Below are 144,179 nucleotides of genomic sequence, written 5' to 3'. Positions count from 1 at the left end.
GCATCACTGACTCTATGGACATGAGTTTCAGCAAACTCCAGCAGATAGTGAAGGACAGGGAGGCCTGGTGTGCTGCAGTTCATGGGGTCACCAAGAGTTGGACACAGCTTAGTGGCTGAAAAACAACAAGATCTCACAACTGCCAGGCAAAGGCAAAATTATTGTCCTCATTTTTTGGATGATGAAACCATAGTTCAGAGAGGGAAATTTACTTCCTCAAGCTCACTCAGTGAATAAATGACAAAAGTAAGGGCCCCGTGAACCAAGTCCACATTCATTTGGGCAGTAATCAAAGTCTCAAACTCTATGGCCAGGTTATTTTCTTGATATTAACACTATCTCCTGCTCTCTGGAAGGCCTGCCAACTATTCTTCAACTACCCAATCTTTTCCATCCTTCTAGACATCTGGACATCTCAGGGCCCACCTCCCCACCAACTCCAGCCCATAGAGTTCCTGGTTTTGTTCCTTCCTGGTTTGACTGACTCATTCACATCATTCCCATTGTCATCTGGGACCCTGGGCTTCCCATGGGTAAGTCCTGCCTTTCCCACATCACTGTAATCCTTTTCAGCCTGAACTTACCAGTCCCTTGCATTGTGGGTCTCATGACTTGTTTAATAAATTATCCCAAATTAACTAAAAAGTGGTTGTTGGGGGGTCTCTGGGGGAGACCACCGTGTGTAGCACCTTCTTTTCTTCCTGAGTCTTGAACACATTGAGAAATAAGCAAAATAGTGGCATTGTGAAAGTAGCTCAGTCATGTCTGACTCTTTGCAACCCCGTGGACTGTATAGTCCATGGAATTCTCCATGCCATAATACTGGAGCAGGTAGCCTTTCCCTTCTCCAGGGGATCTTGCCAACCCAGGGATTGAACCCAGGTCTGCCCCATTGCAGGCAGATTCTTTACCAGCTGAGCCACAAGGGAAGCCCAAAATAGTGGCAGATGACAGTCAAAAGTTCAAGTTCAGTGCCTGAACTGATAGATAAGAGGATCAAACTGGCTTTCCTAGCACTGAAAACAAAAACCCTGGCAGCATAGGTTCAGTTATAACTCATTAACTGTGGGAGGCAGGCTTAGGTGACACTCATAGTGTGGTTAAGCAGAAGAGAAATTAACTGGGGAAAAAGGGGAGAACTCCCAGCTATTCTTACATAGTTTTTTCATAACATCTTGACATCTCTCCCAGGATATCGCAATTCCATAAGAAAAGGGACTAAGAATATAAATAGGTCAAAGTGTAAGGAAAAGATGTTCCCTTCTAACAGTGTTTAATAACTCACCAACTTTCCATGCAGTCTACATTTATTGAGTTGAAAAGAATGAAGAGTGACAGCATTGTTTATAAGACCTCTGTGAGTATCTGAAAAACATAGAAGACTCAGTCATGGTCATAATAATAACAATAGTAATTATTTTTATTATATTAATCGCTTACTATTTTTAGAAATTATGCTATACTTCAAATTGCTATAATTACCGTATGTTCAATCCCCATTGTACAGATGAGGCTTACCAAAATTAAATTTCCAAGGTCACAGATCAACTAAATGGTACAGTCAAGACTTAAATCCAATTTTTCTAACTCTACAGGCTCTTAATGAAGATAGCCTATAAGTAGCCATTACTACTGCTACATACAAAATAAATATTTCTAAGACATCTGACCTTTGTGTATAATTCTCACATGCATAGCACATCAACTCTCTTCAAATATGGTTTACAGAGGTTATGTTTTTCTTCTTAATGTCTGACGAAGTGATTATCAACATCAATGACAAATATATACACAGGCTGAATAAAGGCAGTTATTGTATCATTTAAGTGTGATATCCTTGAAGTCCAAAGACCCAGTCTTAAAAGCCAGCTTAGAAACTTAGCAGCCACAGAGGGCTATTTTGAATAAATTACTTAACATACTAAATCTATTTTAAAAACAGATTAAACCTACCATAATGTTGTTATGAAGACTAAAATAGATGGTCTACATAAAATGCGCAGCACAAAGTCTGACATACAGTAAATACACAAGAAATTACTACTAAGAGGAAGGCAAACTGTGAGGTGACAGAGAATGAGGCAGAGAAGGAACAATAGCCAAACTCTGTCTCTGTGGTCTGTTTACAGGATGAGAATTGAGGGAGGAAAAGGAGGGAGGTGGAAGGAAGCAGAAGCTAAAGCAAGAACGTGTCAGTGTAAACTGTTTACACAGTACTGAGGGCATTGTAATTGCAGGAACCATGTGTTATTGGCTGTCTCACCAGTAACTAGCAGACTGTATAACTCAGAGCAGGAACCCCATTAAACATATGAGAGGCAAGACCAGCCAGTCTCAAGATCATCCCAGACCCACTGTATTTATCAATTTCTCTGCTCCTGAGACCCTCCCTGACTCTCCACCTGACCTAAATTATGGGACCTTTTTTTTCACCAACGACATCATAGAAGAAGAATACAATCCTCTCCCCTGTCATCACTGCCTAAGGTCATTTGGAGCAACCAGTGATCACTACATGCAGGATGCTTACAATTTCTGGACCTCAGCTTCCTCAACTGTAAAACAAAGGGTGGCCAATAGGGGTTCCTCAAGGATTTTGGTAGGAATATAATAATCAAAGCATTTAAACTGTTTGGCAAATTCATGGTCCTTCCTTACACACTCGTGCATCCTTCACAATAATCCTATAAGGTGGAAAGTAGGGCTTGTGTAGAGGGGCAAGCACCTATTGTTTAGTTAATGTGTCCCAACCCTTCCTACTGTGTTGTTGCTGTTCAAGCATTCAGTCATGTCTGACTCTCTGTAACCTCATGGACTGTAGCACGCCAGGCTTCCCTGTCTTTCACTATCTCCTGGAGTATGCTCAGACTTATGCCCATTGAGTCGATGATGCCATCCAACCTTCTCACCCTCTATCATCCCCTGCTCCTCCTGCCCTCAATCTTTCCCAGCATCAGAGTCTTTGCCAGTGAGTCATCTCTACACATCCGGTGGCCAAAGTATTGGAGCTTCAGCTTCAGTATCAGTACTTAGCATAATCTGTTTTGTGACTGTTAAGTTAACCCACAGTACTTTTTCTGTTTGCAAACAATATAGATGCTTAAGCATATGTATTTTAAAATCTCTTGAAGGAATGATGTTAATTCCTGACTTGATATTGTATTTCATGGTTATACCATTTTCAACGTCTTTTTTGAATTTGGCCCTCAGCCCTGTCAGACATGACTTAGTGACTGAACAACAACAGCTTATCACGATGAAGCAGAGCAGGCACAATGGTCACCACTTTGCAGATGAAGAAACACTCCAGAGTGATTGCAGGTCTTGCCTTCACCACTTGCTTAACTGCAAACCTGGGGCCAAACCCAATTCCCTTGATACAGAATCCCAGATTCTGTCCAATCTCTCACACTAGGGGGAAAGAAGTGATGAACACGGCAGTACCTCCAGAAGGGGACCATAGTGAGGGCACCTCTCTGGCACCACAAAATTACTCAACAGTGAGAACAACCTAACAGATGAAATCTTCAGCTTCCTGTAATAGTGAAGGGGAGATGCCATTAGTCCCATCTTACAGTGACAGCCCTCCCTCCCTACTCCTGTGGAAGTGGGGAGACTTCCACAGACTCAGAGATCTCAGAGATGAAGATCTCGATTACACTGGTGAACAGAACATGAGCTCCCCAGTCCTGGAGTCTCCAGTTGCACTGCCAGGGTCTGCTGGGGAGGAGAAGAAGTCTCAGCCTGACTCACCATCTCAGTGTCTTTTACCTCTCTGTGGACTGAGCTTCTGCCTCAGATTTCCATTCAGAAAGTTTTTGCCATGAATAATAAACAAATAGTTTGAAAATCACAAATCTTGTCCATGCTCTCAATTGATATTCTAATCTTTACAGCATCTGCAAGAATGTGTCCGAAGAATCTGACATTCCCCACTGGTGGGAACATGGCAACTTCGGGAAGCAGTTCATGTCATCTTCAGCTGTTCGTTATTTCTTCTCTGTGTTAAGCAGTGATCAGTCCTGCCATGAAGCTTATTGCCCTTTGGTCTCAAGTTAGGGTGATATTCAAAATATTAACAACCTGCCGGGCTGACACAGTGCCTGCCATCTGTGTATCAGCCCTGGTCCAAGTCAAGCCCTGAGGCCATACAGAACAGGTGTAATTGCTTATCTGCAGGAGGCTCTTTTAGTAAGGTGAGTGGGGCTGGAGGGAGGTGGGGCACCTCAGTTCAAGGCACCTCATGATTGGCTGGGATTCCCATGATATTCCCTTTCCATGAGCATTCCTTGCTCTGAGCTGCTTTTTAGACTCCAGGAAAATCTGAAGAAATATATTTTGATCTTCACTAATGCTGATGTCACCAGCAGAGAGAGATCTAGTGTGATAAGGGGGAAGAACATGATGGTTTACTCATTCATTCAACCATTATCTACCCTATCTATTTATTGTACTTAATGTTATGCAAGACCCTTTGCCAGGCGCTGGAGATACACATGTATATTAAACAGATATGCCTTCATCCTCCAAGACACTTAAAGTTTACAGGCAAATATTTAGAGTATAATAAAATTGCTTTTGAACTCTAGCTTCACAAACTACAAGACAGTGACTTAACCTCCCTCCGTTTGTTTAGTCATTTGTAAAATAGTAATGCCTATCTCATAGGATCATTGTGGTTTTAAGATGAGGTAACAAACTTAAAGACTCTAGCACTTTATAAACGGTGGTAGTTTTTCCTTTTATTTTTATCAATGTCACTTAAAAGCCTCTATTACAGTGGATAGCTTATGTTATGGTTTCAGAAGTGCTGGTTTCCTTCTTTTATATTTAATTCTTATTATTACTAAAATTTTATAGTAAATCTTAGGTTACATCTATATAAAGTATATATGCGTATGTGCACATCCTTGTAACCATAATACAGTTCAATACAAAGAACACTTCCAAGACTGAAAATTTCCCTCACAACCCTTCCCAATCAATATCCACTACCCCTCTCCAAAGATAAACACTTTCAGACTGCTATCACCGCCCATTAGTTTTGTTTATTCTTGACCTTTACTAAATGGAACTATGAAATAGTGTACAGTCTTCTAAACCAACCTTCTTCCATTCATTATCATGTCTAGAGATTTGTCCATATTATTATGTACAGCAATATGTCACTTTTTTTATTACTGTGTACTTTTCCATCACATAAATTCACTCATCTTTTCCACTGCCATTAGACATTTGAGTTATTTGATTTGGCTATAATGAATAAAACTGCTATAAAAACATTCTTGTACCTGTCTTTTGGTGCACATGTGCATTCACTTTTTTGGAATATCTATCTAGGGGGTCTTAAAGGAAACATATGTTTATCCTTAGTATATTCTGCCAGTCATTTTTCCAACTTATCTATACCAATTCTCATTTTTAGCAGCAATGTGTAAGAGGTTGACATTGTCACCAACATTTTTTATTACTCACTTTAGCCAATTAGATGGATGTGTGCTGAAATACTATTGTGATTTTCATTTGCATTTTGCTGGTAAGTAATGATGTTGAATAACTTTGCAAATGGTTATTGACCATTTGTCTGTCCTTCTTATGAAATAACTGTTCAAGTCTCTAGCTCATTTTGAAATTGTGATATTTTTCTTTTGTTGTTTGGTTGACCTGTAAGAACTGGTTGTGTCTTCTGGATATAAATCATTTCTATAGAATTCTATCCAAGTGTGTGACTTGAATATTCACTGTCTTAATGGGCTTTTAATATACATAAATTCTTAATTTTAATAAATTTCAACTTATTAATCTTTTCTATTATGATATATAACTTTTATCTTAAATATTTTACTGATCTTCCTTAGAGTTTTAAGTGAAGAGCTTATACACAATTTTTAAACTCTTGGTCCTAGAATAAGTGTCCAACCCTCATTCTAGTCTTTTAAAAGAAACTATCAATAAACTTTATAGATAGCATGATGGAAGCAGAACTTCACTAGACTCAAGAAAAAGTAGTTATTTCCATAAGCCCTTTGACTACTTCATTCAGTCAAAATACTAAAGAGTAGTTTAGCATAATAATTCAAAGCAGGAATCTATGATTTGTTATGTGAGTTTAATGTCTAATTTTTATTTTCCTAGAACTTGAGTTTTGGTTTACATTAAATTGCAAAGAGCACTATTTAACTAGAACTGGATGATAGCAATGCTATTTGATCATCAAGTTTTCTCTCCTCCAGACTGAGCAATCATCAATCCTTCAACTGCATTAAGGGCACCCACCAAGCTGACTGCTCTTCTCTGGGGTGGTTTAGTCGCTCAGTCATGTCCAACTCCTGCGACCCTATGGACTGTAACCTGTCAGGCCTCTCCGTCCATGGGATTCTCCAGGCAAGAACACTGGTTTGCCATTTCCTTCTCCAACTCTTCAGTGGGTACCTTGCAAATTTTAATGTCCTTAAAATGAGTTGCTCAAAAGTGACTTCAACAATGCAGGTAGGTTTGCTCCTTGATTGATGTAAATTTGGCTCACTTCAGGATGTATTTGTCTTTTCAGAAATATTATATTAAATGTTTCAGAAATATATATAAATATTTTGGTTTATATTAAACCCAAGTTTAGTTAAACTCTTAGCCCGTTGTTCTCTGACTTTAGTGTACATGTACATGTAAAAATCACCTGGATGCTTGTTAGATTTCTGGATCTCAACTTAAAGATCCAAATTCTATCATGTGGCTCCAAAAATCTGCATTTTCTAACAATCTCCCCCATCACCAATAATTCTAGTTTGGGTGATTTGGGGGCTGTAACTTTGAGAAATGCTGCTTTAAATCTTTCTCACAGATTTTTAGTCAAGTCTTATCTCCTAATGGTGTTTTTTGTGCATTTGGATTTGAGGGTTCAAGTTCATAACTTTGCATCGATTCCTCTTAAATTCACCAGTGAGAAATTGTGGTGAAGAAAACACAAAGCATGGGCTTTGGAGATAAGAAGACTTGTATTCAAAACCTCCTCTGCAAATGCTGGCCTGAGTTTCAATTCCCTCAACTGTAGAATAAAAGAACACATTCTACCTGTGTTGTTGCAACCATCAGATAATCTACTTGCTGTAGCTACATGGTGTGGGGCTTACCAAAGGTGTTCCATTTATATTGTCTCTTAAGCACATTCCCTTACTAGTCCAGCATATGGACACCTTGGGGAAAACTTATATTACTACCCAATTAATTAATTCTTCTTTCCAGCCTCCTGTCATTGAAAATTTTGTTGACATTTTACCTCTATCTTCCTCTCAGTCAGCGATACCCAACCAGATGTGCATATGAAATTCCTCTGGGAGCATTTAAAAGTGCCAGATCCCTGGAATAAAAACCTCCAGAGGTCAAGCCTGGGAAAGAATTGGCTTCAAAAGCTCCCCAGATTATTTTTTATATACACCCTGATTAAAGAATCACTAATCTAAATAACTGATCATACTGTGGTTTACTATATGTCAAAGCCATAAAATGTGCTGACCTTTTGAGCCATCAAGACTCACTCCTAGAAATGGATGCTGAGGAAATAATCATAGATGAGGAAAAAGACTGGATTACAAGGATGCTTAATACAGATCTCTTTGTAAGTAGAATAAGAAGGAGGAACAGGAAAAAGAGATGGCAGAGGATTGAAGAAGTTGAAGGAGAAGGAGCGGTGAAAGGAAAGAAATTTATTGCCCAAAAGCGGGCCACCAGACACCCCCAAAAAGTGAATAAAATGTGGCACTCCTTCCTGCTCAGTATCACACAGCCCAAAAACAGACTGCTGCATTTTTTAATAGTGATTTTTCTGGGCTTCCCAGGTGGCTCAATAGTAAAGAATCCACCTGCCAATACAAGAGACACAAGAGACATGGGTTCAAAAAAGGCAATACTTTCTAGTATTCTTGCCTGGAAAATTCCAAGGACAGAGGGGCCTGGTTGGCTACAGTCCATTGGGTCGCTAAGAGTCAGACATGACTGAGCACTGAGTGCATTAGACACAGAATCTAATGTGCTACATATGAGAGATATAATCATATTTTTTCTTATTTAAAGCATAACTATGGGGGAAACACAATAAAACACTGGTAATAATTTTAACAGTAAGATGATAGTTTATTTTATGTTAAAATATTTTCTAATTTTTTCTATAAAAACATTCTTCTTAAATAAAACTTTAAAAATAAATATTATTTTTCCTGATAGGCTTTACATTAAAACAGTGAATACATACTGCCATAGACTCTCCAAGTCAATGTTGTTGTTGTTTAGTGGCTAAGTCCTGTCTGACTCTTTGCAACCCCATGGACCATAGCCCACCAGGCTTCTCTGTCCATGAGATTTCCCAGTCAAGAATACTGGAGTGGGTTTCCATTTCCTACTCCAGGGGATCTTCCCAGACCAGGGACCAAATCTGCATCTCCTGCATTGGTAGTCAGATTTTTTACTGCTGACCCACTAGGAAAGCCCCTCAAGGTCAATATTCCTCCATTAATCAGAATTATTTGGCTACCCTCATTTCATCTAAGGAGATTATCTGTTTATTGAGAACAGGCTAAGTACCAGTGCTATGTTAGGAGGTCTTATGGACATTATTTCAGATGATCTTCAAAACAGTCTCATGTAGTGTATACTATTATTATTCCCATTTTACAGATGAGAAAAATGAGACCTAGGTATATTAAGTAACTTGAAAAGAAAAATGTTAGTCACTCAGTCATATCTGACTTTTCGTGACCCCATGGACTGTAGCCCACCAGGCTCCTCTGTCAATGGGATTTCCCAGGCAAGAATACTGGAGTGGGTAGCCATTCCCTTCTTCAGGGTATCTTCCCAACCCAGGGATCAAACTCAGGTCTCTTGCATTGCAGGCAGATTCTTTACTGCCTGAGCAATCCAAGGTCAAAAGCAACCAATGGGAGAAATGGGGTAGAGGGTACCTGAGATAGAGCTGTTTTCTCAGACAACTGGGGGTGAACCTACAAGTATCTCAAAATAAAAAGTTTAATTTTTTTTAAAGACAAGTGATTGGCAGAGCAGGGATTCACATGCGACCCTGAGCGACTCCAGCTCCTCTACTTCTCCAGTCACACGAGCACTAAACTGGTCCCACTTTGCTGTCCTCTGATCTCTCCTTCTGCACCTTGTCCGCTAAGATACTGAGTAACGTTTTGCAACTTTGTGAAAGTCCACCCCATTATGCTTTGCAGTGTGACTGCTTACTCCATTTGCGAAGGCCTTTTGCTGGATCTGCTGGAAGCAGCAGAGGGCTAGCCTATGGGTTTTGGTGCCAAGAAGGAGCAGAATAAAGGAGGTAAGAGTCAATGGGCATTTTGCCTGACTAAGGACTCTGGGATTGGACCCTCAATAGATATGCAAATTGAATTCTGTGTAATTTGTGCTTTTCAATAACCTCAGCATGTGTTGGATGTGTACAAAAAGAACTGTAAAATAAAATTGCAGACAAAAGGGGGAGTCAGAACATAGAAAGGGGAAGAATCGGTTTATTCCACAAGCCAAACAAAGGGTCATAATAAATTCGCCAGCCATTAGTTTTTTGGTTGCATGGAACAAAGAGCTTGAAATGAAATGGGGGGGAATCACAGTTAACTGTTACGCGGCTGGCCTGCTTCCATTTGGCTGACCAAATAGATCACGGGATGAGCCCAGGAGCTGCCTAGGGGCATTTGCACCTCTATGGGACAGCCCCCACCAGTTTGCAACCCAGCTGTGGCTCTTCCATATGGTCACATGCCATTGGGGCAATTTTTCCTTAGGAAAAGCAGGTAATAAAAAGATCCAGTTGTGTTTTAATCAGTCATCAGTTCATCCATAGTTAGATGCTTCCAAAAGAATTATAAAACATACAGGGGGTGAAAAAAGAAATGCAGAGATGCAAAGTTAAAAAGAGAGAGAGAGAAAGAGAGAAACATGCAGAAAAAAACTGAAAGAGAAGCAGGAAAGAAAAGAATAGAGGAAACTGACAGAGAAAGTTGATAATAATGATCAGAGACACTGTTGCCAGTGCTGCCTTTGGCACCAGCAGTGCCATCATTTTTTAGTATTGTTATGGCCTCAAACCTAAGGGCAGCGTTCCCCCAAGAACAGAGCTCTGCCAGCTCTGCACACACCTCCCAGGAGCCCTCTGAAGATCGCTATGAAACTGTTGTCTTGGCTGAGCATGTCTTAATCACTGAGCTTCCCACCTTAGTTCTTAGCTATTTGAGCATCCTTCTAATAGGCTCCAAGGTCCTTGACAATGAAGTCTAGAGATCAGATACATATTCTAAATGACAAGCATCAGACCAGACCCATTTTAGATACTTAAACAATATTTAAAAAGTGAATGAGTGTGTTTTAAATGGATGAATGGATAGATGGATGGATGGGTGGATGGATAGATGGATGGATACCAGACACCCTAATACTCACATGAGCCCAGTAGGTTAGCTGTTATTAATCTCATTTTACAAATGAGGAAAGTAACATCCAGGGAAATCTGAATCTATCTGATTCTTTATCCTGTAAAACAGCAAAGAGTTCTCAGACATATTGAGAAACAGAGGGGTACAAAGGTTAGGAGAGGTTTAGGGAACAAATGAATAGGGGAAAAGGAAGGAAACGGGAAGAAGAAAGATGAGGGAGAAGTTGGTGCAGAGCAAAAAGGGGTCCTGCTTGATGCCCTCAAAACAGAGGACAGAGCTTTAGCTTTGTTTGAAAAATGAGTAATAAAGTCTGGGGTGAGCATAAGCCAGGACTGGATGACATCATATTAGCACAGAATCAGGAGTTTAAGGGAGACTCTTAAATCCTATTTGGCTCTGACAGCAGGTGGACTGGGGTTGGGGATTTGCGAACTGGCCAAGGTCATCTGTGGTAGCCCTAATGCAAAGTGAATGTCAACAGAGATTTTATAATAAACACAAGTGCTCAGAGATTCTGGTGTCCACATTCACAAGAGGAAGATAGGAAGCCAGTTTTGCTTGAGTGAGGCTGGATCAACCTTGCTCTTAAAGACCTAGGTCCCATGGACCCTGCTTGCCATAATTTTCAGAGTAATATGATTTTTGACAAATTCATTAGGCAATAAGACATGACAGACTGTAAATTGCTCTGCTGTTAATTTGCGTCCACTATATTGTTAGGCACCAAGCCAAAGCTTGGTCCTATCTGAAAGCAGAGATATAAATTGCTGTTGTGTAACCACAATCTGGAAAGCTTTGTAAGGATCAGAGAATGATCAAATCCAAGACTCCTCAATGCTGAATGAGAATTCAGCCCCTTACTCGGGCCTCAACTTCCCCTGAGTGCCCACTCTGGTACAGCCATGTTCCCTGAAGAGAGCTTATCAGAGCATTGGGAATATAGACAGCTTTCTTTCTATAAAGGGATAGGCTCTGCACCAAAGGTAAAACATCATTATTTACAGAGTACAGGAAGAGAAGTGATCAGTTCTACCACAGAGATTAGATGAGAAGGTCATAGAAGGTTCCAGAAAGATGATTTTTGAATTAGGTCCTAAAATAAACACAGACATTCCTCAAATGGAAAAGGATGGAAGTTCTTTGCAAGAAAATCTCACAGAGGCATGAAAGTAAGATATATTCAACGAGTCTGAGCAATTTGGTGTGACTTTAACCCAGGTTGCATGAGGGAGAATCATAAGCAAGTTATATGGCAAGAGAGGAAGTTTGGGTCAAAGTGAGAAGTCTTAAACTTCATACTAAGAAAGAAACTGAAGTCGCTCAGTCATGTCTGACTCTTTGCTACCCCATGGACTGCAGCTTACCAGGCACCTCCGTCCATGGAATTTTCCAGGCAAGAGTACTGGAGTGGGTTGCCATTTCCTTCTCCAGGGGATCTTCCCGACCCAGGGATCAAACCCAGATCTCCCGTACTAAAGGCAGATGCTTTACTGTCTGAGCCACCAGGGAAGCCCTCATACTAAAGGTCTAGGAGTTTATTCAAGTCATCTTCTCTGCATAATCCCATTCCCACTACCTAATTCAGGCTGTTATTGTCACATTTAAAAATTGAAGGCTTCCATTGAGAGTGACTGTCTGGAATCATTAGTTTTTAAGAATATAAACCCTGAGGCTGGTACTCTATGTTGATAATTTTTAAGCAACAAACAATACTAAAAAGAACAATAGCTAGTATATATCAATTGTCAGTCACAGTCACTCCTGGGTTGGAGCGCTGGATCAGAACACAATCTCTCAAAAGCTACTTTTAGTGGAGAGGTTTTCCAGGCCAATTTCCTCCTAATCCAAAAAAATACATTTAGATCTCTTCCTTTCTCTATCGGCATCTAGGGAAGGACGAGACAAGCCTTGGTTTTGGAAAAACACGAATCCCCAGGTCACCAGCTCTGTTCCCTATTTATTCAGCAGAGTCCTTTCCATACACCCCCAGACTGAGTTAACAGATTCAACACCATGGACTTGATTCCACTTTAAGTTTTAACAGGACTTAAGGAAAGGAAAATAAAGGGGAAGAAACTAGAAGACTGACTTTCCAACCTGTGGCAGCAGAATTGAGGGAAATAGACTATGAAAAGAACCAGGAGGCTAGGGTTTTACTCCACCTTCTCACTCAACAGCCCTGTGGACTTCAGCAAAGGTGGCCTCACCTGTCTGGGCTACAGGGAATTAAAAGGAAATCATGCATATGGAAACATCTGGCACAGAGTAGGCCCTCAGAAGATGCTTATGGAATCTGAATCTACAGTACAGAACCTGAGAAATACGTAGCATTCATATGGGAGATGTCAGATATATCGGGAAAGGGCCTTAGACCCAAGGAATAAGCTCAATGAAATCATCAGCATGATGTGTTGGTATTGTGGGGTGATTTTTAGTACTTTGTCCAGTTATTTTCAGTCCCTTGAGGCCTTTATCAGTTTCCGCGCTATCCCAATGCTGTTCGTAAAGTTGGCACGCTTTATGAGTCTTCATCAACCTGCACACAGTGAGACAGGTCCCAGGAGGTGGAGGAAAGTTCTGTTTCTTGTGAAACTAGCTATGTGTGAAACACATGGAGTCCTTGGGGATTCCTGACATGATTTAGACGTTCTTTGCCTGCCCACTGCAGGAGGCTTTATACGGGAAAGGCATCCTGTCCTCTCACTAACTAATGAAAAGCAGACAAGGAACGGTAGAAAGAATGCTGGTCTTGATCTCAGGAGGCCTCACTCTGGAAGCGCAGCTCTGTCACCTGGGAGACCTTGGGCAAATTAACTTTTCTGAGCCTCAGTTTGCCTGCCTAAAAGGTAAATAATAGAACTTACTATTTGGGATTTTTTCTGGACTCAAATGATATAATTTATGTGCAAGCACTTTGCAAATTGTAAAGTGCCAACAACTGTGTGTTAGAACTCTCATCATTGTTATTTATGGTGATGGAGCATATAGGCTTTGCAGCCAGTTAAACCTTTCAGTCTTCATGTCCCCATAACCCCTTAGCTACTGTCTCTATCATTCTGGAAAACATAATTCATTTCCAAAAAATTCAAATGGGGTGATTCTAGTGAACCCGTATTTAGAAAGGTGTAGGGAGAGCTAAGGGAGTAAACAAAGGATGGTGAAGTACCAAGAGGCCAGCAAGAGCTGGAAGCAGTCACTCCCCACTTACAGATGAAAGAAAGAGCAACAGTTTCTGCCAGAGCTAAGAGATGAGGACTGAAGCCCTAAAGGAGGAAGGCCTGGCTGGAGGGTTGCAGCTATTGCCAGATTTGGGGCACCAATACAGGAGAGACTTCTCTCCTTTTGGTCACCAGTCTCCCATTGGTTAAACCTAATCAGAAGGCAACCAGCAACAGTTCCCAAATAATGCAATCCACAAGGTCAAACTCTAAAAGATTCAAGTCTTTGTGGCCATCTACTATCTCCTATACCGTACTCTTCATAGTGTTTTGTATGTGACATCTAGATAGCAGCACAGCTGGTAATTATGAACTGGATTCTGAATCAAGGTCTGTGTTCAAATCTTGGCTCTGTCATTTGCTATATGATCTTATGGAGATTTGTTTAACCCATCAGAACCTCAATTTTCTCATCTGTATAAGAGGCCTTATGAGAGTGCCAATTTCAGGGGATAGTGAGAGTATTAAATTCGCAAACTGCTAAGGCACTTTCCAAGGTGCATATTAAGCATTCTACAAATATTAAAGATATTGCTGTTTAACTTTCTACAGACCTTTTTTTTTTTTTTAACTGTCCCCCCTGTCTCCCAAACCTCTTCACTAGAAACCCTTCTCCATGGAAACCTTACCCGTTTGCATCTTTAACCTGTTTAATAATGCTACAATTTTTTATCCTAACTGAAACATGGATCTCCCTGGTATACTTTTCTAATTTGTTTGACTTATTGGCAATATCTGTATTTTGATCACTCATTCCTCCTAGGAAAGCCTTCCTCCCTTGGCTTTGGTGTTACTATCTCTGGATTTTCATCTTGATTGGATGGACCATGTCCTAAACTGAATTTATTTTCTTTCCCAAAAAACACACTCCTCTCCTCTTAACTTAATAACACCCACATTATCCAATTGCTTAAACCTGTATGCCTCACCTCTTTCTTACTCCTTATATCCAATAAATCATCAGATCAGTTCAGATCAGATCAGATCAGTCGCTCAGTCGTGTCCGACTCTTTGCGACCCCATGAATCGCAGCACGCCAGGCCTCCCTGTCCATCACCACCTCCTGGAGTTCACTCAGACTCCCGTCCATCGAGTCAGTGATGCCATCCAGCCATCTCATCCTCTGTCATCCCCTTCTCCTCCTGCCCCCAATCCCTCCCAGCATCAGTCTTTTCCAATGAGTCAACTCTTCGCATGAGGTGGCCAAAGTACTGGAGTTATAGAGCTCCATATAGTAAGCCTCTAAAATGTCTCTAGAATCTATCTTCTCTTCTCCATCCCTAAGAGTATCATATTCATGAGTCGTTATCATCTCTTGCAACTTTATTGCAATAATTTCCTATGTGGCCTCATTGCCTTTTGTCTTTCTTTCTCTACCCATTCTTCACACTGTAGTCAGAAAGCTTATTCTATAAACAATACTTTCTCATGCCCTCACCCTTATTAAAACTCCCTCAGTGATTTTTCCACTGCCCATATTAGAAAGCCCACTCTTGTAATTTCTAGCAAGACCCTCTAGACCTAAACCCTGAATACTCATCTAGAGACACTCTTTTCTCTCACTCAACTGGGATCGTAACAAATGAGTTGCAAATCCCTCAGTTCTCAAGCTTCTCTTTCCTCTGGGTGGTATACATGCTGGCCAGGACCCTCCATGCCCAAGTGGCCCTTGAATAATTCTCACTTGCCCTTTGTATCCCAGCTTGGATGCCACTTTCTCTAGTAACCATTCCTGACCCTGAAACTCCAATTTAGCGGCCCGCCTAGGTGTGCCACCATGACTTAGGAATACTGTTCTAGGTAGGCAGTTCTTCATTCATACTGTTTAACCTTTGCATTCAGTACCTGGCACTTTTGAATAAGGGAAGTTTCAGCATGACAATATCGTCACTGCTCAAAAAAGTTATTTTGAATTTTCCATAACGTCTTATGGAAAAGCCCAAATGAAGTTTTTGGCTAACCCAATACACCACTCTAACCCATTGATTGAGAAATTGTGTGGGGCCTGAAGTAGTATGGTGTAAATAGAAAAATATTTCTATCAAGACATCCATGTTGTTATTTTTAAACAAATATTAAACATCGTACTATGTGCAAGCCCAGTGCTAGATTCTGATGAAACTGCAACAAACAAGACACATTTCCTGTCATCAAAACCTCACCAGTTAGTGGGATAAACAGACAGATAAACATATATCTACAATTTGGTATGATAACTTCTTGGACATAGGAAAACATAATAAGCATTTTTGAGCACTTTTAATAATAGCAATCGCCTATATGGTTATTATGAGGATTGAATAAATTCATGCATAGGAAGCACTTACAGCAGTACCAAGCACAAGTGGTTCTTATGCATTTATTCACTCAATCCTCACCTCAACCATGGGACATGAGTACTATTATTAAAGCCCATGTCACAGATGAGAAAACTAGGGCACAAAACAGATAAGCAACTTAGCACGGAGCCGGCATGCTTTCCTGACAGTACTTGGCTCTAAACCTGGCCGTCAGATTCCAGAGCCCAGAGGATTTAATCCCTGTCCGGGGGCAAACACCCAAAGAACTGTGGGAACAAAGAAGAAGGGAATCTAGTCCAGCCTGGGTTCCAAGAATGGCACACATTTCCTGTCTGGCTTACATAATTCAATCTCCATTGAGGCTTATACTAAAATGAATACTCAGCTCTGACCTCCAGTGCCTTCACCCCAAAGCAGAGCTGTGCATGAAACCGACACAGTGGATTTTGTATCAGTTCATCATGTTATTAGTCAGTTATGCCTTGGGAAGCTGACAAAGGAGCAGATGTTAGGAATATTATACGTAGTATAACTATAATAATGATGTGCAGTTGTCAAAAGCATCTATTTTCTTTGTTAAAAAGAAGAGCATTTTATGTGGGAAATTTCTTACAGAGTCAATTTTTCAGCCGAGGTCAAGAGGAGAGAGTAAACATGAAAAGCCCAAGAAAAAGGTAGATGGAAGCGGAGAATGAATGTTTAGTCTATGTCTAATAGTCTGCAAAGAACATGTGCAATTTGGGAAGATTATAGGGGGAACTGCCAGAGCCAGGCAAACTCTCTCTAAGGTATGCACACTACGCATTAGTAAAGGATCATCCAGCTCTCACTGAGCCACATTTCCCTTCTGTTTGCCCAAGTGGAATGGCACACAGAAGCAAAGAAAGGGCAACCTATGTGGTAAGCACCTACTATGTGTCAGGTGCAACCTTCCCCTTACAGTTATCAGTTAATCCTCAGGAAATTATACAAGAGAAATATTTTTATCTCCTTCTTGCAACTGAGAGATTGAGGCTTGAAAATTTGCCCAAATTGTGCCTATAAATTGCACAGTCAAAATGAAAATCCACTCCTGACTACCAGTAAAGCCCTTTCAACTCTTACTGCTCCCCGACCCTGAAAATTTTTAGGATTCTTTGATCATGCCTCACATAACCTTTAGGTTGGCACTTCCAAGGTCCGTGAGGGAAGGGACTGTCATTGAATCCCAAGTACTACATTTAAAGTATCTAAACTACAATGGATGTTCAATAATTTTTTTAATTCTTTAATAGACTTTATTTTTGGCATAGTTAGAGGTACACAACAATATTGAGAGGCAGGTAAAGAGATTTCACATATATCTCCTGCCCCACACCCCCACAGGTTCTCTCACCATCAACAACCTGCACGGGAATGGTACATTTGTTACAACCAGTGAACAAACATTGTTACGACCTAAAGTCTGCAGTTTACATTAGGATCCACTCATGGTGTGGTACAGTCTACAGGTTTTGGCAAACATATAATGACATGTATCCACCATGATAGCATCATACAAAATAGTTCCACTGCCCTAAAAGTCTTATTTTTCATCCTATTAATGCCTCCCTAGCCCTTAACCCTTGAAACCATTGATTTCTACACTGTATCCATAGTTTTGCCTTTTCCAGAATATCACATAGTTGGAGTCACCCAGTATATAGCCTTTTTTGCCTTCTTTTACTTGACAGTATACATGTAAGTTTCCTCCATGCATGTTTACAGCATGATACCTCAATTATTTAGTGTTGAATAATATTCCATTATCTGGGAATACCACAGTTTACTTATCCATTCAACTATTGAAGGACATCTTAGTTGCTTCCAAGTTTTGGCAATTATGAATTAAGCTGCTATAAATATCTGTGGGCAGGCTTTCCTGTAGACATGAATTTTCAACTTTTTAAATTAAACTCCAAAGAGTATGATTGCCGGATCATGTGGTAAGAGCATGTTTAATTTTGTAAGAAACTGCAAAACTGTCTTCCAAGATGACTGTACCATTTGCATTCTCACCAGCAATGAATGAGAGTTCCCATTGCTCCACATCCTCATCAGCATTTTGTGTTGTCAGTGTTTCAAATTTTGCCCATTTTGAACTGTGGTGTTGGAGAAGACTCTTGAGAGTCCCTTGGACTGCAAGGAGATCCAACCAGTCCATTCTAAATGAAATCAGCCCTGGGTGTTCTTTGGAAGGAATGATGCTAAAGCTGAAACTTCAGTACTTTGGCCACCTCATACGAAGAGATGACTCATTGGAAAAGACTCTGATGCTGGGAGGGATTGGGGACTGGAGGAGAAGGGGACGACAGAGGATGAGATGGCTGGATGGCATCACTGACTCGATGGATGTGAGTCTGGGTGAACTCCGGGAGTTGGTGATGGACAGGGAGGTCTGGCATGCTGCGATTCATGGAGTCGCAAAGAGTCAGACACGACTGAGCGACTGAACTCAACTGAACTGAATATGCTACTGGAGATCAGTGGAGAAAATAACTCCAGAAAGAATGAAGGGACAGAGCAAAAGCAAAAACAACACCCAGTTGTGGATGTGACTGGTGATAGAAGCAAGATCTGATGCTGCAAAGAGCAATATTGCATAGGAACCTGGAATGTTAGGTCCATGAATCAAGGTAAATTGGAAGTGGTCAAATAGATGGCAAGAGTAAACATTGACATTCTAGGAATCAGTGAACTAAAATGGACTGGAATGGGTGAATTTACCTCAGATGACCATTATATCTACTACTGTGGACAGGAATCCATTAGAAGAAATGGAGTAGCCATCATGGTCAACAAAAGAGTCTGAAATGCAGTACTTGGATGCAATCTCAAAGATGACAGAATGATCTCTGTGCGTTTCCAAGGCAAACCATTTAATATCATGGTAATCCAAGTCTATGCCCCAACCAGTAATGCTGAAAGCTGAAGTTGAACGGTTCTATGAAGACCCAAAAGATGTCCTTTTCATTATAGGGGACTGGAATGTAAAAGTGGGAAGTCAAGAAACACCTGGAGTAACAGGCAAATTTGGCCTAGGAATACAGAATGAAGCAGGGCAAAGGCCAATAGAGTTCTGTCAAGAGAATGCACTGGTCATAGCAAACACCCTCTTCCAACAACACAAGAAAAGACTCTACACATGGACATCACCAGATGTCCAAAACTGAAATCAGATTGACTATATTCTTTGCAGCCAAAGATAGAGAAGTTCTATACAGTCAGCAAAAAAAAGACCAGGAGCTGACTGTGGCTCAAATCATGAACTTCTTATTGCCAAATTCAGACTGAAATTGAAGAAAGTAGGGGAAACCACTAGACCTTTCAGGTATGACCTAAATCAAATCCCTTATGATTATACAGTGGAAGTGAGAAATAGATTTAAGGGCCTAGATCTGATAGATAGAGTGCCTGATAGACTATGGACGGAGGTTTGTTCCACTGTACAGGAGACAGGAATCAAGACCATCCCCAAGAAAAAGAAATACAAAAAAGCAAAATGTCTGTCTGAGGAGCCCTTACAAATATCTGTGAAAAGAAGAAAAGCGAAAAGCAAAGAAGAAAAGTAAAGATACACCCATTTGAATTCAGAGTTCCAAAGAATAGCAAGGAGAAATAGGAAAGCCTTCCTCAGCAATCAATGTAAAGAAATAGGAGGAAATAATAGAATGGGAAAGACTAGAGATCTCTTCAAGAAAATTAGAAATACCAAGGGAACATTTCATGCAAAGATAGGCTCAATAAAGGACAGGAATGGTATGGACCTAACAGAAGAAGATGATATTAAGAAGAAGTGGCAAGAATACACAGAAGAACTGTACAAAAAAGATCTTCATGACACAGATAATCATGATGGTGTGACCACAAACCTAGAGCCAGACATCCTGGAATGTGACATCAAGTGGGCCTTAGGAAGCATCATTATGAACAAAGCTAATGGAGGTGATGGAATTCCAGTTGAGCTCTTTCAAATCCTGAAAGATGTTGCTGTGAAAGTGCTGCACTCAATATGTCAGCAGATTTGGAAAACTCAGCAGTGGTCACAGGGCTGGAAAAGGTCAGTTTTCCAATCCCAAAGAAAGGCAATGCAAAGAATGCTCAAACTGCTGCACAATTCCAATCCCAAAGAAAGGCAATGCAAAGAATGCTCAAACTGCTGCACAATTCCAATCCCAAAGAAAGGCAATGCAAAGAATGCTCAAACTGCTGCACAATTCCAATCCCAAAGAAAGGCAATGCAAAGAATGCTCAAACTGCTGCACAATTGCACTCACAATTTTAATAAGCTCAGTTCAGTTCAGTCACTCAGTCGTGTCCGACTCTTTGCAACCCCATGAATGGCAGCACGCCAGGCCTCCCTGTCCATCACCAACTCCCGGAGTTCACTGAGACTCACGTCCATCGAGTCCGTGATGCCATTCAGCCATTTCAACCTCTGTCGTCCCCTTCTCCTCCTGCCCCCAGTCCCTCCCAGCATAAGAGTCTTTTCCAAAGGGTCATCTCTTTGTATGAGGTGGCCAAAGTACTGGACTTTCAGCTTTAGCATAATTCCTTCCAAAGAACACCCGGGGCTGATTTCATTTAGAATGGACTGGTTGGATCTCCTGGCAGTCCAAGGGACTCTCAAGAGTCTTCTCCAACACTACAGTTCAAAAGCATCAATTCTTCCGTGCTCAGCTTTCTTCACAGTCCAACTCTCACATCCATACATGACCACTGGAAAAACCATAGCCTTGACTACACAGACCTTTGTTGGCAAAGTAATGTCTCTGCTTTTGAATATGCTATCTAGGTTGGTCATAACTTTCCTTCCAAGGAGTAAGCGTCTTTTAATTTCATGACTACAGTCACCATCTGCAGTGATTTTGGAGCCCAAAAAAATAAAGTCTGACACTATTTCCACTCTTTCTCCATCTATTTCCCATGAAGTGATGGGACCAGAAGACATGATCTTTGTTTTCTGAATGCTGAGTTTTAAGCCAACTTTTTCACTCTCCTCTTTCACCTTCATCAAGAGGCTTTTTGTTCCTCTTCACTTTCTGCCATAAGGGTGGTGTCATCTGCATATCTGAGGTGATTGATATTTCTCCTGGCAATCTTGATTCCAGCTTGTGCTTCTTCCAGCCCAGCGTTTCTCATGATGTACTCTGCATATAAGTTAAATAAGCAGGGTGACAATATACAGCCTTGACGTACTCCTTTTCCTATTTGGAACCAGTCTGTTGTTCAATGTCCAGTTCTAACTGTTGCTTCCTGACCTGCATACAGGTTTCTAAAGAGGCAGATCAGGTGGTCTGGTATTCCCATCTCTTTCAGAATTTCCCACAGTTTCTTGTGATCCACACAGTCAAAGGCTTTGGCATAGTCAATAAAGCAGAAATAGATGTTTTTCTGGAACTCTCTTGCTTTTTCAATGATCCAGCAGATGCTGGCAATTTGGTCTCTGGTTCCTCTGCCTTTTCTAAAACCGGCTTGAACATCAGGAAGTTTACGGTTCACGTATTGTTGAAGCCTGGCTTGGAGAATTTTGAGCATTACTTTACTAGCGTGTGAGATGAGTACGATTGTGCGGTAGTTTGATCATTCTTTGGCATTGTCTTTCTTTGTGATTGGAATGTTAACTGACCTTTTCCAGTCCTGCGGCCACTGCTGAGTTTTCCAAATTTGCTGACATATTGAGTGTAGTACTTTCACAGCATCATCTTTCAGGATTTGAAAGAGCTCAACTGGAATTCTATCACCTCCACTAGCTTTGTTCGTAGTGATGCTTCCTAAGGCCCACTTGACTTCCATTCCAGGATATCTGGCTCTAGGTGAGTGATCACACCATCATAATTATCTGGGTCATGAAGCTCTTTTTTGTACTGTTCCCCTGTGTATTCTTGCCAGCTCTTCTTAGTATCTTCTGCCTCTGTTAGGTCCATACCATTTCTGTCCTTTGTTCATTTCCAAGGCAAACCATTCAATATTAGAGTAATCCAAGTCTATGCCCCAACCAGTAACACTGAAGAAGCTGAAGTTGAATGGTTCTATGAAGACCTAAAAGACCTTTTAGAACTAACATCCCAAAAAAGATGTCCTTTTCATTATAGGGGACTGGAATGTAAAAGTATGAAGTCAAGAAACACCTGGAGTAACAGGCAAATTTGGCCTTGGAATACAGAATGAAGCAGGGAAAAGACTAATAGAATTTTACCAAGAAAATGCACTGGTCATAGCAAACACCCTCTTCCAACAACACAAGAGAAGACTCTACACATGGACATCACCAGATGGTCGAAATCAGATTGATTATATTCTTTGCAGCCAAAGAAGGAGAAGCTCTATACAGTCAAAAAAAAAAAAAAAAAAATGAGACCAGGAGCTGACTGTGGCTCAGATCATGAACTTCTTATTGCCAAACTCAGACTGAAAGTGAAGAAAGTAGGGAAAACCACTAGACCATTCAGGTATGACCTAAATCAAATCCCTTATGATTATACAGTGGAAGTGAGAAATAGATTTAAGGGACTAGATCTAATAGATAGAGTGCCTGATGAACTATGGACTAAGGTTTGTGACATTGTACAGGAGACAGGGATCAAGACCATCCCAATGGAAAAGAAATGCAAAACAGCAAAATGGCTGTCTGGGGAGGCCTTACAAATATCTGTGAAAAGAAGAAAAGCGAAAAGCAAAGGAGAAAAGGAAAGATATAAGCATTTGAATGCAGAGTTCCAAAGAATAGCAAGAAGAGATAAGAAAGCCTTCTTCAGTGATCACTGCAAAGAAATAGAGGAAAACAACAGAATTTGGAAGACTAGAGATCTCTTCAAGAAAATTAGAAATACCAAGGGAACATTTCATGCAAAGATGGACTTGATAAAGGACAGAATGGTATGGACCTGACAGAATTCTAGTAAAGTAATGCTCAAAATTCTCCAAGCCAGACTTCAGCAATACATGAACCATGAACTTCCAGATGTTCAAGCTGGTTTTAGAAAAGGCAGAGAAACCAGAGATCAAATTGCCAACATCCACTGGATCATTGGAAAAGCAAGAGAGTTCCAGAAAAACATCTATTTCTGCTTTATTGACTATGCCAAAGCCTTTGACTGTGTGGATCACAATTAACTGTGGAAAATTCTGAAAAAGATCAGAATACCAGACCACCTGATCTGCCTCTTGAGAAATCTGTATGCAGGTCAGGAAGCAACAGTTAGAACTGAACATGGAACAACAGACTGGTTCCAAATAGGAAAAGGAGTACATCAAGGATGTATATTGACACCCTGCTTATTTAACTTAAATGCAGAGTACATCATGAGAAACGCTGGACTGGAAGAAGCACAAGCTGGAATCAAGATTGCCAGGAGAAATATCAATCACCTCAGATATGCAAATGACACCACTCTTATGGCAGAAAGTGAAGAAGAACTAAAGAGCCTCTTGATGAAAGTGAAAGAGGAGAGTGAAAAAGTTGGCTTAAAACTCAACATTCAGAAAACTAAGATCATGACATCTGGTCCCATCACTTCATGGGAAATAGATGGGGAAACAGTAGAAACAGTGGCTGTCTTTATTTGGGGGGGCTCTAAAATCACTGCAGATGGTGACCGCAGCCATGGAATTAAAAGACGCTTACTCCTTGGCAGGAAAGTTATGACCAACATGGACAGCATATTGAAAAGCAGAGACATTACTTTGCCAACAAAGTTCTGTCTAGTTAAGGCTATGGTTTTTCTAGTAGTCATGTATGCATGTGAGAGTTGAAAGCTGAGCACCGAAGAATTGATGCTTTTGAACTGTAGTGTTGGAGAAGACTCTTGAGAGTCCCTTGGACTGCAAAGAGGTCCAACCACTCCATTTTAAAGGAGATCAGTTCTGAGTGTTCATTGGAAGAACTGATGCTGAAGCTGGCCACCTCATGCAAAGAGCTGACTCATTTGAAAAGACCCTGATGCTGGGAATGATTGAAGACAGGAGGAGAAGGGTCGAAAGAGGATGAGATGGTGGGAGTTCCACCCACTCGAAGGATATGAGTTTGGGTAATCTCCGGGAGTTGGTGATGGACAGGGAGGCCTGGCATGTCCATGGGATCACAAAGAGTTAGACAAGACTGAGCGAATGAACTGAACTGAATGGATGTACAGTCAACAAATGTGGTGGCTCAGCTAGTAAAGAATCTGCCTGCAAAGCAGGAGACCCAAGTTCAATCTCTGGATTGGGAAGATGCCCTGGAGAAGGGAATGGCAACTCACTCCAGTATTCTTGCCTGGAAAGTTCCATGGATGGAGGAGCTTGGTGGGGAACAGTTCATGGAGTCACAAAGAGTCAGACACAACTGAGCGACTAACACTTTCCCTTTTTTTCTTCTAAAAGATGTTTTTTAATAAAAAATACTTAGTCCTAAATCAAGATGAAATAGAGTTATGAATCATTAAGAAAGTAGAGCTGTGACATTGCTGTTTATATTATCACTTTTAGATGACTGGGAGTGAAAGGAGAGCCTCCACAGTCAAACCCTAAGCTGTCACTGTCACGTCACCTGCACTCTTCTGGGCAAATGGTGCTGCCTGCTCCAGTTAAGCAGTCTGCTGAGTGTGTGTGTCCACTGCAGCTGAGAGTCACAGAAACGCACTTTGCAATCTTAGTCTAAGATCCCTCTCATGTTAGTAAGTGAGTCTCTCAGTCATGTCTGACTCTTTACAACCCCATGGACTAGAGCCCTCTCATGGCTATATTTTATTCTTTTCTAGCTACTATGTTTTTCTCCCCAAATTTGAGATGTAAATATTCATGTCTCTTTTATTATCATAGATAATTGCTCTGGAGCCTGTTGCCATTATTAGAAGAAAAAACAATACCTCCACATTGACATTCCCTTTCTGCTGCTGCTGCTAAGTCACTTCAGTCACGTCCGACTCTGTGTGACCCCATAGACGGCAACCCACCAGGCTCACTCTCCCTGGGACTCTCCAGGCAAGAACACTGGACTGGGTTGCCATTTCCTTCTCCAATGCATAAAAGTGAAAGTGAAGTCACTCAGTCGTGTCTGACTCTTCGCGACCCCATGGACTGCAGCCTACCAGGCTCATCCGTCCATGGGATTTTCCAGGCAAGAATACTGGAGTGGGCTGCCATAATAAGCCCCATATTGAACCTACAATAATTTAGGCTGACACACACATAAATAGAACAATGTCAAATTGTGAAATAAATCCAAATGCGTAGAGGAATTTAGATTAAGTGGTATTTCAGTTCTGGGAAAACTTTATCAGTGAATACACAGAACTAATGTGATAGGTACAATTTGAAAAAAGTATTAGATCCTATTTCATATCTCACACAAATATTAATTCTAGAAGTATGAAAGCTTTCAATAATGTAAAAGGAAACTGAAAAAAAAAGCTAAGGAAAAATGTATGATTTATCTGAACAATCTTAGAGTAGGGAAGCTTTTTTAAAGAATAACACAAAACCTTGAAACTTTAAACAAATCAATAAGCTTGACCATATAAAAATAAAATATTTATGAATGATTAAAAAGTAGAAGACAGATGAAATATTTGGGGAAAATATGTTCACAATCCATATCACATCAAGGAGATATTTTTCCTAATACATAAAAAAGTATCTGAAGAGTAATAAGGAAAATATCACTAATCTAACTGAAAATTATCAAATTATATGTACATAGTTTACAGGAAAATACAAGTGTGTTTTTAAAATAATAAATAATATTCAATGTCGCTCATCATGAGAAGGTATACTGAGAAGGCACTTTTCTCTTAAAAATTGGCAATGATCCATATTTTGAAAATATGCTTAGATGGTGAAGGAAGCTAACGCTCTTGGATATTGTGAGTGGGATATTTTTGTACTTTCCTACAAATGTACGGTGGGCTTCCCAGGTGGCGCATTGGTAAAGAATTCAGCTGCCAATGCAGGAGACGTCAGAGACGGGGTTTGATCCCTGAGTTGAGAAGATCCTCTAGAGGAGGAAATGACAACCCACTCCAGCATTCTTGCCTGGAAAATTCCATGGACAGAGGAGCCTCATGGACTACCATCCATGGGGTCACAAGTAGTCAGACATGACTGAGCACACACAAACACACAGATGTACAGGAGGACAAATGGGGAGCACCTTTCCATACATACCCTGTGACCTAACCATTTCACTTCCTTGTGTTCATCAGACAGATACACCTGCACATTTGCTTGTGCTGATATTATTGCAAATTCCATCTACATCAGAAGAGAGTAGTTAACTAAAGCATGGTGCATTCTAAAAGAGGATGAGAAAAAAACCTATGTCCTTTATCTTTATGAGATACAATCATCAGGATACATTCCATATTTTAAAAAAAAATACAAAACTATGAGTGCAACAGTCAGAAACCAAATAGCACACAGGATATGATTCCATCCATATGACCTTCAAGACCAGAAGAAACTAATAGATGGTGATAAAAATGAGTAATAACCTCAGCAGAGACTGGGAAGAGACACAGGGAAGTGCTAGGGTGCTAGAAATACATAGTTTGATACAGATGGTGATTCCCTGGGTAAATGTTGGAAGAAAAATCCACAATGTACACATTTCTGCACTTTACTGTACATGCTTTACCTTAGTTTACAAAAATATAAACAAGATGCAGAACAGTACATATAACATTTTATACTTTGCACAAAATAAGCAAAAGAGAAAAAATAAAAAGGTCTCTACATGGATTTGTTTAAACTTGCCTAGGATGTTTCCAGAAGACCACACAAGAAACTGATCGCATTCGCTACACCTGAAGAGTGGTTCCAGGTGACTAAGGGTAGAGGTGAGAGGGAAAGCCCTCACATGTATCTTATGCTGCTGCTGCTGCTGCTGCTGCTAAGTCGCTTCAGTCGTGTCTGACTCTGTGCGACCCCAGAGACGGCAGCCCACCAGGCTCCCCCGTCCCTGAGATTCTCCAGGCAAGAACACTGGAGTGGGTACTTTTGCAAATTAAAGCATGTGAATATGTTACCTTACCATAATCATACATTGAATTAAAAATTTTAAAATACAGCACTTGGAATTATCCAAGACTCGGGGAGCTTACTCAATCCCCCTTACAAATGCAGCCTGGCAGGACACTGATGGGGCTACGGTCAGCCCTCTGCTGGCACGGTCTCTCCTGCCACAGAGTGTCACTACTGCAGGCTCGGCCTGTAAGACCTGGCAGACACTGGTCCATCGCCAGCCCCCATCACCTCCCAGGGCAGGCGTCATCACAACTGCTTAGACTCTTAGGTTGAGTAAGATCACATGCCCAGGTGCCCCACTTTATTCATTTATTGTAAAATATTTACAAGTGCCCATTACGTATCCACTGTATGGTCCACACAAAGGGGACACAGTAGCTCATATTTGTGCTCAAGGAAGACAGATAACAAGCAAATGAACAAAATATCTAGAGAGAACAAGTCATATGGCAATATGCACAAGAAAGAGAAACAAGTCAAGATGGAGGGAGAAAATTTCAAGGTGGAGGTAGTGAGGGAGAGTCATGGCTATTTCAAGGGTGGCTGACAGAAGGCCTCACAGGTGAAGTGGTACCTTGGATCAGAATGAAACAAGAAGACAAGCATGGAGAATATATGAAGATATAAAAGTTGAGGCAGAGGAAACAGCAAATCCAAAAGCCTTGAAATCAGAGCCTGCCTGCCATAGCTGAGAAACATCACAGAGGCCAGCATGGCCACAGCTCCAGGGACCAAATCAGGAAGAGAAGAAATAAGGAAGGAGAGGGAAGCAGGGCCCAGATCACACAGGGCCTTGGAGGCCATGTAAAGACTTCCACTCCTACTCTTCACAACATGGGAAACCAGTAGAGGGTTTGGGGAAGAATCAAGAGATTATTTTTGACCTGTTACATGGAAATGTCAGGATGGATACAAGTCTGGGCTTTACAAAGGAGAAAGAGTCTGGGTATATGAATCTGGGAGTCACTGAGCTTTATTTTGCTCCAATTCAATTACTCTTTGGGGTCTTTTGGGTCTTTGATGTCCTTTCTCATCAGTACCTCTTGGTCAGGCCCATCCTATACTATTTTATTTCAATCAGGTTCCCCACCTTCTTCTCATCATGTGAAGCAAGTGCTTGGGTATTTTACTCCTCCGTCTCAGATGGCAAACTGATCTCTCCCCACCTTGGATCCTCCAAAGGATCCAAGAGGCATAGCTTTTGCCAAGTCACACACATGTGCTCACATGCATTCAAGTGCCACTTATGTTCTTATGCCAGGGCCATAGATGCATACTCTCCTTAAGTTTTACATTTCCTTAATCAAGAGGGGCCATTTAATTGAATCTCCTCTGAAATAAAAAGAGCTACTATGTCCACTTGTACAGATACCTTAATATCACTGAAAGCTTTTCATGATGCCTTACTAAGGCTCCCATGACTTTTCTATGACCTTCACTAACTTTGTAGACTTCTAAAACATTTTTCAATCTTTGTCTATTCTCCCTCACTAACATCTGGATTATCCATCAGCTCTTGTTTAAAAATATATGCCACCCAACCTTTAAATCCCTGGAATCAAGGCACAGACTTCTCACTAGTGAATGACCATGAGAAAGTCACTTCATTTCTATAAGCTTCAGTTTCCTTACTTTATAATGAACTTCTGTCTCTATGAACAGAATAATTATTTAGTTTATATTTTTCTGTAGTTTGCTACTTAAATTAATGAGAATAAAGATGATGATACTTGTATAGTGATCCCCTAGTGAACTAGGGGATCTTCATACTCTTTGCAGGACAAGGAGGAAAAAATTTACAAGTGAAGATGAGACATGTGAACAGAATTCCTAGTATACATCAGTATAAAGAATATATGTATTATGATTTTTATTATTATCCTGAATTGGCTATTAATTAACTGTGTGAGCTTGGGAAATTTTACATATTCTCCCTGAGACACTGATTGCTAATCTGTGAAATGCAGGCAAAAATAATTCTATTCCTGAAGTTGTTGTAAGGAATATTTAAATATATAAATTTTTTACTTAAATAAGAAATATTTAAATAAGTCTAAGTACTGTGTCTGAAATCTTGACAGTGACAGAATGCTTCATAAACTCGATGATACCATCCTTATTACCATCGGGGAGAAGGGTCAGCTGGAGCAGGGCAGATAGAAGATCCAGGGATGAACTGAGCACCAGGGGAGGGCAAACCAAAATTCTGGTACAGAGAGTCCTCAGTTTTTAGAAGTTATGCAGAAGAAGACAGAAGCAGTGGAGATTCAAACCTGAAATAGCAATAGTTCACTCTGGGCAAACTAGAAACAAATGTGTATTGAGTTTGTCTGTTCCTATGCATGGAGAAGCCTGGTGGGCTGTAGTCCATGGGGTCACAGAGAGTCGGACGTGACTGAGTGACTTCACTTTTCACTCTGGTTCGTTCCAGGTGGGTAGTAGAACATAATGATCAAGAGGTTGGATTTTGTACAAAAACAGGCATGGTTTCCATCTTGACTCTGGAACACTGGCTCTGGAAACTCCATTCCCCAAATCTCAATTCCAGATCCACAGAGAAAAGATAAAAGTGATAGAATTTGGCCACCCATGGATCCCAGTGACATCATCCTCATTGAAGTACCCATAGAGGTCTCTTGAGACACACAGCACCATAAGGAAAAGAACTCAGAGCCTGAAGACAGATCTGGCTTGAATCCTAACTTAGATATTTACTGTGTGATTTTGGATAAGTTTTTTGATCTTTCCAAGCCTGAGTTTCCTCAGTTATAAACTGGAGAAACTAACCACTTCTAACTGAAATACAGCAAGCAAAACACTATTGCAGTGATGGGCACACAGTATGTACTCAAAGTGGTGATTACTATTATCACTATGATAGCTCTTTACCAGGAACTGTACCTCATGTTGGGGATTCAATGTGGACAAGAATATATTTCATACTATGTACAACATGACACCTTTCAGCTATTTGAAGACAGGTGCCTTGTTCCTCCATGCCATATCGACTCCTGTCTTCTCTGGTTTCTTAGCTATTTCTCACAGCACAAGATTTCCCCATGCAATCCTCTCCTCTCTGGCCTTCGCTTGCTTTGCTTGATGAGTGTTTTGTTTTTGTTTTTGTCAACGCCCATTCGGAATATGGTACCCACAATGGATACACCATCCAGCCATGGAATTCCACTATCAACCTGAGGATCACAGGAGGAGAATTTGGCTTTTGCGCTAACCCTCTACTTTAGCTAATTAAGCCACACATTTCTGTCAGTTTTTCTATTTTTACAGTCATGGTGAAATGACTCTAAATGACAGTCACAATGAAAACTGCAATGGAGCTACCGAACTCATGAGCTTAGCAAGAGTACCTGAGAAAGTCTTCAGTCGTTTTAAACAAACTTACAGGTAAAGAAGGGGCTTCCCTGATAGCTCAGTGGGTAAATAATCCAGGTGCAATTGCAGGAGACACAGGTTCTATCCCTGGGTCGGGAAGATCCCTTGGAGGAGGGAATGGAAATCCATTTCAGTATTCTTGCCTGAGGAATCCCACAGACAGGGAGCCTGTTGGGCTATAGTCCGTGGGGTCGAAAAGAGTCAGACAGGACTGAGTAACTGAGTGCACACACAAGTGTAAAGAAGCATATATCCTATATGAAGATTCAAAGTAAAATCAGAATGAATCTACTTTACCTCTTATCCTTTAAATAGTAAGAGTGGCCCTAATTTAGTACCACTGAGAAGATGAGTATTTCAATCTAGCTGGGAGAAAGCAAAACCTTTAACATTACTAAGAATAGAAGAAATACTTAACTAAGAAATCAGCTTTGAGTGTATTTTAAAAGTAGACTCCCTAGTAAAGTTGATAAGATCTTTATTATTAATGTCAAATATCCTTTATCCCAGCTCATAAATCCTCCCAGAGAAATGGAATAGAATAGAGGTAGAACAGATTTATACCCTCCTCCTAAGGCAGAGTCTTCTATTGGTGCCTCCAGGTAACCTAAAGGGTCAGCAAAAGCTACAGCTTTAAGACAGTCAACAGGTAGTTCCTGCAATCTTGGAATGTAAACAACACCTTTTCAAATTAGGAAAAAAAAAAAAAAGTCCTAAAATATAGATCCTAGTCTCCAAACATTCATGAGGACACATTTCTACTCATTGATTTATGTGCCTAGGCCTGAGTGTCAGAGGCCTGAGAAATCACAGCTGGATGAAAGAGATGAGCTTTGCATGAACGTCATATTTTGTTTTATAAAAGGAGCTCAAGCATCATAGTTTGAATGGCTCGGCACCTCTTTAATCAAACCAGGGCTTCTCAGGCCAGGGCTTTGAAAGTGAGCTAATTAGCAATGTGCCAGAGACTTACCTGGTTAATCAAATGATTAATCACTCTGTAGATTTCATTTCTCTTATTTCCTGGCTGTCTTTGGCTCTTCTATTTGGGTTTTTTTTTGTATTTTGGGGGAGAATTAGCATTTTAATAGCTGGCAGTCACCATTCAGAGTAAAAAAAATGGCATTGTCCCATTTTAACCATTTTTTATACAAATAAAAATGAGACAGAGGGGATTCTTTCCCAGGAGTAGAAAAAGAATAGTCTTCGACTATGGCTTGACCACAAAATGTTAAACCATTTCTGAGGAAACATGGTGTTTAGGTAGAAGAGAATTTGAAGCACTGTGGAAGGTTTGAGCAATTCTTTACATGGGCAGTCTTGTCTGGAGAATTACATGACCACCATTCATGTAATGATTTAATGATATTCTTAAAGTTTAGATATCTAAACCATTAAGGAGCTCATTATTGTTTTCAAAGTTAATATTATAATGGCCCAATTTCAATTCAATGTCTTAAAATAGTTGTCAGTCATAAAAAGATGTAAATAGCTAAGAACTATAAGAAATTCACCAATTACCAGCAATTCCCTCATTACGTCACTCCAGTCACCCTGAAAATCAGCCTCCCCACTCAGTCCATATGACCCTTCAGCCCATCTCCCATGACCTGGTGGAACCATGTGAAAGCATCCTCTGATGACCCCAATGATGTTTCAAATGGATGACAATAACATCATTATACATTTGTTAACAACAATTCCTTGTGTTTGAATTTCCATTTAATTTTCTTCCATTGCCACATGTGTCAAATTTCCATGAGAAGTACAGAGAATATGATCCAATAAATATTTTCCTTTTTTAAAGGCCAGTGTAAGTGGATCTTGAAGGTAGATGCGAATGGCCCAAAAGGATAATGGGCCTCCATCTGGTTAGGCTGGTGCTTCTCAGCTCTTCTAGAAAGAGCCTCATGTCTATGTGACATTTTCAATCTGCATTCTTTGCCCCTTTAAATGTCCTAATCTTTTGCCACAATGAACCACTGTTTCTTATGGAAGATGGTCAAACACTTCAGAGTAGGTGTGTAAGTAATATGTGTGTGGTATGTATTTGTGTGTGTGTGTGTGGTATGTATTTCAGTCAAGAGAGAGCTGACAACTGTAACATTAGTAGGTGTAATGTTATTACCAAGCATTACTAGGTGCACTAAAAAGCAAACATAAATTTTAAGAAATGGAATATTCCTGTAACTTTAGAGCAAAATGGAGAAAACATGGAAGGAATGAGAATCCAACTGGAGAGATCAGATTTCTTTCATTGTTTCTTTATTAACTATTGCCCCCAAAATAATCAGATCTTCTAGAAGTCTATAATACAGGTAAAAGTTAGTTCCTGAGACAAAAGCTTTGATTATTGAGAAGACTCATAAAATGAAGGATTCTTCAACAAAAGTCTCTAATTTAAAGGACTCTTTGATGACTGGAAAACAGAATCATCAAAAGAGAATTCAAGATAAAGACTAAGTTTTCACCTTATTCCCTGGACAGTTAGCCCATCCAAACAGAGGACCTAGTTGAGGTAATGCTACCACTTCCAGTTCCGGGTGTATCCCAAAGCCAGGAGTAACCCAAGAAATGCTGACAATCAGATCAAAGTTTTAGTTTCCCCTCCTTCAGTTTTACTCATTTCCAATCAGTTATCAAGTAGCCTCCAAAATGATCTTTCTAAAACACAATCTAACCTGTCTTTACAATTGGTTCAAACTGCCTTGGACAGTTTACAAGGTTGTACATGATCTTCCCCATCACCCTCTTCAGCCTTGTCTCCATAATTCCTCCATGCACTCTCTCTGCTTCTGGATCATATTGACCTGAATAACCAAACATTTTGTGACTTTTCCCACCATTAGGCCAGCACTAACCGCTTTCATGACTTCTTCAAGTAACTTCTGGACGCCTATAGGGAGGTCTCAGTCCTGAACAAACCCACCCATGCAGAGTTAACCCACCCAAGGCTGATCTGTGTTCATTGCTACTCTGTGCCATCCAACCAAGCTCTAGACCCAGGTCAATGGCTGTTTTACCTCCACTCTGCCAAGGCTCAAATCTCAATGACCAAGAAACTTCAACATGCCAAAGTTTCAGTACAATTTCATGGTCAAACAGAAAATATTTCTATTCCCTTTGTATAAATCTCCAGGAATGAAGGGATGAGAGGTGGTACCAAAATGTTTAAACACAGAGATTTAAACAAAGTTGTCGTTTCTATTTTTATATATGGTCGCTCTGTGCTCCCAAGACAGCCTTTGCAAGATAGGAGACAAATCCAAATGATAAATACTGTTCTGTATTCAGAACTCTCTCTCTCTCTGACCTGTGAAGGAAGAGCTTTAGATGGGATTCCTTCTTGGTAAAGGATATTTTTTTTTTCCTAGAGAATCTCCCATGCCTCCCTAAAACCTGAGGTCACTAGATTGGTTCTCCAGACATGCTGAGATGTGTCTGTCTGGATCCCACAAGTGGAAACATGATTTATTTCACAGGAGAATTCTCAATATCCCCTAAAAGAGAGTTCCATCAGGTCTCAATCTGCAGTTTTCCAGACACCCTCAGACATGTCTAGATCCATGGGTAGACATGGCTAGTGCTCAGGCCGAGACACAGCTACACCTTAATTTATGGGTGAGGTGGGAGAAAAAGTATCTGTGGAAAAGGACGTATTTGAGCCATATTTTGAAAGCAGAGAAGGATTTATGGAAACACTGCAACAAATGATTCATGAAGAGAAAGCAGAACCATTATAGAGGCCAAATATCAAAATAATCCACTTTAAACAAATTTTGCTCAGCTATCCAGAGAAGGACATACTGACATTCCTTGAGATCATACCGACTCACAGTGACAACTCAATAAATATTGTTGAATGAATAAATGAATTAATGAGTAAATTGTTTCATTTACTTTAAGCAAATTAAATTTGGCTCTGAGCCCCTACTTGCCACAGGCAGGGAGGATTCCATTTCAGTCAGTTTTGAGGGTGATTTCCTTCCCTGCCTAGGGTTTTGAAAACAGTCTTGGCAGTATATATGGTATCCACAGAATGAGGGACTGCTACATGGTGTTCACTCTCCTTACAATTACATGCATCCTGTACACGGCATTGCCAGGCAGACAGTCCTCTATCATTTGGCAGGTGGTGGTGCTTCAGGTGGGCTCAGAGATGCTTCCCCAGCAGAGCTCTCCAACCAACACAAGCCCAGCCATAGACCTGCTTCAAAAGCCTCAGTGTTAGCGATCCTCTCAGCCGTCTTCCCTTATTTGGTGCTTCATCCATATAGATCATGGATTTCTGTCACTCACAGAAGCACTCCAAGTGCTAACTAACCCTATCTCAATCAGAAAAGGGAAACCCGCCCTTTCCCTTCTAAATAAACCGCCTTTTGTTTCCTTGAATCACAGCACCAGTCTCTATTCATGAGTTCATAAGCCCAAATAGAATAATGAGTGCTTCATAATTTCTGCTTTCAACCCTGACATATAAAAACTATTAACAATCTCTTAGACAAGGAATGGGCTTCCCAGGTAGCACTAGTAGTAAAGAACCCTCCTGTCAATGCAGGAGACGTAAGAGACGTGGGTTTGATCCCTGGGTTGGGAAGACCCCCTGGAGGAGGGCACGGCAACCCCCTGTAGTATTCTTGCCTGGAGAAACCCGTGGGCAGAGGAGCCTGGTGGGCTACAGTTGATAGGGTCGCAAAGAGTCTGACATGACTGAAGCAACTTAGTAGGCAAACAAGGAATGCAAATTCAGATCAGAGCTTGGGCTCTTATATAAGGGACCTTGCTCTTTCAAGTCTGGAGAGATAACAGCCAGAAAAAAATACCAAAATCATGTTGCAGTGTAGTATTTTCCCCCCAGGATCATTCTAGTTCCCATGATACTGTGGAATTATGTCTTGCAAAGAACTCTGAATCCAGAGTCAGAAGACTCCACCCTCTGGACTCACTGCAGCTCATCATGGCTCCATTATCTCTTGTGTAAAAATTGTCCCATTGACCTCCCTAAACCATATGAAGATCAAGTGAAACAGGAATTCTTCAAATCCTGAGAGCTGGACAAAGAGTGCTTACTAGAGCGGATCAGGTCAAAAGTCAGCAGAAACCTAGGTTAGTTGCGCCTGCTCCCCTGTGACTCTGAAAAAAAAAAAAAAAGTCCTCAGAGTTGAAGTGACCCTCGTGGCCTCAGAACAGGTGGCCTCTCTTCTCACAGGCGAGTTCTGCTGTTTCATAATCCTGGAGGGAGAACGAGCCCTAGCGGCAATGCACAAGAAACACCAGCCAGAAATGCGATCCTTGGCCCGCTGCGGAGCAGGAAAGCAGGTCTATCACCTGTGCCATGTTTACTGTGGGCCCCGAGGCCTGAAAGGCAGCTTTGTTCAGCCCCCAGGTGAGCTGCAAGAGGAGGGTGCCTCTCCAGCCACCGCCACCAAGACTTGTACAAAGCTCTCATTCAGCGGTCCCGTCCTGGCCGTGCCCTCTGATGCTGCCTCTGACTTACTGGGTTCCCTGGACAGAGATAATTTCCCTGGCTGCACCCCCCCACTGCTGACCCTGCTACTGCATAATGCCACTCCAAGGGCACGGGTAGAATATTACATTCCAGAGAGAAAAGGCAATGCTCTGGCTGAAAAGACCCGGCTGCAGTGGAGGACACTCCCCGTTCACCACAGTGCTCCCAGTGTCCCAGCAGACAATAGGCCTCTGTGCAGCCCCCTCTCCTAATGCAAGGACTGCTTACATGTTTTCATCTTTGGAAACTTCAAACTGCTCAGTCCCCAGGAGCAGCTGTACAAGAGAGCGTCTGTCTAGGATGGAAGGGGAGAAGAAGAGGTGAGATTTATCCTTTCAAAATAATCTCCCAGCCAGGTTTATTTATTCCCAGGGGTAATGCCAGGTTTTTGCCAGTTTATTCTCTCATTCACTTAAACAGTCAATATCTATAGATCATCTACAATGTGCTAGGCATCTTGCTAAGATGTCTTACTAGAAATGCCTTGCCCTAAAGAGAAAAATTAAATAAGACTGCCCTGCCCTTAAGCAGATGGTGTCCAAGGATCTGAAAAAAAAGCACTTTGTGTATTGATTTTTGTGTTGGGCATCCTTTTTCCCACTTTGTGCAGTACCTGACCTTTGATCTTCATTCTGTCCTGGCTCCTGAATCCCTTCTAATTTATCATCCTGTGAAAAATAAAAGTCAAAATGGGTTTCCCAGGCAGTCGCTTACTAGTGGGAATGCAAAAACAGCATAATCCCTATGGAGGACAATTTGTCAATACATAGTAAAACTGCATATGTATTTACTCTTCTACCCAAAATATCATCTCTAAGAATTCACCCTGAACATAAATCTCTAATAATACAAAACTACACATACATAAGATTATTCAGTGCAGTTATCATTTTTATTTGCAAAACACTGGAAAATACCTATATGTCCAAATATAAAGAACTGGTTCAATAAACCATAGTGTTACACAATGGAATACTATGCTGTTGTAAAAAAATGACAATCACTATGTATTGAAGGAATGATTTATAGGGAGTATTATTAATTGACAAAATCAGGATGCAAAATAACATATATAGCATGCTAGCTTTTATGCCAAATAAAAAGAGGAAATAAGAAAACATACAAATCTCTGCTTATTTTTACCACCCCCCGCCAAAAAAGGATAAAAAAGAAAACAACTAAGCTGGATACCTATAGGATTAAGGAAACAGAGATGAAGGGAGGTGAGAGAGTGAATTCTTCTAAGTGTAATTTTTTATATAGTTTTGACTTTTAGATACTATAATAGAGGCTTAAAAATGTAAAGGATCACTATCTTGTAACAACCTATAATCAAAAAGAATATATATACATGTATATTTATAAAACTGAATCTCTTTGCAGTACACCTGAAACTAACACAACATTGTAAATAAACTATACTTCAAGTTTTTAAATGCTGTAAAGGATATTATTGGGTCAATTGACAAAGTTGGAATAAGGACAATAAATTATATCAAAGTGTTTTTTTCAGTGTTTACTGAAGTTGATAACCATGTTGTGGTTATGTAAGGAAATACCATTGTCCCTAGAAAATAGATACTGCTATGTTTAGGGTAAAGTCTATAATATATGCAACTTACTTTCCAATGGTTCAGAAAAATATTATACATATATATATGTATGTTTATTTACACTGTGTGTGTGTCCATATGTAAGCACGAAGGTAAAGAGAGGAAATGATAAAGCAAATGGAGCAGAATGTCAACAATAGAAGAATCTTGTTAAAGGGCATATGACTATCCTTGTACTATTCTTATTCTTACAATTTTTCTTTATGCTTGAAGTGATTTCAGGTTAAAATTTGTTGCTGTTGTTGGGTGGGATTTCTAATGATGACATTTCATAAGAGAAATGTGAACATGATTGTCTCAGACTGTCTCCTCCTCCAGCGACTGTCTGCACTTCTGGGTGCAGCAACTTCTTGGCCCATCAATGTGTTCTTCCTAAAGTCATTCTCCCACGAGTCTGGCAAGTAAGGATGTATCCTAGGTGTACTCTGCACTGTATCAGGAAGCCTGTAATAAAAGGAAATTAAATGGTATAGTTGATCAGGCTTGGACCTGAGTCATCTTGGGTCATTTTGAATAAGAATAGCTACCACCTATGACTTCCCAGGTGGCGCTAGTGGTAAAGAATCTACCTGCCAATGCAGGAGATGCAAGAGACACTGGTTCACTCCCTGGGTTGGGAAGATCCCCTGGAGTAGGAAATGGTACCCCACTCCAATATTCTTGCCTGGAAAATTCCATGGGCATAGGAACTTGGGGATCTACATTCCATGGGCCCACAAAGAATCAGACACGACTGTGTGACTGAGCGCGCACACACACACACACACACACACCACTTATGTATCAGAACTATGCCAAGAACTTTACGGATATTGTCTCATTTGATCCTTACAATAACACTGGGGAGGGAGCAATAATGTCCTTGAGAAAGAAACTGATATATACTGTGAGATGTAGCAATGTCATGACTAGAATTCTGACAGTCTGGTCTCAAAGCCCATGTTCCTTAACTTCCAGGATTTAATACCTGCCCCAAATATAGAAAGACCAGGTCCGCCTGTCAACTCTTAACACTCTCCAGGTCTTGGTCTGATGCTACATCCTCTATAAAGCCCTCCTGAAATCCCAGGAGGCATTGATACTACTTTTCCCATTCTCCCATCTCAGTTGGTAACCACCACTAAAAAAAAAAAAAGAGAGAGAGAGAAAATTGATAATGTTGTATTATTGTTTTTGCATGTCTGTTTTACTTTTTGGACATTGACTTCTTTGAGAACAGAAACTATATCTTTTCTTCTTTATATTCCCAGCATCTCTCACAGGTTCTAGTTCATGATAGATTCTCTCAACGTTATTGAAGCTGTATTGGATTTTGTTGAGTATCTATTGAGCCTTTCAAACAGCTCTATTGTGCTCACATTTTATTCACATAGAAACTGAGGCTTAAACTTGAGCCTTGAGTCAACAACTTGATATGATCTCCTGCTAAGGCAAATATGATCTTGAACCTCATTAACAGAAGAATCATATGTAGAAAGAGAAAATGGATGACCTAATCTACTGCAGATAATCAGGCCAAACACAGAGAAAAAGACTTCTACACCTACCTGAAGGCAGATGTAGTCAAACTGGATGAAGCCTGAGAGCAAGATGAGAATAGATGGTACTCAAAGACAGCATTGTCTCAGTGGAGACCAAAGGAACTAGGGTTCATAACAACTCAGGGGAGCTTTAGATGTTTCCAAACACCTTAGTGCATTCAGTTTTTCTAATTGAACACCAAGAGATGAACTTCAGCTGATGGCTAGTTGTCACTGGGAGAAGGATTAGTGTTCTAAAATATAAAAGAATATTATTTTTTTCGTTCAGCTATATAAAGATGGAGTGAACTGCTTCAGATAATAGTGAGCTCCCTGTCTCTAGAAGTGTGCAAGCAATGATTGAATACCACTAGTTAGGAATGTTTTAGAGGGTATTTGAGTGCCAACAAGTGAAAAGACAGGTATAAATTAGTAGCATCTATATGCAGGTCCTTAAGCCAATCTAAAGACATCCCTGGCCCACCAAAAAATAAACAAATAATAAAGACAAAGTAGGACTTCCCTAGATAGCATGTTCAAAAGCAGAGACATTACTTTGCCAACAAAGGTCCATCTAGTCAAGGCTATGGTTTTTCCTGTGGTCATGTATGGATGTGAGAGTTGGACTGTGAAGAAGGCTGAGCGCCAAAGAATTGATGCTTTTGAAGTGTGGTGTTGGAGAAGACTCTTGAGAGTCCCTTGGACTGTAAGGAGATCCAACCAGTCCATTCTAAAGGAGATCTGTCCTGGGTGTTCTTGGGAAGGAGTGGTGCTAAAACTGAAACTCCAGTACTTTGGCCACCTCATGTGAAGAGTTGACTCATTGGAAAAGACTCTGATGCTGAGGGGGATTGGGGGCAGGAGGAGAAGGAGATGACAGAGGATGAGATGGTTGGATGGCATCACCGACTCGGTGGACGTGAATTTGAGTGAACTCCAGGAGTTGGTGATGGACAGGGAGGCCTGGTGTGCTGCAATTCATGGGGTCGCAAAGAGTCGGACACGACTGAGCGACTGAACTGAACTGAACTGAGGACTTCCCTGGTGGCTCAGATGGTAAAGCATCTGTCTACAATGTGGGAGACCCAGGTTTGATCCCTGGGTCAGGAAGATTCCCCTGGAGAAGGAAATGGCACCCCACTCCAGTACTATTGCCTGGAAAATCCCATGGAAGGAGGAGCTGGGTAGGCTACAGTGCATGGGGTTGCAAAGAGTCAGACACAACTGAGCAACTTCACTTCAAAGACAAAATAGTAAGTTTTCACAAAGCTAAATTAATTCAATTTAAACAATAACTCAATTATAAAATTACATCTTTTGGTGTTGAAGTTTCATTATTTTTCTATAAAATGAGGATGATAGATGGTTTTTACAGTGCCTGACTTGGCAAAAAAAAATTAGCAAGTTGAGAAATCTGTGGTGGTGCCAAAATACTTTTTGAAATTATAGTGAACCATGGAAATTCAAAAGTCTATCAGCTAATGGACCAGACAACCTCTGAGGTCTCTTCCACCCCCAGGAACAAATGGCTCCACCTCTCACAGACTTGAACCCTGAGTGTCACCATCTAGGTCCAGTACAAACTCACTGGCTTTGGAGTCAGACATGCTGGGCTTCACACCAAGGTTTAGCTACTCACTAGTCAAGGAACTTTCAGCAAGTTGCTTAATATCTTTGAACCTCAGTTTGCTCATCTATTGATACAAATAAGGATTAAAAATAATGTCCTTCACTGTAGGATTTTGGGCATTGGGGTCCAAAACCACACTTAGGCTTGTGTGGCATATAACACAAAGAGCCACAATTCTTTTCACTTCTTCAACTAAGAGGCAGAACTTACTTTTCCATCCTTTGTATTTGTATTGGCCTTGTGTTACTTTGGCCAAAAGACTGTAGCAGAAGCAATAGTCTAAGTTGGGGCTGCAAGTGTCTGCTCATGTCTGGTTTTGGTCTTGGAACATCCGCCCTGTGCCATGTGAATAAGCCAGGCTGGCCTGCTAGTTAATGAGGTCCAGTCACTCTCACTTCTCTGCTTGACAGTCAGCCAACGGCCAGAAAAGGCTATTGAGAGAGGCCATTCATCTGGCCTGCCCTCTATCTGACCACAGATGCAGGAGTAAACCCAGTTGACACCAACCAAGCCTGACCCAGATCTTCAAAACACCCAACTAACCCCTTGACTCATGAGGAATAATAAATGATAGTTCTTGGAAGCCACACTGTTTCATAGGGGTTGTTATTCAGCAAAAGCTAACTGAAAAACCAGAGTTAATATTTTCTAGTTAAGTGACCTTGAGCAAGCTATTTTCAGTGTTTTAGTTTTAATACTCTCATCTGTAAAACAGATGAACAAGTCCTACTTCATAAGTTTATTGTGCGACTTAAGTGATATTATATAATTAAAATATTTGTTCCTGGTACATGTTAAATATTCCATTCATTATAGATTAAGATTAGTGATAGTAGAAGTAGCAATATGCTTCCTCCCTACCCTACACTCCACATAGATTCCAGTCCCAAGAACATGCGAACAGAGGTTATTTGTTTGAAATAACTGTTCATCCTATGACTAATAAGATGTCTTATGCAAAATGCACTCAGTTGGGCTTTGATTGATTTTATATTCCTGACTCACCCTCTGAACTATTCAGTTACGCAACGTAGGTGCTGCTGCTGCTGCTGCTGCTGCTGCTGCTGCTGCTGCTACTGCTGCCAAGTCGCTTCAGTCGTGTTCAACTCTGTGCGACCCCATAGATGGCAGCCCACCAGGCTCCGCTGTCCCTGGGATTCTCCAGGCAAGAACACTGGAGTGGGTTGCCATTTCCTTCTCCAATGTATGAAAGTGAAAAGTGAAAGTGAAGTCGCTCAGTCGTGTCTGACTCTTAGCGACCCCAAGGACTGCAGCCTACCAGGCTCCTCCATCCATGGGATTTTCCAGGCAAGAGTACTGGAGTGGGGTGCCGTTGCCTTCTCTGAAAGTAGGTGCTAGGATGTTAATTACTCAGTTGTGTACAACTCTTTGTGACCCCATGGATTGTAGCCTACCAGGCTCCTCTGTCCATGGAATTCTCCAGACTAGAATACTGGAATGTGTAGCCATTCCCTTCTCCAGGGGATCTTCCAGGCCCAGGGATTGAACCTAGATCTCCTGCACTACAGGCAGATTCTTGACTATCTGAGCCACCACAGAAGGCCAAAAGGTAAAATTTTCATCAAACTGTTCAGAGCTGACAGCATCACTGTTCCCAGAGTCAAACAACCCAATAGGGCAAAGAGGGTAGGAATGGGTACAGCTAACTCATTCCGCAGGGTCACAGGGCACCATGCATTCTCCCAAGGGAAAATATTATTACAAATAATATTCACACCAAGCATTTTCATTTGCATATATAGTGATGAGTAAACCAAGTCCAAGATGGTTCAGCGACTCTCCCATGATCACATTGCCAATAATAAGCAGAGGCAAGGTGCCACGTGGTCAGATGCATCCAGATCTGTTGATCTTTGTTCGTAGGATTTGCTCTCTGGCTTTGAGATCATCTAAGAAACCTCTCACAGAGACCCCCCTCTTCACCCTCACATCTACTGCCTTCTTAGTGGGTCACACCCAAGTGAAGCCTACTGTCTCTCACCTGTGCATTTACAGTAGGATTTGTCTCACCACCTCTAGTCTCAGCCACTGACAACAGCCACCAGTCCCTGCCAGAACCAACCCCCATGACACACAGATCTGATTACAGTAAAGTTCTGCCTTTCAGAATTGGAATTCCCTGACTTTCCGTCACCTACATGATAACATCAAAACTCTGGTCTCAGAGAAGCAGAGCTTTATCTACCTCATCAACCACAGATTCCAACTTTCCTCCCTCCAGGCCATCCTAACGTTCTCCCAGCTCCCACGGCCCACCGTGCTTTTCCTTGCCGCCACTTCACTGCACATCCTGTCGTTCTCTTCTGAGCTCTCACCCAAGGGCCTGAGTTCCTGACAAACTCCAACTTGATCTTCAAATCTTCCTTCAAAAGCCAAATCCTTTGTAAAATCTTCCCTGAAGCCTCCACAGATTTAGATCATCTTCTCCCAACATCCCTCCTCTCACCCAGTTAAACAAAACTCACACTATATTTTTTGCTTGTGTGTCTTCTCTATTAGAATCACAAACCAGGCATCAACCACAATTAGTGAGATTTTGTGTTTGTACCGTGCTAATAAAAAGGGTTATTACAGTGGCCTCTGCTGTTTAGTTTAGTGGGCAAGAGATGAAGGCAGAAACCAAGTTAGACATTGCTAATCAGTTATCAGACTTTGAGGGTCTCTAATAAATACCTCATTTTTAGATACAATGAACTGCTCAAAGCAAGCAGCCATATCCTGAACTGAGGAAACACTGGGCTATGAAACAAGAGAGATGACATGGAAAACCTTAATGGTATAAGTAGCAAAACCTGCAGGAAGATTTAGAAAAATCATTTAATTCAGTTTTCAGGGGTGCCAAGGACAGAATGCATTTTCCTTGTGAGTAAGGAAGAGGAAATTTTGTGAAAAACAAGATCTTTCCAGAGCAGGTGTTAAAGAAATTAAATCTCACAGAGGATGGACCAAGGCCAGAATTATGATTCTCATGGTAAACAAGGAAAAGGTATTCAGCTGGGCCAAGAGCAGAAAAGGATTGGAAAGAGACAGTGACATAGAGAAGGCAAAGGGGGCCTCCAGCGTGCAGCCATGCTGTCTATGAGCAAAAGGTTTATCCTACCAGGTCTCAGGCAAGTTTCCAGGGAACACCTAAATGCTAGAGACATGGACTGTTTTTAAGTCATTCTGCAAAGAAATAGTACCATCATTTGGTTGTCTGGATCATAGAACCATAAAGACAATTTAATTACTACCCTTCAAGCATAAAGATGAGAGCGTTCTCAAGTGCATTAAAAACTTAGAAACACAAAACCTATGAGCCTTTGGTGAAAAAGGTGCCCGATAACAAAATATTGCAAATCAAAAATGCCTCAAAATAAAAGAATTTCGCAAAGGCAAAGCCATGGTGAAAAGGCTAGTAGTAAGCGCTAAATGGATTTGAGTATTGAATTAAGATTAGACAACTGGGAATTACATTTATAAATTAGATATTAATATTATGAATTCCAACAATGTAAAATAATTTCACTAAGGAAAAATGGAAGGCATGAGGAAGGGCTGTGAAGACATAGATGACCCACAAGTCTTATATTTCAAAAAAAGCACTTATAGATAAGGCCCAATTTGGAGCATCTAATTTAAAAGCAATTTTTCCTCATCCCATTAATGTATTTCATAATGTTTTTCTTAAGTTTGGAAGGATTTCTTTTAAGAATAAATATCCTGTTAAGTAATAGTCTGAGGTTTAGCAATTCCTTGTTTTTTCTTCCATTAGATTTAAGAAAAAAAATAAACATACTCTCTATTAAAAATGATGTGCATTTTAATGACCACACTTTTATATAATTATTTATGCCACATCCCTTTGTTTGCAAAAAGAAATGTAGAAAATAATATTAAATACACTTTCAAACTTACAATGAATAATATGCGGGTGGAGAAATTTGTGGAAAAATTTACTTTCTTCTATGAACTTTCCAATACTGCTTGATTTTTGTGTTATTTACCAGATTTGCAAATGTAATAAAGAAATTATTCTTTAAAATAAACACACAAGGACTAAAATTGATTTCAGTTCTCATGCCACTCTGTTGGTTGATAGTAATTGCCTGGAGCACCACATTAAGAAGGATTTTTGAGCTGCATTAAATATCAGCAGAAAACAGTACTCTGATTAATCAGTGAATCTGCCATGGATGGCTCTCAGGAAGTGTGTGTGTAGTCAGCATTTCAAAAGACTAATAAAAATGAGAGTAGTATTTTGTGTATAACAACTGAAGTCAAATAAGGACAGACACACCATTCACTCAATAAAGTGGACTAAGCAAAGACCTACAGACGTTAAATAGCTTACACGCAGTAGAAATACAGTTTATAGGCAAACATAAAAAAAGGGCAAATGATAATGGGCAATTTATTTTACTAGTCTCTCTAGTTAGTGCATATTTGAAATCTCCAATAATATTTAAATATTTAAAATATTTTAAAAACAAACAAAAAATAGAATAGAGTTAATATAGAAGCTTCTGTCATTAAAATAACTAGTAGTCCTATGCTGATCCATAAATTACATGAATAAGTCCATTATTTAGAGATGTGTTTTCAATGAAATTCCAATTTGAGGTCTAATAATTAATTATCAACATTCATAATGTATATGAATTATTGTGATCAGTTGAGAACTATGAATAATTACAGTGGTGACTAAATCCAGAGGAGAAAATATTAAACCTAAATCAGCATGGTAACAGATTTTTAAATTATATTTCAAAGGAGAAACAAGGAAAGAGTACATTTAAATGGTTTCAGCATCTCTTCACCTTCCAGATGCTTCCTGAACCCTCTGTGTGTCAGGTTCTGTGCTGGTTGCTGGGGTTAGAAATATGAATGCAGCCCCATTGTCATTAGGAAGGGAAACATAAGGCAGAAGAGGGCAAGACTGTCACTTAGGTGAAGGGAACCAGGAGAGGGTGGGCATGTGGGAGCTGCTGGCAGGTGGAAGTTTGAAAAAGTAGAGAGAAAGCAGCAAGTGCTGCTGGCAGATCACCAGGCGTTTCATTGGGACAGTAAAGCAAAGTTCTTTGTTCCCCAGTAATCTTGGATTGATTACTTGCAAAGGACTAGGATTAAGTTTGCCAGGTGGCACTAGTAGTAAAGAACATGCTTGCCAATGCAGGAGACACAAGAGATGTGGGTTCAATTCCCTGGGTCAGGAAGATCCCCTGGAGCAGGAAATGGCAACCCACCCCAGTATTCTTGCCTGGAAAATCCCATGGACAGAGGAGCCAGGTGGACTACAGTCCATGGAGTCACAAAGAGTTGGACATGACTGAAGCGACTTAACACAACACACACTTGATTAAGTTACATGTTTCCTACGCACACTCTGGGGAGTAATGGACACAGTAGCAGGGGGAAGGGTTGGGGGCCAGGGGGATCTGTAAACTCGCTTAAATGTCCACATCTAGAAAATCAAATGCACAAGGCAGAAGCTGGGGGATTTCTGGCAGGAAAACTTGGGGCCAGAGAGGAGAGCTGCTGTGGTGGACAACCCCAGCTGTAGGTACACTCCTCTGAATTTGCTTGGACGGAACTTGCTGGGACCCAGGATGAAAGGAGGCTAGAGATCTGCCTAGCAACACTATGTTTATGCAATGGTCCCAAGGATGTGCAGGGAATAATATGGGGGAATAAACACCCTTTCTGAAGTGAAGGTGCCAGAGAACAAGAGCAGCACCAGTGATGGGGAGCCCCAAGCTTGGGGACGGGCCTGCCGAGGCTGAGCCCAGCCAAGTGATACCCAGGTTCTGCAGACTGTGTGCTGACGTGGGACACAAGCCTGGCGGGCCCCAGATTCCCCAGCTCCCCCACTAATCACAGCTCTCCTCAGCTTCTGCATTGTTTTCACAGCTGTTCAGTTGCTGCTGCTCAGTCAGGGGACAGACAGGCTGACTCCAAATCACAGAGCAGAGAATAATACTCGCGCCAAAGAGAGGGTGCACAAAACATGATTTTTATTGGTGGGGTTGGGGCGAGGGGGTAGCAGGGAGATGGAAAAATGCAAACTCTTAACCCTTTTAATGACTGATCAAACGAGAATTTTTGTTCTGAGAGCGACAAGACTGTACTCAGAATTAAAATCATTTGGCAATTCCAAAATGTGTGAAGGACTGGCTTTTTCAACTTGAGATCATATTTGCCCATAAAAATAACATTAGAAATGGCAAAATTTTGTCCAGGCCAGATCACAAAATCTCATCTAATCCTCAACATATTCAGTTATACTCACCAACTTGATCAGAGAGCAGAGAGAAGGCAGAAACTTAATTATCGAAATAAAAGCCGTAGCTTACATCATGGATTGCTCGCTATGAATATCCTTCTTACCTTTCTTCTCCTAGTTCCTTCCTACTCATCCTTTAAGACTTAGGTCATGGGCACTTTTTCCAGAAAGCCTTACTGATGCATGCATGCACATACACACAATCCAGACAATGTGTATATAATTTCACAACACCCACACTCTGAATCTATGAAGTAGGTATAATTGTCTCACTTTACAGATGAGAAAACTGAGGCATGAAGCAGTTAGTAACTTGCCCAAAGTTGTAGAACTGTTAAGAGATATGCCCATGATTGTAAAAGAGACATCTGACTCTCAGATCAAGGTTTTTACTTACCATGTTATATCTCTGCTTTCAATACCTCTATATTAGTTTCCTGTGACTGCTGTAATAAATTACCTCAAAACACAGTAATTTACAACAATGTGAGGACTTCCTGGTGATCCAGTCGCTAAAACTCCAAGCTCCAAATGCAGGGGGCCCAGGTTCGATCCCTGGTCAAGGAACTAGATTCCACATGCAGCAGCCAAGAGTTCACGTGCTGCAACTGAAATGATTCCACATACCACACCTAACTGACAGACCCCACATGCTGCAACCAAGACCTGGGGCGGCCAAATAAAAAAAAAATTTTTTTAAGAAACCATAAAGTTAATTACAGCCTACAGGTCATAAGTCTGAATCAAATTTCAATAAGCTAAAATCGAGTTGTGATAGGCTTGCATTTCTTCCAGAGTCTGGCTCTAAGGGAGAATCCATTTTCTTGCCTTTTGCAGATTCTAAATGCTGCTGACAACATTCCTTGGCTTGTGGCCCCTTCCTCCATCTTCAAAGCCAGTATCACAGCATGTTCTCACTCCCTCTGCTTCCATCCTTACATCTTGATTCTCTTATAAAGATCCCTATGGCTACATTCAAGGCCCACCCAGATAATCCAGGATAATCTATCAATTTCAAGCCTCTTAATTTAATCACATCTGCAAAGTCCCTCTGGCCGTGTAAGGTAATATATTCACAGGTTCTAGGAATTAAGAAGTCCACATCTTTGGGGTCCATAGCTCCATCTCCTGCAATACCTAATAATATATGCATATTTTACTCAGTATTTCCATCATGGTGTGTCATATGTACTTATTTATGTTCTGTTTCATTACAAGTTGTTTGAGGACAGGGACTATCTGTTTACTCATCTTTAAGTCATTTCATTAAAAAACACTAAGTAGGCTCTCATAAATGTTTGTTGTGACTGACAAATGAATAATGAAAAAATACTATGAAGAGATTTAAACATGATAATGACTTGAGTTCATTTTTTTGAATAACATACATGTCTTTTATAAGAAAAAATGGTGAGCAGAACCGAATACATGCTGACCTTCAGTAATGACCATAAAGTGGACTGAGTTCTTTGTCCTTACACATCATGCCATTCGGGGCCTCCTTCCTTCGTTTGTTCTATTTCCCTACCTTGAATGTCCTTCTTACCTTTCTTTTCCTAGTTCCTTCCTACTCATCCTTTAAGACTTAGGTCATGGGCACTTTTTCCAGAAAGCCTTACTGATGCATGCATGCACACCCACCCACACCCACACACACACACACACACAACACACACTGGTATGCTGGAAGTGTCTGAAATAGCTCACTAGAGTTGATTGTGCATATTTTTCTCAACTTCTTAGCATGTTATCATGTTGATAGCCATGGCAGGAGTTAATTACACTATGGAAATTGGCCTTAATGGGAGAAGCCCATGATCTGGGCTGGACATTTCCAGAATCCTTTTTCCACTCAACCATCAGATCAAAGCAGTCATTTCCATATTCCTTTCACTCAGCCCCATCCTGACCCTGAGATGCCTGTGGAGGTAGAACCCTACTTCTTCAGTGAGAGGAGGCCCCAGACTATCAAACCTCACTACCCATAGTGAAGAGCGATTCCCAAAGAAGAAAAATACCCAAGAGCTTGTGACCTCTTTCTCCCCTTCCATGCCTAAGAAGTTCCAACCACAAAAGTTTTTGAGTAAAATTTCCAAAAATAAATCAGTGAAAAGCAAAAATCATCATTTCAACCAGTTTCTTGTTTTGAATAAATCATCTGCTCGCAGCCACTAGTGCCAAGGCTACTTCATCTATTCAGTACTGGGAGGTCAGGATTTTTAAAATAATACAGGATCCAAAACAAAGAACAAAAACTGCAAATCAAAATAATGTTGAACTAAGTAGCTATATAAATGTAACATTTTTTCAGCCACTATATTACAATTATACTCTTAATTATAGGAAACAAGGAATGTGACTGCATCTTAATATGTTTGCAATGATCTTGGATAAGACCTCCCAAAGAAGGACTGCCCAAAATAGTAGAGCATCTCTGCCTAGTTCCATGGCTCACGGTGTGTCCTTGACTAAAATTGGAGCTCCTCTCCTCTTAAAGACTGGGGAAGGGACGGAGAAGATGGATCAATCCTTCAGTACTTCTAGAGGGCACAGGTGGGGCGCTACTCCCATCATTCACCCAGACTGCTTTCCATCCCTTCCCCTGCAGACACGGGGATGGCACATGAAATCAGATATCACAGGACCAGACAGCCCTGGATAACTCCTCAAGAGACATATTCCATCTTATTTCTATTGTGTGATTTCCAGTCTGTTTGAGCAGAACTGCCCTACACTCTGCACTGTGGGCTGATCTTTCTGTTTCCATCTTCCTTGGTCTCTGTCTGGGTTCCCCTTTTCACTGCAAGAATTCCAGGTGATTACAATCTTCATTAATTTCTGATGAGTAATTTCTTAGGCATCTCCAGAAAGATGCCTAGGAAACTTAGGCATCTCCAGAAAGAGGGACACCCATCTCCAGGAGCCAAGTGATGGACAAATACTGAGACCCCACTATATACATACAATAGTCACACACACACAATGTAATACCATGTGCCAAGCACTGTTCTAAACGTGTTCAAGTTTATCAATAACTCTATTATTACACTTATTTTTCAGGAGAGAAACCTGCAGCACAGAGAGTAAATAGCCTGCCCAAGTTCCCACGGGCAAAAGTGACAGAAGTCTTAATCACCACACTGTCCCACAAGCCCACCCAGGTCGGAAGAACCTCAGACCAGTAACAACTGGAGCAGCTGCCTAGGAACAAACACTTGTCTGAGGATGGAAGATGAAACCAGACATCACAGAACCACACAGCCCTGGATAACTCCTTGAGAGAGAAACCTAGTCCATCTTATTTCCATTATGTGATTTCCGGTCTCTTTGAGCAGCTCAGCTTGTTCTCTAGCTGCTTTGTCTCAGCGCCTTCCAAGTAAAGCAGGCGGAGTCACTCTGGATGCTTAATCACACATGGCTGTGTTTGGCTAACCAATTACAGTTTTGGGTAAGTCTCATCTCCCCAGTGAGATTTGAAGAGAAGTCCTTGAAGGCATGGCATCGATCCTACCATAGTCAGAGAACACACCTGTGGTTTCTCGTTTCATAGGCTTAAATTTCTACTCTCCATGTTCCAGGTGGGTTGCCATGGACAAAATTCATCTCCCCAGGTTTCAATCTGGGGTTCAATCTTCAACTATAAAATTGGGGTAATAAAGGTATCAAACTATAGGCCTGCCCAAAACGTTACAAAAGAATACTTCATGAAAGAGGATTAGCCCTTTGACTGACAAATAATAACTATTCATTACTATTAGCAAAAACTAAACAGCTGTAAAAAGTGTATGAAACTCTACCTGGTACTTTACATACATTATCTCATTTAATCCCCCAAGCGGTGCTTCAAGAGAGGCAAGAGTATTAAAATGTTACAGGAAAGTAAGTTCAGATTTAGAGAAGCTTAGAAAATTACCTAACCATATGGTTTATAAAACATGGACCTGGATTTGGAGCCCATCATTTTTTTAGAAAGAATGTAACTTCTCAGTCAGAGAGCCAGCACAGGCATGGCACAAGTGACATCATCTATTTGGTGTTTATTGATTGAATAAATGATTCCTGATAAAAGTTGGATTTAAATAGAGTTGGTGTTATTCCTACATTTGATTTCTCTGATTTAAGAATTTTATTTTAAAATCTAAGTCCATGACCAGAGGTTTCATGTTAATTCACTAAAATTTATAATAACAATAATTAAAGATAAAAAGCTCTCTATGTGCAAAAAAAAATTGAGCTAAGTAAGAGTCAGGAGGAGTTTTCACATCGACCTTACTTGAGCCAGGGGGATTGGGGAGGGGAGAAAATATACGTGCAAGTGATATCACGTTATTTCCAGAGCTATAATTCATGGAACAGATTGTATTTACAATATTTGTTTGAAAGAAGCCTATAGTAAGTTATACCCTAGGGACTAGTCACTGCAACTAACCCGTCAAACACAACCAGGGCAAGGAGTTGGAGGCTCCTGATATAATCTGTATATTTATAAGAGGCTTTGCTTCAAAAAGGTAGCTCCAACCCCGGATCCCAAGACCTTTATTTGAACTCTTGGCGGAGGCATAATTGACAGAGAGAATTAAAGGGGATATGAAGACCTGGGACTGAACTTTTTCAATAGTCTCAGCTCAGCTCACATTGCTCACAATATTAGAGGCTGCCGAGATGATATTAAATGATGCCGCACTGACAGAGATTAACAGAGTATGCAATTAGATTTAAATGCTGTAATTGGAACATGCTGTTAAGTGCCTACCATCAGTCGTGGGTCTCCCCTTATGGCAAGCGAGTCTCTCCTTGGGTTGCTCTGTAAATTTAACACTGTCCTCACCAGCCACAAATTCTCTGCCACTTATGCAGAGAATGAATGGGACTGACATTATGATGAAATTGTCGTCTATTATGCTGCACACCTCTGTGCTACCTTTCAGTTTTGAAATGCTTTCAAATCCAGTTAGATTTGTCAAGCTTCAAAGCAGCCTATGAGGATAGGAGGGCTTCCCTGGTGGCTCAGATAGTAAAGAATCTGCCTGCAATGCAGGAGACCTGGATTCTATCCTTGGGTCAGGAAGATCCCCCAGAGAAGGGAATGGTTACCCACTCCAGGATTCTTGCCTGGAGAATTCCATGGATAGAGGAGTCTGGTGGGCCACAGTCCATGGGGTCACAAAGAGTCAGACATAACTGGGTGACTCACACACACACACACACACACACACCCATGCACATACATATCAGGATAGGAGGACAGATGTCACAGGGATGTGGTCAATGATTGATACTGCTAAAAAGAACTTCCCAGGGTCTACTAAGCTACTCTGTGGATAAATCATGAATCTAAACTAGATCTTTTGACTCCAAGTTCTGTGTGCTTTCCATGATGGCATTTTTTCCTCCATAGGTTGTGATTTGAAATTCATTTTGCCTCCAGTAGCCACGTATAGATGTGAGAGCTGAACCATAAAGAAGACTGAGCACCAATGAATCAATGCTTTTTAATTGTAGTACTGGAGAAGACTCTTGAGAGTCCCTTGGACAGTGAGGAGTTCAAACCAATCAATCCTAAAGGAAATCAACCCTGAATATTCATTGGAAGGATTGATGTTGAAGCTCCTGCACTTTGGCTATCTGATGCAAAGAGCCAACTCATGAGAAAAGATCCTGATGCTGGGAAAGATTGAAGGCAAAAGAAGGAGGCGGGCAGCAGAGGATGAGATGGTTAGACAGTATTACCAATTTAAGGGACAAGAATTTGAGCAAACTCCAAGAGGTAGTGGAGGACAGAAGAGCCTGGTGTGCTGCAGTCCATGAGTTTGCAAAGAGTCAGACACAATTTAATAACTGAACAATAACAGGAGATGGAGGACCTCAGGCCCGCAGTAGGACAGGTTACCACATTCTGATATCTGTTACCCTCAGGAAATGGCAACCCACTCCAGTGTTCTTTCCTGGAGAATCCCAGGGACGACGGAGCCTGGTGGGCTGCCGTCAATGGGGTCGCACAGAGTTGGACACGACTGAAGCGACTTAGCAGCAGCAGCAGCAGCAGCACACCCATAAGCTTCCACCAAAAATATGACCTCTATTAACCACTGACAATACCACAGAATGAGGTGTGTCAAGACATCAATAAGCACCATATAAAAAAGAAAAAAAAGAGGATTTTAAAATTTCATTGAGTATTTCTGCATGATTCAGTTTGCCCATCTACAAAGTATGGAAATAAAAATGACACTTTACATTTGCCAAGCTAATCACTATATGCCAGGCTTTTAAAAGATGCTCTATATGCATTAACTTTTGGATTTTAAAAGTTGGTTTTCAAACTCTTCATGTAGTAACAGGATTCCCAAATGATACTATAAAGGTTATTGAAAAGTGAGGAGATTCGTTGGATGGGTCTCTGAGTCTGGCTCTCCCAACTTCATTCAGAAAAAGAAACTGAAAATTTGTGACTTGTTCATTAATCTATCTTGTAGGCATTTGGTTTCTTAAAATAATTTTTATATTTTTAATTTTATAAATATTAATTGTATATTTTTATATTATACATGATTCAAAATTCAAATAGTAAAAAAATGTGACAAATAAAAAATCTTTCTCCTGTTCAAATCCTACAGCTACCCAGTTGACCTCTCTTCAAATGAAAAAGCCAAACAAGAACAGAAAAATGTATAACTGTCATTAAGTCATCTGTGTCCTTTCAGATATATTTCAATTAAAATAGGAACAAATATGAATATTTATTCTTTTTTTCCATTGCTGCTGCTAAGTCACTTCAGTCGTGTTCGACTCTGTGTGACCCCATAGACGGCAGCCCACCAGGCTCCCCCGTCACTCCCATGCTATACACACTGTTCTACATCTTGATTTTCACTCAAAAATGTAACTTGGAGATCTTTGCATATCAGTTCTTTAAAAGCTTCAGCTGAACAATTCCATTTAACCAGCCTTCTGTTAGTGAATATTTAGGTGACTTCCAACTCTTTGCCATGAAGAATAATACTGCTTATGTCAATTTTCACATAGGAAAACATATCCATAGTATAATTTTCTGGAAGTGGGATTGTAGGGTCAACGAATAGATGTGCTTGTAATTTTGTTTGATATTAATATAAACTATACCAATTTACTTCCCTCCAGCAGCATATAAAGTGTTTCCACCCAGTCTTGGCAACATACGGTATCATCAAATGTTTGAATGTTTGCCAGTTTGGTAGATGAAAATGGTATATGAAAACAATTTAAATTTTCTTATTATGCAAAAAGTCAATTGACTCTTTTATAGAGTCTTTAGTTTGGGATTTCCCTTTTCTCTAATCTGTTACACATATCCTTTGCTCATTTTCCCAGTGGCTTGATGATTTTTCTATATTGATGTGAAAGACCTATTTATATATTAAAGATATTAGCCATTCATCTGAAAAAAGTTACAGATATTTGCCAAGGGTCATTTGTCTTTTGACTCTGCTTTGACCATTTTTGCAAACAGAATTTTTAAATACATGAAATGAGGTTTTTTTCTCCTCTGGCTTTTTCATTTTGTATAATAATTGAAGTGATTTTTCCATTTCTAGGTAATAAAATAACTCTCACGTGTCTTCATGTACTATTTTTATGATTTCATAATTTACTTTAAAATTTTTGACCGATTTGGAATTTATCTTCATGCACAGTATGAATGTGAATCCAATTATATTCCAAATGGCTGCCCGGTTAATACTGTATGTGCGTGCTAAGTTGTTTCAGTGTGTCTGACTATTTGTGACCCCATGGAATGTAGTCTGTCAGGTTCCTCTGTCCATGGGGTTTTCCAGGCTAGAATACCAGAGTGGGTTGCCATGCCCTCCTCCAGGGGATCTTCTCGACCCAGGGATGGAACCCTCTCTCTTAGTCTCCTGCATTGGCAGGTGAGTTCTTTACCACTACCGCCACCTGGGAAGCCCCACTGCTGTATGGACTGGTCTGTCTCTTTTCCTCTCCACACATATACACACTCTCTCTCTCTCTAATTTGAATTGCTAACTTCGATATTTGAAATCCATATATCTTTAGATATTGTATTATTTTCCATGGGTTTTTATTTACTAGCCAATACCTCACTGATTTGTTAAAGATTTATGATTCACTTTAAGATTTTCTAAAACAAGTGCTCCCTCATTGTTCTGTGTTTTACGACTATTCTGATTTCTCTTTCCATAAGAACTTTACAAATTATTTTGTTATTTTTAATAAAATTATATTCATTATAAATTAATGTACAAAACCATTAAAATATTGTAAAGTAACTAGCCTCCAATTAAAATAAATAAGTTGTTTTTTAAATTAATGTACAAAATTTGTCTATTTAAAGATTAACTCTCCCTATCCCTGTGGTCATGTATGGATGTGAGAGTTGGACTGTGAAGAAGGCTGAGCGCCGAAGAATTGATGCTTTTGAAGTGTGGTGTTGGAGAAGACTCTTGAGAGTCCCTTGGACTGCAAGGAGATCCAACCAGTCCATTCTGAAGGAGATCAGCCCTGGGATTTCTTTGGAAGGAATGATGATGCTAAAGCTGAAACTCCAGTACTTTGGCCACCTCATGCGAAGAGCTGACTCGTTGGAAAAGACCCTGAGGCTGGGAGGGATTGGAGTCAGGAGGAGAAGGGCATGACAGAGGATGAGATGGCTGGATGGCATCACTGACTCAACGGACGTGAGTCTGAGTGAACTCCGGGAGTTGGTGATGGACAGGGAGGCCTGCCGTGCTGTGATTCATGGGGTCACAAAGAGTCGGACACGACTGAGCGACTGAACTGAACTGAACTGAACTGATCCAAGAACTTAGTATATGCCCTTCTATTTGTTCAGCTGTTCTTTTATGGAATTTCAGAAGCATATGTGTGTTTGTTGTGTACATGTAGACAAGCAGGTGCTTGCTTTCATACATGTATATAATGTATTACATATGCATATATAATTTGTATATATGTAAAAGATATGGGACCAGTGATGGGGCCAGATGCCATGATCTTTGTTTTCTGAATGTCCCATCACTTCATGGCAAACAGATGGGGACACAGTGGAAACAGTGTCAGACTTTATTTGGCGGGGCTCCAAAATCACTGCAGATGGTGATTACAGCCATGAAATTAAAAGACGCTTATTTCTTGGAAGGAAAGTTATGACCAACCTAGATAGCATGTTGAAAAGCAGAGATATAACTTTGCCAACAAAGGTCTGTCTAGTCAAGGCTATGGTTTTTCCAGTGGTCATGTATGGATGTGAGAGTTGGACTGTGAAGAAAGCTGAGCACTGAAGAATTGATGCTTTTGAACTGTGGTGTTGGAGAAGACTCTTGAGAGTCCCTTGGACTGCAAGGAGATCCAACCAGTCCATCCTAAAGGAGACCAGTCCTGGGTATTCATTGGAAGGACTGATGCTGAAGCTGAAACTCCAATACTTTGGCCACCTCATGTGAAGAGTTGACTCATTGGAAAAGACCCTGATGATGGGAGGGATTGGGGGCAGGAGGAGAAGGGGATGACAGAGGATGAGATGGCTGGATGGCATCACCGACTCGATGGACATGAGTTTGAGTGAACTCCGGGAGTTGGTGATGGACAGGGAGGCTTGGCATGCTGCAATTCATGGGGTCACAAAGAGTCGGACGTGACTGAGCGACTGAACTGAAAAGATATGGGATGTTGCACACTAATCAGTTGCCTTTCATTATCTCTGGAATAAAATCATAGAAATTATATGTCATTACATCCATTAATATGAAGCATTTTATTAATTTATCTTTATATTCCTGGAGTAACTCTTCTTCCTCATGGTGTAGTACTCTTTAATATGCTGCTGGGTTCTGCTAGCTAATGTTTTACTTGGAACTTTTGCACCTTCACTACAAGGATGTTTTAAAGCATGGAAACATTGACTAAGATCCTGTTCGATTCTAATATCCATTAAGTAAAACCCAAGAAACTGTATGAGAACAACCAAGTATCACACAGCCTGGTACTGGCTACAAGAGCAAAAAGAAATTAAAAGAATTCTTTTCCACTCTCTGTGCTTAGTAGAGTGTCCAGCACAAAAGCAGTGCACAAACAATGTTTGTTTTAACAGTAAATAAATGAATAAATATCTATTAAACATTAGAAAGCACATGACACAGCACAGGTTATATGGGCTAGATAGAGCATGAACTTTGGACTCAAGCATGCCTGCAATCTATCTAATGTCAGCTTCACTGCCTTGGTTGATAGATGTTAGACACAAATGACTCATTTCCCTCATCTTAAAACACAAAGAATAATATGCAGCATGCAGTTTGTGGTAAACATTAAGTGACATATTCTATGTAATTAGCAAGCATATCTCTTGGTGAAGAGCAGATTTTTCAAAAAATTACTTTTTCTTCCTACTCTTTTATCTTCTTCCCTTATTAAGAACATACACTCTAATATAGGGAATAAAGCAAGACACATACCCACACCCAACCACACACACACACCCCAGAGTGGGGGAAAAGCCTAGGGCTACAGTAGGAACATTGAGTTGTGAGACAGAAATGAGTTCTAACACAGTCATTCCCTAAATATGCACCCATGGACACGTAATCCAAATCAGTAAATCTTAGTTTCCTTGTCTGTAAAATGGGAATCATAATACTATTTCATACAGTTCGTGTGAAGACTGCGACAATACACTTGAAGCATCTGGTACAAATCATCAATGGTTCCCTGGTGTCCTTGCTCCTTCCTGAGAGATGCTCACTGACAGCTGATGAAGGGATTACCTACTGTCTGCCAAGAATTCTCCTCTTCAGTCAGACTCCCTTCTGCAGAGTGGGGAATTCCAACTGGCTGATCAGGAGACGTGACAACAGGAAGCCCCATATACACCACTTTCTTCCCTGACCTCCAACTCTCCTAGCCACAGAGACCCCTCACTGCAGTCCTTAATCATATGCTGACATATATGGTTACCTGTTGGCATGTTAGGTTCTACTCACCAAATCGCCCTGTCTCTTGCTGTTCTTTTACCTCTCGAAGAAGCTCTCACTGGATTGAACCCAAGCAATTAAATGCTGTAAACCATGTGATTTTAGGAACAGAAGGTTAAGGAAAGGTGTGATGTGTGAGTTGTCTTGGCTGTAGTTGATTAACTTCTTTGAAAACTCCACCAAAAGATTCTACTTCACACCAAAAAACATTTACCAGAAGGTTCCCTCCCACCCTAGGGCCTTTACATGGCTCTTCTTTCTCCCTAGAACACTCTTCCCCACTCCCTCTCTTTGTTGTTTTTTGTTTGTTTGTTTGTTTGGTTGGTTTGGTTTTTCAGTCCCACTCCTTCGATGCTGGAGAATCTCAGATCACTAACCTCTTCTTTTAGGAAGTCTTCCCTAATCCCCCAGGCTAGACAAGTATCCCTGACAATATACCATTATAGCTCTCTACTCTCTTCCTTTACTGCTCTTATCACTTATTGAAAAATAAGCATCTTTATCACCCACTGTCTATAAAATCCAAAAGGCCAGAAGCAAGTCTAATTTTTGCACATGTTATTATCAATAGCACATGGTCCAGAGTTGGCTTTTAATGATGTTTATTGAATTAATTAGTTAATGGATTAGCCACTGCTAAGTGCTTCTCAGGGAGACTATATTTTTACACTCTATATATTATTGGATCTCTACCTCTGCTCAATCTTAAAATAACTCCAGTCTTTTGTCCCCCTTTATCAGATATCTTACCTTGATGGCAGACAGTTTATCACTAACCATCTCCTACTGACCCACTACTTGAAGGAATCTGTCTTTCCCTTTTCTCCCAGGCAAACAGTCCGCCCCATTCCTCTTCCAACCAGCCAGGTATGCACCCCAGATGCACACACAGATACATAGTACTAAGAGTTCCCTCGGCAAACAGCAAGCTACTAATTTACTAGTGATTTGAGCGCTGTCTACACTTAAGGGTACTGTGCATTAGACACTGATAAATCTTCGAGTTCTGTGCCAGGCCCAGGCCAGATGCAGTCCTCCCCTGAGCCCTGTGCTGTATCACAACAGGGGCTCATCTCCACAGCCTGCAACTCCCACGAGAGGTTCTGAGGGGACTGAAGAGGCAAGAGAAGAGGGGAAGCCAGAGCATCCCACACCCCTTCTGTATGCTCAAGAGCCACATCACTTCCACAGATACAGATCCCATCTTGTAGACCAGTCATCATCAAATTCTCCCAGTGAAACCCAGCCCTAGGCTCCAGAAACCCTCCTGTGTCTTGGCCGCTGTAAGCTGGTAGGGTTAGGGGCCTCTTGCTGCTGCAGATCTGTGTCTTGCCTTCTGTGCCTGCTGGCTCCCCATCTTTTCTATCACATGTGTAGCCAGTTCCCTCAAACTTGTTTTATTTTCCCAGTTGGACTGAAACAAGTGAAGATGACAACAGAAAGCTAGGACAACTGCTCCCTACATTTCCGTTTCACTCTATGATTGTCATTTCCACCTTAGGATGCAGGCACCAAGTGTTAACACATTCTCTGCCTTATCACACCAACTCCCAAAGTACTTTCTACATATTTAAACTTCGATTAATATTGTTGAATGAATGAATGAATTGAACTTTGGGGACTGTAATATCTTAAATATTTAAAGCCTCTATTATATCACAAAGTTGTTATACATTAATTAGAATCAGTATTAACCCTCCTTAATAACAAATGAATCTGGAAGTAATATAATTAATTCAAAATTACGTAAGCAATCAAGGTGTGCTTACTCTTCCATCAATCAAGGCATAACTACTTAGCCATGAGAAAGTTCAAAAGGGGTTTGTATAGCCTTTTATGGGGCTTACAAAGCATGTGTAACTCAAGTTATCAGCAGAGCATTGTCAAAAGCACTAGACAATTAAGGCTGCTTAAACGTCAGGCATGAAAGAAGTCTATTTCTTCTCAGATACTGTTATAATTTTCTTAACAGAATTTCTTGAAGAGATGACCAGATTTTGTATTTGGGTGTAATTTCACACTCACATGCATTTCTACCACCACCCCAATAGCAACAAAAACAAAAATAAAACAACCAGTTAGATATTAGGTGGATAGATAGATATATGATAGATTGATTGACTGATTGATAGATGGGTAAATAATATATAGATATGTACATGGAGATAAGAGGGGGCAAAGAAAGAAAGAGTAGCTTCATAACATAGCCTATGTTCCCTTGCCAAAGCAGAGCTAGGAAAAGGGTTTATGTGTAAATAATTTGTTTAAGAGGTTCTTATGGGCTGGATTATGTTCCCCATAATCCACAAAGAGTTGGACATAATTTAGCAACTGAACAACAATGAAATTCTCATGTTAAAGTCCTAAACCCCAGTACCTCAGATTGTGCTACAGTTGGAGACAGGGCCATTAAAGTTATGTGAAGTCATGTGAATGGGTCTTATTACATTATTGCTAGTCTCCACAGAATAAAAAAGATTGAGATGCAGACAGCTCAGAGGAAAGACCATGTGAAGACAGAGTGAGAAGACAGCTGTCTACAAACTTAGGAGAAAGGGTTCTGATCAAATCAACATGGCCAACACCATAATCTTGGACTCCTGGCCTCCAGATCTACAAGAAAATTAATTTCTGCTGTTTAAGCCACCCAATCTGTGGTATTTCTCACCACAACTCTATAGAACTAATAGGGAGCAGAAGTGAAGCTCAAGTATAGATGAGGGGATATGGAAAAAGCAACGCATATTCCCAATTCCAGTATCCATTCTTGACTTCTATGGCTTCAGATCTCCTTGTCATCATACATTTACGCATTCAACAAACACTTATTGACAAACCAGTTAACTACTGTGCCTAGCCTTGCAGATTCAAGAGAATGAGAAGGCAGCCCCTGCACCCAGAGTGGGAACTTAGCTACAATATCCAGTTATAATCCTGTAGGCTCTGCCCTCAAGGCACTTCAAGTAGCAATGTGCCTCTTACATCAGACCCCATGAAATTCATTGACTCCCAACTCTAGCACACCATACTCAGTCTGGTTGCATGATCACCCTTCCAGAATTCTCCAGTATCCAATTTTTTAGATTTCTTCCACATTATATTTCTAGAATTATCGTTTTTTAAATTAACTTTTATTAGAGTATAGTTGACTTACAATGTTGTGTTAATATCTATGGTACAGAAAAGCAAATCAGTTATACATACATGTGTGTGTGTGTGAGTGTTCAGTTGCTCAGTCATGTCTGACTCTTTGCGACCCCATGGACTGAAGCCCACCAGGCTCCTCTGTCAATGGGATCTCTAGGCACGAATACTGGAGTGGGTTGCCACTTCCTACTCCAATACAGATCCACTCTTTTTAAGATTTTGTTCTCATATAGGTCATACAGAGTATTGAGTAGAATTCTCTGTACTATAAAGTAGGTTCTTATTCGTTATCTATTTTATATATAGCAGTGTGTATATGTCCCCAATTTCCCAATTTTTCCTTCTCCTCTCTTTCTCTAAACATAAATTTGTTTTAGGATTTTCTTGAATGCTATTTAAAGATCTAAATTATGTATTATCATAAATAGTACCCATATCACCCACACTGCTACAATTTTTTACTTTTTTTTCCTTTTGGTTTCACCATGAGGCATGTGGGATCTTAGTTCTTGGACCAGGGATCAAACCTGTGCCCCCTGTATTGGAAGAGGAGAGTGCTGACCACTGGACCAACAGGGAGGTCCCCACACTGCTACACTTTAACAGCATCATGCAGCAACAGGAAGGCTCTGTCATTTTCACTTTTCAGTATTGTGTCTATGTGTTAGAGATCCAACTTTCAGAGCAAATCTCTAACCAGAAATAATGACTCCAATGTGAGCGAGAAGGTGGATAATATAACATGAGACATTTTTGCTAGTATTGACACAGTTGTGTGTTCTACCACCTTTGGGAAAGGTCACTGGCACCAGGCATGTCAGAGTCAGAGCAAAGGGGTTATATGTGTCCTGACTGAGCCCAGCCCTATGTTTTACAAATGAAAATCTACAACCAGAGGAGCATTGCAGAAACAGCCTACATTCAAGGTCACCCAGATCTGGGTCCAAATACCTACTTAGTCATTAACTCCCTGTGAGACCTCAGCCAAGTCACTTCACCTCTCTGAGCCCAGGTGCGTCATCTATAAGACAGAAATAACATCTAACTCATAGATTTACCATCAGCTTTGTGATGAGGTCTTTCCTACCTGGGTCATGGTAACTAAAATGGTAATTTCAGCTCCCCAACACTCCTTCTCTCTCTTCCCTGCTTGTATTTTCTTGTCTTCAGTCCTTATCATCATCTGATACACCATATATTTCTACAATTGTATCTCTCTTTTCACTTAAATATTACCAAGCAGATGTTGTGCAGCCGCTAAGTCACATCTGACTCTATGCAACCCCATGGACTGCAGCACACCAGGATTCCCTGTCCTTCACTATCTCCCAGAGTTTGCTCAAATTCATGTCCATTGAGTTGGTGATACCTTCCAACCATCTCATCCTCTGTCTCCTGGAGGAGGAAATGGCAAACCACTCCAGTATCCTTGCCATGAAAACCCCATGAACAGTATGAAAATGTTACCACTACTAGAAAATAAATTCTGAAAGGACAAAGATTCTTGATTCTTTCATTTAATGTTGTACCCTCTGTACATAGTAGAAACTCAATAAGTATTTGTTGAATGAATGAGTGAATGAATCACTGAGACTCTTTATACTGTGCACCTGAAATTAACACATTGTAAATCAACTATACTCAAATAAAAATCAAAGGAAAGAGAGATGCATTAAATGTTTCATGAAGCAAAGGGGCACAGTCTAGCTAAAAGAGCTGTAAGAATGATATCAGCGCCAAATAGAGACATGACCAACAAGCTGTAGCTTTTTCCCAAAGGGAAAAGATTTGGCTGTGACTTGACCACAAAGTGCTTTTTAAACAACAGCATCAATTATTCTGGGTATCTTCTCCCCAGCATCCTAAATTTCTCACAAGTACTCAGTTGGCTAGCAGGCAGCCTTTCTTAATAGAAACCTCTGACCCTTGAGGAGTGGTTTCTCTTGCTCAGAGCACTCTCAGATATACATTCTTTGCAGCAAAAGACTCATTCTACCACTTCTAGCTTGTGTGTTGGGAAAGAGACAAAGCTTACAACTAGAGCATGTCTCAAAGTGAAATGAGGCCAGCAAAGGAGAGAAAAAGTGCAATGACATATTGGGAGTAAAGCCAAAAAAAATATGTTCCTGTTCCTGTTAATATGACCTCACTTTTAACCCTCAGGCCAATTCAGCCCGGGATGCAACATGGGGCCCACAGAGAAGGTGAGGAGAAAAAGAGATGCTTTCCAGCCCCATACACTGGCTGACTAAAGACTGGCAGTCAGTGGGGTCACAGAATTTGTGGGCCAATGCTCCTCACAAACCAACAGCAGATGAACCAGTGTTTCTCTGGTAACTAGATGAATCAATGAAATATGTATTTGTTCTCATTCATAAATATTTATGAAGCACCTCCATTGCACCAGGGTCTGTGGTGGGCACCAGGGTTACAAAGATGAATGAGACTCACAGAGGGGCTTGGGCTGCACCGGTGACTCTCAAACATTTTTGAGTCTTGTCATCTTCCTTCAAAAGAACAAAAGCCCAATATGCAATACAGTTTCAAGCTGAGCTGCTCCAAATTGAAACAGGCTGTGTGTGGAGGGGGAGGGCAGGGCAGGGAGGATGGGCTCTTCTTCAGTGGGATATCTGAGGAAGTTCCATGGCTTCCCAGAGCACGTTTGAAAACATTGGCATGGATAGAGGTTCAGGTGCCTCTGTGACAGAGATGCGAGGTTTCTGTGATTCAGACACCAAGCTCATTATGAAAGAGGGGGACTCTGAGGGATCAAAGACGAAGAGACAGTTCAGATCTCAGAGTGTCCTCCTTGGAGGATGCTTATAGGGTTCCTCGGAAGCCAAGAGTTTGTTTGCAGGCAAGAGACGATAGTTATGTACATTTGCTACTCAGCATGCATCTTGTGTAGGATAAAATTGCTTCCTCTTGTACTCTTGTACTTCTAGGTACTCGCTTTCCCAGACTTATTTGCATCTAAGGCACAGGTAGGAACCAGAACCTAGGAACATGAGTAGATATGTCCTCTTCCCTTTCCTTTCCTTCCTTTCTGTTTCCTCCTATCCTCTTATCCTCTCCTCTCTTCTCCCCTCCACCCCCTTACTCTTTCCTCCTCTCTTTTCTTCCCCTCTCCTTAGTGGTATCTCAGTCTAAGGTGCAAGATCAGACCCTTACATAGTTGAGCAGTGTTGGGGCTCACATAGCACTTTCCTTATCCACTAGAGAAGGGATAGGCTACCCACTCCAGTATTCATGGGCTTCGCTTGTGACTCAGCTGGTAAAGAATCCACTTGCAATATGGGAGACCTGGGTTTGATCCCTGAGCTGGAGAAGGGAAAGGCTACTCACTCCAGTATTCTGGCCTAGAGAATCCATGGACTGCATAATCCATGGGATCACAAAGAGTCAGACACAACTGAGTGACTTTCACTGTCAGGCTGAAAGCTTCCCTTCAAACCTTCTCTGTGGCCCCCCACACTTCTGTTGGCACAAGGAAGTTGAGTGGGAGACAGGGACCCTTCTCTTTCAGAAGCTTCCCTCGAGTCATACCAGGAAACTGCTTAAAATTAGGCTGCCAATGGAAAAACGGCTAAAGAGTTTCCAACAGTTTCATGTGGCAATAGTTCTGAATTCTCTCTCTTTCAATACACAGATCTAAAAAAATAAAAGGACTTCCTACCCTTGAACCTCTGTATTTATATTTTGGGACATGTCAGCCAAAGACAGTGGCTTCTTCCAGCCCAGAACTCTAGGCATTCTAGGAGTCAGATGTTCTGAGAAGACATTTTTCATTTGGGAAACTCCTTAAAAAGGAATCCAGGTGGCCTTCAGCCTGATCGCCAAGTTGTTGACAAAGCACCAGTGATTCTTATATTTCCTGGACACCAATCCATATTGCTTTAACAGGATTTCATTGCATTGAACTTGATATTCCCTCCAAAACCATCAATCTAGTCTCAGCTACTTCTGTTGGTCAGAATAAACCTTGTAGCTATACTTAGAGAGGTCCAGAGAGAGGAAAATATTCTCCTGTGTTAATTAAACAAATATTGACCAGGAAATAAGGTCCTAGTTAGAGAATTAGGAGTTAGGAAATCAGAGTTCTTATGCTGGACTCACCAATTTCCAGTTTTGTGAACTTGGTGATCCTCCTCTGTGAAATGAGGACAATATATTTCATGGGATTTTTGTGGTGATTAAATAAGAATGAGAGAGCAAGGGGGGACATACCTCTAAAAAAGTTTAGCTACTATTGTTATTTCTTTATCTTCATTGTTATTATAGAGTCAGAAGCAAATGTGACCAGAGACCCTGGTGAAAGCATGTGCATGGAAATAAGGGGAGTTGTGATGATGGGGAACAAAGAGCACTTTGAATTCCCTGGATCCTGCTTTCCACCAGGCATAAGATCGTGGATAATCTATTTCACCTTCTGAAACTCCATTTTCTGACCTGTAGCACAGGGATTAAGTTGTGGGGATTAAATGATATGATGAATATAAAAGCCATGAGTGGAATTCCCTGTTGGTCCAGTGGTTAAAAATTCACCTACTAATGAAGGGGATATGGGTTCCATCCTTGTGGATATGGGTCCACCAAGATCCCACATGTTGCAGAGCAATTAAGCCTGTGTACCACAACTGCTGAGCCTGAGCACCTACAACCTGTACTCCACAAGAGAAGCCACAGCAGTGAGAAGCCTGTGCACCTCAATGAAGAGTAGCCCCCACTTGCTGCAACTAGAGAAAGCCCACGTGCAGCAAGGAAGAACCAGTGCAGCCAAAAATGAATAAATAAAAGCCATGAGTACAGTGCCTAGTTTACAGTATGACCTCAATCAATGTTAATTTCCTTCCATTTGCCCCTTTTGTTAAATAAGTGAGACACTTTTTCACCTACAGAGAAGTAAATCAAGGGTCAGCCAGTGGACCAAATAAGCCCATCATTTGTTTTTATAAGTAAAGTTTTATTGGAACACAGCCATGCCCATTTGTTTACTCTTGCCTATGACTGCTTAGTTGCTACAGAGACCATATCTGGCCCTAAAAGAAAAAAATTATTGACTCCTAACCTAAGCTATTCAAGTCCAAAATCCGTGTTTACAGCTTTGGAGCAGAGCTCTATTGTCATATATGACCAGACCAGAATACAAATTTTCTATTTGTATATTCAGTCCCTCAGTCCCCTTTCTGAGCATTCTCTCACCTGTAAGAGGTTGATCAATTCAAGGAAGACTAGAAAACCAGATCTTCCTGATAAGGAATTATCCAGTTGTCTCCATAGTCAATTGTATCCCAAGATCTTCCTGACCTTTAATTGCTGAGTCATCTTGCTGCAGAGAGAAATGCTGCACAGAACCATTTATAACCCTGAATAGAACATAATAAGCCAACATTATAACTATGACAAAGCAAAAACAATGAATAGTCCCTTTAAGATGGTTGGAACCAGAGACTCCAATTGTGGGATATGGGCAAAAAGAATAAATCCTATAGGCCATAACCGTTGGCCTTAGAGGGTCTAGTCACTTTTTCTTTCAGATGATGTAGAGTCTGCTCTATTTTGCTTGTTTCATTGACCTATGTTAGCAAGTACTATTAGTAATGATACAAACACTACCACCATGACTAGTCAACAAAAAATCTAGAGTAATGCTATTGTTCATTGCTACTCATGCCAACAAGTTGAGACTGATCCATATCAGTCTAGGGCAAGAATAGTACCATTAATAATCTTTTCTAGAGTTACTGATATGCTCTTTGCAGGTTTTTTTCCCCCCATTTGTAGGATTTGCACAATTGGGAACATTGCTCTGATTGTTCACATAAACAATGATTAATTCCCCAAGCTGAGTACCTGTGTAATCAAGGGTAGCCTCTTCTGAAGCTCACACCTAAGTTGAAATTTCCAGCTTTGGTGATTTATAGAATTAGGGTGCCTGTGTAGTGACAAGTTTTGGCATGCTATTCCTAAAGTGCATGAAATATTAGTCTGAGAGAAAGAGAACCAGGAAATCCTAGCCATATGGGTCATGATAGGGGCACAAGGACATCCAGGGGAAAAAGTTGTTCATGACATGAGGTCACGGCCTTACTTGAGCTGGGTTACTTGTATCTTTTTTAGCCTCTTCCAGTTGTGAGTATTTATTAGACCATTCACTCTAAGAAAGTTGTTGAATTCAAATTTGTATTATCTAAATTCTGATCAATAGATTGTAATAAATTATCCTTTTGCTAGGAAAGAAGGACACATAGTGAAGTCACTGGTTGGTTTATTGAAGGGTCCCTGTCCATACAAAGGTCTTGTTTGAGGAGACTGGAATTGCTCTAAAGTTTTTATCATGGGAGTCTGGTGGTTAATGGCACATCCAAATGTTGTACAGTGGAAGATAGAGCTATTGTTTAGGATAATCTAAGAATGGTGTTACAATGAATATGTTCTAACCTAACAATTATCATAAAGGGGAACGATAAAAGAAAAGGAGCCATTATAAATCAGGACTCTATAGAAAAAGATAGGCAAGTGATTATAAATAAGCAGATGAAAAATAAAACCAGAATTACACAGAGATGTTGGTCCAGTATCTTGGGTGCAAGCTATCCATAATCTGATGTCATCAGATTGTTCTAAAGATCCTGAGTCAGATATTTACTTCCAAAGATCAGTTATTATGAGAGAATCCATGAAAACTCTTTTTGAGATTTTATATTTGAGTAACTTCCCAATTGTGTGGAATTCTGTGTTGCTTGTTTAGTTGTGAAACAAGAATCCAAGAAATGTTCCACCGTATTTGTTGTTAAAGCACCTTTCAATCAAGCTCAAATGCAGTTGTTTTTGTTTTTGTTTTTCTTAAGTCTTTTCCAAGGTATAAAATTTCCTGTTTGAAAATCATGAAAAGGTTGTTTAGGTAGATTTTCTGGGAAAAAGGCCTTAAGCGATGGGAAAGAACTAGGGATAGTACATGAGTCCCTTGCAATATTTTGCCATGTCTTTGTGCAACAGGAAAGAGTCTAGTAGTAGAGATAAAATCTCTTAATATATAAGCCTTCCACTGACCAGTTCTTAAGAAAATAACTGATGCAACCCAAAGGCAGTGAACTATATGGCCATAAGGGCTGATGGAAATATCTTTGGCCAAGTATTAGTGAATTTTTTAAATAATTATGCTGATTATTATTATTACTACATATATATTATAATCAATGTAATTATATCAAAGTATAGTTGTTTCTGAACTGTGGTGTTGGAGAAGACTCTTGAGAGTCCCTTGGACTGCAAGGAGATCCAATCAGTCCATTCTGAAGGAGATCAGCCCTGGGATTTCTTTGGAGGGAATGATGCTAAAGCTGAAACTCCAATACTTTGGCCACCTCGTGCGAAGAGTTGACTCATTGGAAAAGACTCTGATGCTGGGAGGGATTGGGGGCAGGAGGAGAAGGGGACAACAGAGGATGAGATGGCTGGATGGCATCACTGACTCGATGGACATGAGTCTGAGCGAACTCTTGGAGTTGGTGATGGACAGGGAGGCCCAGTGTGCTGCGATTCATAGGGTCGCAAAGAGTCGGACACAACTGAGAGACTGATCTGATCTGATCTGATCTGATAGTTGTTTCACAATATTGTACTAATTTCATGTGTACAACATAGTGATTCAATATGCTTAGAGATTATACTCCATTTAAAGAGATTATAAAATGTTGATTATATTCCTTGTGCTGTACAATATATCCTTGTAGCACTTTTATTTTATACACAGTAGCTTGTGCCTCTTAATCCTCAACCCCTATCTTGCCCCTCCTCCTTCTTTCTCCCCACTGGTAACTACTAGTTTGTTTTCTATATCCATAAGTCTGTTTCTTTTTATTATATTGATTCATTTTTTTTTTTAGGTTCACCCTATAAGTGATAATGTACAGTATTGTCTTTCTCTGTCTTACTTCACTTAGCACAATATCCTCCAAGTCTACCCATGTTTTTGCAAATGACAACATTTCATCCTTTTTTATAGCTGAGTAGTATTCCATCATGTGTATACACACACACACACATATATATCACATCTTCTTTATCCATTCTTCTGTGATGAACACACTTACATTGCTTCCGTATCTTGACTATTGTAAATAATGCTGCTATGATCATTGGATTTGATTTCATTTAGGTCATACCTGAATGGTCTGGTGGTTTTCCCTACTTTCTTCAATTTAAGTCTGAATTTGGCAATAAGGAGTTCATGGTCTGAGCCACAGCCAGCTCCTGGTCTTGTTTTTGCTGACTGTATAGAGCTTCTCCATCTTTGGCTGCAAAGAATATAATCAATCTGATTTCGGTGTTGACCATCTGATGATGTCCATGTATAGAGTCTTCTCTTGTGTTGTTGGAAGAGGGTGTTTGTTATGACCAGTGCATTTTCTTGGCAAAAATCTATTAGTCTTTGCCCTGCTTCATTCCGTATTCCAAGGCCAAATTTGCCTGTTACTCCAGGTGTTTCTTGACTTCATACTTTTGCATTCCAGTCCCCTATAATGAAAAGGACATCTTTTTTGGCTGTTAGTTCTAAAAGGTCTTGTAGGTATTCATAGAACCATTCAACTTCAGCTTCTTCAATGTTACTGGTTGGGGCACAGACTTGGATTACTGTGATATTGAATGGTTTGCCTTGGAAATGAACAGAGATCATTCTGTCGTTTTTGAGATTGCATCCAAGTACAGTACTTCAGACTCTTTTGTTGACCATGATGGCTACTCCATTTCTTCTGAGGAATCCCTGCCCACAGTAGTAGATATAATGGTCATCTGAGTTAAATTCACCCATTCCAGTTCATTTCAGTTTGCTGATTCCTAGAATGTTGACATTTGCTCTTGCCATCTCTTGTTTGACCACTTCCAATTTGCCTTGATTCATGGACCTGACATTCCAGGTTCCTATGCAATATTGCTCTTTACAGCATCAGACCTTGCCTCCATCAGCAGTCACATCCACAGCTGGGTATTCTTTTTGCTTTGGCTCCATCCCTTCATTCTTTCTGGAGTTATTTCTCCACTGATCTCCAGTAGCATATTGGGCACCTACTGACCTGGGGAATTTCTCTTTTAGTATCCTATCATTCTGCCTTTTCATACTGTTCATGGGGTTCTCAAGGCAAGAATACTGAAGTGGTTTGCCATTCCCTTCTCCAGTGGACCTAAATCAAATCCCTTATGATTATACAGTGGAAGTGAGAAATAGATTTAAGGGCCTAGATCTTATAGATAGAGTGCCTGATGAACTATGGAATGATGTTTGTGACATTGTACAGGAGACAGGGATCAAGACCATCCCCATAGAAAACAAATGCAAAAAAGCAAAATGGCTGTCTGGGGAGGGCTTACAAAGAGCTTTGAAAAGAAGAGAAGTGAAAAGCAAAGGAGAAAAGGAAAGATATAAACATCTGAATGCAGAGTTTCAAAGAATAGCAAGAAGAGATAAGAAAGCCTTCTTCAGTGATCAATGCAAAGAAATAGAGGAAAACAACCAAATGGGAAAGACTAGAGATCTCTTCAAGAAAATTAGAGATACCAAGGGAACATTTCATGCAAAGATGGGCTCCATTAAGGACAGAAATGGTATGGATATAACAGAAACAGAAGATATTAAGAGGTGGCAAGAATACACAGAAGAACTGTACAAAAAAGAACTTCATGACCAAGATAATCACGATGGTGTGATCACTGACCTAGAGCCAGACATCCTGGAATGTGAAGTCAAGTGGGCCTTAGAAAGCATCACTACAAACAAAGCTAGTGGAGGGGATGGAAACCCAGTTGAGCTATTCCAAATCCTGAAAGATGATGCTGTGAAAGTGCTGCACTCAATATGCCAGCAAATTTGGAAAACTCAGCAGTGGCCACAGGACTAGAAAAGGTCAGTTTTCATTCCAATCCCAAAGAAAGGCAATGCCAAAGAATGATCAAACTACCACACAATTGCATTCATCTCACATGCTAGTAAAGTAATGCTCAAAATTCTCCAAGCCAGGCTTCAGCAATACGTGAACTGTGAACTTCCTGATGTTCAAGCTGGTTTTAGAAAAGGCAGAGGAACCAGAGATCAAATTGCCAACATCTGCTGGATCATGGAAAAAGCAAGAGAGTTCCAGAAAAGCATCTATTTCTGCTTTATTGACTATGCCAAAGCCTTGTCTGTGTGGATCACAATAAACTGTGGAAATTCTGAAAGAGATGGGAATACCAGACCACCTGATCTGCCTCTTGAGAAATCTGTATGCAGGTAAGGAAGCAACAGTTAGAACTGGACATGGAACAACAGACTGGTTCCAAATAGGAAAAGGAGTACATCAAGGCTGTATATTGTCACCCTGTTTATTTAACTTATATGCAGAGTACATCATGAGAAACGCTGGACTGGAAGAAACACAAGCTGGAATCAAGATTGCCGGGAGAAATACCATTAACCTCAGATATGCAGATGACACCACCCTTATGGCAGAAAGTGAAGAGGAACTCAAAAGCCTCTCGATGAAAGTGAAAGTGGAGAGTGAAAAAGTTGGCTTAAAGCTCAACATTCAGAAAACAAAGATCATGGCATCTGGTCCCATCACTTCATGGGAAATAGATGGGGAAACAGTGGAAACAGTGTAAGACTTTATTTTTCTGGGCTCCAAAATCACTGCAGCCATGAAATTAAAAGACGCTTACTCCTTGGAAGGAAAGTTATGACCAACCTAGACAGCATATTCAAAAGCAGAGACATTACTTTGCCAACAAAGGTCCGTCTAGTCAAGGCTATGGTTTTTCCTGTGGTCATGTATGGATGTGAGAGTTGGACTGTGAAGAAGGCTGAGCGCCGAAGAATTGATGCTTTTGAAGTGTGGTGTTGGAGAAGACTCTTGAGAGTCCCTTGGACTGCAAGGAGATCCAACCAGTCCATTCTGAAGGAAATCAGCCCTGGGATTTCTTTGGAGGGAATGATGTTGAAGCTGAAACTCCAGTACTTTGGCCACCTCATGCGAAGAGTTGACTCATTGCAAAAGTCTGATGCTGGGAGGGATTGGGAGCAGGAGGAGAAGGGGATGACAGAGGATGAGATGGCTGGATGGCATCACGGACTTGATGGATGTGAGTCTGAGTGAACTCCAGGAGTTGGTGATGGACAGGGAGGCCTGGTGTGTTGCAATTCATGGGGTCGCAAAGAGTCGGACACAACTGAGTGACTGATCTGATCTGATCAGATCTGATGATCATTGGGGTGTATGTATCTTTTCAAATTAATATTTTCATATTCTTTAGCTATATACCCAGGAGTGGAAGCCTGGGTCATATGGTAGTTCCTTTTTTTTTTTTTTTTTTTTTTTGAGGAACGTATACGCTGCTTTCTGTAGTGACTGCGCCAATTTATATTCCCACCAAGTGTGTGCTAGGGGTTCCCTTTTCTCCACATCCTAGCCAACACTTGTTATCTGTGGTCTTTTTGATGATAGCCATTCTGTCAGGTGTAAGACGGTATCTCGCTGTGGTTTTGATTTGCATTTCTCTGATGGTTAGCGATGTTGAGCATTTTTTCATGTGCCTGTTGGCCGTCTGTAGTCTTCTTCGGAAAAATGTCTATTCAGGTCTTCGAATTTAAGGATGCCACTGGTTCTTTTAATCTTTGCAGAAGATTTGGACATAAGGGAAGAATGTTTTGTGAGTTTTTAATAACACCTTATAGAGTTTTTTTTTTAATCATGTTTCCCATAAATTGTGTGTCTCAATCAGCTAATATAAAATAAAAGTTGATACACCTCAGCTAGGAAACAAAAAGTCAGGCAGTTTTTTAGCAACTGTAAGAGCTATAGTTTTTGGCAAGGAAATAATCAACATCAACACAACCTGAAAACAGACATACAGTAACTAAAACATATTTAAACCTCATGGAGGGGGAAGCTGGATAAAATCCCACTCTTTTCAAATGAGCCTCAACTTCTATAATGGCTGTCTTTCTAGGAAGTATGTGTAGCATCTAAAAGTTTCTTAACATGTCCATTTATGATAAAGGTTCCAGAGGAGGTGAGAAATTCTTGTTTCCAAAGAATCTCAAAGGTGTATATTAGTTCAAAACATACTTGCTATCTGGATATATATTTACCCTCCCATCTTTGGCTAGTTTTCAAGCTCTGATAAACACCGTAATTTCAGCCATCTAGGCTGATGTTGCCTCAGGTAGAGAGGTATACTCTGAAGGATAGTTTAAGTTAGTGATACCATATTCTGCTTGATAACCACCAGTTTCTGCTTTGAGTATGATCCATCATGAAATAATAATAGAACAAAGTTCTCAATGGCAGTCTTATAAATTTGAGTGAACCAAATTTCTGAAGCAAGAAGGAATATGTTTTGGTCAAGAGTCCAAGAGTTGTAACTAAAGGCTAGGAGACAGAGAACCTAAGTTATTTGAAACAACCATCACCTTTGTGGTATAGTTACTCCAGTGAAGAGATTGATCAAAGGTGGCAGAGCTTAATGTAGAAAAAGTAGCATGCATTTCTACCAAGAATTAGTGAGGTTGCTCGTTTATATTTATAATTAATTTACCTTGCATGTTCAATAAGACTACGGCAAAATATTGGGCACTTTTTCATTCCTTGGAGCACCCTCATTGACCTGAACTGCGGAATTTTCCTCTACCTTGTGTTTTCTTTTCCAAGATGGGACCATCTTTTTTTTAACTGATCTTTCTGTTTACAGTTTCTTTTTTTTTTTAATTTTATTTTATTTTTAAACTTTACATAATTGTATTAGTTTTGCCAAATATCAAAATGAATCCGCCACAGGTATACATGTGTTCCCCATCCTGAACCCTCCTCCTCCTCCTCCCTCCCCATACCATCCCTCTGGGTCGTCCCAGTGCACTAGCCCCAAGCATCCAGTATCGTGTATCGAACCTGGACTGGCAACTCGTTTCTTACATGATATTTTACATGTTTCAATGTCATTCTCCCAAATCTTCCCACCCTCTCCCTCTCCCACAGAGTCCATAAGACTGTTCTATACATCAGTGTCTCTTTTGCTGTCTCGTACACCGGGTTATCGTTACCATCTTTCTAAATTCCATATATATGCGTTAGTATACTGTATTTATGTTTTTCCTTCTGGCTTACTTCACTCTGTATAATAGGCTCCAGTTTCATCCACCTCATTAGAACTGATTCAAATGTATTCTTTTTAATGGCTGAGTAATATTCCATTGTGTATATGTACCACAGCTTTCTTATCCATTCATCTGCTGATGGACATCTAGGTTGCTTCCATGTCCTGGCTATTATAAACAGTGCTGCGATGAACACTGGGGTACACGTGTCTCTTTCCCTTCTGGTTTCCTCAGTGTGTATGCCCAGCAGTGGGATTGCTGGATCATAAGGCAGTTCTATTTCCAGTTTTTTAAGGAATCTCCACACTGTTCTCCATAGTGGCTGTACTAGTTTGCATTGGTGGGAATGCAAACTGTTTACAGTTTCTACAGGCATCTTTGTCGATACATGGCCTGTTAGGAAGTGGGCCACCCAACTTTTTGGTTATTAGGGCCACATATTTATTTGTATTCCTGTCTCATTTTTGTTTGAGAGTCCTTTCAAAATCTTCTCTCAGGTGCTGTAATTAAGGTAAAAGGGCTCTCCCCCATTCTAATTTCAGTTTCATTTTTAGGTTTCCAATGAAAGGACTTCTGTTATGTCAGTGCCTTTTTAACTCCCAAATATTATCAGAAGTTTTTTTCTAGTCTATTGCAAAATCTCATATAGTTTCATCTTTTCTGTTTGCCTGATTAAATTATGATCTAATCTATATGTATTGGAAATGTTTCACATATGGCTTTTAGGATACTGCCCTACTTTCCAGGCCTTTCTTTGAATCTTGGATTTATTTTGGAAAGAGGGAACCTGTAGATCCCTTTATGGCTCTGTCCAGTTCCTTTTGCCACCAGGATTAGCATCTAAGTTTCCAGTCATTATGTGTAAAAGTTGACTGTAGGTCAGATAACCCTGGGTTGTATGCACTCAAAACTCCTAAATTCTTCTATGAGCAGTTGCTAGTCATGTCTAGCTTAAGGGAAATCTTTAATTATAGTTCTTAATTCAGCTTGTGTTCATGGCTTCAATTCTACTATAGCCTGCATATCTGGTTCATGGATAAGACGGATGTCAGAGTTGTATTGTCATATATGGTCTTGCCATTGTTTATATATTCAGTCTCTCAGTCTTTTAAATTTTCCAGTTAATTTTCTACTAATTGTCCCTAACTCTGTGTTTATAGTTGCACAAATTTGGCACAATCTAAATATCTAACACTAGGGGATTATTGGTGGCTGTTTAAAGCTGAGCACTGAAGAATTGATGTTATGACCAATCTAGATAGCGTATTGAAAAGCAGAGACATTACTTTGCCAACAAAGGTCCGGCTAGTCAAGGCTATGGTTTTTCCAGTGGTCATGTATGGATGTGAGAGTTGGACTGTGAAGAAGGCTGAGCGCCGAAGAATTGATGCTTTTGAACTGTGGTGTTGGAGAAGACTCTTGAGAGTCCCTTGGACTGCAAGCAGATCCAACCAGTCCATTCTGAAGGAGATCAGCCCTGGGATTTCTTTAGAGGGAATGATGCTAGAGCTGAAACTCCAGTACTTTGGCCACCTCATGCAAAGAGTTGACTCATTGGAAAAGACTGTGATGCTTGGAGGGATTGGGGGCAGGAGGAGAAGGGGACACAGAGGATGAGATGGCTGGATGGCATCACCGACTCAATGGACGTAAGTTTGGGTGGACTCCGGGAGTTGGTGATGGACAGGGAGGCCTGGTGTGCTGTGATTCATGGGATCGCAAAGATTCGGACACAACTGAGCGACTGAACTGAACTGAGACCAAGTTATACTGTGTCTTTAGCAACACAAGTCTGTGGAAAAGTAAGAAAGATAGAAATAAAGTGGTATGAGGATAGGGAATGATGTATGATAGCAGAGGCTAGTATTCTGAAGTCATTTAATCTTCATGATATCTTTTTTTTAATTTTAATTGGAGGCTAATTACTTTACAATATTGTGGTGGTTTTTGTCGTACATTCACATGAATCAGCCATGGGTGTACATGTATTGCCCATCCTGATCTTCCCTCCCACCTCCCTCCCCATCGCATCCCTATGGGTCATCCCAGTGCACCAGCCCTAAGCACCCTGTCTCATGCATCGAACCTGGACTGGTCTTCTATTTCACATATGATAATATACATGTTTCAATGCTATTCTCTCAAATCATCCCACCCTCGCCTTCTCCTACACAGTCCAAAAGTCTGTTCTTTACATCTGTGTCTGTTTTGCTGTCTTGCATATAGGGTCATAGTTACCATCTTTCTAAATTCCATATATATGCATTAATATATTGTATTGGTGTTTTTCTTTCTGACTTACTTCACTCTGTATAATAGGCTCCAGTTTCATCCACCTCATTAGAACTGACTCAAATGTATTCTTTATAATGGCTGAGTAATACTCCATTGTGTACATGTACCACAGCTTTCTTATCCATTCATCTGCTGATGGACATCTAGGTTGCTTCCATGTCCTGGCTATTATAAACAGTGCTGCAATGAACACTGGGGTACACGTATCTCTCAATTCTGGTTTCCTCGGTGTGTATGCCCAGCAATGGGATTGCCAGGTCATATGGCAGTTCTATTTCCAGTTTTTTAAGGAATCTCCACACTGTTCTTCATAGTGGCTGTACTAGTTTGCATTCCCACCAACAGTGTAAGAGGGTTCCCTTTTCTCCACACCCTCTCCAGCATTTATTGCTTGTAGACTTTTGGATAGCAGCCATTTTGACTGGCATGAGATAGTACCTCATGGTGGTTTTGATTTGCATTTCTCTGATAATGAGTGATGTTGAGCATCTTTTCATGTGTTTGTTAACCATCTATATGTCTTCTTTGGAGAAATATCTGTTTAGTTCTTTGGCCCATTTTTTGATTGGGTTGCTTATTTTTCTGGAATTAAGCTGCAGGAGTTGCTTGTATATTTTTGAGATTAATTCTTTGTCAGTTGCTTCATTTGCTATTATTTTCTCCCATTCTGAAGGCTGTCTTTTCACCTTGCTTATAGTTTCCTTCATTATGCAAAAGCTTTGAAGTTTAATTTGCTTTTATTTTTTGTTTATTTTTGCTTTTATTTCCACTATTCTGGGAGGTGGGTGATAGAGGATCCTGCTATGATTTACGTCAGAGAGTTTTATTTACGTCTAGGAGTTTTATTGTTTCTGATCTTACATTTAGATCTTTAATCCATTTTGAGTTTATTTTTCTGTATGGTGTTAGAAAGTGTTCTAGTTTCATTCTTTTACAAATAATTGACCAGTTGTCCCAGCACCACTTATTAAAGAGATTGTCTTTTCTCCATTGTATACTCTTGCCTCTTTTGTCAAAGATAAGGTGTCCATAGGTATGCGGATTTATCTCTGGGCTTTCTATTTTGTTCCATTGATCTATGTTTCTGTCTTTCTGCCAGTACCATACTGTCCTGATGACTGTCGCTTTGTAGTATAGCCTAAAGTCAGGCAGGTGATTCCTCCAGTTCCATTCTTCTTTCTCAAGATTGCTTTGGCTATTCGAGGTTTTTTGTATTTCCATACAAATTGTGAAATTATTTGTTCTAGTTCTCTGAAAAATACCGTTGGTAGCTTGATAGGGATTGCATTGAATCTATAGATTGCTTTGGGTAGTAGTATACCCATTTTCACTATATTGATTGTTCCGATCCATGAACATGGTATATTTCTCCATCTATTTATGTCGTCTTTAATTTCTTTCATCAGTGTTTTATCAGATCAGATCAGATCAGATCAGTCGCTCAGTCGTGTCTTACTCTTTGCAACCCCATGAATCGCAGCACGCCAGGGCCTCCCTGTCCATCACCAACTCCCAGAGTTCACTGAGACTCACATCCATCGAGTCAGTGATGCCATCCAGCCATCTCATCCTCTGTCGTCCCCTTCTCCTCCTGCCCCCAATCCCTCCAAGCATCACAGTCTTTTCCAATGAGTCAACTCTTCACATGAGGTGGCCAAAGTACTGGAGTTTCAGCTTTAGCATCATTCCTTCCAAAGAAATCCCAGGGCTGATCTCCTTCAGAATGGACTGGTTGGATCTGCTTGCAGTCCAAGGGACTCTCAAGAGTCTTCTCCAACACCACAGTTCAAAAGCATCAAGTCTTCGGCACTCAGCCTTCTTCACAGTCCAACTCTCACATCCATACATGACCACAAGAAAAACCATAACCTTGACTAGACAAACCTTTGTTGGCAAAGTAATGTCTCTGCTTTTGAATATGCTATCTAGGTTGGTCATAACTTTCCTTCCAAGGAGTAAGCGTCTTTTAATTTCATGGCTGCAGTCACCATCTGCAGTGATTTTGGAGCCCCCAAAATAAAGTCTGACACTGTTTCCACTGTTTTCCCATATATTTCCCATGAAGTGATGGGACCGGATGCCATGATCTTCGTTTTCTGAATGTTGAGCTTTAAGCCAACTTTTTCACTCTCCACTTTCACCTTCATCAAGAGGCTTTTGAGTTCCTCTTCACTTTCTGCCATAAGGGTGGTGTCATCTGCATATCTGAGGTTATTGATATTTCTCCCAGCAATCTTGATTCCAGCTTGTGTTTCTTCCAGTCCAATGTTTCTCATGTTGTACTCTGCATAGACGTTAAATAAACAGGGTGACAATATACAGCCCTGACAAACTCCTTTTCCTATTTGGAACCAGTCTGTTGTTCCATGTCCACAGTGTTTTATAGTTTTCTATATATAGGTCTTTTGTTTATTTAGGTAGATTTATTCCTAGGTATTTTATTCTTTTCGTTGCAATGGTGAATGGAATTGTTTCCTTAATTTCTCTGTTTTCTCATTGTTAGTGCATAGGAATGCAAGGGATTTCTGTGTCTTAATTTTATATCCTGCAACTTTACTATATTCATTGATTAGCTCTATTAATTTTTTGGTGGAGTCTTTAGGGTTTTCTATGTAGAGGATCATGTCATCTGCAAACAGTGAGAGTTTTATTTCTTCTTTTCCAATCTTTTTCCTTTTATTTCTTTTTCTGCTCTGATTGCTGTGGCCAAAACTTCCAAAACTATGCTGAATAGTAGTGGTAAGAGTGGGCATCCTTGTCTTGTTCCTGACTTTAAGGGAAATGCTTTCAATTTTTCACTATTGAGGATAATGTTTGCTGCAGGTTTATCATATATGGCTTTTATTATGTTGAGGTATGTTCCTTCTATGCCTGCTTTCTGGAGGGTTTTTATCATAAATGGATGTTGAATTTTGCCAAAGGCTTTCTCTGCATCTATTGAGATAATCATGTGGTTTTTATCTTTCAATTTATTAATGTGGTGTATCACATTGATTTGTGAATACTGAAGAATTCTTACATCACTGGGATAAAGCACACTTGGTCATGGTGTATGATCTTTTTAATATGTTGTTGGAGTCTGTTTGCTAGAATTTTGTTAAGGATTTTTACATCTATGTTCATCAGTGATATTGGCCTATAGTTTTCTTTTTTTGTGGCATCTTTGTCAGGTTTTGGTATTATGGTGATGGTAGCTTCATAGAATGAGTTTGGAAGTTTACCTTCCTCTGCAATTTTATGGAAGAGTTTGAGCAGGATAGGTGTTAGCTCTTCTCTAAATTTTTGGTAGAATTCAGCTGTGAAGCCATCTGGTCCTGGGCTTTTGTTTGTTGGAAGATTTCAGATTACAGTTTCAATTTCTGTGCTTGTGATGGGTCTGTTAAGATTTTCTGTTTCTTCCTGGTTCAGTTTTGGAAAGTTATACTTTTCTAAGAATTTGTCCATTTCTTCCAAGTTGTCCATTTTATTGGCATATAGTTGCTGATAGTAGTCTCTTATGATCCTTTGTATTTCTGTGTTGTCTGTTGTGATTTCTCCATTTTCATTTCTAATTTTGTTGATTTGATTTCTTCATAATATCTTAGAGGCTACATCTTTATCTGCATTCTAAGATGAGGAAACTGAAACAGGGAGGTCAAGTGATTTACCCCCATTATGCAGCTAGCGGGGCTTCCTAGGTGGCCCAGTGGTAAAGAATCTGCCTGCCAATGCAGAAGATGTAGGAGATTCAGATTCAATCCCTGAGTTGGGAAAATCCCATGCAGTAGGAAATGGCAACCTGGTATTCATGCTGGGGAAATTCCAGAGAAGCCTGGTAGGCTACTGTCCATGTGGTTGCAAAGAGTTGGACACGACTGAATGACTGAGCATGCACGATGCAGCTAGTAAGTGGCAAAGCAGTATTTAAGTCTAGGCTGGCCACATCCTTAAGACCATGTTTTTATCTAATTTAACTAGGGAAACGATAGCTCGAGGCAGCCAGAGCTGGACACTAGCATGGTTAAGACAACTGGATTTGGAGTCAGCCAGATGTGAGTTCAAATCCCAGTTCCAGCACATACTGGCTGGAGTATGAACTCTAACAAATTCATTAACCCACTTAGTTTTGAGTTCCCCACAAAAAATGGGAGACTACACCCAGAGCCAGGTAAAATCTCTTAATCCCTCTAGGCAGATAGCCATGATACTACATCAAAACATTAATGAAGGTGAAATGAGGTAAGAGAAAAATGTACTTTCCAGAACCTCTTTCACAAAGAGTAAAATATGTGGCAAGAAGGAATATTTTAATCAATTGTTGGCTATGGAGGAGGCTGTGTGGAGGCAATATTAAATAGTTGCTAAGCTGCTTTCTAAAGACAGGTGTGTCTGGTTAACAGAAGGACTTTTGTTTAGCAGAATTATTTATGAAATCTTGGGTTAGAGCTTAATTATTTTGTAAAGGGGGAATGGCTTGCATGGTTAACAGGAATCCCCTTTATCTACTTCATTCATCTTTCCTTTAACCATCCTATAACTACTAGACAGTTAAAGATGATCATTTTGAAAGGACACAGATCATTCAATTACCACAATGCCCGTGTGTCTTGTTCCAGCCCAGCTAAGGTTTAGCTCATAGAAATGTTGTAAAAATTAAGTGATATTAGGTGGAACCACACAATTGCCAGTATTTAACTGTTTTGACCTACAAAAAACAAATAGTATTTCTGTGTGGTTCAACCTAGTATAAGGTATTGCAAATACTTTTACCCAGGATTTGGCCCAACATAATTCCTTGGTAAATGGCAACTAGTTTCATCATAATTGCCAAGAAGAGGCCAGCTAACTCAGGCATGCTTCTGGAAGGCAACATTTAAGATACAATCTAATGAATGAGAGATTCTCAAATTCTGGTGAATACTAGCTTCATGGTTTGGAACTTCAGTCCACTGGAAGCAGAATGTCTGTCCATGAGGTGTCTGACACAGGACACAGCTCTTAGAAAGCAATCCTAGCAAGAATGAGAAGGATTGTCAAAGTTTTTCAACCAGCAGATAGGACTGTGTCTACATGTCTTCAGGAAACAGGAATGAACACAGGGAAACTGAGGCAGAAGTCCAGACCTTGGACAAGAACAACTTGAAAAGAAAAAAGAGGAATGTTAAAAGAATGTTTTGATTTCTCTTTCTGTCCTCCTTCCTAAAATATTTTTCACGATAAAATAGTTCAGATGTAAGTTTCAAGGAGAGACACTCAGGAGTCAGAAAGTCCTACCTGTACATTGGAGATATACAATACACTTTTGTTGAATAACCTTTATTTGACAAATGTTTGTTCAGGGCTAAAAGTTAGTTAGTATTAGTCACTCATTCATGTCTGACTCTTTGAGACACCATGAACTGTAGCCTGCCAGGTGCCTCTGTCCATGGAATTCTCCAGGCAAGAAAACTGGAGTGGGTTGCTATTCCCTTCTCCAGGAGATCTTCTCAATCCAGGGATGGAACCCAGGCCTCCTGAGTTACAGACAGATTTTTTTACCATCTAAGCCAACAGGAAAACCCTAATAAATGCACATTAAAGCCCTACAAGTCTTACAATAAAGAGCATGATTGATTTTATTGAACCCTGAATTTTTAAAATATATAATAAGATAATCTTTCTCTTCATTAAATGCTTAATACTCTATGGAGCCCAACTTTTCAAAAGATGCTTCAGGAAGTATATCCCTGGATTATAAATTTCTTGAATAGGTATTCTATGTAAAGCTTTATATCCTCTCTACTTACCAGAAGAATTGGCCTAGAGTTGAATTTAATTTATCCAAAGATGGGGTAAAGTGTGAAATAAGAAGATATTCTCCAACTGAAGACAGGAAGAAGCCTTGGTGGACTGGGCTTTGCTAACATCGGCCAGATATTTTTAAATGAATGTGTAGCATGTGCTTTCCTACTGGCCATTTCACTGAACCCTCATGACCACCCTATCAGGAAGGTAGTGTCAATCCCTGTTAAGAGTAAAGAAAACAGAACTCAGACAATTACAGTTACTTACCCAAGTCACATGTTTCTTTGGTCAGAAACACCATACAGAGCCTGGTCTTCAGTTTCTAAATCCAGATGCCCATATCCACTTCACATTAAGAGGGTAAAATCTCTGAACAGGGAGTTATTCACCCAAACTAAGGAAAAAAGTCTTAAATTGGTATATATGAAATCTAGATACAAGTATCCAGAAGCACTGATTGTTCAGACATAGTATGGCAATAGCAGGTTAGGTCTTGAGATGGGCAGAGGCATTCACTACAACCGAGGAAACTTGTTTTCTCCATTGTCTAAGTGCCCTTGGACCTCAGACCAACCTCATATTTCTTGGAAGCGTGTGTTCCTCTGAGAGCCCAGGAAGGCGTGTGGTCCAGTAAATGCAATTAGCAGTCTCACCACTCCATCTCCTCATCTGTTGTCTCTGGGAGTACAGACATCAGAAAGCTCACATTTTCAAAAACACTCCCACTGACCAGAGTTGCCAGCTGATTTTAAGTGGGTCTGAGGTGACTATGTAGGGAGCCCTAGGGGAAAATCCCATGGATGGAGGAGCCTGGTAGACTATGGTCCATGGGGTCGCTAAGAGTCGGACACAACTAAGCGACTTCCCTTTCATTTTTCACTTTCATGCATTGGAGAAGGAAATGGCAACCCACTCCAGTGTTCTTGCCTGGAGAATCCCAGGGACGGGGATCCTGGTGGGCTGCTGTCTATGGGGTCGCACAGAGTCAGACACGACTGAAGCGACTTAGCAACAGCAGCAGCAGGGGTATATGAAAAAATTGTACTGAGCATCTCTAGGAACAAAACTCAATTCTAGGCAGAGACACACAGAAATGATTGAAAGAGAGAAACAATTAGCAAGAGAGATCATGTAAGATAAAGGAGAGATTCCAGCAAGTTATTTAACCTCATCCTCAATGTGGGATTGATAATAATATGATGATATACAAATTTACATCTTATAACTTCAGGCTTTTATATTTAAATGCCATCCCCAAATTTGCTCTCAAACAATTCATGGGGCCCCTGAATCAATATAATCAAAGCTGAACTTAGGGCTATCTCCTCCAATTTTGCAACTTCTCCAATATTTGTATTTTTGTAAAAAGTTCCCAGAAATTCCATCCCAACAATTCTAGAAAACTGAAGGTCTTAAATATTAATATGGAAACACATCAAAACACCTTCTCAGTTCTGTGAACTCCAAACTGAAGACAGTGTTATCCCTTTTTAGCCACCAATGGCAGAGGAGTGAAGACAAGTTTATAAGTTTAGTGTTTCTGGTTTTTATTTTTGGCCACATCACAGAGCATGCTGAATCTTAGTTCCCCAACCAGGGATGGAGCCAGTACCCACTGCAGTGGAAGCATGGATTTTTAACCACTGGATTACCAGGAAAGTCCCTATATTTTTAGTATTTCTTGCACTTGATTGCCTGACCTCTCAGCAGACAGGCACACCTGGTCTCTGTGACTGGGTCTGGGACTCTGTAACACTTACTGCAATGGTCAGGCCCCATCCCAAGAAATAGCCTGATTTTGAGGGGCAACTCCCTCTGAGAATAACTACAGCAGTGAACAGGACCAATGCAGGCCTCAGCTCAGAATCTCTTATGTTTTCTCTGCAGGCTGACAGTAATCAGGACTGATCTCTTGAATGTATTTCAAGTTCCTGGGAATTCATGGCTCAATTACAGTAGTGACTCTGAGTTGAGAAGAAATACCTCATTGCAGTAAATGGAACTGGAACACAGAAATATTTCAGTGATGCCTCCATAAGGAGTGGAAGTCATCATATGGTATCAGCAGATGGTGCCCTTGAATATCTCCCTCACTGGATTGTGAGCTCCTGGAGGCCAGAAGCAACATCTAAACACGCCTGTTGTCCTCACAGAGCCCAACACTGTCTGCATGCAGAACATGTGCACTGAATCACTTGACACACTATGCTTCCTGTGGACAGCCATGAGTTTTCCATTTCTTTCACTTCCATTATAAGATCAAGAGACACGTTGAATCAAGGTTCTTGGGTTTCAGTCCACAGTTTTCAGTAATTAGATTTCAATTTGTATCTTTTATGAAATAGCTAGTTGGGGGAATTCCTTGGAGGTCCAGTGCTTAGGACTCTGTGTTTCCATTTCCAGGGGCCCAGGTTAGATCCCTGGTCAGGGAACTAGGATCCTGCAAACCGCACAATGAGACCAAAAAAAAAAAAAAAAAATAGCTAGTTTGAACTGATTGTGGTAGTTTACCAAGGTTGTAATGAATGAGTGTAAGGCTTACCTGTTGTTTAGCAACCATTCTGTAAGATTTTAATCTTAAAAAAAGTAATACGGCATTGTGGTCCATCTGGATCGAAAGAATGGATTTACTCTTTGGGTGGCTATGCCAGCATTAGCATGAAAGGAGAAGTGCTGAAGTGCTGTGAGCTGAACTGTATGGAAACTGTACTTTTCCCATTGGTGCTACAACTCCATAACACATGGCAGGTGTATCGGAGGGTCGAAGCCACAACAACAGGGATGGCGGATGCAGAGGCAGCATTTAGGGCTGAGTTCTGATGGAGGTGTCTCTTGCATGGTACTGGAATCAATTTGGTCTTGCCATCTCTTGTTTGCAGGGCTTGGGCACGTGTTTTCTATTTGAATTTTCATAGCTATCCCACAGGCTCACATACCACACAGAAGAAATACAGGCGTGTTAAGTCTGTGGGTTGAGGGTTTTTTTAAGTAAAATCCAAATGAATGGGAAATAGATGTTGGAGAAAAATCATAAAAGGCATGACCGCCTGAGATATTTACTCTCTCCATGGATGGTACAATCCCATTCCAGGGAAGTTTCCAGGGGCTGGAAAGTGTTACAGAGTGGAGGCAAAATGTTACAGGGTGAAGGAAAAATCCTATAAACAAGGACTTTTGTCTGTATCTTCCATCCAAACTACTGGCATCTTTAAGATGCTGCACCTGTCTCTATATGAGGCACCAGTTAAATGGGTAGTGTTGGTGGCTCCTTTCACCCATGACTTCCTATCTCCCTTCACCTTTTTACTCGCACCGTGTTTTTACCAAACATGTTTTCATAGCCTAGAAAACAGGCTACTTGGAAGATAGATTGCTCTGCTTCTCCCAACTGGGTACCTTGCTTCTGGCTGCCCTGGGTAACCCAGCCTTGCTCCGCAACCCTGGACCTCTTTGCTACCCTGTGGGAAGGACCCCTATCAATCTCATTCTTTGATAGGGGGAAAGCCCTGACCCACCTTGAACTCTTGAAGCTGCATTCCAATAACATGGCACCGAAATGTTTGAGGGCAAGAAAAATCAATGGATAGTAAATTAAAATAAAAGAAAATATCTGGGAAGGGCCATAAAAATGATGAAGGACACATCAAGAGCTAAGCATACATTGAATGGCTTTCTAAAATTACAAATCCCTCCCAGAAAACAACACGGCATAATCACGCCCATTACAGTCACCAAAGTTTTATGTTGACCAACTTTAATAACCTGGAGCCTTTCTCACCCTCTGGGAGGCATAAAACATTTCCATATCTGAATAAAGGAACAAAAAATGAAGTGAGAGCCTGAGTGAATTATCTATAGGAGCAATCCACAGAGATAGTGTAAAAATAAAAATTACTTCATTAGAGTTGAACCTAGCCTGTCCTACAAATCAATCAAAGAAGGTAAAGAAACACTGAACAGATCCAAGGAAGAGGGGATGTTGGAAGAAGAATTGCTGAGAAAATCATCAGCCTTTGGAATTACCACAGATTCTCCCTCCAAAACAGGAAAACATGTGCAACCGAGTTCAATTTCCTTCACAACACCAACTGAGAACCTTTTCTTCAGGCATTCCATTCAAGAAGAAGTCAAAGTACAACTCCTGAGTTTGATGAGCTGAAAGTCAGTTAGACGTGGTGGTGGTGCTTTAGTCGCTAAGTTGTGTCTGACTCTTGCAACCCCATGGACTGTAGGCCACCAGGCTCCTCTGTCCATGGGGTTTCCCAGCAAGAATACTGGCATGTCTTGCCATTTCCTTCTCCAGGGATCTTCCCAACCCAGAGATGGAACCCAGGTCTCCTGCATCATAGGCGGATTCTTTACTGACTGAGCCACTAGGGAGGCCTCGATTAGGTAAACAGAGTCAATAATTTTAACATGATGTGAGAATAATCAAATGCTAGAGGACCCACTTCATGGGTACCTAGCCCAACTTGAATGCCCAAAGGTTTCCTAATGACACATTTGAATTAAGCCTGGAAGGCTAAGAATCATTGAGATAGGACTGAAGCTATTCAAAAGATGTTCATTAGTCCCTCATCATTTTACAAAATACTCAATCCAGTGCACACATTCTGTGTCATGAAGACCTGGACATCTCCATAATGAGTTTGCAATCTAGTCACAGAGAAAAGACTTCTAAAGGTACATGGAAAAGTTACAGTCACTTCTCCAATATGGTAGATATAGGCTAGACATGGTGCTTTCAACTGTATGAGTTCAGTTTACTGCTGATAAAAGAGAAGAAACAGAAGATGTCATTTTCATCAAAACTCTCTCAGCATCAGTGAGTTAGAAGTGGGCTGCTACAAAGCTAGTGAATCTAACCCTCTTTGAGAAAACTGACCTTGATCAGTTAAGATCACATGACCGAGAAGTGACAAACAAGACTGAGTTCCTTGAAAGTACATTCAGATGAGTATTTCCAGTACTTAGAATATAGTTGTTGCTGCTGCTGCTGCTGCTGCTGCTGCTAAGTCGCTTCAGTCGTGTCCAACTCTGTGCGACCCCATAGATGGCAGCCCACCAGGCTCCGCCGTCCCTGGGATTCTCCAGGCAAGAACACTGGAGTGGGTTGCCATTTCCTTCTCCAATGCATGAAAGTGAAAAGTGAAAGTGAAGTCACTCTGTCGTGTCCGACTCTTAGCAACCCCATGGACTGCAGCCCACCAGGCTCCTCTGTCCATGGGATTTTCCAGGCAAGAGTACTGGAGTGAGGTGCCATTGCCTTCTCTGTAGAATATAGTTAGTGCTCAGTAAATATTTGTAGGCTTAATCAACATCCTTCTCTGAAGGACTATCTTAGGACAATCCTAAAGCACTACACAGTACTTCCAGAGCAGCAACTAAAGATGAAGATATGACAGACATCAATGCAAGACAAAAAAAGACTTTGTCTCTTAAACGAGCCACATGTAGAGTCAGATTTCAGAGACCAAATAAAGCAGTCAATGTTTAATGATATGACATAGTTAAGAACTATCTTCTTGGACACTGTGAACTTCATCTCAACAAATCTTTTTCAAATACCTACCCTGTGCCAAGCATTTGATTCCTCTCTGAAACACAAAGGTTACTAAACCCACCCTTGATCTCAGGACTCCACTATCTAGAGAAGAAAGTACATCCACTTGGGACATTTTGCCGGTTTCCTAGAAGTAAACTTGAAATGCTAAGTGACCGAATGAGAGGAGCAATTTGATTCTAACTTCAGTGGATCTTGGAAGGATTCGTGGAAATGAAAATATTTCATCTTGGCCTTGAATTATGACTAAGTCTTCAGCAGGAGACAGGGATATTCTAGGTAAAGAGAGTAAGGTGAAAAATAAGACAGAAGCAAGACCATATTGTTCATATTTTAGGATTAGTGAGAAGTCTGGTACAGCAAACCCAAGAGGAATGCCTCCTGTAAGGAGAGGTGGCCCAGAGCCTGAGCTATAATGGAACATGTGTTTACCCAGAGCTATTAAAAAAAAAAAATCCAGGTGAATAGAAGATGAAGCTGAGTCAAGTAGAGCTGAAGCCCCAGTGGCAGGACCCCATCCGCCTTTCATCCTTTACCACTTCTGTCCAAATCAGCCTAACTTGCAACTGTGGTCACCTAGAATGCTCCAGCTGCTACAACCCACTCTGCCTGCATGCTAGGCAGGCTAGAGTGGTAGAGAATTTATATATCTTCTCTCCTCCTTCCCCAAGCAATGATTAATGGTGTATAAACACCCTCTTCACTCCCCATATATAGAAACACTGGAGGACGTGCAGCCTAGCAGAATTAGGCTCCAGCTGCCCACAATTTAAACTTGTTGCATAATAATTCTCTACCAGCTTTCTTCTCTAGCCTGTCTTCTCCACTCCCTTGCTGAGGTTTTGTAGGATCACCCTCAAAATACACCATTTACATCTGACTTAGTCTCATGGTCTTCTTCTGAGAGGAAGCTAAACTGAGACACTATCAGGAAATTATCATTAATGATAGACTAAGTCATTATCAAGAAAATAAAACCAGTGGTCAGCTTAGATGATCAGGAAAATGCTATAAAAAGAAACAGAGGAGATAAGCCAATAAATAGGAAAGTGAAAGAAAGTACAAGATATGGGCTAAAGAAAGTAATAAGTAGGGGAACAGCCAGGCAAGAAGTTCAAAACTAAGTCAATAAAAATGAGTTTTATGTGCCAGTTGCCTGATTTAAGGGCAAGTCTAACAGATTGATGGATACTTAATCATTTTGATTTGGACTTCTTTGAAAAACTAATGAAAGCTTTGGACTCACTTTCCAGGAAAAAAAAAAAAAATATGCAAACAATACTGCTTGGAGCTTCAGTAGATTCCCAAACCCCGGATTAAGAAACCTGATTAAAGGCTGTATGTGAGGCTGGACTCAGAGGGCCTGGATTGCCTGCAGAGGGCTTCAGCATATATTCCATAGGCAATGGGGAGCCAGCAAAGCTTTTTACTATCAGAGGCCCCAAGTGGTTATAGTTTTCCATTCTAAATGGAACCCAAGAAATCTGGATGCTTCTAACAGATTGAAAGATAGATTGGAAAAAAAGTGCATAGATAATTGAGCTCCTTGTTGGCCAAAAACATTTTCAACCAGATGCAACTGTAGAGCTTCAAAGGCTGCTGACTGCAGAATCCAGATGCACCTCCATGGACGCCATGGGGAGTCACTTCCACAGCCAAATGTTTTGGCCTCAAGAATTCCTGGAGCAGGATAGATGCTGAATGGAGCTGGAGACAAGCTCAGGGCAAACACAACACAGTCTCTATGACCACATATAAGGAGTCTGGGTTAGAAAGGCCCCTTTTGCAGAGTAGATAGGGCAGGTGTGGGGTATGAATAGAGATAGATGAGAGACAGAGGGGCTGAGAAAAAAAGAATCCACTTGGAGGGATAAACAAAGCTGGGAGGAGAAAGCAGAGAACATATGGAGAAGGACCTATCAGGATTATAATTGTCAGTAATGGAGGATGGTTTGAAAACAAATGAGACATCTATGGCCATGAGAAGGAAGAATGAGAGTAATAGACTCTGAAGGATCTGGGTACTAATGGGGATGAAGAAAAGTGATGATTTTTTCCTCTTTTAAATACACGAGTTCATGGAATGACTCTCATTTTAAGTATTCATCAAATGGAGAAGCTATATTCAACATCACAAGCCATAATCTTACAAGTAAGGTGTTATCCCCATGTCACAGGTAAGTAGACTGAGGCTAGAACTTGCACAAGCCCACCTAATGAGTAACGGCAGAGCCAAGGTTTGAACCCAGGCCTGTCTCACTTGGAGTCACACACGCTAGTTTCTGCTTCCCTTGTCCCAGAGCCCAGATTTGTAGACTTAACGTGACTGAAGTGAACACGAATTACATGACTTAGGCACCAAAGCAAAAATGAAGAGTTCTCTATGCCTAAGTTTTTATGGAATAGGCTGATGGGGTAGGAAGAGGTTGCTGGCCACCATGATCTTCTACACGAGGACCTCCAAACCTTCACTATCCACAGCACCGTGGTACTCTCACCCTGCTCAGGCACAGAAGGACCTGTGGGGAAATGGGAGGTGTGCTTCAGGCAGAAGGGCCTCAGACTAGGTCATCTAGATTGATGTCGTCTAGTTTCTGGAGAAGCCAGTGGTGTGGCAGAAAGAGCATGGATGCTGAGCCAGGAGATGAAGTTCTGAATCCTGCTCCACCATCCATTACCTCACCCATTAACCCATTGAATCTCTCACAGCCTCTGATTCTTCATTGGTAAAAACCAAACCACCTGTTTTTCAGGGCAAATGCAATGATCATGGAAAATAATGGATGTGTTATGTCTAACACTATGCCTGGCACACAAACAAGCTCTCAGAAGCTAACAGTCTTGCAATCCAACATCTTTTATTGTACTCTCCTTTTCTATTTGAAACCCTTCCTTTGGGTGTTCACTACAAACCCCCCACCAAGACCTGTTAGCACCCTGGTTAGCTCTTCCCCTTATTTCACCTCAATACACAAATACTTAGTATCTAGTATAATAGCAAAATTAATGTGCTTGGAATGTGCAATTTGCAAAACTCTCCCACTTCTGTCATAGCGTCTATCTTTACCATGGACCTAGGAAGCAAACAAATGGTAATAATTACCCTTTGTTTACTATGTTGGAAAGAGGCTCAGAGAATAGGTGTGATGTGTCCCAACCACACAGCAAATATCAGAGCACGTATGGATCAGGCAGCTTAAATAAACAGAGCCATGAAATACATAGATGCTGACTTAGTTGACTCTAGTCATTAAAACAAAATTCTTTACCAACTGAGACACAAAGGGACCCCAAGAATACTGGAGTGGGTAGCCTATCCCTTCTCCAGCGGATCTTCCCACCCAGGGAATCTAACTGGGGCTTCCTGCATTGCAGGGGGATTCTTTACCAACTGAGTTATCAGGGAAGCCCTGACTCCAGTCATTATAACAAAATATTAGAGACTAGATGACTTCAACAATAGGAATTTTGCCCAATAATGCAAAAATCACACTGCTGACCAATTCTAATTCTAGTGAGGACTCTTCCTTGCTGTGTTCCTATGTGGCAGAGGGGGAGAGAGAGAGCATGTGCTCTCTGCTGTCTCTTTTTATAAGGACACTATGACCTCTTTAACTTCACCCTGTCTCCAAACACAGTCACATTGGAGATTGGGACTTCAACATCTGAACCTGAAGGAGAGGGCAACACAAACAGTTAGTTCCTTGGACAATTTACTTGCCTTCTTTGCTTCATCTTAAAAAACAGTTTGGGATAGCTGTGTTTAAGACATCTTCCTAATCTGATATTCAGATTCTACTCTAACTCCAAGTAAGGATTGAAAGTGAAAGTGAAGTCCTGTCCAACTCTTTGTGACCCCATGGACTGTAGCCTACCAGGTTCCTCCGTCCATGGGATTTTCCAGGCAAGAATACTGGAGTGGGTTGCCATTTCCTTCTCCAAGTAAGGATTACCCAGCATTAATTTTTACTGGTTCACAATCTCTTCATACTGCCTTATAGGCAAGAGTGTTGCATTTTCACTTTCAGTGAGTTTCCCTGAAAGAGCATTCATTCAGTCAACAAACATTTGATGAGCATCCACTGTATGTCAGTCACAATACTAGATGGTGAGGCTATATCTTTAAATGAGAAAAAAATCTCTTCCTTCCTATATAGAGACAGAGAAAGAGAAAGTTTCAAGGTGTCAGTTAAAATGCTTTCAACCACAATACTGGGAATACAAACCTTAATTGAAGGTATGAGTTTATACCAATAGAGGTTTTATTGTCTCATATGACAAGATGCCCAAGGTAGGTGTTATGGTCTGAATGCTTGTATGTCACCAAAATTCATGTGTTGAAATCTTAACCCCCAAATGATGACAGTAAGTGGGGTCTTTGAGAAGCACTTAAGTCTGAAGGATAGAGTGAATGGATTAGTGCCATTACATAAAAGACTCCAGAGACACTCTAGTTCATTCCACAATGTGAGGGACATAGCAAGAAAGTAAAGTTGCTAGTCGTGTCTGACTCTTTGTGACCCCATGGACTGTAGCCTACCAGATTCCTCCAATGGAAAGTCCATGGGATTTCCAAGGCAAGAGTACTGGAGTGGGTTTCCATTTCCTTCTCCAAAGGATCTTCCCAACCCAGGGATCGAACCTGGGTCTCCCACATTGCAGGCAGATATTTTACCATCTGAACCACAAGGGAAGACCGCATAGCAAGAAAGCACCAGCCAAACAAGTGGGACCTAATTAAACTTAAAAGCTCTTGCACAGCAAAGAAAACTATAAACAAGGTGAAAGATAACCCTCAGAATGGGAGAAAATGATAGCAAACAAAACAACTGACAAAGAATTAATTTCCAAAATATATAAGCAGCTCATAGAAGTCAATACCAGAAAAACAAACAACCCAATCAAAAAGTGGGGAAAAGACCTAAACAGACATTTCTCCAAAGAAGACATACAGATGGCTAACAAAAACATGAAGAGATGCTCAGCATCACTCATTATTAGAGAAATGCTAACCAAAACTACAATGAGTTATCACCTCACACCAGTCAGAATGGCCATCAATAAGAAGTCTACAAACAATAAATGCTGAAGAGGGTGTGGAGAAACGGGAACCCTCTTGCCCTGTTGGTGGGAATGTAAATTGATACAGCCACTACAGAAGATGGTATGGAGATTCCTTAAAAAAAAAAACTAGGAATAAAACCACCATATGACCCAGCAATCTCACCGCTAGGCATATACCCTGAGGAAACCAAAATTGAAAATGACGCACGTATCCCAGGGTTCATTGCAGCACTATTTGCAGTAGCTAGAACATGGAAGCAACCTAGATGTCCATCAACAGATGAATGGATAAAGAAGTTGTGGTACATATACACAAGGGAATATTACCCAGCCATAAAAAGGAATGAATTTGTCAGTTCTAATGAGGTGGATGAACCTAGAGCCTAGGGTGAAGTAAGTCAGAAAGAGAAAGATAAATATCATATACTAACACATATATATAGAATCTATAAAGATGGTACTGATGAATTTATTTACAGGGCAGCATTGGAAAAACAGATTTATGGACATGTTCCGAGGGAAGTAGTGGGTGAGATGTATGGAGAGAGTAACTTGGAAATTTACATTAGCATGTGTAAAATATATAGCCAATGGGAATTTGCTGTATGACTCAGGGAACTCAAACAGGGGATCTGTAACAACCTAGAGGCGTGGAATGGGGAGGGAAATGTGAGCGAGGTTGAAGCGGGAGAGGACATATGTATACCTATGGCTGATTTATGTTGATATTTGGTAAAAAAACAACAAAATTCTGTAAACCAATTATCCTTCAATTAAAAAATAAATAAATTTTAAAAAACAAAGAAAGCACCAGCTATGAAAGAGGCCCTCACCAAACATGACCATGCTGGAGCCTTAATCTTGGACTTTCCAGCCATAAGAACTGTAGCAATACATATCTGTTATCTACAAGCTACCATGGTAAGCTTACCAGCAAGCCTGGTAAGGCGGTTGTGTTTTGTTAAAGCTGTCCAACCAAGCTAGGACAGAACTCTTCCAAGAATGGTTTATGCAATGGCTCAATACTGGTATGAACACTCAGCTTCTTTCCATTCCCAGCAAACTGGAATTGCCACAGGCTAGCTCTTTACATAGACAAAACATGGTCACCATAGTTCTAGGAACCCACATGTAGGGCAAAATCATGTAGCAGAGGAAGCAGAGACATAGCTTCTGGCAAATCCCTGTTAGTGAAGAACATTTTTCCAGAAGCCCTCGGGAGACTTCCCCTCTCAGCCATTCGTCATCACTGTAATATGGCCCTCCCTAAGGGACATATTGGGTTTCCCTGGTGGCTCAGATGGTAAAGAATCTGCCTGCAATGTGGGAGACCTGGGTTCGATCCCTAAGTCAGGAAGATCCCCTGGAGAAAGGAACAGCTACCCACTCCAGTATTCTGGCCTGGAGAATTCCATGGATTGTATAGTCCATGGGGTTGCAAAGAGTTGGATACAACTGAGCAACTTTCAAGGGACATATTAGAAAGCAGAATAGAGCTGCCAGGAATAGACAATTATGACTTACTCCTAGAGTTAGAGTGGATCACTTCTCCTGAGTCACATGGGAAAGAAGCAGGCAGCTAACCCAATCCGTGTGTTACAACAAGGAGTAGGGGGTGGCACCCAACAATCCTAAATTACACAATTTACTGCTTTAAGGAATATAATAGAAGCAAGCCTGAGATACCAAGGGAGCACATAGGACTGGCTCCTCGGGCAGCCTGCCTGAGCATGCGCTGAAAAAAGAAAGTACAGTATTTTACAAGCTAGACTTTCAGATGGGGTTTGAGGCAGAACCAGAAATGCCATTGCCTTGGGATGAAGTGGTGATGTTTACAGACCCTCATGTGCCTCTGGCAGCAGTTGACACCAGCAGGATATGACTAGTCCCTTACAGCAGAGTCCAAACAAGGGCTCAGGGCCCTTTAGACAAACTACCTTAAGGGAGCTTCGGGCCCATAAGAGACAGGCAAAGGTCAAATCTCTAAGATGAGACCAGAATGAGGGTTGAATGTGCTATGATTTAACCAATGTGGGTTTTGTTGTCAGACAGCCTTGAGTTAAACGTAAGCTCTATTATTTATTAGAAAAATTGTATAAACTCTTTGGATCTCAGTCTCCTTGTCTGTAAAATGGGGATACCTACTTGGCTGGTAAGGATTAGATATAATGTGTATAAACAGTAACAAAATGCCTGGCACATAGTAAATGGTAGCTATGATCATCACTAGAAGAAAATACAAGTGGGAATAGATCAGAAGTGAACAAAATGAGGATGAACAAACCCTAGGAAACAGAAATTCAAACAGAGCTCAAGTTTTAAATTTAGATACCATTTTCATAGTTTTTTTTTTTACAATCAGCAAAACCTCTCCTCACCTGTTGTCTCACTGGATCTTCTCAGTCAAGTTATTATTAGGGCTAGCCCATTTTACAGGTCAAAAAACTGATATTCAGCAAGGCTTCATCTATGACATGCTTTGTTCATCTCTGATATTATGACAAAAGAAAGCCCCTTGAAGTGTATTTTCTCAGGAAACTCAGGCTTCAAGAAAGACATCTGCAGATTAAAAACTCAGAAACAGTGGGACCCTGAGACTAACCCACTAGTGAGTCACTAGCTCTGAGTGTCCTTAAAGGTCTCCTCGGAGAGCAGTGTTGCTTCAACTTTATGAGCCATCAGAATCTTCTGAAGGGCTTGTTAAACAACAGATTGCTGGGCAGGACCCCAGAGGACTCAATTCAGCGTGTCTGGGGTAGGACCTGATCATTTGCATGTCTAACAAATTTCCAGATGATGCAAAAGCTAATGCTTTGGGACTACATCTTGAGAATTCCTGGCCCAGAAAATGGACCCTAGAATTTAGATCAGGGCTCTCAAATGTAAATGTGCATAAGAATTACCTGAATAGCCTGAACATGTAGTCCCCACTTCCTCCCATGAGGCAGTTCAGATCCATAGTGGGGACTCTGATGAAGGAGGTGAACTCAGCCCTATTGAAGAGAAGCTGAGTGGTCAATTCTGTCAAGCTCTTTTTGATGTACACCCCTAATTATGTGTATTTATTTACATATAAATTATTTACATCTACTGCTATAATAATATATCATCCTATTTAATATTTTTAAATCTCAAATTTTAAAAAGTTACAAAAAATATACATAAATGTTCAGCTTTCTTCCTGCACCCAAGTGGATTGCCTGGCACTCCTGCTTTAGGGACCGCCCAAAGCACCAAGTGCTATTCAATGTGTGTTCTATAAAGTGGCAGCATCTGTATCACCTGGGATCTTATCAGATGCCCAAGTTCACAGTCCCTGCCCCACCATGCATGGAGTCAGAATCTCTAGGGCTGGGGCGATTGTATTTTAACCGGCTCCCTGCATGATTCTATAGACAATAAATCTTTGAGAATCATTGATGGTTAAGTACACAGATGGAGGCAGAGTGGCCTCGGCTCTGAGACGATAACTAATGGGGGCAAAAGCACAATCACAACATACAGCTCAACTGGGGCAAGTTCCTAAACTTCAAGATACTAGAATTCCCCCTGGAATTAACTTTTTTTAGTAAATGATTTTGAGTCAACAATGATCACATTATTATTCAGAGGTCTAGTGTTATTATGATGCTATTTTCTTACCTTGACACTGTCAAAGAAAAGCACTGGTCTTTTTGTGTGTGAATTTCAAGAAAATCTACCTGGTCAGAGGAATCAACTCTCCCAGTCTGCCCAAGGCTGAGGGTATTCTCGGGACACAAGACTTCCTATGTCAGGAAAGGCCTGAGAAAATCAAGACAGGTCTGTCACCAACCCTAGACTCCATTTGATGATTTTAAGAAATCAACTTCTTTACTCTTGACACCTACAGAACCTCTGCATAAGGTGGGTTGTGGACAGGGCAAAGAACTGTAGACTTGAAGACCTGAGTCTCGCAGCCTCACTCAGAGCAAGTCAGATAATTTGTGAACCTCTGTTCATCATCTGCGAAATACAGACCCAAATCGCTGCCTCCCACACCGCACAAACAGATTGTCAAGACTGAGAAAGCTGATGTTATGAAGACACCTTATGCATTACAAAATAGTCCAGAAATAAAAGGGACAGCTGCTCGACATCTTGGAAAGAGAGCAGGCTTTGGGACAGGCAGATCCTAGTTACAACCTAGCACCACACCGGGCACATGATTTTCTCTCTCTGAGATGATTCCCATCTGTAAAATGGGAATTCAAATTACTGATACCTCTCTCCTAGAATATTGAGGAAACTGAAAGGGATGGTGGTCGCTAAGCGCCTGGCCTATTTGGAGCTCCAAAGTATTAATTCTTTTCCCCATGATTATAAGACAGTCAAAGACTTAATGATAGTTTTTTTGCAGTTAATGCAATGAATAGCATCATTATGCTTGCTTCCTGAAGTGAAAAGCCACAATAACACTCCTCCCTGCTCCCAGGGCCCGTTTGATGTGGCAGGGGGTGGGAAAGGATGTTACTTCCACTTGGTATAACCAAGCCAGTTCCTAGTCACAGAGGAGTGGAGTAAACACAGGCTTAGGGAGGCCTGAGGCTGACATTAACAATGACCTTTGCATATGGGAATGCCAAATACATAACTTCTGAACCTGTTTAGCCATTTCTTCAGTAAATAATACCAAATGTGAATAGATTTTTTTTTCAAATCATTTAAAAAAAAAAAAAGAAGTACAAGTGCAGCCCATCCTTGCAGAGGGAAAAAGTGCCATTCATTGAATGTCTCTTTTCATGCAGGGCTTTTGTAACATTTCATTTCTAAAGATTCCATGCACTCATCAAGCCTTCACTCAGCCAGATATCCTGTGTTTTGAGCATCTACTTTGTGCCAGGTTTGGCCCATAATAAATATGAATAGTTTGTGCTTGGCAGGAAGCTCACAGATACAAATAAACACAGAGTTACAATCCACGGTGGAAAAAAAAGTATTAATAGAGGTAAGTCTGATGGATGACAAAAAGAAGGTTTAGAAGCCCCACCTGGGGAAGTGTTGGAAATGAGCCACATTCTGTAAATTAAGCATGCACATGGGATTGATGGAAATTATCCCCTGGTGGCCATTGTCTTCGACTTGGCACATGGCCTCTTCCAGGGACCCTGAGAATAAATGGTGGCCAGTGGGATCTGAGCACAAGCACTGTATGTGACATCCAGGCTCTACCTTTAAAGGGAAAGTCGTGTTCACCCTACTCCCTTTCCACTTTCCTTCTGGATGGAATCCAGGCATGGTAGTGAGCTGTCTTGGACCATGTAATTGAGAACATCAACTAAGAATGTCAGAGCATCAAGAGGCAGAACAGAGTTAAAGGACCCAGATGGCAGAGACTAGAAAGGTGAAGGGCAAGAAATCTTTCATAGGATGTTTTCAGGAAGCTTATGGCTGAAAAGAGAGCTGTGAAAGACTCTGAGATAAATCAGACAGGCCTGGCCGCCTGCTCAGACCATTGTGTGCAGTCATAGTCTTTGGAGATCTCAACTGTCTGTCATGAAAAACCTTACTTCACAACTCAGTTCAGGTCCTTCAAAACACAGATGCCAACATGGAATTAGAAGTGCAAGAGATTTATTGAGGATGGTGTTGGTTAAATATAAAAGGAGGAGGAGAAGCAGCAGACAATGCTGTGATGCAGATCTGATGCCTGTGAGAGGAGAAGGAGAGACTGAAGGATTGGATAGCAAGAGCCTCAGACTGCGGCTCAGTTCTGAGAAAATCTCCAGCAGCCCAACAAGAGTTTCATTGCAAAGACTGCTCATAGAGAAATCCTAGGAAGGGCAGAAATGACATTTTGCTTCATCCCTGACAACAATAACTTCCTTTAGCTTCCCAACTGACTCAGAGAAAATCCAGGTTGGAAGGTGCCTTAGAGTTAATTTAGGCAGAATTGTTCAAAAGGATTTTCTGCAGTGATGGAGATCTTCCATATCATCCTTGGCCAATATGGTAGCTACTAACCACATGTACCTAGCAACCACTTGGAATGTGACTAGTGTGACTAAAGAACTGGACTTTTCATTCAATTAATTTAAATTTAAAGTAATCGTTTGTGGCTACCCTATTAGACAGTAAAGATCTAAAATCCAAGGTTTTAAAGGAAGAAAAGGAGGCAAAACGAACATGTCCAAACACAACAGTAGTTAAGGGCAGACCTAGGACTTGAACCCAGTCTATTTAAGTATGTGAGTGCAGGCATGCTCAGTCAATTCAGTTGTGTCTGATTCTTTGCGACTGTACCAATTGCAGCCTACCAGGCTCCTCTGTCCATGAGATTCTTCAGGCAAAAATACTGGAGTAGGTTACCAGGTCCTCCTCCTGGGAATCTTCCTGACCCAGGAATCGAACCCACATCTCCTGCATTGAAGACAGATTCTTTACCCACTCAGCCACCTGGGAAGCCCCAATTTTTAAGTACAGCTTTCTCTAAACCAACCCCTTCTGAGTCAGGATACAGAACATAGTACTTCTATTTAGAAACTTGGGCCTTCACTTACAAGTTGTCTCACATATTTAAGGGGTCTGATTTTTCTTCAAGTACTTAGCAGTTAGTTTCATGTGAAAATATGTCTCATTTTTATGACCAATTGCTTAGTCCTTCCTCTCTGCTCTTGTCTATGTGTTTGGACATGGCTTCTCTCTCTGTTTGCTGCTTTAAAGTCTTCTGCTCTCCTTTACTTCCAAACTCAGGTGTTCCTCTAGTATCATTTAGCCTCTCAAGGCCTGTCCCCCAGCACTGTCCCCAAGAATAGTGCCTTTGGGAGTTGAAAGTTCCTCTGCCTGGCCATGACTACAGCCTTCGTGTTAATCCAGCTAAAGCTCCTGCCGAGCCCAAGGTCTCAGATCCCCTCCTGGGCCTTTCCCTCCTCCCTGATCTAATCCCACTCCATCACCTGCAGCCCAGATGGGGAGACCACAAATCCCCAGGAATGCATTCCTAGCAGAGGACACGTGATTGCTCCAAGGCTTACCATTCATTCCAAGACTTGGAATCTGGCCGCCTCAGAGAGTACACACTTCCTTTGGGCCCAATATGGGAGAGCACTTTTCCTACATCATTCTAAACGCAGAGACCTTCACTGCAGCCAGACATCTCAAAACAAAAAATAAAAAGAAAGCACTTTTAGCACCCCCACAAATCTCTGTCATCCTCCTCACTCTGAATTCCCCTTCTTTTGAATAAAATGATGGTCACTTGTAAAAACCCCAGTAGACATTCTTCCCGTGTGCATTCTCTCCTTCTTTCCCTTGGATTGCTTCAGTTACAAACTCTTATTGTATCCAGACCTCTTGGTGCTTCGTTTTACACAGCAGCATCCCCTGTCATTCCAACACTCACTTCTCTTTATCTAAAAATGAGCTTCAGAATTGGTAAGTAAGGCCATCAGGCAATAGAAAATGGAAACAATAAGCTGGTCAGAGAAGTTTAGGATTTTATTTCTAAGTATGTACTGGGTCTTCCTTTAACACAGAGCTTGGCAACTTTTTATTTGAGACTTTCTGGGTCTTTTGGACACTGGGTGTGACATTACAGGTCCACTTCCATGAGATAGAGAACATTAAATATGGGGTAACAATAGAATTTGATCACTCAAATCAGAACAATTTTGTAAGTGAAAGTATTAACAATTGTGCTGGGATAAAGAAGTAAATAAGGATCTTTTCTGGCAAACCAGTATGTGGTCAGCTTAATCTTTGTTGACACACTCATCCATCTTATCCTCCAGTTGTCAGGGAGGTGTGGAGAGATGGGGACTAACAGAGCTGTTCACCATCGAGGTATTGAGTCCTGAATGCTGGCCACGGACAGCATCCTGTAAGGAAAACCGCGATGCAAGGAAACAAAAAAGTAAGTCAAGCCAGAACCTTGGGAAAACCTGGGGTATCAACACTAAGGCTGAGGAAAGCATTCAGAAAAATCTAAGCACATTGAAAGACATGCGAGAATGCCTCCTACGTCATGACTTCAGTCACCTGCTGGTCTGTGAGGATGGTGTGAGCATAAGTATGGGAGACTTAGCTGCCAGAAATCTCATGGCTGCCTAGATGCTGTTACTAATGTTTTCCAGAGTCATTTAGTTCCAAAATGAGGCAGCGTGTATTATAAATGGAACAGGCACCTGGAAAAAAGGCCCTTAACCTTTGCTGGTACACAGAGGGTCCCCGAGGTTAGACATCATTTATCCGCGAATGTAGAAGGCAAATAGCCATAGCAAATGTAGGGCCATTTTTTATCTTTCTAGTTTCGCTGAATAAGCCTTTTGAGATTCTGTTGGTATTAATATATATGGCCCTACTTCGAGGGCAGGAGAGAGGGAGCATTCTAAACTATAAAAGTAAATAAATAACACCAATACATCTTCAACACCCTAGATTTCCATCTCAAGCTACCTGCACTTAAGAGGAAAATAGAATTCTTTTTAAACATTTAAATATGACTTCAGACAGTTACTTAGAAGAGAAAAAAGATATGACCCTCAGAAGCCAGACTCAATTCCCAAGGACATTCTTTCTGTGGTCCAATGCCTTTCTTTCATTAGATATTTAAGAAGGAAGACCACTGGAGAAACATCCTTACACAACACCGAGGCTACAAAGAGTGATAAAACTATGTCCAGAGACAGAACTAAAACCACAGAGACAGACACTATCAGAGGGGTGATTAAATTTAGTTCTCTTGACTTACACGTGGTTCGGTACAGATATCCTGGCAATTTGGTAGGATATAGTCAGTCATGAGGCTTTGATGTCAGACCCAAATTTCTATCTTGGTTCCATTTATTCTAACTCTAGTGCTTCAAATAAGGCCTTCTATAAAGAGTGTCTGAATATCTATTTTATGACATGGTTATCAAAAGAAAAATGCAATTATATTGATAAATTGCCAAGTATATGTTGCCTCAGATTCAGTAGGTCCCAGCATAGTTAGCTCCATTCCCCATTTCTCTGGCTGAGACAACCGCCACCCCTTTGATTGTTAGTCAGTTCAAATAACATGAGTTTTCAATACCCACAATCTATTTATAGGAAAATATACAGTAATTCTCAAATTCCTTTGACGTAAGAATCACCTGATCAAGAGAACGAGAAGACCAGTCACGATCCAGGAAAAAATATTGCCAAAGACGTATCTAATACCTTTATATACCTGATCCAAAATATACAAAGAACTCTTAAAATGCAACAATAAGAAACTGAACAACTTAATTTAAAAATGGATCCAAGATGTTAATAATACCTCAGCAAAGAAGATACACAGATGGCACATAACCATATGAAAAAGTGTTTCACACACTATGTTATAAAGAAAACTCATATTACACAGATGTAGAGAACAAACTGGTCATTACCAGTGGGTAGAGGGAAGGTGGTTGGTGCAATATAGGGGTAGGAGAATAAGAGGGACATGCTACTGGGTATAAAATAAGCTACAAAGATCTATTATACAACATGAGGAATAAACAATATTTTATAATGACTATAAATAGAGTGTAACCTGCAAAAATTACGAATCACTATAGTGCACACTTGGAATATATAATTTTGTACAGTGACTCTACTTCAATTTTGAAAAAAGAAAGCTTAAAAAAATCACAAAAATATTTTACTTCGTCAAATTTCTACCCACTTTCAAACAATCTGAACTAATTACAAGCATAATTGTTTGTGGAACTTTCTTGAAAATAAAATAGTATACATTTAAAAACACACATACACACAAAGTTTATAGCAGAGAAATAAAGACAGTTCACAGGTTTGAAAGAAGGATCAACTACTCAGGAAGCCATATTTCACACTGTTCTCCAGTAACATTACAGACGTGTTAAAAGAGAGCATATAAATATTATCAGAAAATAATTTCCTCTAAAGAATAGTTCTAATATAAGGAACTGCTGCTACTGCTAAGTCACTTCAGTCGTGTCCAACTCTGTGCAACCCCAGAGACAGCAGCCCACCAGGCTCCCCCCGTCCCTGGGATTCTCCAGGCAAGAACGCTGAAGTAGGTTGCCATCTCCTTCTCCAATGCATCTAAGTGAAAAGTAAAAGTGAAGTCACTCAGTCATGTCCGACCCTCAGCGACCCCCTGGACTGCAGCCTTCCAGGCTCCTCCATCCATGGGATTTTCCAGGCAAGAGTATTGCAGTGGGGTCATTGCCTTCTCCGAATATAAGGAACATAACAAATTAATTATCCTCTGCCAGTATTTCTTAGGGGAGTATTTTAATTTGTGGTTGATTTTTTCATATGTGTATAAGCATCTTAAAAACAGTAACAGTTTTTTGAGGAAAATTTAAATAAGCTTTGCTTTACAAATAGCTTAAAAATTCTGTTAACTATAGCTTGAAGGTTTACTATAATATGGATAAAATCATTGTGGAGACTTGCACAGAGGTATGCTGCAGCATGCTCCTCGGTATCAGCTTTGCCCTTATTCTGACAATAAAAGATTGTTTGTCCAGTCAGAAAAAAAGAAGAAAATATAGATTAAAACAACAATCAGATACCATGACACATACTAGAACAGCCAAAATCCAGAACATGAACAACACCAGATGCTGGCGAGGATATGGAGCAACAGGAACAATATCCATTGCTGATGGAAACGCAAAATAGCACAGTTTTCAAAGGCAGTTTGATGGTTCCTTATAAACCTAATATGCTCTTATTATTACAATACAGCAATCATGTTCTTTTTTATTTATCCAAAGGAGTTGAAATATATGTTCACACAAAAGCCAGCCTATCAGAATTTATAGCAGCTTTATTCATAATTGTCAAAACTTGGATTTGGCAAGAAGTCCTTCAATAGGTGAATAAATAAAGTATGGTACATCCAGACAATGGACTATTATTCTGCATTTTTAAAAATGAACTATCAAACCATGAAAAGATATGGAGGAAACTTAAACACACAGTACTAATCTGAGAGAGTACATATTATATGATTCCAATTCTATGACATTCTGGAAAAAAACAAAACTATGGAGACAGTAAAAAGATCATTGATCACCAGGGATTGGGGAGCAGGGGAGGGATGAACAGATGAAGCACAGAGGATTTTTAGGGTGATAAAATACTCTGCATGATACCATTAGGATCCACACATGTCATTATACATGTCCAAACTCAAAGAATGTACAAAATCAAGAATAAACTTTAATGTAAATTAAGGACTTTCAGGATTATAATGTGTTGATTAGGTTTATCAATTGTTTGCCATTGTGTTGAGAGATATTGATAATGGGGGAGGCCCTGCATGTGGGGGGTGGCAATAATATGAGAAATCCATGTACCTTGCTCTCAATTTTGCTGTAAACCTCAGATTGCTCTTAAAAAATTACCTCAATGAAAAAAATTTACCTGTGACATTAGTTAGAAATGCAGATTCAGCAGAATTTAAGTGCAGCCCCAGAATTTGTATTTTAATATGCAGTCCCTTCTCACTTCCACTCTCATCTTCTCACTCCAAGACTCACATGCAATTGGACTACAGACCACACTTAGAAAAGTGCTAATAGAGAGAAAAATGATTTCCCTCTCTCTTTTACCAGGCTTCAGCAATATGTGAACCGTGAACTTCCTGATGTTCAAGCTGGTTTTAGAAAAGGCAGAGGAACCAGAGATCAAATTGCCAACATCCGCTGGATCATGGAAAAGGCAAGAGAGTTCCAGAAAAACATCTATTTCTGCTTTATTGACTATGCCAAAGCCTTTGACTGTGTGGATCACAATAAACTGTGGGAAATTCTGAAAGAGATGGGAATACCAGACCACTTGACCTGCCTCTTGAGAAATCTGTATGCAGGTCAGGAAGCAACAGTTAGAACTGGACATGGAACAACAGACTGGTTCCAAATAGGAAAAGGAGTATGTCAAGGCTGTATATTGTCACCCTGCTTATTTAACTTATATGCAGAGTACATCATGAGAAACGCTGGACTGGAAGAAACACAAGCTGGAATCAAGATTGCCGCGAGAAATATCAATCACCTCAGATATGCAGATGACACCACCCTTATGGCAGAAAGTGAAGAGGAACTCAAAAGCCTCTTGATGAGAGTGAAAGAGGAGAGCGAAAAAGTTGGCTTAAAGCTCAACATTCAGAAAACGAAGATCATGGCATCCGGTCCCACCACTTCATGGGAAATAGATGGGGAAACAGTGGAAACAGTGTCAGACTTTATTTTTCTGGGCTCCAAAATCACTACAGATGGTGACTGCAGCCATGAAATTAAAAGACGCTTACTCCTTGGAAGGAAAGTTATGACCAACCTAGATTGCATATTCAAAAGCAGAGACATTACTTTGCCAACAAAGGTTCGTCTAGTCAAGGCTATGGTTTTTCCTGTGGTCATGTATGGATGTGAGAGTTGGACTGTGAAGAAAGCTGAGTGCCGAAGAATTGATGCTTTTGAACTGTGGTGTTGGAGAAGACTCTTGAGAGTCCCTTGGACTGCAAGGAGATCCAACCAGTCCATTCTGAAGGAGATCAGCCCTGGGATTTCTTTGGAAGGAATGATGCTAAAGCTGAAGCTCTAGTACTTTGGCCACCTCATGCAAAGAGTTGACTCATTGGAAAAGACTGATGCTGGGAGGGATTGGGTGCAGGAGGAGAAGGGGAAGACAGAGGATGAGATGGCTGGATGGCATCACTGACTCAATGGACGTGAGTCTGAATGAACTCCAGGAGTTGGTGATGGACAGGGAGGCCTGGCGTGCTGCGATTCATGGGGTCGCAAAGAGTTGGACACGACTGAGCGACTGATCTGATCTGATTAGTTACATAATCATTTTTCTCTCTATTAGTTATAATACCTTTCTGTGATTCAGATTAAAATATGAAGAAAATTCAAACTATAAATTTAGGAATCTCTCATCCCAAGAGACTAGAGAAGGCAATGGCAACCCACTCCAGTACTCTTGCCTGAAGAATCCCATGCACGGAGGAGCCTGGTAGGTTGCAGTCCATGGAGTCATGAAGAGTCGGAGACGACTGAAGTGACTTAGCAGCAGCAGCAGCATCCCAAGAGACACTAATTCAGTGAGTGGAGTCTTACACCTGTATTTTAATAGGTTCACTGTTAACTCTGACGCTTAACTAGGTTTAAGAACCACTGCTTTTTGTATGCTGCAGGATTGTGGTCCTATCCATTCTGATTTCAATTCTCATGGCTAATTTTGCATCAAGTCATTTAAAGCCATTCCACACTGGACTTGTTTTCCTACAAGAGAGGAAGGATTTTGCTATCTAACATTCCAATCAGAGGCTTTCATGCATAAGGCATTGCTCACAGGTGTTCATAATGATTGCTTTCCACAGCCAGTTGGAATGTGAAGCCTGTCTTCATTTTAGTTTGTTTGTTTTTAAATATATACAATGCATAGGTAATAGAAAAGTTCTTAAACACAAAGATGTTAATTTCATCATGGAGGAAAGATGGACAAAAAGAGACACAGTGGCATTTACAGCTTGCAATTTGGCTTTTGAGATTGTGATGAGTAGTAGAATGGACATTCTTTAAATAAGCATAATAGCTACTGTGTCCATTTCATGCCAAGACAATTAAATGTAGTTTTCCCTCCCAGGATCCAAGATGAAGTGCATCCTTGAAGACAAACAAAGACTCTAAAGTCTGCTTCACATAAATGTCTATGTTATCCCCTCACATATTCTCAAACTGCGGGCCTTCATTGGTCTCTACAAATAAATTATAGTCAGATGCTATCTATATGTATATTTATAATACATATAAAATATTTAATATATATATAAATTATATAATATGCATACATGCAAACACACATACACATATATAGCACCTGACCCATAATTGCTGCTACTGCTGCTGCTAAGTCGCTTCAGTCGTGTCTGACTCTGTGCGACCCCATAGATGGCAGCCCACCAGACTCCTCCGTCCCTGGGATTCTCCAGGCAAGAACACTGGAGTGGGTTGCCATTTCCTTCTCCAATGCATGAAAGTGGAAAGTGAAAGGGAAGTCGCTCAGTCGTGTCTGACTCTTCGTGACCCCATGGACTACAGCCTACCAGGCTCCTCCATCCATGGGATTTTCCAGGCAAGACTACTAGAGTGGGGTGCCATTGCCTTAACATCCATGAAATGCCAGCAACTTTTCTTTTGAAATATACTAGAAACAAACAAAATTGTAGTGTAAAAAGTACTGTGAAAGATGTGAAACATACTCAGGCAAGATGCTATAAAAATAATGATGATGAACATTTATCACAATGCTGCCTCAGGCCATCCCCATAGGTCTGGATCTGTCTTCTTCACTCCTGATATAAATGCCCAGCTGTTTCTTCCCCTGAGTTTTGAATGATAGCCAAGTTCTTTTCACATCTATCAAACAAGTCCTACCAGCGCCTGCCCAAACTCCATCCATCCTACTACATCACCAGTTGGTTGGAAAGGGAAGGAACTTCCGTTTATTATGAATTTTGCATTTCAGGTACTATAATTGCCTATTCATTGATTTAATTACCGATGTTTATTGAGCACCTACTATGTGCCAAACATAGTTGGGAGGTTCCTGCAAGTGAGCAAGCATCTGTCTTCAGAGTCTCATAATGTGTGTCACATGCATTATCTCATTCACTCCCATGAATAAGTCCTTAGACAGTGCTCTTATTACCATCCCCATATGATGGATAAGAAAATGAGGCTAAGGTTAGGTAACTTGCTGTCTCACACAGCTACATGATGAAGTTGGATTTAAAAATACAGTTGACTCCAGAGCCCATATGAAGTTTCTCTTTTTCAATATTTGTCCTACTTTGCCTGCTTTTTAATGCAAACTAACATACAACTCATTTCTTACTATTGCAAAGTCAAGGAAAGACTTGCTGAGTGCATGCGTGCATGGACAGTGAAAAGTGAAAGTGAAGTTGCTCAGTCGTGTCCGACTCTTCGAGACTCCACGGACTGTAGCCTACCAGGCTCCTCCCTCCATGGGATTCTCCAGGCAAGAGTACTGGAGTGGGTTGCCATTTCCTTCTCCAGGGGATCTTCCCGACCTAGGGATCGAACCCAGATTTCCTGCATTCCAGGCAGACACTTTAACCTCTGAGCCACCAGGGCATGCTTAGTCACTAAGACATGTCTGACTCTTTGTGACCCCATGGATGCATCAGGCTCCTCTGTTCATGGGATTTCTCAGGCAAGAATACTGGAGTGACTTGTCATTTCCTCCTCTAAGGGCTATTCCCAAGCCAGGGCTAGAACACATGTCTCCTGCATCTCCTGCATTCACAGGCAGATTCTTTACCACTGAGCCACTTGGGAAGCCCCAACTTATGAGAGCATGCAATAAAATGTAAGCAACAGTTAGAACAGAACATGCCTGACCATGCCCAGCTAGTTAGCAGCTCCATGATCTGTCTCACCTCCTTGGCCAAGAGCAAAGAAGATGTACCAAAGTGAGCAAATACCTTGGGAGCTTGCCAAGATGATAGGGACTGGCCAGTGGCTAAATAACTACTTTCTTTAAGTAGTCTTTCAAATTTGTCTTTTCTGTAATTGCTAAGTGTGCAAAATTCTATACATCTTCAACCTACTAATAAGTTATCTACTAAGATATTTAAGGCTATAAAATTTATTATTCAAAAACTGTCATTAGCACATTACTAGAATCTCCCATGGATGGAACTTCTATTTTCTACTAAGAAAAATGACTTCATCAAAATGCTTCCCTATGTTGCACAGTTTCCACTGTAACTCAAGCAGGTCATCGCAATGCTTGCAATTTATAGGAAGGAAATTTTGTGACTTTACATCACCAGCACTGCTTTGATCATGGTTTTATTTCTGCCATTCTTGCTTTGTAATGACCATTTACTGCTATTTTAGCAGCACTATCAATCTCACTTGTGGGTTGTTTGGTTAACCTTGCAGAATATAATGATAGATATGTATGTATTTTGTTACCTACTATCTAATGCTAGACTTTGACATGCATGCATTATGTTTCGAATATGAATCACTCACACTTCATTAATAAAGCAGATGGATCCATAACTGCAATTTCTTTCAACATATGGTAACACTTGATTGGTATTGCCTGTGAATTTGAGCCATTCAAATGGTTTCTGATTTAGCTAAATAAACTCCACCTGAATCAACTATCGGGCACACATCTATATACTCTCAGTTCAGTTCAGTTCAGTCGCTCAGTCATGTCCAACTCTTTGCGACCCTATGAATCGCAGCATGCCAGGCCTCCCTGTCCATCACCATCTCCCAGATTTCACTCAAACTCACGTCCATCGAGTCAGTGATGCCATCCAGCCATCTCATCCTCTGTCGTCCCCTTCTCCTCCTGCCCCAATCCCTCCAAGCATCAGAGTCTTTTCCAATGAGTCAACTCTTTGCATGAGGTGGCCAAAGTACTGGAGTTTCAGCTTTAGCATCAGTACTTCCAAAGAACACCCAGGGCTGATCTCTTTCAGAATAGACTGGTTGGATCTCCTTGCAGTCCAAGGGACTCTCAAGAGTCTTCTCCAACACCACAGTTCAAAAGCATCAATTCTTCGGCACTTAGCTTTCTTCACATCCATACATGACCACAGGAAAAACCATAGCCTTGACTAGACGAACCTTTGTTGGCAAAGTAATGTCTCTGCTTTTGAATATGCTATCTAGGTTGGTCATAACTTTCCTTCCAAGGAGTAAGCGTCTTTTAATTTCATGGCTGCAGTCACCATCTGCAGTGATTTTGGAACCCTAAAAACTAAAGTCTGACACTGTTTTCAATGTTTCCCCATCTATTTCCCATGAAGTGGTAGGACCGGATGCCATGATCTTCGTTTTCTGAATGTTGAGCTTTAAGCCAATTTTTTCACTCTCCTCTTTCACTTTCATCAAGAGGCTTTTTAGTTCCTCTTCACTTTCTGCCATAATAAAAATGACCCAAATGTTGAACTAGCAGAAAAAGATTTTAAACAGCTATTAAAAGTGTGCCAATTAATGTAAAATAAAATGTGACCACAATGAACAAAGAATAGAAAATCTTAGAAAATTTATAGAAAATATTTTAAAAGATTTAGGAAATCCTAGAAAGGAAAATAAAATATCTGAAAATTTTAAATTCATAGTATGGACTTAATGGCAGATTGGAGAACGTAGTCAACCTGCTAACTTGAAGACAGAGAAATAGAAAACATCTAATCTGAAAAAGAAAGAGTTAAAAGGAAAAAAAAAAAAAAGCAAAGCCTTGAGTACCTATGGGACAATACCAGACTGTTTAACACAGATGAATTACAGTTTTAGGATGAAACAACACAAGCAGAAAAAGATTTGGGAAAAAAATGACAAAAATTTCCCCAACTTTCATGAAATACATAAATTTACAAATTCAAGAAATGTAGTGAATGACAAGAAAAATAAAATGAAGAAAAATCACACCTGCTGATAATGAAAGATGAAATCATCTTGAAAGCTACCAAAGAAAAAGATACTTGGCATACTAGAAAAGAGCGGTTCAGATGATAATGGAGAAATAAGGCCAGAAGACAGTGTACCAACCTCTAAAAAGTGCTCAAAGAAATTGACAACCTAGAATTCTAACCTAGCAAAAATATTTTTGAAGGCAAAAATAAAGATGAAATAATGATATATCTGGATAAAAGAAAACTAAAAGATTGTGTAAGGATCATACACTGTAACCAAGTGTATTTATTCCAGGGATGAAAGGATAGTTCAATACCTGAAAATCATGATACACCATTCAAACAAAACAAAGGACAAAAATATCTCAATAGATGCAGGAAATGCATTTGACACAATTCAACATTTATGATAAGAACTCTCAAAGTCAGTATAGAGGGAACATACCTTAATGCATGAAAGCCGCACTGACAAACCCACAGCAAATACTCAGTGAAAAGCTGAAAGATTTTCCTCTAAGATCAGATGGAAGACGAGGATGCCACTCTTATTTTCATTTAGCATAGTATTGAAATCTCCAGCCACATCAAATCAGGCAAGAAAGGGTGAAAGGCATCCGATGAAAAGTATGTAAAATTCATTATTTGCAGGTGATGTGATATTATACAGAGCAAATGCTAAAAATTGAAAAAAAAGAAAAACTAATAAGTAAATTCAGTAAAGTTGAAAGATACAACAACAAAAAAAAGACATTATCCCCCCAAAATGCTTTAAACCAAAGGCAAGCAATAACATGAAAACTCAGATCTTCGGAACAATGAAGATCACTGGAAATATTAAATTCCTGGATAAATATAAAATATTATTTTCCTCTTAATTTCTTTTTCTATAACAGTTTAAAGCAAAAATTATAATATTATCTTGTGAGAATGACACAATACACAAGAAAACCATCATATCAGATAATCACAGTGGGAAGTATAGACTGATATAGTTGCAGTGTTTTTACATTTTGCATGAAGTGGCAAAATATTAAAATTAAGAAGTATATCTTAAGCCTTAGAGCAGCCATTAGAAAGATAATGCAGAGAGTTATAACTAAGAAACCAGGAAATAACTAGAATTCTAAAATAATCATCAAAGAATCCAAAAGAAAAGAACAGAGGAACAAAATATCAGAGGAAATAAATGAAAAACAAACAACAAAGCTTAATGTAATTATTAAAGTATCTTGGAATCACTGGGCATTGTCCTCTAGCAATTAAAGCATTCATACTTCCGTTTACATGCAGCGGACAAACCAATACTGTTTTGTAAAATCACTCATTCAATAAATATTTACTGAGTTCATTCTATGTGCAGTGCATTAATGTTATGTGCCTGGTACACAGTGATAAAAAAGATTTTGTCTTTTTTATAAAAGTAATAGGAAATCAGGAAAGGTATTTGAGCAGGGAAGTAACATGATAAGATTTGCATTTGTAAAGCTCTCTGTGTGAGGAACTGGGTGGAGGAGGTGGGCGGTGGGGAATGCAAGAGGAAGAGGACAGGGGGCTGTTGCTTGATTCAGGGGAGAGGTAGAGATGGCTTGGAAATGGCTAACAACACTAAACTTGGAGAACCTCCTCTGAAATTAAAAGATCTAAAAATATGTTAGAAAAAAATGTATAGGGCATGGTGATGAATTGTTTATAAGCAGTGAAGAGAAGGGTGATTTCATAGAGCATTTCTAGCTTTCTTTTGTGGAAAGCCACTTGAGGAGGGTGCCATTTGCTGAAGTTAGGGGACAATGGTAAAAGTGAAGACCAGGAGTTCATTCAGGGATATTTTAAGTTTGAGTGACACTAAAGCAGCCAACTGGAGATTTCAATTAGGGAATTTATGTTGTATTCAATGCAGTATCCAGTACTCAATACGGTGTACATTTCAAAATAAAAATTCAGCACATATTTGTTAATTGACCAGCTTGGAATAAGAAGAAAAATATTAATAATAATAATTTATTAAGCATTGACTCTTCCAAGCATTCTGAGAGGCATTTTGTCTGAGACATCTCATTTAAGAGTTCAACTTTGGTGATTCCAACTTTATCGATTAGGGAACACTCAAGAAGCTTAAGTAAGAAAACAATGAAATTGTAGAATCAAAATTAAAACTCAGATCTGCCTGGTCACAAGTCACTTGCCAAGTCTTTGTTCTTACTCACAACCTCCTGATCACCCACCACAATGTAACATTTATTTTATGGAAAATAACTCAGCTTCTTCCTCTGTATCTTAGAAAAACTCTCCCTCTCTTTTCCCCATAATCATGTATTTTCTCACTCAGGCATGGATACTTTGGAATGAAATTTGATGATTTCTACTTTGCCTCTACCAGAGATTAAGAAAAGAGAGTCTGCTGCCTTCTCTACCTGCACTTTGCTGGAGAAAAATTAAAATAGAAAAATGGAAATACTCCCAGTGCTCCAAGATCACGGATGCACTCATTTCATGTGTATTCTTCAAAAATTTCAAGGAAGCTGAAATCTAATTTAATCTATTACATGATTGTTCTAAATGACTTAACCACATCAAAGCATCCGTGGACTCACACTCTGGGAAGGGACATTGTAAAATGGTTTTCAAACATATAATGCAGTCTCTCAGGTGCTTGAGACAGGGATGCCCATCTCTGAATATAAAGATTCCCTTACACTTCTGAGATCAAAACAACAGAGCCATTATTTGAGAGGCCGGATGAAATACCAGAGCCATTTCTTATTAGCTTCAGTCATTAAAGAGAATTTAGTAGCCTGGCTATTTATGCTTTTTTTTTTTTTTTCCCCTTCCTTTAAAAAAAGGCAATCTTAATGGAATGAAAGGGCGGAAGATTTTGAAGATCAAGATTAAGGGTAAATTTCCTACTAATTACATTGTTTTCTGCTTTCAGAAAAGAAAACCCAAACCAGTTTTCCAGTTCCCCTCTCTATCTCATGCTAAACAGTTCAAGAACAACAATAAAAAAAAGAGATGTCAAGCATATTGCCCTTCGCTTAGAGTGAGGAAAATTACTACCATACTACTGTTACTGCTATGAGTACTAGAGAAAAACATCCATCTATCCTCTGGAACATCAGATATGTTTTCCCATAGCAACAATACTGTGAACAAAATTTGGATCCCCAGCAGGAAGCTTAAAAGCCAAGTCAAGCCATGACGCTGATGTAAAAACGCTGCTACATCTAAGCACTTAGACAAGATCCTATGAATCTCATAAACATCAGAATTGCATCTCCTGTCCCCTTCTCTCTTGATAACAACTATTTTGAAAGACATATAATAGTGGACATTCAACCTTTGTGTAAAGAAGACAATATCTGACAGGGTAGAATAGCTTAATATTGAATAGCATAGACCCTAGAACTAGATTAGCTAGGTTTGACTTTTGTCTCCCAACACTACCTAGGTCTGAACATTGAACAAGCTACTTCTTTTATTCTGTGCCTCAGTTTTCATATCTATACAATGGGAATTTAAGGAGTATCCTTACCAGGCTTCCCTGGTAGTCCAGTGGTTAAGAATCCATCCTGCCATGCAGAGGACACTGGTTTGATCCCTAGTTCTGGAAGATTCCACATGCCATGGGGCAACTAAGCTCATGGGTCACAACAACTGAGCCCATGTGCTACAATCACTGAAGCCTAAGTACCCTGAACCTGTGCTCTTCAACAAGAGAAACCACCTCAGTGAGAAGCCCACACACCACAAGAAAGACCTAGTGCAGCCAAAAATAAATAAATACATTTTTAAAAGATAAATTTTAAAAGTTAGAGCCAGATTTCTAAGCCAGCTCAAGCTCTACCACAAGCCTATGGATATATTGATCTTGGCCTTGGAAATCCTGGTGGATGTAGTTAGTTAGAGGAAGTAAAGACAGCTGACCATGTGCAGTCAGAATCATAACAACCTGAAGCATCACAGAAACTAGGGCATCAAAACCCGGGACGGCTGGGACCCAAAAGCAAGTTGCGTGTGGAGACATTTTCCAGAAATCAACTGTTCAAGAGCTAAGAGGGTGTTCTCCTCACAGGCTTGACACTTTCCAGTTTCCCTTCTCATTCAGAGATGGATGCTAAAAGAAACAGAGCAAAGACAGACAAGAAACAAGACTCTTTCAAGGCCTGAAAAACAGGTCTAGTGCACTGAGGTCTCCTCTGAGACAAGGTAGGAAAGGATAGGCTGGCCCTCTTGATTCCTGTGAGCCTCCCACAGTGCCCAAATTTCTCGATTATTTTGAAAACGTAGGAGGATTATTAGGAAGGTTCTTTAAGGAGTTATAGAATCCCAAACCGGAAAAGGGATTGGCCTTTTAGAGCACTTACCATGCGTCAGGCACTGGGTTCTCACCTTGAGTCCTCCCAGCAACCTGGTAATTGTTGTCCTCACATTACAGCTGAGACTCAGAGTGGGTTAAGTAATGCCAGGGTCATAGGGCCAGGACAGGACACACTGGCTCCTAGCCTACCCAACCCACAAGCAGAGATCTTACTCAGTCATTGTCCACTAACTACCCCCGATGTGATCTCCTCCAACATTCATCACCCTGTGAAGTAGCCTGGACAGCATCCCCAGTGAGTGGCTTTGCAGTGTCCACTTAAATACTAGCTACAAAAGGAATCTCACGATTTCCTTTTTTATTGTGGCAAAATGCACATAAAATTTGCCATTTTAACAATGTTAAAACCTGCAATTCAGTAGCATTTATTGCGTTCTCAAGGCTGCACCACCATTGCCACGATCTAGTTCAAGAAAATTTGAATCACCCCAAAAGGAAGCCCCCTTACCTATTCTCTATCCCCGCTTCCCCATTGCCACTAATTAGCTGTCTCTGTGATCTTCCTATTCTGGATAATTCATATCGATGGAATCACACAAAATGAGCATTTGTGTCTGGCTTCTCTCACTCAGTGTAATATTTTAAGGTTCACCCATGTATTAGCATCTATCAGTACTTTATTTCCTTTTATGCCTAAATAATATTCCAATGTAATGGATATTCCACATCTTATTTATCCATTCATCAGTTGCTGGCCATTTCTGTCACTGCTTTTGGCTATCTGGAATAATTTTTTGAACATCTGTTTTAATTATTGGGGGCATATATCTAGGGGCAGAATTACTACTTCATATGTGAATTTTGTCTAACTTAGTGAGGAACCATTGAAGTGTTTCCACAATGGCTATACTAGTTTACATTCACATCAGCAATCTATGAAGTTTCCAGTTTCTCCACATTCTCATCAAGGCTTGTTATTTCTGTTGTTTTTAACTATAGCCATCTCAGTGGGTGTGAAGAGGTAACCTGTTGTGCTTTTGATTTGCATTCCCCTTATAATTAGTGACACTGAGCATCTTTTCATGTGCTTATTGGCCATCTATATATTTTCTTAGATAAATGTCTATTCAAGTAATCTGCCTACTTTTTAACTAGATGGTTTGTCTTTTTGTTGTTGAATTGAAAGGAGTTTTTTTTTTTTATATTATGGATACTAGCTTATAGGTGAATACATGATTTGTAAATATTTTTCCCCATTCTGTTTTTTCACTCTTTTGATGGTGCCCTTTGATGAATTTAAGCTTTTGATTTTGATGAAACCTAATATTTATTTTTTCTTTTGTTGTCTGTGCTGTTGTTGTCATGTCTGTCAAACCACTGCCAAAATCAAGATTAGTCCTGCATTTTCTTCTAAGAGTTTTATACTTTTAGTTCTTATAATTATGTCTTTTATCCACTTTGAATTAATTTTTGTACATGATATGAGGTAAGGGTCCAAATTCATTCTTTTGCAGATGAGTAGGGCTTCCCCAATGGCTCAGTGGGTAAGGAAACTGCAATGCAGGAGACAAGGGTTTGATCACTGGGGTCGGGAAGATCGCCTGGAAGAAGAAATGGCAACCCACTCCAGTATTCTTGCCCAAAAAGTCTCATGGACAGAGGAACCTGGCAGGCTTCAGTCCATAGCATCACACACAGTAGGACATGACTGGAGTGACTTAGCATGCACTCACATCAGCCGTCACATATCCCCACTCACTTGTTAGAAAATTCTTCTTCACCTTGTGTTGAAATATACTTCATGTTACCACTAACCTCTGATCTCACTTCTGCCCTCTGGAGTCATAATTACCTACAGCGACATGATCGGGAAACTTGTTAAGCTCTCATTACTTTCCAGGAATATTCTAAGTGTTTTACTACTATTATTTATCAGAGTATGTCCTCCAACACTATAGATACTCTCATTATCCCCAGTTTATAGATGAGGAAACTGTGGCATGGAGAGGTTAAGTAACCAGCTCACTCACAGTTACATAGCAGATCCAGGATGCAAACCCATAGAGTTCAACACTCCAGCTCACAATCTCAACCTGCAGAGTGGTTGAGCAAATGTTCATTGAGCGTCTCTGGGTCAGGCAACTGTGTTAAGAGCTATAAGTACAAAGTTAACTGGGCCCCCTCCCTGCCTTCATGAAGTTCATATATTAGTGGAGAAAACACTAATCAATATTAAGTCTCCTCTGGGGAATGTTGTAATGCAGGAATACCAAAGATAGATATTCTTCCTGGGAAAGTAGAAAACCTCACTAAGTTCACAAAAACCCTTGCCTCTCACCACTCCACTCCCCCATCCAGTCTAAGTCATGTTCATGGTACCAATCCTGATATAAATACCCTCATCCTTGAACAGAAACTAAGATTCTCTGGACCGCTGATGCTCTCCTTAGCTTCACATGGCCCCACATTGACCTGGAATATAAAGAAGGATCATTCTCCAATATGGGAGTTTCAACTCATCCATGAGTGTTCACGTTACCATTCCCAAAATGATCCTCCACCCATTTCCCATAGTACTTGAAATCTCTTCAATTATTAATTCTTCCATTGGTAAAGGTGTTTACTTTTCCAAAGACCAAATATCTATATCTCTAGAAGAAAGAAAGTAGAGAACTACATTTATGAAGGACCTATCGCATACTAGGCATTTTATATAGACTATCTGCCAGAAGAGCACAGTGAGGTAAGCATTATTAGCCCCATTTGACACAGACAGAAACTGAGACTCAGAGTGTAGAGAATGAAGTGGCAGGTTAATATTTAAGCCCAGGACTGTCTAACCTCCCTGCAGAAATCCCTTTGGTAGCTTCTCTGAAAAGAGAACATTTAGTTTATGCTAAACCACTTTCTGGGACTAAGAGCTCATAATCCACATTTGACCCATCATGGAGTGTCTCTGGTTGTTAGAAAGTGTCTGCTTCTAACAACGAAAGCAATCCAGAAATGAAATGGGCTGCTTCAGGAGGGGCAGTGATATTCTCATCTCAGGACTTTCTTAGCTGTCAAAAGGTCTTTGTTTCAAATGGAGATTCTCAGTCCCCACTTAGCCAACTCATTCCCAAATGCAACATAGCAAAGATGACAAACCACTAGAGCCAATCTGAGTGCCTATATCATCCCCTAAAAGCTAAAAGGACAAAACGGTAAAAAAAAAAAAAAAAAAAAAATGTTTACATTGCCACTTTTCTCACAGGCAAGGGCATTGCAGGCAGTGGAGAGTGAGAGCAAAATTAAGCTATAAAGAAATAATTGACAGTGTTTCCTTAATCGTGGTCTGGATCTGCTGATCCAGCCAAAAGCGAGGGGGCAGAGGTGATCTTTGCTATGCCACATTGAATAATGCAATCATATTTTTGATACCAAACTACATTTAACTGCCATATAAATCCTGCCTGCCTCCATACCACACCTCATTATCTCAAGAAATGTACAACCTCTGGAAAGTCAAATGTGGTGAGACCTGTGCCCCTGAAGCTGAAACGGAGACACAAAGCTGAGGGGCAGATGCTTGCTGCACAGCAGTCCATCTTCCTGCCCGCACACCAGGAGCTTCACTAAGGTATCCTTGGTGCTAACTTGCTCTGGGACATTAAGCAAAATATCCCACCTTTCTGGGATTCGGTATTTCATCATTAAAATGGGAGTAGGTGGAATCATTATTCCCACTTTGCAAATAACAAAGGTCGGGTACAGAGAAGTTAGAAAATTGCTCAAGGTCAAAGTCAAATATCTCAGTTCAGTTTAGTTGCTCAGTTGTGTCCGACTCTTTGTGACCCCATGAACTGCAGGACATCAGGCTTCCCTGTTCATCACCAACTCCCAGAGCTTGCTCAAACTCATGTCCATCGAGTCAGTGATGCAATCCAACCATCTCATCCTCTGTCATCCCCTTCTCCTCCTGCCTTCAATCTTTCCCAGCATCAGGGTGTTTTCCAATGAGTCAGCTTTTGCATCAGGTGGCCAAAGTATTGGAGCTTCAGCTTCAGCATCCAATGACTATTCAGGGTTGATTTCCTTTAGGATTGATTGGTTTGATCTCCTTGCTATTCAAGGAGTCAAATATCTAGTCAAAGGGAATCCGGACATCAAGCGCAAATGTGTCTGTCTTGACTTATAAATACACTCTTCCATAAATGAGAAATCTTTAACACTGTGACTCAGTGGAACTTCACTGGAACCATGAGTGTCAAAAACCCTTAACGGTAGCTTCCACCATTTGGAGCTTATTGTCAACATCTGAACTGCCCAGATTCCCAAAGGAGGAAAAAATGCATGAAATAAGCACAGTGTTTAGTGTTCAAGCTTGACTTAGAGGTATGCAGTGGGAATAGCAGAAATGATTGGTGTAGAGAAGTGGGGAGAGTTCTTTCTCAATCCCTTTGGAAGGCAAAAGGAGGAGGATGCCACTCTGCCTGGCTTGGGAAGAAGCAAAGAGCACACTGGGTCATTTTTGCCCTGTTTCCAGCTACATGAATTGAAAAGCCAAGTCCAGGTTCAATGCATCATTCTTGAGGCCGGGAACAAAATCCCTCTTTGTTCCCCAGTGAAACTTATCTCTGAAGAGCTGCACAACTTCCTGTGAGATATAGCCCTGCAGATGTGCCATGGGAGACCCGCCTGGCTGTGCTGCCATCACTCAAAGTGCAAGAATGGGCACTTTGTACTGCTGGACTGAAAATGACACTCTCTGCTCTGATCCCCATTGGGGTTCCCAAGTGGACAAAACTTCCTGCTAAGGGGAGGGGCTGTGGGTAGTGGATGTGCGTGTGATTTTGTTTTGTTCCTTTGTGAATTTGTTTAGTTATTTATAGAGCCAAAGGAAAAAGCAAGGGGGCAGAGTGTAGCACAGTGTTTTGCAAACTGTATTCCATGGAACCCTTCCAAGGGTTGGAGACCCTGAAGGCTGGAAGTAGAGGACAGGATGGGTGGAAGAGCAGGCAAAGCTCCAGAATATTATATCTGCCTCCTTCTCCCCCAGCTAACACCACCAACAATAACAATCACAGCAGTTCTACTTCTAACAATGTAATGTAGGAGGCTAGATATGATTTTATTTCAACAAAGACTTTTATAGTTTAAAAAGTGTTTGAAAAGCACAATGGCTATAGATAAATTTTATTTTCAATTTTGCTAAAATGTAGCTCTGTGATGTTGAATAGTTATTTTGAACTCTGGTCTCAGTCTCTTTATCTATAGAACAAGGAAAAGCATCAAGTCTCCTAGTAAACTCTAGGTAAAAGGAGGAATTACCAAAAAATTCTTTCTGACACAGTTTTATGCAAGAGAAAATGAAAAAAGAAGGAAACTCTCTCTGTAAGATGGTTTAATTTTCAATTAATACAGGGCAAGAAGCTCTTCCTGACTTTCCTATTATGGGCCCAGAATTAAATGAGTACCAACAGACTGTACATAGTACACAGAAAGCTACTGTTGGTGCTACTAAAATTAATGGGTTACTTGAACATCTTTATAAGAGACACTAGAGAAGGCACTGGCGACCCACTCCAGTACTCTTGCCTGGAAAACCCCATGGGCGGAGGAGCCTGGTAGGCTGCAGTCCATGGGGTCGTTGAGAGTCAGACACGACTGAGCGACTTCACTTTCACTTTTCACTTTCATGCATTGGAGACGGAAATGGCAACCCACTCCAGTGTTCTTGCCTGGAGACTCCCAGGGACGGGAGCCTGGTGGGCTGCTGTCTATGGGGTTGCACAGAGCCAGACACGACTGATGTGACTTAGCATTAGTAGCAGCAGCATAAGGGACATTAATTTTTCTCTGGTTGGAAACATGAGTTACACTAAATTGATGTCTAGATAATAAAAAAGGGGGAAAAGACAATGCAGTTGGACAAAAAGAAAAGGGGGAAATCAAAATTTTCTCATTGAGTATGCAGGTAGGAACTATTGATGGCATAAGATAGGAAGGATTTTATGCTGGATTGTTCAACTGTCAACTTGGTTAAACTGGGAACTTGGTTTCCCAGAATTCCCCTCCATATATGATTCTGAGTTAGCATCAGCCAAGCAGAAGATATTAAAAAGAGATACACAGAATACACAGAAGAACTGTACAAAAAAGATCTTCATGACCCAGATAATCACCATTGTGTGATCACTGACCTAGAGCCAGAGATCCTGGAATGTGAAGTCAAGTGGGCCTTAGAAAGCATCACTACGAACAAAGCTAGTTGAGGTGATAGAATTCCAGTTGAGCTCTTTCAAATCCTGAAAGATGATGCTGTGAAGGTGCTGCACTCAATATGCCAGCAAATTTGGAAAACTCAGCAGTGGCCACAGGACTGGAAAAGGTCAGTTTTCATTCCAATCCCAAAGAAAGGCAATGCCAAAGAATGCTCAAATGACCGCACAACTGTACTCATTTCACATGCTAGGAAAGTAATGCCCAAAATTCTCCAAGCCAGGCTTCAGCAATATGTGAACCGTGAACTTCCTGATGTTCAAGCTGGTTTTAGAAAAGGCAGAGGAACCAGAGATCAAATTGCCAACATCCGCTGGATCATGGAAAAGGCAAGAGAGTTCCAGAAAAACATCTATTTCTGCTTTATTGACTATGCCAAAGCCTTTGACTGTGTGGATCGTAAGAAACTGTGGAAAATTCTGAAAGAGATGGGAATACCAGACCACCTGACCTGCCTCTTGAGAAACCTGTATGCAGGTCAGGAAGCAACAGTTAGAACTGGACATGGAACAACAGACTGGTTCCAAATAGGAAAAGGAGTACGTCAAGGCTGTATATCGTCACCCTGCTTATTTAACTTATATGCAGAGTACATCATGAGAAACGCTGGACTGGAAGAAACACAAACTGGAATCAAGATTGCCAGGAGAAATACCAATAACCTCAGATATGCAGATGACACCACCCTTATGGCAGAAAGTGAAGAGGAACTAAAAAGCCTCTTGATGAAGGTGAAAGTGGAGAGTGAAAAAGTTGACTTAAAGCTCAACATTCAGAAAACGAAGATCATGGCATCCGGTCCCATCACTTCATGGGAAATAGATGGGGAAACAGTGGAAACAGTGTAAGACTTTATTTTTCTGGGCTCCAAAATCACTGCAGATGGTGATTGCAGCCATGAAATTAAAAGACGCTTACTTCTTGGAAGGAAGGTTATGACGAACCTAGATAGCATATTCAAAAGCAGAGACATTACTTTGCCAACAAAGTTTCGTCTAGTCAAGGCTATGGTTTTTCCTGTAGTCATGTATGGATGTGAGAGTTGGATTGTGAAGAAGGCTGAGCGCCTTGGTGTTGGAGAAGACTCTTGAGAGTCCCTTGGACTGCAAGGAGATCCAACCAGTCCATTCTGAAGGAGATCAGCCCTGGGATTTCTTTGGAAGGAATGATGCTAAAGCTGAAATTCCAGTACTTTGGCCACCTCATGCGAAGAGTTGACCCATTGGAAAAGACTCTGATGCTGGGAGGGATTGGGGGCAGGAGGAGAAGAGGACGACAGAGGATGAGATGGCTGGATGGCATCACTGACTCAATAGATGTGAGTCTGGGTGAACTCCAGGAGTTGGTGATGGACACGGAGGCCTGGCATGCTGTGATTCATGGGGTCGCAAAGAGTCGGACACGACTGAGCTACTGAACTGAACTGAAAAGAGGAAGCTGTGTGAGATTTGAGGAGCAGAAGTAGAAGAGTGGCCATCACCCCCTGAAGGTCTTATTGTGATCAGTGACAAACATAGAGGTTCCCAGTGGTTCCAGCGTGTCCTCACTTCTCTACATATCAAGCTCTTCTTCTGGACCTTGGGCTCTGCTAAACAATAGCTTGTCCCAGGGTCACCACCAGACAGTTGACGGCAGTAGATATGCAAAGACAACTTCTAATTGATTTCATTCCTCACAAGTTGCTCCCTTGAGGTCTCACTCCAGCAGTCATGCATGACTTCTCAGGTACCCCTGGGAAGCTCCAAGTTGTTCTTTTGTATCAACACTTAAAAAAGATTGGTTAGCAACATATTTCTCAGATACTCCAACCCTCTGTTGGCCCATCACTTCATTAGCTCCTTCCACAATTGTATCAGGTCTAATTCCTCTACTCCGTTTCTTATCTGAACAGTCACAGGAACTCTGCTTCCCTGACTGATCCTTAAGGCATACAGAAAATTCTGATTGGAAGTCAAAAGCTACCACAGTATAAAATCTACAATATATAGCATTTTCTTTGAGATAGCAGCAAGCAGAGGTTGGAAGAGCAACTAGGACAATGTTTGCAGAGGCTAAAAGATCAGTGAGTAAATCTGAGGCCAGATAAAGGGCAATCAGTATTATATGGCGGTGAAACAACCGACAAGGCTGTCACTTACGGTGATTTGGAAGACAGAAAATGTACTGGATAACCTTGTTGATCCGCCTAAAACATTTCCAAGCAGGATGTTGAAAGTGTCAATTGTCATCTTTTATCTGCATACAAGTTGCAGGAAGAGAAATATGAGCTAAAAAGAAAAATGACCCATTTTCAAGCAGAATTGTTAAAACTACATATGCAAATCAGACTGTTATAAGCAGAACACCTGTGTGTGTGTGATACATATGCAATTTAGGATTTGCTGAATTAGAAAATAAAGTTAATTTTTTTATTCCTTAGTCTCTGTAGCCAGCAAAAACTTCTTAAATTAAGAATTAGTCTCTGAGTAATGATTAAATTAAACATGTGACCATAAGAAGCTATGTTAAGACCTCAGGAAATTTTAAATTAGTGACTAATGGATTTTCTAAGTAAAGAGGACTCAAAAGTATTAAGCGTGTTACCCGTAATAGTCTGACTTGCAGATTGAGAAGTATTTCTCAAAAGAAAGGTATTTCTCAAAAAGATATGGATTTTAGACATGAACTAAACCCGAGGGAGATACATGGAAACCCACAAAATTTTTAAAGAAACTTGTACTAACAAAAGCACTGCCGAATTGGACAAAAAAAAAGTATAAACCATTCAAAGTGAAAAAATTCCTCTGGGTACCAAACTTTGTCTGGGCAGAAAGTAGGTTGACAATGCACTCAGTTGTAAACACAAGCCAGTTCTTATCAAAAAAAAAGAAGAAGAAGGAGGAGGAGGAGGAGAAAGATCTCAGAGAGTTCTACCGAAACAGAAGATAATAAAAAGCAAAGGAGAAGAGTGGGTTAGAAAATTATATACAGGACGGGTTCAAAACTGAACCTTTGTCAGTGAACATGCTCCATCAATAGAGTAGGGGACTCTGAGAGTATGTGCTCTGCTGGATTCTGAATTTCTATGAAAATTCTTTACTATTCCTGCAAGCCTCCCCTTTGTGAATATGTCTTTTAAAGCTATCCTTTCTCTATCTCATCATTGTATCCTGTATGTGTGAGAGATAGATATCTTGTCTTTTCAGTTAATAGTTCTTTGAATCAGGAGCAGCTACCCCTAAGAAGCTGCATTAGAGGAATTTCATCTCCACCTAGATCTGATGGATCTGCAATAGTGAGATAATGACTTCAGGACTTTGCCATAGTGAAATGAGACTTTGGGGGTCAGCCCTGGGATTTCTTTGGAAGGAATGATGCTAAAGCTGAAACTCCAGTACTTTGGCCACCTCATGCGAAGAGTTGACTCATTGGAAAAGACTCTGATGCTGGGAGGGATTGAGGGCAGGAGGAGAAGGGGACAACAGAGCATCACTGACTCGATGGACATGAGTCTCAGTGAACTCCGGGAGTTGGTGATGGACAGGGAGGCCTGGCATGCTGCGATTCATGAGGTCACAAAGAGTCGGACACAACTGAGCGACTGAACTGAACTGAACTGATCCCATAATGAGAGGATAAATGTATTTTGTATGTGGGACCAATGTAAATAAGTATGCCCAGAGGATAAACTGGGGTGGGAGTAAAAGGGGTAAAAATGACTATGAATTCCTTTGAAGTTCCTATCATGAAGGCCAAGAGTCAACTTCCTCACTTTTTTCAACTGGGGTGGCCCAGTGACTTGCTTTGACAATTGAAAGCAAGAGAGGTAATATTATATTGTTTCTTAGTGCTTCTACTCTCACCCTTGTGCATGTACCATTTCCATTCTTATTCTCTTGGTCTTTCTCATTGACACTTATGAAAAAGCCCAGGGTAGTCTCCTTGGGGACGAAACACCGCTTGATGAGAGTGACCATGCAGAAGTAGACAAGGTCAGTCATCCCAACTGCTGTAGCCATGCCAGTTGTGTCCCAGTTAAATCCTATATATATAAGTGAGGCCATCTAGGCCAGCCACCCTCTAGAAAACAAACCAACCAACTTTATATGCATGAGTGAGCCCAATATTGTATGGATTCAGTTCAGTCGCTTAGTCGTGTCCGACTCTTTGCGACCCCATGAATCACAGCATGCCAGGCCTCCCTGTCCATCACCAACTCCCGGAGTTCACTCAGACTCAGGTCCATCGAGTCAGTGATGCCATCCAGCCACCTCATCCTCTGTTGTCCCCTTCTCCTCCTGCCCCCAATCCCTCCCAGCATCAGAGTCTTTTCCAATGAGTCAACTCTTCACATCAGGTGGCCAAAGTACTGGAGTTTCAGCTTTAGCATCATTCCTTCCAAAGAAATCCCAGGGCTGATCTCCTTCAGAATGGACTGGTTGGATCTCCTTGCAGTCCAAGGGACTCTCAAGAGTCTTCAACATCCCAGTTCAAAAGCATCAGTTCTTCAGCGTTCAGCCTTCTTCACAGTCCGACTCTCACATCCATACATGACCACTGGAAAAACCATAGCCTTGACTAGACGAACCTTTGTTGGCAAAGTAATGTCTCTGCTTTTGAATATGCTATCTATCCCAGCCCAAATTTCCAGTCTACAGAATCACAAATAAATAATGACTAACTGTGTAGGTATCTTGTCGTGAAGTAATAGAAAGCTGAGGTGGTTTCAAAGGGAAACAAAATCTGGAATCGGTTCTTTGGAGTCCAGGGACCAGGACAAGGCAAGAAAGTTATCCAGAATGTAAATATGAAGAAGACATTCACTCTCAGGGTTGTGCAAGTACCCCTTAAATTTTTCACCCTATACATTTCCCTCCCCTAACTTAAGACCTTAGTTCTCCTGACTAGATCCAAAGGCATCAATGACCCAGTTGCTAGTGGTAAAAGAAATACTGCTCATCCACAGCATGAAGTGGAAAAATCTTTTCCTAAATTATCATCTTGTAGCACCTAGAATCAAGTGCCCATATACGAGAAGTCTTTGAATGGCCAACTAGCTGCTGTCGTAGAGTATTTTAGTAAAAAATAGTGAGTTGGTGGTTGTTATTTAGTTACTAAGTCATGTCTGATTCTTTTGTGACATCATGTACTGTAGCCCACCAGGCTCCTCTGTCCAGGGAATTTTCCAGGCTAGAATATTGAAATGGGTTGCCATTTCCTTCTTTTTTTTTTTTTTTTTTTTTTTGCCCTTCTCCAGGGGACCTTCCAAACCCAGGGATTGAACCCACGACTCCTGTACTGCAGGCAGATTCTTTACCACTGAGCCACCTGGGAAGCCCAATGAGTTGGTAGGTTGTTCCTAAGAGTAAAGGAGAACATGAGGAGAAAATGAACTTAATGCTTTAAACTCCCAGCTCAAAATTTGATTAAGGAACCAGAAATCTTCTATGGCTACATTAAAAGATACCACTATCTCTTATAGCCACAAGTGGAGATTTCAGAAAACCAAACCAAAAATCTAATTCTAAAGGTAGCTGAATTATAACACAAAATGTATCACAAGCTCATAGGGTCCTGTGTTAAAGTTTAGGTACTAAATGGGAAAGGATAAAACCCCTTGAAATAGAGACAATGTATATGAGAATATTCCAGTGAACCTGAGGGCCTTAAACTCCAATTCCTCTGAGCATTCTTTGCCAATAAAAACAATACTTCCTTCTTAATAGTTTTAGGGAAAGATGGTGAAAAGACTGGAAAGCATCCAAGAATATGGGTAGAAATAGGATTGCTTTGCCTAGGAAAGAATACACAAGCAGGTACATGAGATGTGACTTTAATTATATGAGAAGCTAGCTTTGTAGGAAGTTTAGATTTGCTTCACCTAGACTATAGGAACAAATCAAGAACAAGTTGGTAGACATGGTGTGTATACTACTATTTCCATGTTAGAATTCCTTTCTGGAATCTTTTGATAAAATTATGCTTTTCTAAATGCCAAGAAAACCTGTCAAGAAATTAGGAAAATTAAAAATTCAAGAAATCCTTCCACAATGTGTATGTATATCAAATCATTGCAATGTACACTAAGTATCTCACAGTTTTGTTAATTATACCTCAATAAAGCTGGAAAAACTCAGATTGCTCCAAAATAATGTTATCACAACAGCTTAGTATCTCCAGCTACACCATACATTTTCCCTTTGCCCCTTTATACCCATTCTCCACTCTTATCCATTCTGCTCTGCACCCTGGAACACTGTCTTGTATGGACTACATGAAAGATTTTTATGTCCTCCAGATTTCAGAAAGTTTGGCCAATAGTGCACTATAGAGGGGCTTCCCGGGTAGCTTAGCTCAGCTGGTAAAGAATCTGCCTGCAATGCAGGAGACCTCGGTTCAATTCCTGGGTTGGGATTATCACCCGGAGAAAGGATAATCTATCCACTCCAGTATTCTTGGGCTTCCCTGGTAGCTCAGACAGTAAAGAATCTGCCTGCAATGTAGGAGACCTGGGTTCAATCCTTGGGTTGGGGAGATCCCTTGGAGGAGGGCACGGCAACCCACTCCAGTATTCTTGCCTGGAGACTCCCCATGGACAGAGGAGACTGGCAGGCTACAATCCATGGGGTCGCAATGAGTTGGACACGACTGAGCAACTAAGCACAGCACAGCACAGCTACGGAAGAGGGCTTCCCTGGTGGCTTAGTGGTAAAGAATCTGTCTGCCAATGCAGGAGACATGAGTTCCATTCCTGGGTCAAGAAGATCCTCTGGAGAAGGAAATGGCAACCCACTCCAGTATTCTTGCCTAGGAAGTCCCATGGACAGAGGAACCTAGTGAGCTACAGTCCATGTGATCGCAAAGAACTGGACATGACTTAGTGACTAAACAACAGCAAGACTATGGAAGGAAGAGAGAGGAAAGAGAATATGTGCAAGGTATTCATTCAGCTGGCTTCCTCCCTCAAAGGTCAGACTGAATTGTCTGTGTCCGTGACCAGACAAAGTGGTTTCTTCTACTTGACTCTGTCTGATTGTATACAACTGCTCCTTCTCATCACTTTGACTGAGGGAGACAGCTCTTCCACTCTTACTAGCCTCAGGATACTGAAGTATCTCTAATAGTACTTCTGTTCAAAGTTCCTTTGTAAATAGACCTTCTGTGAATCACCTTATTCAAATGTCTCATTTATTTGCTGTTGGGCCACTGGTTTATAGACCAGTGGAAAGAGAACTTCTCTTTCTCAATAATTCTAGCAAAACTCACAAGGCTGATGCTCATTGGCTTCCATGCCATAGCTTTAGTTAAGTGGTCACTAATAATTGTGGCCATAGAAATGCAGCATTTTGATTAACCAGACCTTTTTCATGTATCTATCCCTAGGAGTAAGGTCAGTCCCACTGGAATCATGTAGAGTCAGAGTTTGAGTGAGATAGTTCCCAAATAAAAATCTGAGTAAGCATGGATTTAAAAAAAAAAAAAAAAAAAAAAAAAGATCTGATATCTACAAAACTAGGCAAATTCCAAATCCCACCTCACCTATAAAATGATAAAAATGGATTATCTAAATTGAGTAAATGGACTAGATTCTTCTTTGAGTTTTCTCATATCCTTAAAATTTATGGATCTAACTCAAACAATGTACATTGGTAAAACTGAACAAATTTAGTTCTATTTCCTGCTCTACCAACAAATATCTATATGGCCTTGAACAAGTCACCTCTTTTCTAGGCTTCTATTTCTTTATCTGTAAAAGGAAAAGGTTGGAATAAATGATCTCCTGGGTATGCTCTAGATGTAAAACCTCTGAGTCTATGATTGTCTCTGAAATTCCAAGTTCTGTTAGGGTTCTTGGATTGTAAACATCACAAATAAGTTCAGTATAACATCAGACTCTGCCCCAACACCCAGATAAAAGGAATATATTAAAGGTATGAAAAAACAGAGAGTCCTAGGCAAACATTAAAAACAAAACTTTAGAAATATAAAAAACCATAGATTTTCTGTGAATCTAAGCAGAAGTGTTGTCTCTTTTAAGCTTACACAATGAGTCAGCTCCACTTTTCATCTCTCCATCCCACTCAGTATTCAAATTCCCAAGCATAAGATCAGAAATGGATTAGTGTGAACTGCCTTCTCACCTTCTGTCTGGGGATGGCAGAGTACCTTGCTGACTTTCCCAACAGGACAATACATCATGGGAGGATAATGACTCCCAGAAGGTAGAAAAGGTAATGAGCAAGCAAAAATTACTGATACCCTTTATACAAGTCAGCAATAGCATCAGAAGCTGGGTACAAATTTCCTTTGCTCGTATTTCCAATATAGCTCTATGTGGCGGCTCAGTGGTAAAGAATCTGCCTCCAATGCAGGAGACACAGGTTTGATCCCTGGGTTGGGAAGACCCCTGGGTCAGGAAGATCCCCTGGAGAAGGAAACAGCAACCCAATCCAGTATTCTTGCTTAAAAAATCCCATTGACAAAGGAGCGTACAGTCCATGGGGTCACAAAAGAGTCAGACATGACTTAACAACTAAACAACAACAAACTCCTTTCAAATTTTCTTGGAATTATATGCATCATGCCTAAGTCACAGTCGCAGAATCTTCAAACAAACAAACAAACAAAACAGTTTAACCTCCAAAATTCAAATGAATTCGTTAGGTCACCAAAAGATCTGGAGATTAGAAATGACAATTTTAAAATGAGATTCTCTTTTCAAGAACATTGTAAAGCAAAGGCCAATAACTTGGTTTTGTTTTCATTAGACTCTATTATTTTTCAGCCGTGGGCAAATGCTTACAAAATGAGATATTACTTGAATATATGAATGCAAAATCAAGAACTCCAGCATAAAAGGTGAATAATTTATAACTGTACAAAATGAACCCAACCCTCCTCCTGTCACCACTGTCAGTGTGTAAAGAAACCAAAAGCCATGTAATTTCACAGTAATTATCCAATTCCTAACTTGAGGCTTCAATATCAGCATTGAAAATTATGTATCAGTTGTACTTGGAATTGTAAGTTTTATAGTGGGATGAAATTACCATGAATTAGCCACTTGTTGGCATCTTTAAAGAGAATTTTAATATTTAGTTTTGAAACGGACATATTATAAGGTTCTACATATGCATTATCAAGACGCATCATATGTCCATGTGCCTTATATTTATAGTTCTGTGTTTGTGTGAATCCTGGATCTATTTACCTTGCACTCATAAACACTTGCAAAGATTGAAAAGTGTTAGTCACTCAGTCATTTCCAGCTCTGCGACCCCATGACTAGAGCCTGCCAGGCTCCTCCGTCCATGGAATTCTCCAGGCTACACTGGAGTGGGTAACCATCTCTTCTCCAGTAGATCTTCTCAACCCAGAGACTGAACCCAGGTCTTCTGTACTGCAGGCAGATTCTTTACCATCTGAGCCACCAGGGAAGCCCTCACAAAGATTATGTTTTTCTATTTCAGGAATGATTCATTTTTCTAAATGTGCTTACTCTGCACAGTTGAGCTAAATAAACTGTAGGAAAAAAATGTAAGGAATTACTATTACTCTCTACATCCCAGTTCTGAAAGCTGTCGGTATCTAGCTGGCAGATAGGCCCTACTGAGGCTTCACAGGGCCTGAAGCAGAACTGGCACACAAGGTACTCAACAAATGAGTTATGAAGAGATGAATGGTTGAATGAATATCAAAATGGTCCACATGAGTGTGTGAATAGCATTAAGATTCCTTTTCCAAGAAAGGGAACATCAAGTGACTTAGCTTAGCAAAGATGATCTAAGGTCTTCCCAAGAGGCGCTAGTGGTAAAGAACCCACCTGCCAAAGCAGGAGACATTGGAGACAAGGGTTTGATTCCTGGGTTGGGAAGATCCCCTGGAGGAGGGGATGGCAACCCCCTCCAGTATTCTTGCCTGGGAAATCCCATGAACAGAGAAGGGGCTACAGTCCATAGGATCACAGAGTTGGACACGACTAAAGTGACTTCGCATGCATGCAAAGGAGATATAGAAACAAGAGATAAATTTCCAAGCTATGGTCTAGTCCAGGCCCCTGTCATAGCAGTGAATTTTGGCTTAAGCTCTTTGTCATTATAACAAACATTGTGCCTGATCCAACACCTCACCATGGCATGGAAGTAGAAGAAACCGGATAAAATGGAAAACCCTATCAATACAGGCAGGATCCTTCCCAAAATGCTGGACTTTCACCTTCACTCTAAAGACGCCTCAAACTGAAAGAAAAAGAGTTTGTGTTCCTCCAGTTCCTCACTACCTCTGCAAAATGGAATCTGTCCACCTTCCCTAAGGAAAGCACAGTCACCAAGAGCAAGCATTTCCAGAAAACCCGCCATGGGCAAACACTGCTTGTGATGTGACATACAGATGGACACAGCATTGTTCCTGCTCTCGTTGATGGGTATACATGTGTTAAAATTAGAGGAAATTACAGAAGAAGCAGTCACTAAAAGGTAGGGCAATGAAAGCAAGGTCTGCAGACAAAATTAGACATTAGCTGGATGGGATGTTCCTGGTGGTCCACTGGTTGAGAATCCACCTTCTAATGCAAAGGACATGGGTTCAATCCCTGGTCAAGGAACTGAGGTCCCACATGTTGCAGGGCAACTAAGTCCCTGTACCACAACTACTGAGCCTGTGCTCTCTGGAGCCTCCATGCCACAGCTAGAGAGAAGTACATGTGCCACATTGAAAGGTCCCGCATCCTGCAACTAAGCCCCGACATAGCTAAAAACAAATAAATAAAACTTTTTAAAGTTACTAGCTGGATGATAAAGGTTGAGATGGTTTGTAAAAGCAGCAGAAAGGGTAACTGTGCAATCTACAAGAACCACAGTAGAATGGGTATGGACACTGAACACCAAGAATATCAGTGTCACTTGAGAGACAGAAGCAGGGACATGATTGGAAATCAAATTCTTCACTTTTTCCTTTCAGCCAATTGTTTCTGTTTTTGGCTACTCATTAAAATAATCTGAGAAGCTTTACCAAAAAAACGGGCATTTTATGGACCCTATCTCTGGAGACTGATTTAATTGGTCTGGGGTGAGGCCCAAGTACATTTGTTTGTTTTATTGTTTTTTAAGCTCTCTTGGTGATTCTAATGTACATCAGGGTTGAAAACCACTGTTTAGATCATCAGGATCCACCAGTATTATGCAACTGACATCGTTAAAAGAGGGCTGTAAATACTTAACAAATATTTTGCAATCTAAGTCCCAAATCATTGGATGTAATGCAAATAATATTTTATAAACCTTAATTAATAGTCATTTAATTCCTCACTTTGTAGTATTCTCCTGGAAGGCTTAACAATGAAATTTGTTGCCATATGAAGAAGTGAGCTATCATCTCAAACAGTGGTTCCATTTGAAAAAATATTGTGCTCAAATCTCATGGACATAGACATGCAAAAAAGTTTTTCTTTGAGACCTGAAAGGTGTTAGTCATAAAAGAAGATATATAGGGTTAAAGGTTTGTGTCAGCCACTCAACAACAGATCCTAAGAAACAAAGGTGCCCATGTGCTCTTGAATAAATCTCTTTTCTTGGTTTGCTTGTAATACGCACAGCCCTCCAATATAAATCCCAGAGAGGAAACCCCTGTGGTTTGACTCTAGATGTGGCACTTTAGTACCTATTCAGGAAATATCAGAGCTCATTGGCTAGTCAATAGTGAAGTAAAGGCACCTGAGTGGGAAGATTATGGAAATAAGGGGACCAGAGGCAGGAGAGTCAGGGAATAGGAAGTGTGTGCTTTTGTGCATGAGAGTGCTATATAAGCAACTTTTCTTTTCTCACTAAGAGGTATGAGAGAGTGACATCAGCATGATGGTGGAAGAGGAAGCCCCAGACCTTGTTCCCTGACTTAACAATATATAAAAGGCTTTTATCCTTTTATAAACAATATCCAAAAGGCTTTTATAGGTATTCCTATAAATTAGAAAGTTGCGGTATTTCAAGCAAAGCATTCTCAAAAGCAAGAATAGCTACATTGAAATGGGTAAGAAAAGGCATTTTATTTCAACCACATCACCTCCTTCCCCAAGTTGGCGCAGGTTGCAATCAAGAGGAAAAGTCTAACTCATGGATTCTCTCTTGGGATAGAAAGAGAAGAGTGGAATATATGTCCAACACTCCAGCTTTGGGAGGGCAGCTACCTGAGAAACTGTTTCTGTCTCACCTGATGTGAGGTGATGATTAGGAACCAGAATATCTTGAGTATCTGGGCGTCACAGAGAACCAAAGAGAGCTCAGCAGTTTATGACAACATCACAGAATTTGTAACACCATGAAATAAATGAGCATAACTCATCAGGATCAGAGGGAAACACTCTTGTGGCTTCTTTCTTGAGGAGGGAAAGAAAAGTGTGGAATGTGCATCCAGCATTCAGATTTTCAAGGGGCTCACAGAGGGATTGGTTTCTTTTTTGCCTGACTCAAGAGCACTTGTGGAACTGGCATACCCTGGACACCTGGGGACCACAGAGAACAAAAGAGAATCAGTGATTTTTGGCAGCACCAGAGAACTTGTGATACCATAGACAGACACCAGAGGAACAAAGAGACTACAAGTTCCGGGGAAAAAATTGATAAACCTCTCTAATTGGCAACCCCAGGAAAGGTTTGAGAGGCCCCCAGAATCTCTAGCCATGTTGGTTAGTGAAGATCTTTCCTGTACAAAGCCAGACTATAAAGAGTGAGAGAGGCAACTGTGTTTTCAAATATGTAAAGCTCAACACAAACCTAGACAGCGTATTAAAAAGCAGAGACATCACTTTGCCAAAAAGCTTTGATGTCAAAGCTATGGATTTTCCAGTAGTCATGTATGGATGTGAGAGTTGGATCAAAATGAAGGCTAAGCACTAAAGAACTGATACTTTTGACTTGTGGTGCTGGAGAAGACTCTTGAGAGTCCCTTGAACAGCAGGGAGATCAAGCCAGTCAATCCTAATGGAAATCAACCCTCAATATTCATTGCAAGGACTGATGCTGAAGCTCCAATGTTTTGGCCACCTGATGCAAAGAGCCAACTCATTGAAAAAGACCCTGATGCTGGGAAAGATTGAGGGCCAGAGGAGAAGGGGGCAGCAAAAGATGAGATGGTTAGATAAAATCAACGACTCAATGGACATAAGTTTGAGCAAACTCCAAAAGATAGTGCAGGACAGGGAAGCCTGGCATGCTGCAGTTCATGGGATCACAAAGAGTCAGACACAGCTTCATGATTGAACGACAAAGCTCAACACAATGCATGTGAAGAAACACAGAAACAAGGCCCAATCAAAGGAATAAAGTCTCCAGAAACCAGCCTACAGAAACAGAAGTATACAAATTACCTGACAAAAATCTTCAAATATCCATCAAAAAGACGCTCAGTGAGCTCAGGAAAATTTATTCATGAACAAAATGAGAATATCAAAAGAAAGAGAGAAAATATAAATAAAAACAAAAAGAAATTCTGAAGTTGAAGAATACAATAACTTAATAGAAAAATCCACTAGAGGGGTTCAATGTCAGCCTTGACTGAGAAGAAGGAGTCAGTGAACTTGAAGACAAGTCATTTGAAATTATCCTGTCAGATGAGCAAAACATAAAAGGATAAAAAAGAATGAAGAAAGCTTAAGGGGTTTATGGGACACCACTGAGTGGAACGATATATGTATTATAGAAGTCTCAGAGAGGAAGAGAAGAAAAAAAGAAGAAATAATGGCTTAAAAACTTCCCAATCTAGGGAAAGAAACAGACACCTGAATTTAAGAAGTGCACCTGATCTCAACTAGGATCAATCCAAAGAAATTCACAGAGACACATTACAATCAAATTGTCAAAATCAAGGACAAAGACATAATTTTGAAAGCAGCAAGAGAAAACTGCAAGGAAGCCTTCCTAAGACTATCAACAAATTTCAAAGAAGAAATTTTAAAGGCCAGAAGGAATGGAATGATATATTTAAATTACTGAAAGAAAAAAAAAATCCAACCAAGAATACTATATTCAGGAAAATTCTCTCTCAAAAAGAAAAAAGTCAAGAGTTTCCCAGATAAATAATATCTGAAGTAGTTAATCACCACTAGACCTGTCTTTACAAGAAATGCTAAGTGGAGTCCTTTAAAAAGATTGCTATACAGTAACATCATGGTAATCCACTCCAGTACTATTGCCTGGAGAATCCCATGGACAGAGGAGCCTGGTAGGCTACAGTCCATGGGGTCGCAAAGAGTCGGACATGACTAAGCGACTTCACATCACATTCAACATCAAACTATATGAAACTATAAAGCTCTCTGGTAAATGTATAGACAAATACAGAATACTGTAATGCTGTAATGGTGGTATTAAATCACTTTTAATATATACTGAAGGAGCTAAAAGACAAAAGTATAAAAATATGACTATAAAAATATGTTAATGGATAGATATGCTATATTAAAAAGATGTTACTTGTAACATAAATAGCACAAGAGGTGGGCAAAAGAATAGAATTTTCATTTGTGAATGAAATTAAGTTGTTATCAACTTAAAATAGCCTGTTTTACATAAATCCCATGATAACCACAAAGAAAATATCTATAGAAGATACACAAAAGAAAATAAATATGAATCACTACATACTGTTATTGAGACCTCTCTCTCTCTTTCAGCCCAATCTCCAGGTACCCCTGATCTCATCTAAGTTATCTTCATTTTATAGATAAAGAACCTGAGGCCCTGGGAAGAAAAGGGACTCAGCCAGAAATATTCAGAGAGATAGTGGCACAGCCCTGGGTAGATTCCATATCTCCTGGTTCCCAGCTTGGTGTTCCTGTTAAATTTCTTGTGAATAACCTGGGAAATATGCTATGCTATGCTATGCTAAGTCACTTCAGTCGTGTCCAACTCTGTGTGACCCATAGACGGCAGCCACCAGGCTCCCCCATTCCTGGGATTCTCCGGGCAAGAACACTGGAGTGGGTTGCCATTTCCTTCTCCAATGTATGAAAGTGAAAAGTGAAAGTGAAGTCGCTCAGTTGTGTCTGACTCTTAGCGACCCCATGGACTGCAGCCTACCAGTCTCCTCCAGCCATGGGATTTTCCAGGCAAGAGTACTAGAGTGGGGTGCCATTGCCTTCTCCGAACCTGGAAATATCCAGCTAAGCAAAGAGGCAACAGAGAAGCAATCAGTTGTTGGGGGGTGGGGTGGGAGCAAGGAGGGCGGTCATTAAAACTAATCAGCAATAGACACAGATCTCCAATTTTAACAGGTTTTTATGCACATTTGTTTCCATTATGGAAATAGTATCCATTCATTACAGGAACTTTTGAAATCACAGACAAGCAGAAAAAGGAGAAAAATTATAATTCCACCAATTATAATTGACCATTAACACTTGAATGTGTGCTCTTTCTGTCTTTTAATGAATAGATTGTTGAGTTTTCACTGAACTACACTCGTTCTGTATGTTCATTTTGTATCCTGCTTGTTTACAGTATTATAAGCATTTTCCATTTGCAAACATCTTCTTTCATAGCTACATAACATACTTGAGAGTAGCTGTGCCATGCTGAATGTTTTTTCTAACTTCACTATTTCAAATGACACTAAAATGAACATGTATCTGTGTATATGATAGTTGTTCCACATTTACCAAGCACTTATCTACCTTGACAGTGTACCAAGGTGAAATGATAACATTAAGGAATTTAAGGATTTTTAAGTGTTTTGGTACATAGTTCCACATCACTTATAATACATATTTTCTTGTTGTTGTTCAGTCACCCAGTCATGTCCAACTCTTCATGACCCCATAGACTGTAGCACACCAGGCATAAAAAGATGTATTTTCTTATTTTTGCACAATTATACAAACATTGTTTTCAAACTCTAGAAATATAAAGAACCCAGATATACGCAACTACTGAATATCCTGGCATATTCCTTTCCAATCTTTTTGAAAGTGTATATATATACACACATAATTACCAAATTGAGATCATTATGCTTAGATTTGGTCTTTGGCAAAATAGTTTATGAGCTTATTTCCATGTCAAGAAATAATACTTACAGACCAAACAGATTTTATTAATCACAGCATTTTATCCCAGTCATACAGGCATACTCTCGTTCATCCACTCCCAGTACAGCAATACCCGTATCCCCAGACCCAAGTAACAGAGCACAGGCAGGGCCGCCCCTAATAGGATAATTCTCGAGGAGTCACCCTGGTTGTAGTTCTCTTGAGAAGCCTCTGAAAGACTGACTCTAGAACGGGTATAGGAAGTTGCAACAAATATTTCCATAAATTAGCACTTCTGCAGAACTCAGAGTGATATTCCAACATGCCGATCACCAGGAACCACTGTAGGTCCTGAAACTCGGTAGCTTGCTTTCATCAGAAGACATTCACAAAATCACAGCAGTTAAGGCAGAAACTTTGGCATCAGAACATTCCAGGCCCAAGTCATGACTCTGCCTCCTACTGTCTATGTTGTTTAATTTACATAACTTCTCTAAACCTCAGTCTCCTCATATGCAAAATTGAGTGACAATGCTCGTTAACTCATAGGTTGAAATGATGATCAGACAAGACAAAGCAACATGGTATAGTAGGCGCTCAATCAATTTCAGCTATAATTATTCTTTTTTGAGAAATTCTGGCAACACTTGTCTCTGATCCCTCACAGCTTTGTCTTCTCACTCACAAATAGGACTTTCTTTTTCCTCACTTATCTACTAACATACAATGCCTTTTATCTGATAATTCCCAAAGCAGATATTCTGGCAATGAATATGGCATTTCACAATGTTATCATATTTGTCTTATCACAAATGCTATTAATAGCTCAAAATATTGAAACTGTCATTAATTATTTTTAATAAATAATTTTACTTCAGGCTTACTAGCGCCAGGAGCTTATATGACAGTATCTTCTTCAATCTTTACAAGCCTGTAAAGTGTTTTTATGACCATTTTTCAAGTGGGCAAACTAACATAGAGGCAGTTTAAGAAATTCGTTGAAGGTCACACTTAGATATTGAAGACTCAGGATTTGAATCCAAGCCTGTTGGACTTCAAACCCTAAGCCCCATTCACTTGGCCAGGGGTCAGCAAACTTTTTTCTGTAAAGAGCCACATAGTAAATATTTCAGATTTACAGACTATATGGTCTCCATCATAACTACCCGCCTCTACCAGTGTAGCATGGGAGCAGCCACAAACAGCACAGAACCTTTTTGACGCTGACATTTTAATTTCATATCATTTCTGACCAAGTGCTCAGATGGGAGAGCGTCTTTGAGATGAAAATATAGGGACTAAGAAACATCAGTTTTTCATTTCATTGCTTCCCACTTTCCTCACCCAAATTCTCTTCTCTGGTGGTCCAAGACTCCAGGGAGATGTCAACACATTATTCTACCAAGAAGCTCCTGGGAGGTACAGTGATCTGATTGCATGGGTTTAGTGTCAGTCTGCAAGTAGCTCTTTCATTCATTTCCTGAACCTTTGTATATGACCAGAAAGACGCCAGTCACTGGAGAGAAAGCCAAGAAATGCCCACCATTGTTCTCATTGCCTTGGCTTCCTTTCCCTGCCCGCTGTTTCATCTCCACGGGAGAAGGTGCTCCTACATGTGTCCTTGCAAGAGCTTGTCTCTGATCCCTCACAGATTTATCTTCTCACTCACAAATATGACTTTCTCTTTCTGTATTTATCTATTAACAGACAATCCTTTGTAAATTGGTAATTCCCAAAGCAATCATTATGGTAATGAATATGACAGTTCACAATGTTCTCTTAAAGACATGTAGCTGTCTTGAAAAGAAGAGGTGTACTGGGTATATTCTGTTCAAATAATGCATGAAGCCTTCTCCCTGCCATTTGGGAAATAAATAAAAGCTATGGCCTGGGACTCATGAACTCCAGGCCCAAGTCTGCCACTAACTTGGCAGGTGTCCTTAAGAAAGCCATTTGACTTCTCTAAGTTCAGTTAGCTCCTGTGGCATACCATCCAGATACCCTGAAGCTACTGGGAACATTGGAAGTTGACAATTCTCAGTTAAAAGCCCCTCTGGACTTTGTCTTGGCTGAAATACTCGTGTAGCCCAAAGCTGCACTTAATGATTGGTTGGTCATTGCAAGAGTACAAAGGTCTGGTCCCCTTGATCAATTTGGTACAGTTCTGCAGGGAGATCCCAGCTTCTGGGTTCCCTGTATAATTAGCTACATCTTTGCTGGAACTGCATGGATTTTTAACTCCTCCCTCTGCCCAGGTCTCCTTTTCCTTTCCTGCAGGTGTTGATCTTGAAAGCCTCCCCAATAAAATTCTTGCACATAAATCTCCACTAAGCCTTACCGAAGATTCAAAGTTTGCCACCCACCTGGGACACTCGTCCTTCCCTTTCCCATCAACCCAATAAGCAGGCTGTGCTAGATGCCTCCATTTCTGTCCATAAACAGGAACAAAGCATGGTGGCCCAACTGCCAGGTGTATAATATAATCAGCAGAGGCAGCAGTGGCTGGGTCTCATGTGCCTCTGAATCCAGCTGTAATTCTGAATTACAGAATCCAGGACACAGCTCTTCAAATGCTATGAAACAAGTGGTTCAGTGGCAACAGAGGCACTGAATATTAGGACCTCTGGGTTGGAGCCCTGTCTCTGCCACTAACTTGCTGCGTGACTCCAGGTGATTCTCTCTGCTGGGTCTTATTTTCTTAATCTACCAAATAAGAGGCATTGTCATTCCCTTAACTTTAAACAAATTTATGCCATCTCTGCTTTGAAAAGAAAAAAAGTTATTTTTTGGAAAAATCAGTCTCTCATTAAATATCATACAAAAGCACACACTAAGTGCCTAATTGTTCATGACACTGTCTGGTGCCTTATGCAGGGCTGGTTCTCAGAACCCTGTGGCCTGAGCTGAATGATGTGAATAAAGAGTCACAACCCTGCCAAAGAGGCAGCTTCCCTGGATTCAATGTGCTGCTCAACCACAAAGGAGAAACCTGCTGGAGGTTCAGTCTTCAATACATGAGATTGTCATGTATTCAGGGGATAACTAGAAAGGAATGGAAACTAATGGATGTAGGGTACCTGCTAAGTTCCTTTCACTGACTTTTCATCTTTTTACAAAGTTAATTTCATTCCAGCAATATTACCTGAAAGTAAGCCATTGCCCTCTCCACGTTACAGATGAAGCCTACAGAGAACGCACGACAAACCAGGGTCATGCATGAAGAATGTAGAAGAATGATGGTAGAAGCCACCATAGTTTCACTGCACTGTAACAGAGGTGCCTGCTCCATTATCTCCTCCACTAGAGTTGGGAGACTCCTTGATGGCAGGTCCCACATTTCTCTTATTTGTATCCTGACCAACTAGCAGGTGGTAAGCATTTGTTGTTACTAAACTCATATGTATGACATTCATTAATTAAGGCCTTCTGACTTCTTTTGCTATCGTTATCATACCAGCACACAATCAGTCTTGCTTCTTTACCTCAAAATTTCTATAGAAATGATCAATCTTGAGACAAAAGATCAATCCCGACTCACAAGAATGTAACTTATTACAGTCTGCCAACTTACATGGGGACACCAGTCACTTGTCCACTTGAGGACTCCATGGCTGGCTAACCAGTCTCCGCTCTGTTTACTTGTGTGAGACGGGCTCACTTGGGCCAGCCAAGCGAGGGCTTCCATTGATTTTTACTAAAAAGCCATTATGCTTCTGAAAGCTGTTGCATTTTAAGATGGTTTAAATACATCCATCTTGGCATTTTTAACCATGCCCACAAAAAGCATCCTAAAGATACTTGATCATTCAATTAGACTAAATGAGGCCAATGTATATGCTGCTGCCGCAGAGGTTATCATGCTTAATAAAACATACTTTATAAACCCCATGAAGGCTATAATTAAATTTACAAGAAGCCTTCCGCACAACTTGAACAAAGGGTGCTGAATGGTGTGTGTGTGTGTGTGTGTGTCTGTGGGTGTGTGTTTTGTGAGTGCTTGTGTGTATTGTAAAGTCCTGTTCCATAAGGATTATAGCTCCCCTGCTGTTTGGAAAAGATAATTTCACTTGTAACACTAATAACTTGAGCAGGGGAGAAGCTGGCCTGGTGAATGGAATGCACTTCACTGCACATCTTGGCTCAGCTAGAAATCGGAAACAGATGGTCCTTGCGGCTGGTTTCCCACTCGAGCCCGCTCACTGCCAGCCTGTGGTCTTCAGTGAGCTGCTGCTGGCAGTCTGTGACTTGAACATAGTAGGACAGTGGCAAAAGAAATCAAATCTTTTCCAATGAGCAGCAAGTTATAATGAAATTTGACAGATCTGACATTCTATACCCAACATCTAGTTGGAATATATTAACCTTTTAGTTTTCTTAAGCGCCTTGCATAGAAGTTGTGAATATACTTATTAGAGGGTTGTGTTGTGTGCATGTTTTTCCTTTCCTTTTTTTTTTTTTTTTTTCCTTTTTAACAGGGGGCAGAGGGTTTAGTCCAATCTTGGGTGGCAGCTGGTTGACAGAAAATGCAGAGAAAATAAAAGAGAATTTCTAAATGGCAGTGAAGAACAAGAACTGCCACTAAACCCAGTTCTTCACAGGGCACAGGCGGGTGAGTTTCTGCTGAAAAATATTATCAATATTTTTCTTGAGCAAAAAAAATGCATATCCTAGATCAAAAATCTGGACAATCTCTGGGCATATTATTAAAATGGATGGGGCTGTCTGGACCCCCTGGCACTTTCTTCAATTCTGCCCTTTTCAGCTTTGCGGCATTTGCTTCTGCCATACGGTGAGAAAACCATGCCAGGTGACTTGGGACACTGTTTTATTTTGTTTTTTTTTTAAGTCCCCACACTCATGCCTAGTAATATGAGTACCTGTGCAAAAGACTTTGATACTTTCATCATAAAGGGCTAAATCTCCCACCAGAGACTTTGGCATTTTTCTAGGCTTCAGCAGAACTAGACTGTCTATCCTTTTGTGTAGATTCTTCCTCTGGTTCCAAAGCTTACATGTGAGTGACATTTTTATTTTCAGTGTTAGACAGTGATGTCCTGAACATCATTTTAGGATTTTCCACCTGATTAAAGTTAGAAAAGACCTTCCTTGGCTATAGATAATCTCTCTTTCATACAAGCTTTTTTTCAAGTCTTAGATACCCATTGCCCTAAACTGAACTTCAGTTTCAGCAACAGGGTACATTTCTAATTTCATTATTTTCAAACATTTGGAGAGTTGTTTCATTAAGCTCAACAACCAATGATACAAAAGAAATTTTTTAAAATCTTCTGAGAGCTAGCTAACTAGAACAGGAAAAGCATGGGCTTTCTTGTCAAGTAAGTCCCAGGCTGTCTCAGCTCTTCAAACTTTCGTATGTGTCATTAGGCAAGGCTCTTACCTTTTGGATCTTGACCTGCAAATTGAAAATAATACTAACCTTCTAGGCTGTTGTAGAGCTTAAATGGTATATCACACCTGAAAGTACCTCAACAAGCACTTAGCAGGTGCTGAGTGCTTTCATGGTTTGGAGGCAGCACCAGCCTGGTGAAGCTCTGGAGTCATAATTTCTAGCCTTGAATACTTCTTCCATCTCTAGCTCCAGGACCCAAAACAAGTTGCTTCAACTCTTAGAGCCTGTTTTCTTGCTTTTAAAATAGGGTTAGTAATAGATCCAACCTCATAGGACCTATCTGAAAAGAAAAATCTTACAACGGTGCCTAGCTAAGAGGAAGCACTCAATGTTAGCTATTGCATGCAAAATCAAGTTGCTCTTCTCCTAAGTTTCAAATTTCTAATAGCCCTAGGAACAAAGCTTCAAAAGGAAAAAAAAAGGTAGTTGCCAACATTGCAAAAGTTTCTACTAAATGACTGAATGAATGAATAAATGAATGACCTGTGTTCATTAAAGACAAATAAGAGTATAATCTGTCTCTGCAAGTACCAGTGGATGATAAGGAAGGCAACAGGAATTCAAAGGTGCTAGACATCACTGCAGACTGGGGTCTTGAAGAAGGGTGTTAACTAGTAAAGGCAGATGTTGTACTAGAATGGTCAGTAGTTCAAACCAAGGTAAATGAAAAGGCTCTTAAAATATGAGATGAATGCAAATTTCAAATCAGCTAATGTTCTGTGCCTTTTTACCATCTTTCTCTCACTATTTAAGGTGCCCCTACTGTTTGTCCATCATAGAGTTTGACCTCATAGCTACTGAGATAAACAAGACACAGGCCCTGCCCTCAAGCATCTCAAGGTTCAGGAGGGAAGGCTGACTGGGAGGCAGATGGTTCCAGAAAAGGGTGCTAAGAGCTGAATGGAGCAAGGCACAGATTTTTATGGAAGCACAGAGTGAAGGGACCTAACCCAGTCTCACAGGGCAGAACCAGAAGCAGAAAGAAAGGGGTTTCCCTCCACAAAGGATAATAGTAACAAAACATCAATAACAAAATAATAATTTTGCTTGAAAACTTGTTACATATCAGGAACTATTGACTTTATGCATATTTTGCGACTAACTTTATATATATGTGTGTGTGTGTGTGTGTGTATGTATGTATGTATTTAATAACAATTGCTATCTTCATTTTTCTGATCAGGACTCAGAGAATCAGATGTTAAGTAACCTGGGAGTGGTCACACAGTAACTAACCAAGCCAGCATATGGGCAATTGGGCTTCAGAAACTGTCTTTCCAATGACTCTGCTATCCAGCCTCTGAAAATCATTAATATTCCATTTCATGTTGACTTTTAGCAGCATACAACAAAAACCAAAAACTCGCCTTGGTATTGCACACCTGTTGGCAGTGAAGTCTTCAAAGTCTTTACCCAGATGCCCTGCAGTAAACACACAGATGGGAATGCCCCAGTCCCTCAGTCCAGGTTCTTCCATTCAACCAAGGCAGGTGGGTAGCTGATTTGGTAGCACTGGCCACAGACCGCCAGAAAGAGGCTGGAAAGTGACATTCTTTGCCCCGGGGGGCTCTTGTTATGAGAAAACGATTCCTGTTCTAATGTTCCCCCATAGTCAGTCAGGCCATACTCCTCATCCATGCCCAGCAGTTTAACCCACCATTTGACTTCATAGCTAAGGGGATTCCTACTTCTTAGAAAACACGTTCCAAGGAAGTAAGAAAGTTCCAATCCGGATGGGCTCATTTCTTGACAAGAGTGCTGTTTTTGCCTCAGATTCATTCACGTGCAGTAGGAAGAAGTATTCAAATGACAAGAGTTAAATTCAAAACATGTAGCCACTTTCTGTTAAATTTTTTTCTGACTGAAAGCAAACCATTTAGATGTTTGTTTCCAAAAAGGCATCT

The sequence above is a fragment of the Bos mutus genome, chromosome 3 (genome assembly GCF_027580195.1).
Source record: "Bos mutus isolate GX-2022 chromosome 3, NWIPB_WYAK_1.1, whole genome shotgun sequence".
Taxonomy (NCBI): domain Eukaryota; kingdom Metazoa; phylum Chordata; class Mammalia; order Artiodactyla; family Bovidae; genus Bos; species Bos mutus.
Note: the sequence above shows the minus strand (reverse complement) of the source record.